A 142,443-nucleotide genomic window follows, 5' to 3' on the forward strand; every position below is an offset into this window, starting at 1 on the left:
AAAGATTAGCGATTGGCTGGCGACCAGTTCAGGGTGTACCCCGCGTCTCGCCCCGAAGATTGCTGGGCTCCAGTACGCCCGCGACCCTAGTGAGGAGAAGCGGAACGGAAGATGAACGAATGAAAGATTAGTCCGTTTGCATTAACGAAGAGAGAAAAAAAAAGGGACGATAAAGAGGTGCAATAAGGTTTGAAATCCTATTTTGGAGGAGAGCCTGTGAAAGGAGGTGGCCAGCACACTTGCCTCGAGGAGCAGCTCATTTTCAGGATCAGAGCCCGGTTGCTCATCATGTTTGGCCGCTAATGAGAAACAGCCACGTGCATGTGCGCGCGGCTTCTTTCGGGGCCTTTCAAGCCCGACGCTGGCGTATCAAAGCTGAGGAGCGCGGCAGCAGATCAAAGAGCCGGCATCGTGAACCGACGGCGGGTCGCCCCGGCCGGCGCGGGACACCCGTTGAAAGCGGCACCGTTCGCGTCTGCTTGTGGACGCTTCCCACGTAGCGCGGATGCGCTTGCGCTCAGCCTACCGTTGATTTTCACAGCGAATGGCGTCAACATATAACAGTCGCAGAACGGACACGAGTTCTGTTGAGCGCATCTTTAAATACGCCGGAGTGGAAAAGTAGAACAAAAGGTAAACACACTAATTCAATTGGACCCACGCAAGTTCCACTTTGGCGCACCCACTCTGTACATAAAGTGCCGTGAAAGGGTATTGGTATTCTAATTCGAATATTTGTAGGAGCTCAGGACAACTTGGAAAGAACTGCGGGCCTCCCTTGCCTCAGTTAAGGTCAGGGTTCAGGACACAACGTGAATTCACCGCATCGCGTTCATGCTGGTTCGGAGGAGGAAAGCCCAGCAAAGAAAAGGAGGCACAGTGGCCCAAAACGGGTCAACCGGTGCAGCAGGTTGGATAGGTGCATTTTTTGTTCTTTTCTTCAATTGATGGAATTCCTGCCACACAGAACCATCAGCGGCGCGGTGGAGATCTTTGCCTTGACTTCTACTCTACTTCTTAAAGCTCTTCTTGTAAGACCTTAATGCATTGCTGCGGTAGCCCTTATTTAGAAATAAAACATACACGCACTGGCCAAAGCATTAGGTACAATCCAATTTGACTGACACCTCGTAGTATGGGATTGTCATGCTTTGCAAAATGTATTGCTATGCTGGCATTTGCTTGAGACTGCATTCATATCGGGAAATGTTGATCTTCGTAGCTGGCGCAGCTGGTTGCGGGTTCAAATCCCGGACTCCCCCGTGCCTGCGTGGCTTTTCTCCGGGTACTCCGCTTTCCTCCCACATCCCCAAAACATGCACGGTAGGTTCACTGAAGACTCTAAATTGCCCGTAGGTGTGAATGTGTTGTTTCCATGTGCCCTGCGATTGGCCGGCGACCGGTTCGGGGTGGACCCCGCCTCTCGCCCAGAGGCTGCCGGGTTAGGCGCCAGCATGCCTGCGACCCGCGTGAGGAGAAGCGGTTCGGATTCAGTGCAGTTCTCTCTCCATCCTTATTACGGGGCCGATCTGAGCTGAGGCGTGAGAGACCCTGGACTGGTCGCCAGCCAATAGCAGGGCACATAATAGACAAACAACCATTCACATCAAAACCATTTGGGCCGGATGGATTTTTCCTTCCAGATATTTGTAATTGTCGATGGGTGGGCTGCTGCCCCCCCGTGGGCTGCTGCCCCCTCTCCCCCCCCCTTCAACGCCCCTGCCTTTGAAGGTTAGGCTGGACGAATCGAATCATATAATAGTTTATCACTTGTTTTCCTTGACAAGAGAGCAAGAAAGAATTTCAAAATGAACCAAATGTTTCGGGTCTTTCCTCGTCCTAAATTGTCGTCCAATTCAGGACGGAGCTGATTGCAAATGAGCCTGCACGTGTGCCGAGTCGAACCAAGCAGTCCATTTCGTCGTCGCGAGCCAAAGACAACGTTAGAAACTCACGATTGCCGGTTGTCGGAGTTGTGCTCGGTGTTGGTGTGCGCTTCGGGCGCTTCGGGCGCTTCGGGGGCTTCGGAGGGTCGCTGTCCGCGGTGCTGAAGGCCCCCGTCCTTCCCGGAGCCGCGTCCCGTCCAGGGGGGCGGCGGCGGCGGCGGCGGCGGCGGCGGCGGCTCGTCGCGGCGCTCGCACACCACGTCGAGGTGCGCGTAGCGGCGCCGAGAGTCCCCGCTGCGGTTGCGGAACTTTGGCGGCGTGAGCTGAGGGGAGTTCTGCGGGGACGAGCGAAGGCAGTCCGTCGAAGCCAGGTAAGGCGGCTCCGTGTGCTCCAGGAGCGGAGAGGCCGAGGAGAAGAGGTCCCGGGGGCGCCGCAAAGGTGCGGAGGGAGACGCGGAGCGACGCTCTTTCTCGCCGCCATCGCTTCCCTCCTCGTCGTCGGACATCGGCGCACTCGGAGACGCAGAAATACTTCAAGAAAACATCCGATCCAACAGCGCTAGTTTATGTGACGCACATTGCGCAACGCGTGGCAAACTTTCACGCCGACAAGTTTCATCGCAGCTGCGCGCGAGCGCGGAGTCCGGATCGTGCCAGCGCGCGCACGAGGAGCCAGCGCGCGCACGAGGAGCCAGCCCTTTCTAAAATGGAAGCCGCTAATCAAAAGTGACATCTGCGCTCACTCATCTCATGCATTATTGAGGACACACGCCGAGAGGAACCAATAGACGCCTCGCGATGAAATACAATTGCTTTGACTTTTCAGACTCATTTTCCTTTGCAGCAGCCGCAGCCGCCGTTGTCCAAAGTGCTGAATCGGTGCAGCTCCTGCTCAAATACGGGCGAGACGTCAAGTGCAGCACACTGAACAAAACCGCTCTGAAAGTATTCGTCCGTCCGTTGCACACGATGAGCGCAATGCGCTAAACGTTTAGCAATGTAACATGTTCAAGTTCAATACGTTCGAGTGACTTTTTCCTCTGTGCAGTGAGCAACCGAGCCTCGTTTGGGATTGTGCAATCCCCACTCGAGGTTGAAGTTTGGAATTTTGGCGTCTCTTCACATCTCCAATCTCATGTTTTCAGGCACTCTACTTTCCCATATGCAGGCTAATTTACGTACAATTTGGAAGAGCGCCAACGCAAAAGCAGACGTCTCTGTGATGTTCGCATCGTTAATTTCTGGTCTCCAGTTTAAAGCTAACGATTTGTATTCAACGAGGCTACGTTCAAATATTGTTTGAAAACTGCACATTGTCCCCGAAAGGGGGCGTGCGAGAGCGCACGGGATCGACACAAAAGTGTCGCTCGCTTCAGTCGAGTGTTCGTTCGTTCAAAGATGACAGCCGAGTGTGGAACGCGTTACATCTATCTTCAAACGTTGCTCAAAAGTGATTGCTCAATTGAATCAGGATCTTGGTAACGAAAGGAAGAGCGACGTCGGCCTCCTGGTGGGACCGGCCCACCGATTAGCGCAAACTAATCTAATTACAGTTTGCCCATCGAGCCTCCCTTTTTGTTCCCGATGGGCGCAATGAACTGTCAACAAGCGTATCTCGGTATCTGCTTGTCGGAACTCCCCGTCATGAAAATGGATTTGAAAATACTCAATTGGGCAATCGGATGTTGACGTGATTCTGATGCACGACTAAAAAAAAAAAAAAAGAACGACTTGAATATGAATGTGGCGAATGGAACGGAATCAAGGCCACACTGCCACAATAATGCACAGCGTTCATAAGTGTAAGCGTTGTAGTGGGGGGGGGGGGGGGGGGGGGGTCGGTGCTCGAAAACGTTAGGAGACCAAGGTTATAGCTGGCCGACATTTACAGCACTGGCAATTCCCAACAGCACTATGGAAAAGCTCTTTAACACAAACAACAGAACACAACTTTCACTGTCACGGGAACAATGAAAATCAGTTGGGCATCTCACAATTAAATGTAAAAAAACAAAGAAAATATAAAGACACAATTATCAAAAGACACTTCTCCGCAGAACATACCATTTGGGTTTTGTTCAGACAATATCGCACAGTCCGTGTTCATTATATTGCATTTATGTGTGAAGGTGGGGGCGGGGGGGGGGGGGGGGGCAGATGCCTTCCCCAGCTTGATACCTGGAATGTTACAACATCATTATTGTTATCCATTTTCCATTTCAACTTCAGTGTTTTATAAAAAAAAATAATAATAAATGGTTAAACACCGGGCTTTTTTTTTTGTTTGTTTTTAAACTCTTTCTATCGTATTTAGGATTTAAAAAAAAAAATGCTTTAGGAGGGAGCGCTCTGCCTCGACTGAGGCAATCCGGAAGACAGAAGAACAACGGTGAAAATGAAACAGCCGCAATGACTTCCGCGGCTTGATTCGGTTTTTCTCAGTCGAGGATCCTCGCCCTGTCTGGTCCACAAAAGGATTTTTCAAATCTCAAAAGATGCTTTTTTTTTCTTTCTTTCTTTCTTTTTACTGTCAAACTAAACATAACACAAATAGAATTACACGTCTATTGAAGGTAACCACAGCGCTTTGCCTCAATAAAGTCAGCTTAATACGAAGAAACAATTCCAAATGCCATAGATGGGCTAACAAACAGCAGTGGTATCCAGCAACAGACATTTGAACACAAACGGTGGAGCAAAACATTGAGCTGTACAATGTAACAAGCTCATGCATACTGTATATTCTTGATTCTCTGCAACAACAAAAAAACAACCTCCTGCAGCTTACCGAATTAGTTGTGAAACTCTTCTTTGTGTGACGTCTCTATGTCTGTATTATACTATACTGTATTATTATATGTTGCGAACGGCACACTTGCCGATGTCATCGCGCGTGATGTCAACATGTCCTCACTGGACCTCATTTCAAAGATTGGACATGGATATCGATTGAGCGGCTGTCAGATTCAAGGCCCGGGGGCCAGATGCGGCCCGCCACATCCTTTTATGTGGCCCGCGAAAGTCATTTTGATTCCTGCTAAAATCATAACAATCAATTCTAAAGTTGAGATCACGCTCCTTTGTTTCTGTTACCAAACCATTTTGTTACAGTAAGTCGAACAATAGTGGAAGCAAGTCTTTTCAAAAAAGCAGCTACCCCTCAATTCGTTGTGTCTATGTAACAATATGGGGAGGCGATTAAACATTTGGATTGTTTCGCGGTCATAACGGCCCTCTGAGAGAAAACCACAACGACAACCTGCCTTACAGCTTTAGTCAATTGAAGTATGGAACACTTTTATTTTACATGGCACCCGACTCCCAATAGTGTTGTGCTCACGCAACATTGAATTGGTCTGCATTGTGATCATAATACGACAAATCAAACTTGCTTCAACAGCGCATGTCTTTTTCTTTCGAACCGAAATCATGCAATGATTGCGTGTCACCTTTCTGCCTCGTTTAATGTTACGTTAACGATGTCTGATTAGATTTGACATCTGTTTAGGGAGTGGTTAGTACATCAAACACACAATGCATTTCCCTTCCATGATATTTGCAAAAGAAATAAGTCAATAAATACATTTGCTTTCTTCTATGAATGATGGGACCGCAAACAAAATAATACATTGTTGAGGCAATGGTATTGTAAAATCTAAAGGGAGTCCAAACATTTGCAGGCCTACACATCGTCGTTCGCACGGCCGCCTATCTCTTCGACACACATCGACTCGACCGCGGAGTCGGCGCGATTATGACTTGCGCGGTCATTTCGCGACAACATTTCACGTTTGCGGGAGCGGAAATGTCAAATAGCTCGCTTTAACGTCACGGTGTTAAATGCGGTTCGACGACTTTTTAGCTGTAGTCGTTGAATATTTGATAAGCGTCGGATAACTCCGAAGGTGATTGTTTTTTAAATCACCACAGACGATTTTGTTTTTTCCCCCGTTTCCGTCAGCGCCATAACATTCGTCTTCCTCCCCACCTACACACGCTTCTGTGTGTGCGCGCGCGGGCGCGCGCGCGCGCGTGCGTGTGTTTAAATCATCGCAGTCTCACCCAGTTACCGCCTCGGGAATCCATCGCACAAATTGAAAAGGGCCCAGAGAGAATGAAATGAAACGTGTAGATTTCCTGTTCTCTCGAGACTGAAGAAAGATGTGAAAATGAGTCCAGGCGGCAATGGCAGGGGTCAACTGCTCGCTCCCTTCGAGGTCGACATTCTCGTCCGTTTGTCAGCTTGAAAGCTTGCGTGTAAATGAAAAGGTAATATTGCGTGAAAACAACACTGCTGTACTGACAAACAAGGAACGCAAGCTTAACTGCATTGCAATGATGCTTGATTAAGGACAGTCGGGGAGTTTTGATGTGCTTGTTTTGTCCATTCCAACCAGAACCAGGTGGGTAGACGAGCCAAAAATTGGACTCAAGTAAGAATAAGCAGATGTGGAAGCAGATGGGTTTTTTTTTTCTGATCGGTGCATTCACGTCAAGTAGACAAAAATATAAAACCCAACAGTGTCACTTCGACTGAAACAATGATCATTTTGAAATGGTCTTAAATGATGACTTTGACAAGTGCACTTTATCCCAAAAGTGACTTAAATCAATGTAACGGAGTGAATGCAATGTCTTACTAGCCACCTCTGATAACCAACAGCAAAGTGACTGCGTGCAACTGAATTATTAATAATGTAAAACAGTCGTCTGGCCTTTGAACGACTGCATCGAATGTGCACTTACAGGCGCTTTACCAAAGCTCGTACATGCTGAGTTTGGGTGTACACTGTGTATTCAATGCCCAATGTTTATTCTCGCGGTCGTAGTGTTCAGTGGTGCACATTATTACGTCTGTCGAGACAGAATTGCAGATGCTGATCTTTTATTGGGTCGAACAAGCGGACTTAATGCCTTGGCGAGTTTCCAGTCGACCGAAGAGAACGTGGCGGCCGTTTGGCTCGATAATTTATCATCTCACGCCTAGTCCGCGCTGACTCGGAATTTGAATCCGTGAAATTAGCATATAAACCATGTGGCCTCCTAATACTCCGGCTCGCAGTCATGCGCTCGCGCGACGCATATACAAACATACCGACACAATGAGATCCAATTGAAATGATTCGACGCCCGATGACAAGTGATGCAGTTCTTGCTCGCAGCTTTAATATCAACTCCGCACATCTGCAGGGCCAATATTCAGAGACCTCCCTGCGCAGTTCTGCTAGTTTCCCTAAAGAGTTGCCAGACAAGCTGAGCAAATGGCTCGGCTCGATTTGCCATTGAGAAACTGCCCGAAATGAAGAAATGAAGAAACTGTGAATACATTCAAATACGGTCATGTCAAAAGGCTTCCTTTTGTTCAGTAGTTCAATTCAAAAACTGAAACTCATATCAAAGAGATGCACCGCACATGATGACTACGGAAATACATTTCCTACCATATTCGAATTGATTGAGTTGTACCTGCAGACAGATTGAGCAAAAACCGAATGAAAACCGCGTACATCGAGGCTTCAGAGGCTCCTGCGTTTCCACTTCGAGGCTCGGCTCGTCGATGTGAGGGCACAAGGGAGACGACGATACATCTTCATCTGGATGACGAAATACGATCCGCGCACACAACGTCGTGTGTCTTTCAAAAAGTCGGCATCTGTCCATGCTGTCGCGTGTTCCAGTGGAGCAAAAGACCGGTCGCTGCGAAATGATCCATCTTAGAAAAAAGGCCAAAATGCACTGAAGATTTTAGTTGGATGTTGTTCTTTTTTATCAGCTTTTAAATAGTTGTTGATCTTGGGGGGAAGAGTTTCAAAAAATAATCAGCTTCAATGTCCAGATTGCTCTACATTGTCGTGTTCTTCATCATCATCATCATCATCAACATGGTCACGTTGTTCACGTTTTTGGTGGACGGTGTGTGCGTTTGCTCGGACTGCCAAACAGGAAGTGGCGTTTGTGCAAGCAATTGGACTCAGGTGGTGTCAGCAGAGGCGAATGCAAACAAAGCCCCGACAAAATAATTCATTCCCTCTCCCCAGCCACTTCCTCCAGCTCTTCCGGGGGGGGATCCCGAGGCGTTCCCGTAGTCTCTCCGGCGCGTCCCGGCGGGACGTGCCCGGAACGCCTCACCGGGGAGGCCCCAGCCACCTCATCTGGCTCCTCTCGATGTGGAGGAGCAGCGGCTCTACTCTGACCGAGCTTCTCACCCTAGAAAACCCGACAAAAACGACACCGGCATAAGATGTGACTCCTCAGAGGTGCAGATTTTCTTTTTCCTCCTCAGGTCAGTGCAACAAGTGGGCCAAATCCCATTTCCAAGAAGGCCACGCCCATGAAAGCAGACTTCGCCTGCCGCCAAAACATCCCGCTTCATCTCCACGCATAGCAAAATCGAATGCTCGGGTGCGGTGTTGAACTCTTGATGGATTTGACGGATGTCCGCCAAATTCTCCGCCTCTCCAGCGCATACCTCAAGATTTCTACATTCTGTGCCACCTGCTCCCACCGCAAATAGCAATGTCACCTGCAAACATCATTGACCAGGCAGACCCCCGTCTGACCTCGTCTGCCAACGTGTCCGTCACCGTAGCAAACAAGAAGGGGCTAAGAGCCGATGAGCTGCAATTAGAAACATCTTATCTTCTCATCCCGGTCTGGCATTGTCACGTCACCAACTCCCATGAGTCCATCCATCCATCCATCCATCCATCCATCCATCCATCCATTTTCTGAGCCGCTTCTCCTCACTTGGGTCGCGGGCGTGCCGGAGCCTGTCCCAGCTGTCATCGGGCAGGAGGCGGGGTACACCCTGAAGCGGTCGCCAGCCAATCGCAGGGCACATACAAACAAACAACCATTCGCACTCACATTCACACCTACGGGCAATTTAGAGTTGTCAATGAATCTACCATGTGTGTCTTTGGCCACGCAGGCACGGGGAGAACATGCAAACTCCACACTGGCGGGGCCGGGATTTGAACCCCGGTCCTCAGAAGTGAGAAGCGGACGCTCTAACATGTCGGCCACCCTGCCGCCTCCCATGAGTCGTATCGAGTGATTAACATCTCGCACAATACAAATAAATCCATATACCTCCTCAGGGTACTGGAGGACCTGTTGTGCATCCATGCATCTTTGGCTTTTTGCTTACATATTAGCCATGCTAACACCCAACAAATAAATACATATTCTAATCAAACTCTTTTCAAGTTCAGTTTCACTGCCAAAGACGACTAAAATAGTCCAGCAAACCCGTAGATAAATACTAAAGAGCGAGCTCCTTTTGCTCAATATTGTCGGATGTTTTTTTTTTTTGGCTCCTCGAGAGATTTAACGTCCAAGGTAAACACGGCCTCTCACATCGAGGCAGCTCCAGCTTCCCCTTGAGCGTGAACACCCTACGTGCTCCAAAATGCACCACCGCCTGCTAATGAAATTACTCAAGCATGGGTCTCCGTGCCTGACAGATATCGCAATTCCTCATTTCGTGCTTGCCTCTACTTTGCACATTATCTTCTTATAGCCTTCAAAGCAAAAAAAAAAAAAAAAAGAATAATAATAATAAGAATAATAATGAAGAGTGAGTGAGGGTGACGAGGCGGTAATAACAATTCCTATGTGCATAAAACAGTCCCTTAAATTGTTTTTTGGCACATTTTCCAAGACAATTACATTTGTGTTTATCACGGATTCATGATTTACAGAAGGCCGACAACCTTTTTTTCTTCTTTGCAAATATTTATCTCATCATAACCCCAGTCTGTCTCCAAACGAGAAATTGACATCCATCAGTACGACGAGGCGCCGACGGAACAATCGATTTCAACTTGCGAGTATGAATGTAGAAGCAAGACGTGAACGACCGAGTGAGCTCTGAGACAAAGTTGGCGGCAGGCGCGCAAGGGCGACAAAACAGAAACGCGACAAATATTCCGACGAGAGAGCAAAAGACACAGAAACGCAAATGAAATGCACCCGAAAACGCCAACCACAAATAATTGAACAATAAGAACCAAGCTGTCGGAACATGGGTGGGATTTGTTGACATTCAAGAACATGGACATTTTAGAAGGATTTATCACCATTAAAAGAAAACCAAAAAAACAAATGCACTGTAAAGACTATTTTGTGTTATCAATGCAATTTGTGTTAACTAATATCTCCTAACCCCAAAAAGTAGCTGTAAGAAAAAATGAGTTGAACAAAAAAACAGCCAAATTGAGCATCGTATTGTAGTGGCACAAAACATGAAATCCTTCACTGTAATTACATTTGGAGCAAACGCTTTTCGAGAGGAAGGACTACAAAGGACGGTAAGATCGCGAGGGCAGCCTGGCACCTTCGCCGGCTGGTGCAGAAAGAGGGCGTCGGCGAGCCGTGATGGAGGCAACATGTCGTAGTCAATTCCATTCACAATAATTCACCTTTTGTTTCGGCTGCAGGGATGAACCACGACGACAACAGTGCCGATGGTGACGCCGAAGCTTACCGGCCACGCTATTCATTTCATAATTTAAGAGACTTATCAAATGCGAAGGGGAAATTGTGGCGGCGCTGAACACACAAAGCCATCGTCTGCTCATATTAAAAACGTGTTTGTGGACAATAAAGCGGTCTGCGGAGCGGAGGCTTAACAAGGAAAGAACAAAAGGGCGCGCGCCGTGCATTCAAAGTGTGTTGAGGGTTCTCTGCTGGCCTGCTCAATCCATCCCATTTGAAAATGGAATTCAATGAGTTGAACCAAACGCGGGAGCTGAGCGCTCATTTTGCCGAGACAGAACAACGTTGAAATTGCGCAGCCTGATGGGCTTTCTTTTTCCGAGTCCAAATTCACAAATAATCGAGCTCCAACACAAAAGTCTGTCGTCCGCCTGAATTGATATGGGAAGATTCCAATCCCTTTTGACCCCGTGGGTCCCAAAACGTAGAAAGGATTATTTAGGGATTGATTTGATTTTTGGGGATAAGTGGACGGCCATTTTGGCAGCCTTTCGCAGACGACAGCGAAGCGGTGTATCTCCTTCTTTGAAAAAGACGACTAACAACACCAGACAGCGGCACCGCTATTGCCAATAACATCCTCGGGCCTCATTTCCTAATCGGGGAGCCGTAATGAAGACGAATGCGTTGCCGGTATTCAGACGTGTGCGTGTATCAAGGCGCACGCTTTGCATTTCATGAGCCTCTGAATGCGAGCAAAATGAAGTATTGCTGAGCTATCGGCCCGATTGGACGAATGACTTGAGCTGGATTTCACAGTACTTCATTCTAATGTCTGAGTCTGTCGAATTGGACAGTGGCGCCTCAACAATTCATATTCATATCATTACAAATATTTGGTGAACAAATGCTTTGAAAATGTGATGAGAACAATTGAATGCAATTGAATACCCAAGGCGCGTATGGCGTACCGCTGCTACTGCTGCTGCTGATAAAAAAAAACAAAAGGATTTTTCAAAGAGGTCATTGCACTTTGGGGTTTACAATGCTCATTTCTGGCTATATTTCAACTTCTGGCTTGAAAGTATGACAGTAGATCGTTAGGAGCTTCTTGAGATGGGCCATCGGGACGAGGGCGAGAGACTCGGACGCCTTCTGAAAGCCACGGGACAACTATTTTAGCATCAAGCATTAGTTCCACGTGCACAGTGGCAGTTGGAGCTTAGAATATGCGCAACTACATTTCCCATCATTCCCCCAAGGCCCTCCACAAATCCACAAGGACATTTGCGAACATTCTTTGGCAACGGTCACGCACTTAACTTTCCTCCTGTGATCCAAGGACAACAGTCGCAGGCCCTTTGAAAACGTCAATAAAACTTCTCCCTTCCTTTCGTCCGCCGCGCCTCCCGACCTTCGCCAAACGCGAGCGAGCCCTCTTGTGGAGATGGCGGCCTTTTCAGAGGATGCGTGAGATTTGGCAAAAGGCCGCGTCCTTGTTTGTTCGCTTGGGATGGACGAGCGCCTCGTTGTCACAACGCCCTTCCCCGCAAATAGCATAGCAGTATAACTAAATCAAGGATTTGAAGGCATCGATTCAGGTCAGGGTCACCCGCAAAGGGTTACGGACCCCCGGGACCGGCCGTCGGCCGATTGCCGGGCGAGACGGATCCGGTCTGCGTTGTCTGGCGCAGGCGGCGGCAGGCGCTCGATCCTCTCCTTGAACGAGGCAAGGTGATATATTTTAGAGCGTTTAACCATCGATTCATGACTTTGTCGGTGAACGGACGAGCTCATCGTTTGCATTCATCAATCGCGGGAGATAACTTGATCGACATCCCACGTGAGCGTTTGCCTGCCAATGTGGATGCAGTCGGCACAAGCAATCTAAGTTCTTGTAGCAGATGCTCAATAGACTTTGGAAAGGCTCTTTAACAGGCTCCACACTTAAGTTGGCGAGCAACAAATGTGGGATTCGATTGGCCGGTGGCCATTTGGTGACCTAAGCAGCTGCATTTGATGCTTTCCCCTCGCGGCATGTTCAAGATGCTCAACAGATGATTTGCATCGAGGAGCGGGGGCATTTCCAACTCTAATTAGTTATTGATCTTATTAGGCTGATAGATTCAGCCACTTTTCAGGTATTGATTTTCTTTTCAAATATTTATACGCCCCAAAATGAACGAATGCCCGATTACCAATGAGACGCATTGACATCGCCGCATTTGGATGACGATGTTGACAATGGGCTGCAATTGAATATCAGAATTCCGATCCCCTCTTCCCGGGACGTTCTGGCGAGGGCCCACAAACCTAATCCAAGGATGATTGCTTTGAAAGTGGCTGGTGTCCTGTGTCACTTGTCCTCCTCGTCATCATAAATGAGACACGCACACACACACACACACACACACACACACACGCGCGCGCAGCTTGACCCATATGAGTCACTAGTGCCAGAGGACAAATAGTGTAGTTTGCTGCACTGCGTGGTTTCGGCTTTACTAAACGTCCTCATCTGAGGACGCGCGAGTGCCTGCGATGAAGGAAAGAATAAATAATGACTGTCAACCTTTCGTCAGTGTGGGATGGCCTTGTTTCTCAACAGGCGGCGTGGAGAGATCGTGCGCGGCACTCACAGCACCGATTGTAATAGCTACAAATATAAATATATATATATAAAGTCTAAAAATGGGATTTGAAGTTCAAGGTTTTTGACACTATTACAACGGGAGAGGGATCGGTGAACAGCGAGCGTCTGAGCGATTGATACAGCGCTTAAAATGGTTTAGAATTGCCTCTAGCTGCCACAAGATGGTGACAAAGGATCGCTATTGTTTCAATGGAGCTCCTCAACTCACTTGATGGCACCAGGATGTTTTTGAAGCAACAAACAGAGGACTGGGTCCAACTAAAATCTGCAGACGGGCGGATCTAGGAACGTGCTGGGGAAACACTGTATTGTTGTTCTTATCGAGCCAAAAAGTCTCTTTGCTTCACCGCGGTCGCCGAGTCACGTGACCAAAGAGTTCCTCCAATGTCATAGCATGCACATGCACTGATCTTTAGGTCAAAGTGTGTTTCGTGTACAACTAGATTTGTGTGGTTTAAGAAATGAAACGCGTGTCAGGTCCGGCGTACACATGTCACATGACGTTCAGAATATGTTTCATTGGAGAGCTAAACAAAAGTCATCAGATTCTAGAGCATTCTCTATCGGGGCTCCGAGACTCTGGAACGTCCTGCTCGCAGAAATGAAAGTAGCTTCATGTGGAGAAATGCTGAAATCTCTACTTAAGAATTGTTTTTCTTTAGTCTCTTGCCCCGCCTTGAATTTTGTCCTGTTTTACTGCTACTTCTCCTCTCCCCTTCAGCCCTCTTCCGTGACTCAAAATCTCCAGGAGACCTGCTGGTCCAACCCTTATTTCATCAACTGTGCATCAAATGGTGCAGCTTTTGCTCCAGAACCACCATTTGTAGGAAAGAGAGAAAGAAAGAAAAGAAAGAAAGAAAGAAAGAAAGAAAGAAAGAAGCCCTAACATCAACACTGGCTCAGGTAGCAACCCATAGATTCCACACATTGCTAGCAGCTTTGCCAACAGCCGCGGTTCCTGCTGGCTGGACTCAGCGCAGCTCGGATGACATTGAGACAGATCACAGATCTCGAAACTCGAGAGTAATTAATGAGCCCAGTGTGCGTCGAGGGGCGGAGCTGCCGAAGGAGGGATGAGAAGAAGAAGCGGGGCTGCAAATGAGGAAGCTGTGTTTAATTAGACCCATACGGAGTCCGGCCTGTCCCGTGGGAGCGGCCCGCCCTACGCGAACTCTTGCGCACACCAGGTACCGTTAAGGTCAACGTCGAGATAATGAAGAGAAAACAACGCATATTGTGACCGCGCACACAATCTGCCGTCGTCAAGAGCTTTGACCACTGAGTGCCTGGCGCCAATCCACATTTGACTATTTTGAACAAAACCAGGAAACTGAATTTTTAAGCTCCAATTTGACTGGGCTTCAAGTTGGAAACGTATCGAGCACGAAAATCTAACCGCGTTCAATCAATGGATGGAAAATCATTCGATTTTAGCATTGCAAATGTCAATTCCATAAACGAGCGACTACATACTGGTGTATGAACCATTGTTTTTGGTATTCCTCAATGTTATTGATTTTTTTTTTAGCATAAGCTTCACACGAGCCCAGTCTAATTCATTTGCTAAGCACGCAGTTGCATGTGGTGAACCCGCAGCAAAAGCCGGTAATATGTGTGAGCCACGGAGCTTAACTTCCATCTGGCAGACGGAGGGAGGTGCTTCCGAGGCTCGGGGACCATCATGGAGCCTTCCGTAAAGGTGTGACGCCGAACTCCAGCCGCAATACGGGCAGCGTCGGCCTCCGTCTCCAGCAGCGCGACTCGCGGTCATCCAAATCCATCCCGCTCCGCAGCGCTGCAGCCTGTTCCTCAAATGGACCCTGGATTTGCGGCCTTTCACCTGGAGAAATACACAATATACACTCTAGAAATATATATATAAATCATATATATATATATATATATATATGTATATATCATTTCATGAAGCACAATGCAAAATCTGATTTTTATATAGAGGCTGATTATGCATTTGGATTGTCACCTTTATGTAAAATAACGTTTAGAACGGTGTACAAATGTACTATAGTATACTGAGAGACATTTCTAATGTTTTGTCTCTTTGTGGCACTTAAATAAGGCGACCAAAACAACACAACACACATTTGGCACATTGTACAGACAAGCTAATAGGATAGAAACAGCCATCCATCCCTTTTCTGTAGCACTCATCCTCAGTAGGGTCGAGCGTATCGCGGCTGACGCCAGGTGAGAGGCGGCGTACAGGTGCGCCGCAGATTGAATTGCCAACCGGCCGAAAACCAGATGCGGTGGACACGGAAATCAATTCGTGGGATAAAAGCAAGGGAGCAGTCGCGAAAGGTGTGAAATCTGACTTGTTTCGAGCTGATGCAACGGACCGCCGCCGCATTCCATCCGCGGTCGCGGAGGGATGCCGCGACCGCCCTGCGTGACTGAGAACGCGCACGCGCAGCTTGCGAGCGCTTGCCCTTTGGATATGAAAGGAGACGGCAGCGGGACAATTGCACCGCAAGGACGCAAAGCAAATCCCCGTAGGAGAGGCGCGGGTCGGTTACCGTGGCAACGAGGCCTCCGGTGACAACCAACTAACAAGTGGGCGGACAGCTAAATATTCTGCTTGATTCCTCAAGGATGTCTCATCAATGGGCTGCAGGAAAGATTTGACTTGACCGCACAAATTGTGACTCGACAACCAACGTACGCAATTGCATTCTTTTGCTCGTCGACCAGTTGAGGTGCCCGCGACCTTAGTGAGGATAATAAGCGCTATGGAAAATGGATGGGTGAACCAGTTGACAATTGACAGCAACTCTCGAAACCATCAAGCTACGCAGTATATTTTAAGTCCCAAATGATTCATACAGGCACACGGGGGAAATTCATGTTTTCATTTGTCCATGAGTGAATTTCTGGTTGGCGACGAGACGAGGAAGTGACAAGAGACTCTCTAGAGTCAAGGGTCAAATCAGGAGATTCTTTTGTGGGCTTCTCCTGACCGATTCCGATGCCGCGGAAGCTCTCCGCGGACTCTGGCTCGTGCTACGAGATCTGTCCGAACAGCCGAACTTGATTTGGGGTCCGTCCACTTTAAATGGTGGCAGGTGTGCGTTGAGCCGCATTTGACATACAGTTTGACTGTGATCCATCCCCTGTTATAAGAGGGTGTGCACACTTGTGCAACTACATTATCTCAGTTGTTTACTCCAAAATATTGTTTTCCCAACTGAGAAGTCACGGGTCACATTCATGGTGGGAACAAGTGTGGAAGGTCTTTTTGCTACGTATATGTCAAAAAGCTGACATTTGGGCAGGGAAGTGGAGACTTGTGATATCCACGCTTGTTTGAGCTCTTCTGTTTGTTCTGCAAATGTAATCTGCGGTCTGCCCACACGGGAAAATCCTCACATTTCCCTTTCCTCTTCTTTGTGTCCGTCATGCGAGCGCGCGGCGACAGATGAAACTGATTGTAAATCGGCAGCAACACCTGAGCGACCTCCGGCCACTGATGACAGGAGAAACATTGCAACACTGCCCTCTGGAGGGCACAAAGGGAATCGTGAATTACGAGTCATTGACCGCCCTCTAGTGGACAATGTGAACAACTGCAAATCCGCTGAAAGGTCAACTTGAACTTTTTATTGACATGGCGCAGTCATGGCGAATACGCACTTATTAGTTTTCCATCACTTGCGCATAATTCAATTCATTGTGATCGTCGAGAGCAGTACGTAGCTCTTCTGTTTGTCCTAAGATGACAATTCATTGTGTGAATGCTGAAGAGGAACTTTTCCGGCACCAAAACATGCATAGGCAGGCTATTATTATTATGATTATGATTATTAACTACACCCACTTCTTGAGAATGTTCAAAAATCTATAAAAACATTTTGGGTGCAGAAAAACGTGTGAATGAAGGCTCTTTAGTATTCACCCCCCCCACACACACACACACACACACACACACGCGCACACGCACGCACGCACGCACAAAACCACATTCAGGTAAATGAGCTATAAAACAAGCTTCCCCTTTTCCTGCTATTCCAAATTCCTTTTGGAATTACGGCCCAAAAGTTCAAAATTTGGCAAAAACACAGGAAAATGTCCCAAACACATTTGGGAAAAGGTTTTGTTCGGTGTGCACTTTCGGCACAAACGTTCCAGTGCTGAGTGCGGCACCACATTGTTGCACTTGTCATAAAATAATCCAAAATATGTCATTTGAAGTTATCCCCTTGTTTTATAATCGAAATAGTCCCAAATTACGGTCGGACTAAAGGAGATATCGGTCGACGTTTGGAAATCATGAAAGCCATTTAAAAAAAAACAACAACAACAAACCTTTTTTTGTGCTTTTATTTGGAACAACTCCGCTACCGAGTAAATAGTTATGCGCTTTGGATAAAAAACAAACGAGCCGAAAAGATTTTGGGACTGAGACGAAACCACATAGTGAACTCATTGTGTATGATGTACTTCTTATCTCAGAGCCATAAATCAAAGTTCTAAAAAAGCAAACAAAAGACGTCTTTATCGAGCAACAAAATGGTCTTTTTCAAGCCCTTTGATAAAAATACCGAATGTTGATGTGTCTGCAGAATAACAAGGGGGGGCGCATTCAGCGGCGGCGTGAGCGAAAGCCCAACTCTCAGGTCGGAAATAACGAACAGGTGTCAGAAATGATTGCCGCCGTCTTTGCCCGCCGCATCGCTGGTCATCGCGTCGTCGGCCTTGGAGCTCTGGGAAAAGAAATGCATTGGCAGGAATCAGCATACATTTAGGGATTATGATGTCATCTGACACAATACAGTGCGGTGTTAAATACAACAAATATAACATATCAAATATATCGCGCTACCGTTTGTCTTAAACATGCTGTTCAGTGTAGTAAGTAAGCATTTACACAACATTATTATGATTATAATACTGTAGCACAGTCCTCTCAGAGGTTGTCTATTATTTCTATAAATCTATACAGTATGCAGGGCTTTTTTTTTTTTTTTTTTTGTACTAGGAGAGCAAGCGCTTTATTAATATCTGTGTTTTGGCCATATTTTCAAGAGCGTGATATGAGATTGAAAACATGACAGCGAGTCGCATTGCGAGCTCGGAGTTTGCGCGCCGATTTTTGATTTCCGACAAATAGTGGCTAATATCTTCACGAAATCTGACCTTTGATTAACAAATCTAATCTAACATGAGCAATGTTTCTATCGGTGACGTATATTTCTTGGACTTGATGATGCGGTGAAGACCGGCGTCATTCAAAAACACCGCCGATCTGTTATTGGGACTCTTGTGGACGCGGTGGACTCGGTCTACCTTGGACTTGAAGAAGAGGCCGATGACGCCTTTGGAGCGTCTGTCTGCCGTTCGGTCCGAGATGACGCAGAGGGACACGGACTTGCTGTCTCTCCTGGCTCGGGCGGTCTCGGCCTCGTCCGCCCCGCCCGCCGCCGCCGCCACAGACAAACCTGCGATGCGTGACGATACGATATGTCGCACGAATGCCGCTTTCCTCACCGAACTCGTTCCATACCTGTAATGGCGGGCAGAGACCTGGAGTTGGCGCCGCTCAGCCGTGCGTTTCCGTCGTTGGTCTCTGACAAGTTGGTGTCGCTGCGGAACTCCTGCTTCTTGGACAACTTGGCGACAAAGACGACAAAGACAAAGACATCGGCGGTGGTTTCGGAGCGCCGACGGCGACGCGCAACACTCACCCGTTTGCAGTCCAGAGTGTTGCTCTGCTCTCGCTCCTCCGTGATGAAGATCATGCTACTCCTCTTCCTCTTCTTCTTACTCTTCCTCAGTTTGACCTCGGAGTCGCCCACGGTCATAAGGTCGTCGTCCCGCGACTCGGAGGGGAAGTCCCTGCAAAGCGCAAAAGGAAGTGCTAAGATCCCCAAAAAGTCGGTTGGCGTGTTGGACGTCGGCTGCGGCAAAAAAAAAAAGTGTTGAGGATTTTGCGCTTTAGGTAGCGCTGAACGTTTTCGGGCAGGCGACACACACGCAAAAATGCACGTGCTCGACAAGCACTTCGACGGAAGCAAACGTGATGGGGAAGGTCAATAGTCCGCCTTGTGTCGATGATTTCTTTTCGCTACCTGTCAACGGAGAGTTTGGTCGGCGTCGCACATTCGGAGCCTTGCAGTGAGGAAATGGAGATGACGGAATGACGGACGGATCGCAGCACGGAGCAAGGTCGAGTCGACGTCCTGTCGTCCAAGTCCAACTGGAGAGACAAACAGCATCCCTGTTCTGCATCGCTCGCCGCCAGCCAATCGCACGCGCGCGACATTGCCGAGTTCTTTCTTACCAGCTCTCTGACGCCGTACTCCTTCTCCACTTTCTTTTTCAACTGCTTGAAGCATTCCTCCATGCGCTCGTGGAAGGGACGCAGGGCATCGGAGACTCTTTTCCCATGGAGTGAAATGCCTCCGCCCAGCAATGGGATCTATCAACACAACGATTCAAAAAGTGGCGCCCACGAAAGCGCTCGTGAATTTGAGCAAGCAGATTGAGCCTTTCGAAATCTAATTAGGGTAAGAAGGAGAACATTCAAAGAGGCAGCAATTGGAAAACGTTTGGCTCTTTTCCACATTTCGACGAGCGGAAATGTCATTTTGTTTGGTACCTGCCACGCGATGAGGTCTTGAAGACGCAGCAGTTTCTCTTGGTCGTCCGGGTGCTGCTGAGTGTACTCTTCTGTAAAGAAGGCCTGACAGCGAGACAACTCAAACACAGGATGGGATTCATACACGGTTACGTTCTAATAACAATGAATCGCGTTAGACTGTGGCTAGAAAAAGCCGACACGGCCCTGTTCCAATGCGAGATTTTGGCGACATGAACAAATGACATCATTTCAAAAGGTTTTTTTTCAAACGTCGTATATGGCGTTGACCCAAAAAAAAGTGAGCCTCATGAAAATCGGTTGCAGTTGAAGTTGAAGTTGGACAAAACCAAACCAATATGAAGCAACAATAGATAGTGGACAGAATGAAACTCGATATCGAAGTCGGGTCTCTTCACAAAAATACTGCGTTACTAATATTTGCCGATATGAAGTGTCTTCAAACTCTTAATCCTGGAAAGTGTTTGTGAAAATTCTTAATCGAAATGATGAAGAAGGAAAAAAAAAAAAAGCACAATATCATCTGCCTCGTAGCAACATTGCTTAAATGTCATCTTTAAGCGGCTCAATGAAAAATGCTAACGCGCTTGCTCAATGTTGTGTATTTTCCTCCGTGTCAGTCATCCAGGTCGCGGTCGCTCAGCTTGAATTGAGGCGACGGAGCGTTTTTTGTTTGTCAAATGGGCGAATGACAAAGGCGAATTTGCTCACCTTTTCATATTTGGCAAAGCCTCCCATGACCGCCGGGTCCACGATACCGTTGAGCAGCATGGAGAGGGGGTTGATGGGAAGGCTCCAGTCGGCCTGGTACTGGTTGATCATGGCCAGAATCTTCTCGTTGGTGAACTCCATGGTTTCGATGGCGTTCTCCAATGGGGACAAAGTTGTCTGAAGATGCGGCGGCCCAAGTGGAGAGGACGGAAGACGCAAAAAGACACATCGTGACAGGGAACGGAGCGGCGTGGGACAATGTCGGCTTTTGACCAATGAAAAAACAATGCGTCACATCTCGGAGGTCGGGGCAAGCGTGCAACTTACGTGTTTTACGTCGGTGGCTTCGAACCAGCGCAGGATTCCCGGCAACTTGTACACCGTGGTGAAGGTTGTACGCTCGATCCACATGGACTTTAGCGGAAGAGCGATTATGTGTGATGAGCGCGGAAGGTCAACGAATGCATGACGTACACACTCAACAGTTGCACTCGCGCCAAGCCAAGAGCTTTATCAAAACTTCTGCCGCTACGAGATAATACAGCTCAGTTTTGATCGACACCATGAGACGGATCTTCATTTCGCTATGTTTAGCATTGCGGATGGTGATCGGAGCGCAAAGTGGTGTGGAACTGCCCAATATTTAGCTCGATTAAAAAATGCAAACGACAAACACACAATGTCAATCAAAATGTGACATCTTCAGGGAATATTCGACATAGAGCAATCGCATCACATCTCATAACGTTGTGCAGTCAGTGTAATGATGATGGCGTGTTTCTATGATTGCATTGACTGGGAATGAATCATTCCAGATTCCCCCAAAAAATGTACTCACAGCGAACTCATTGCTTGGGTCCAGCGGTCCTTTCCTCACAGGTCTGGAATAATGAAAACGCTGCACGTAGTTGGACTTGTAGAAGCTAGACGCAGTCAAACAAAGGTCAGTGTCATTGAAATTCCAAACTCTTTTTCCAGTCTCGGCTCACTGCGCACGTTCCCCTCTTCCCCAAGCCGGCACTGACTTGATGATCTGGTCCGGGACCGGCTTATTCTTCAGGCGAGGAGGGATTTCCAGGACAGGCCGCACGGTGAAACACTGAATATCTGTTGCAAATCACTGAGAAGTTCTAAAGTAAAGAGCAAGATGGGCCGCAAAAAAGTCTGGAATTATTCAGCGCCCTTTTGTACGTCACATGAAACCGCTTGCATATCTTGGGTGGAAACCTTTTACGTCCAGATGTTTCTTTTGTGGTTTTTGGTTTTTAAGTAAATCGACACAATTGGTCTGTGCCCACACAGTCTATTATTTCTGACTAATACGTTGAAATCCATTAAGAATCTCGGACACGGGAAGTAAGTGTCGCAAAACTCTGCCTCTCCTCACTCTGCGGGAGCTGTGCGGCATTACGTCACCTCAAGAGTCCAAGTCTGGATGCTTTTAGTTTTTTTTTTTTTTTTTTTGAAACAATAATGAGCGAAAAGTATGTTAGACACAATGAAGTGTTTTTTTTGTGTGATCGGGAGTTAGGGTCGATGTTGTCGCGCAATACCGCATGAATGTAAGTTATAACACCAACTCGAGTCCGGTCGGTCGAGCAAGACGGCGTTGTTGTTGTTTTTTTCATTTCCCGAAAAGTCGGGATTTTTGGAGATGCGAGGATTCCGCCTGTAAGCGAGCAAGTAAGACGCGCGCCAAATCCGTCCATTGGCGTAATGTGCCGCAAGGATACACTGGAGGGAAGAGTTGCAGATGTCGTCCCCTGGCTCGGTGGTGGTGTTGAGGCGCACGGCGCTGGGGAACTGGCCCATCAGCTGGTTTTGGAAATCCTCTCTGCGCTCATATTCTTTCCCGCGGTGGATGAACACCTTGTTCTGTTGGATCATAAACCGCTGTAAGCGTCGCATTCGCTCTGTATTGTTGATTGTTTTTATTTTGACCATCTTGATTTGGCTCTTTAGCGGTGTTCAACCCTACTCCCTCCCGTAAAAGCTGTGATTGATTTTGTCCCATTCCTCGGCGCAGCACGAGATCAACCCATCTACTCAAAATTGGAATTGGAAAAAGTTCAATCCTATCAGGCGGCATTTTCTTCTTTCTGAAGCTCCTCTGTGCACGAATCGAGTTTTTTTTTTATAGTCTACAATATTGACCTGCTGCATGAAGTCCACAGCTGTTTTTACCGTCCCAATGAAGTGGGCCGGTGTTACTCCACAACACGAAGACCCACCCTGAGGAACGGCGGGTAGCCTTGCCCGTAATAGCCCACCGCAAAGTAATCCGGTTTGGGCCTCAGAATCTTCATAATGTTCTCGTAGAACTTTGCTTGTTTCTCCTGCACAAAGAGAAAGAGGAAGGCCTCTCCATTTGCGTGATGACTGGTTATTTATGAATATTTCTCAAAAATCTTTCGTTGACTCGACATTACCAGTCTCTTGCTGAGCAGCTCGTAGTCAAAGATCTCATTCTCATACTGATCGGCGAGTTCCTTGCACAAAGAGATGGCCTCTTCCCACATCTAAACACACACACACGAGATGAGAAATTAAAAAAAAGACAGCAGCGTCCTTTATTACACCATCTGGTGACAAACAGCCACCAGATGGCCTTCAGGTCATTCATTTTATGGAAATCTCTGAAGAGTGAAGGGACTCCATCATCGTTTGAGGGAACATAAAGGACTCGGTGGAAATTGAACATGAAAGTGTCACCGGCACATGGGAAATTGGTTAGAAAACTTTGCATTGTATTATCACAGCTAGTGTTGTGTATTAACTTTTAAAAAAAAAAAAAAAAAAATTACAATGTCAACTATTTCCCAAACTATTGATTTGGGACAATTTAAGATTATTGATTAGCAAAGCCTCTTGAAGTAAAGATAGAAGTTGCAAGACGTGCGACGAGACAACGCAGACCTTGCCCATGTCAAAGTGGTCGATGATGGTGTCAGAAAGCTTTTCTTTGAGCTGCCGCTGCGTTTGGGAGCCTGGGAATTCAAAGTGGCTGCACAAGTCATCTGACCACTGGCGGGGGAAAGACAGCGGAGAGACGAGACAAGATCACACGTCATGGACGGAGGAGAGGCTTGCAAATGTCACTTTTTTTTTCGGTTTTTAAGATTGATTTCATCCACTTCTTTTTAGATTTTCTCTTGAGTTTTAATCATACAAAAGGGAAATGGTATGTATATGTGTGTGTGTGTGTGTGTGTATACTGTATATGTGTATAGTTGAAAGTGTTTTTTAAGTCCGCTGGATTTGAATAAAAAAAAAAAGCCTCTTAAACCATGAAAATGAAGGCCCCGCCCTCGACTTGCAGGATTGTGCAGGGCGTGTCCGCTGAAGGCGCTGGAGACAGCCTTTCACCTGTCAATCAAATACTACTTCCACTACTGGCTGAAAAACGTGTGCCACGGACGTTATGCTTAATAAACAGTTAGCTTTCCTGCGTGTGTGAATTGCGGACTAACACACAACGTCTCGGCGCTGATGTTTTAAATGACAACTGTTTCGCTCGTTATCTCGCAGGCTAGCGAACGTAATAAACAGTTAACATTCTCTCTCAAGTGTCTTTGTTGCGCGGATGTACGCACGGCGCGTGAAGCTACCCAACGCCGGTGGGCCTAATATGTACTAGCCTAGCCGCTAGTAGCAGGCCCCCGTCCGAGTCGTCTTGGGCTCGCCGTGTGAGCGGTGCGTCGGTCACCGCACTCGGCCAAATAACACAAAACCAGTGTGGTGCAATAAACTAGCCACAGCGTTTCATCTTTCAGAGGCCAGGTGGACTATGTAACAAGCGTCATGTGCTCTTTTGTAACGCTCTCGCTCAAGGCAGGCTGCAGACGCGATTAGAGAGCAGGACGGGCTATAAATGTTACGGACTCAATTCCACTTTATGTGCCCGCGCTACCTTGAGCAGGCGCGAGTGCAGCAGCAGCGTGTACGCCGCCTCCGTGTAGTTTTCGCCCTCCAGGTGAAGGTCCCGCAACTTGTAAAGATACCTGAGCACACACAAACGCCAACACGTGCAGAGGTCAAGTCCAAACAACATGTGAGTCATGTATCGTTCCACCAGATGACACTGTTGGACAACCTGATGTTCGTCTGTCATTTGCGGCAATTTCTGCTTGGCAGCCAATTGCAATTAGCCACACATGGTGAAGGGCAACAAGCACTCCATTTCGAGTTTGCAGTAAACTTAACGTGCGTGCTTTCGGAAGGTGGGAGGAAGCCCGATTAAAACGCGAGCAAGTGCGCCGGAGAACATGGAAACGCACACAGTGCGGGTAGATTGAGCCCGAATCCGGTTTCACAGCAGATGTGCCCAATTTGAGCATAAACCATGAATGGAGCTCAATTCAGGTACTTGCTTTAGGAACTAAGGCTTAAATAGGTTAAACCTCGTATTGTGATTGATTCTGGTCTCGGATTGCAGAGTCGCCGAGCCATCTCCCGCTGCCCAGAGACCACACGTTGCCACGTGGCCCTCGGAGGCCAAAGAGAATACACAAACAAACTATGGCTTCAAGCTGCTTGGAAATCAAAAATCCCTCAGGAAATGATCCAATTTCACTTCATTTGTCCAAAATGATGACTTATCAATTGGAAAAAAAGACATCTTTGTTCACCTATGTCGGCCAGCGAAAATGCTTTTCCATTCGATGGCAGCAGGTACAACAAACCTGTGTATCCATCCATCATTCATAGAATGGCAACAGAATATAAATCACGGCTTCCCGCTAGTTAGTATGCAGTATCATCAGCTTTGTGTTCAATTGAACAGGACCAGATTGCACATTGAGAAGATCGTCACAATTTCAGTTTGGTGGTGTGCCGTGAGTGTTTGCGAATGTAAATGTTGGCAAAGACTAATGAGTGTGCGGTCCATTTGGAATGACAATCTAAACAGCAACCTTTCATTTACTAGAAAGCAGGCCAGGCAGATGGAGCCCAACGATGCAGATGATCCGCTTGGGAGCGGCGCTCACGTCCGCAAATGCAAAGCGATCGGATGTACGGTATAAAGCATCAGCCGGGCGGCCGTGATCATCGCCTGCCACCGTGGGGGACCCCAGGTTCAAGACCCCGACCGGACCGACCATCCGCCAAAACATCCCCCGGACTCCCGGTTGTGGTGTCCTTGAGCAAGACGCCGATACCCCGAAATGCTCCCCCGGGCGTTTGGGCCGCCAACACGTGTTTGTGTTCACTGTGATGGGTTCAATGCAGAGAGCAAATTTCGTGTGCATGAATGCATGCATGCATGTTCATGACAACAAAAGGGGGATTGTTCTTCTTCTTCTTCTTCTTCTTCTTCTTCTATCAAAGCGATCTAACAAAATGGATCATCTCCCCTTGTGCTATGATCCCGTCTTCCACTCCCCACCCACCGGGAGCTCGGTTCTCGTAGCCGCTCCCTCTCAGTCAGACCAAGTGCTGATCCAGTGGATTGTGACATTAATTCAGCGGGATGCGTATAATCCCTTGTGAGATTATGGAGCCTCACACTAACACACACACACACACACACAATGACACAAATGCACAATGTCAGACCCATCATGTAAATACCTGATATACATTCCTTCGCGATTGATGTCCTTGTAGAAATTCTGCAAAGGCAAAACAAGAATTGTCAGGGATGATGTTCATTGTAAACATGATTCGAATCAGTATTCGGTATTTGTTTGAGTACGTTGTCATGTTGCGTGACTATTTGGTGTCTTAGTCGCGGAAGCTCTCGGGTTAGCAATGCTTCATGACTTCAACAGGAAACAGGAAAAAGTGCGATGCAATATGAACCGTCAGACAAGCCGCAATGTGGAGTCAGCAGCCGCTCCATTAGGCACACCTGCACCATCTCATGCACGACCCCCTTTGAATTGACAAATATGTCACAAATGCACAGGTGGCCATGCAGAGGTGCTGGCTCACTCATGTTGCAAGATAACTTACCAAAATATAAGATCTACAACACTGCAAACTGCAAACACAATAATAAACATATTGCTGCCACACATGTGTGATAACAACCAACTGTACTCTCCATATATATATTGTATCTACTTTGTATGTAGCATTAAGCCCAAAATTATTTTTCCATTGGCCGCATTTGCCACTAATTTTTAATTTGTTGAATGTGGCTCTTTTGGGTGTTTAATAGGGTTGAGGTCAGGGCCTTGGGAAGGGCTATTCCAGAAGCCTAACATGAGTATGCTTTTCCATCAAATCTATCTCTATATTTGCCAAATACATGTAGCTTCAAGCTCTGTCTTGTCGGTTCATTCGCATTGTTGTCTTTTGTTTTGCCTGTCCGTGTGGGCGGCTGCAAATGACAGTCGAATCGAAGGTGACCATTTTGAAAGCCATCATGATCACTAACAAGTCCATCTGGCTTGGCCTTGTCGAGTTAATAATACATTATAGGATATAATACAATCTAATTATATATGCACATACCATCGTGTCTAAGCCTCTATGTGTAATTTTGAGCCCATTTCAATTGAGAACATTTTGACTTCTGCGCCCAATTCTAGTTTTCCCAAATCACTGAAAATGTATGAAAAACAACGGTTCCGACAAATCTGTATGCATTTTTACTCGGTTATGAATCATGTTGAGCTGTAAAAGTGAAATTTGAATGGCACCCACTAAATGTCACAACGCCTCATAAATACTCAAGAACTCGGTCGGTCGGAGAACATTTCCTTGAGATCCCAATAAAACAGAAAGCTGTGCTAAATGTCAGCAACGGCGGCAGCTATGAATCCGTTGTATCCTAACGTTTACATCTTTTTCAAAAAGAGAGACTTATTCATACACTTCTTGTTCGGGGATCTCATTAGATTCTGCAGGTGTAGCCTCCAACAAGTGAGTGTAAACACACACGCAACAAGCACTGAGGGGAAAAGCTACTCCACTGCGAGTTTTCCCACTATTTTCTCTTCCTCCGCAAAGGTCAACCGCACCGTCGCTGCAGAATAACATCCCGCCGGAGGACCCTCCATCCTCTATACGAAGGTCGCCGTGTGCTTCACGGTGCCTCGTAGCCGAGGGAGTCGAAACCTCTCACGACGCGGGAGCTGGTAACAAAACCTAACCAGCACCGCTATGAGAATACATTTTCGTTTTGTGTTTGCGCGGGCATGTTTGTTTTCAACGCCATCTGCATGCGGCAGGGGGATGCGATTGTGCGTGTACTTTGGAAATGATGTCAGCCCGAGGGTGGGCTGATAAGAATTCACTCAAAAAAGATGAGCAAATGAGCTAACAGGCTGCTATTTATCACTACCTTGTGAAAAAAACGCATCCATTTGACTTGGAGTATAGTGTACAGTCAAAAAGAAAAAAGGCATATAAAAGGCTTCAATTTATGAACACTGTGACTGCAATATTTATAGTATAGGTACGGCAGTTTCCAAACTTTTTCCAGCGAGGGCCACATACAGAAAAATGCAAAAGGAAGAGACCTTCCACCTTTTGCTTCAGACACATGCTAAAACCAATTTAAGAATCTGTATGTCAAAATTTCCCAAGCAGTTAAACATATCAATTTAGTCTTTCCAAAATAGTGATAGATTGTCAAAGACATTTTGAGCTCCAATTTGATATTATACAATGACAGTTTTTCTTTTTTTTAAATAAAAAAAAAAAAGCAAGGAATTTGAAAAAGTGATATCTCGTAACATGAACTTTCCTATTTTTAGAAAAGTGTGCTATCTGTCAACATGTTGTTGCACCAACCCGTTGTTGAGGACCTGAAGACGACACCCAACCCCAACTGGCAAGAAAGGGACTTACGAGGAGGTTGACAGTGCAGCTCATGCGGTTGTTGCGGCTCTCGTCCCTCATCACGGTGCGATAATCCAGGAGACGGATGAGGAGTCCCTTCACCAGGGCGACAAAGTGCTGCACCTGAGGTCTCAGCGTGGGCTTCTCTGCAGCACAGTCCAGCAGTCTGGCACAAAAGTTGCCAAGCGTTGAAAAGATTTAAACATCAGCAACAAGAACAAAAAAACATCAGTCTAACAGCAGAATTTGGGGTAATTCACTAAGTTGGGCTGCTCACGAGTCGGTGGAGACTCAAATTGGCAAATTGGCATTGGAGTCTGCTGGAAAAAAAACCAAAAACCAAAACCAAAACCCAGTTTTCGGATTCAAAATCATAACAAATCGAACAACAGCATAGACTGCTACTTACTTCATCCTGACAAGAGCTGCAATGTGCTTCCACGCCACATTTCTAAACTAAAAAAAACCAAAATGACTTCCGATTCCGAGCTTTAACAGTAAGGCAACGCAAAAATACGGGACGTGTTCATTACTGGACTTCAAGATAGCTGTTTGCAACTTTTCCTGGGCGAAAAGGTGTGGCTACAAGTCGGGACACCCAAAAGGTACAATGTTGGACTTTCTTCTTATCATCAAATGGACAAAAGTATTGGGACAGCATGGAATTCCACCAATAGGAAGTGAACATTGAAGAAAATGGGAGGAGTTGTTCCGGAAGAGCATTTGTGATGTCGAGGTGGCTGAGGCTGTTAATAATAAGTGTACATTATATTTAGAGGCACATTTCTGGGCATTCAAGGACAATGCATAAAGTGTACAGTAAAAAAAATAAATTAATTAAAAAAAAAGAAAAAACAGAAATAAATAAATCTAAAAACAAATCTCGTCAATGATGTCCAAATGTTGGACCTACGAGAGGACCTGGCTTTCAAATCTCTGATCTCGGTATTTGATGGGGTTCTTCCACACCAAACTCGATCTAGCTCCGTGCGCCGCGACACAGTCATGCTGAAACTGAACAAAGTCTTCTCTAAACTTTAGTCACGAATTCCTTGGAAGAAGTCAACCACTGACATATTTTAATGAGCTGCATCACAATATAGATAGAATTTTGTAATTTTATTTTATTTTCGATTGCTGCTGCAGTCAAGCCTACATGGATTCCAGCAGGTGCATGTATCGCTCGTCTCCGCCTCCACCCTCCACCTCGTGGTCCAACTTCAGAATGATCTCGTTCTCGAACTGCAGAAGACGAGAGTTGAATGAGCGAAGCAAAGAGCAAGACAAAAGGAAGATGAAAAAGGTGGATAGGGGAATCAATTATGCAAGTAGAACGAAGGTGTCTCTTTGACTTTTATAGGAGGCGTCAAAGGAAATCGATGGTACAGTGCCATGCACGTGTGTGACCGTGAACCCAAAAAGCATTTACACGCATGTCATTTTTATGTGCGCTTGATTAAAGACACATCGGTGTGCAACGTGCATGCACCTTGTTGAAATTCCCAAAGTGTCCGTGTTCACAAGTGATCATGTCAAAGAAAATGGGAATGGTGGCCCTCCTCAACTCCTCCTCTGGGATCAAGGTCATCTCCAGAATGGGACCCACCATGCCGGGTATGAAACAGATCTTGTGGCTGCCTGGAGGAAAGTGAAAGGGAGGCTGAGTCAAGTCAATTGATTGCCTATTCTACTGGCCACATTGCTCCTCTCGTCAACACTGTTGACAATTGCGCCAGTTAAGTCGCGTTTTTAGAGCAAATGACGCCATTAGAAACGTCACATGATATTGCGTTTTATTGCGTGACATAACATCGTGTTACGTTTATGCGCGACTTGTACGAGGTGTCGGACTCTCTTACCCAGTTTGAACCAAATGTCGCGGATTGCAAAGCCGATGAGCCGCCGCATATCTCCATATCTGAAATAAAGAGCCGGTCAACCGTTCCAATCCCAAAAAAACTCCTTTCCACCATGAAAAAGTGAACATCTCGCTGTGAAAAGTAACACCGCATTCATCTGCCTTAATTTGACCTGAATTGAATGTTCTATCGCCCGCGTAGTCCAAAGCGGCTGCGGGACTATAAAGAACGATGCAGCACCATAAACAGACGTGTTTTATGAGGTCGACGGGGAAAAAGGTGCGCGAGTGATGTGGCCTCTCTCTCACTTGGCGAGAATCTTGTTCCTCTTTGTTGGCGAGAAATGCTGCAGCTGCAGAGACTCCTGAGTAATGAATGCAACAGCCAGGTGGAAGTAGTTATTCCACAACTAGACGGGAAGGAAGAGGACATACGATGCCGTAATCAACATCGACATAGAGCGTATCGGGCGTTCAGCTGCGTCTGCACAGGTGTACTCACCTGCACTTCAAAGTCATCATTGTGGAGAAACTTTTGATTCATTGTGTCAGCGTAAATATTGATGGCTCTCAGGAACACCCTAAATCACAACAAATATCGCCAAGTATGCAGCGTCATGAATCCGCGCTGGCTTGTCGGTCGCTAGGATTGATCGCTCCGTAAAGAAGAAGCTTGAAGACCTGTTGTGGCTTTTCAGGAGAGAGCTAAGACAAACACTTACAGTATTAAGAATAAGCTAGATTTGTTTGAAACATGTTCATACGCCCGTGAGCAAACATTAAGGGGGGTGTGGGGATGAGACCAGGCCGAGTTTCGTTTTTTTCGGTTTTTTTTGTTTTTGTCAGTGGGGAAATAAATATGTTTGAATTCATGTTCATGCTCCAATGTGACATCATTTAGTGCCAGCGAGCCGGACTTCAGGATAGCTTTTTAACAAAGCTTCGCATAATATACGAGTCACAATAATCTTATAATGCATGTGAGCTGAAAAACAAAGCCTGGATGTAGCTCGTGTTTTCTGAGCAAACACAGAAGCCGGGAATTATTCTGAACTGCCGACAACTTGTTTTCACGTAAAGCCACGGGTGCCGATTGCTTGGCTTTGGGCGTCACCTCCGATGACACCGTCCTGCTCGCGTTCCTCTTTATCGACTCCGACGAATCCATCGAAAGGTTTTACGATAAAACCCCGCTCACAGTAGCGTACCTGTTCTGTACCATGATCATGGCCATCCAGTCGGAGGGGTACACATGCTTCCCGATCAGGTCTTTGAAAAGTAGGAAGGACTCCATGAGAAAGTCCTGAAGTGAAGAGAACAATCTTTGCTATTGAAGACGTACTCCGCTTTTGTAGGCGCCTGCGTGGAGACTCACCACAAGATCGGAGGTTTTCGCGAAGGTTTCGATGTATGTCGAGTAATGACGGTCATCCATTTGACTGAGGATGGCTGTCATGCAGGCCACCACGCGGGACTTCTCGCATCGTTTGATGTGGGGAGACAAATCCAGAGAGAGCTTGTGGTTACCTCTCAGTTGTGCTCAGCTGTTTCTCAATTGAGGGCTACGCGGCGAACAAAAAGGCTGATCCGCAAAAAAAAAAAAAAAAAAACGAGACAAATGGCTTTTTTTTTTTTTTGTTTTTTTTGCACAGTCATATATAAACGTCAGTGTCATGCGGTTCAGCTTGCGGGGAAGATTTTGAGGACTTGCCTCTGTCGGAAATCTGACACAATGACTAAGCGAGTACCGAGCAAATATTTTAGCCCACCGCTGACTTTGTCGTTATTTTGACATCATGAAAAAAATACAAGAAGCAAGAGCGATTTACACAAAACTTTGTCGAGAGGTGGCTCCCGTGCCAAAGAAGAAGACTTTCGTTTGGGGTGAGAATCTGGATTAAGGCGCGTACGCGTGTACAACTGGTGATGCAGCGCAATGAAAATTCTTGGCCAAAACCGAAGATGAGCAAATGACTTTGCCAATTATTCGTAAAATTGCATTTATGGCAGTGACCTATAGAAATTCACTTCCAGAACCATTTGTCAGAATTTCCAGATTTCGAAAATGATGTCACGATGGGAAAACGATGGCAGGATATTATGTCATCGAAATCGGTGTATTTGCGATCCATTGCTATTCCTAAAAGAGCCGGATTTCGGTCACACTTCATTTGAATCTAAATTTGTAGAACTGAATTTGAAAATATATACAGTTGAATTTTCAGTTAGGATTTAAATACAGTTTCAGAGAAACTGAAATAAGGTAGATTTTATAGTCTTACAATCAGTTCCAAGTTTAATGGACTTCGGTATTCAGATTCTTTTTTTTTTTTTTAATGCAATTGCTCAAGTTGAGCAATTCAAATCTAAACGATTCAAATACAGTTTCCGGGGCACACGAATGTGAACTTGCGAAGTGCAAACACGTGAGCGATTACGGCATACGACGCGCAACTGGGATCACATGGGTTTTGTGGATTGTTGGCAACATTGACGTTCCGGAACAAGCATACGCCGCATATTGAGGTACAAGCGCCTCCGATGAGAGCGCGCAACAGAAAATGGATCTCAACAAAACTCCCACAATGCCACACAAAGGCGTTCGAGCTCAAGTTGACTGATTGAAAAACGTTTTCACGATGGCAAAAGGACGGAATACGAGAACGAGGCAAAAAAAAAACCAAATCAAACGGCCAACTGCGAGAAGGCACACAAATGAGCATATGAATGTCCAAACTGATTTGTATGAAAACGCGTCGATGCTGTGACTTCTGTTTTCCCGGATGGTATTGACAGCGCACTTTCGTTCACGTTTCAGCGCCGACGGCGGAAAAACACGGACAAGGTTACGAGTGACCTTGCTACTTGCCTGCTCAGTTTGTATTCGGAAAACCTTTGGCCAGAAGAAGCAAGCTAGATGGGTCAGAAAGACTTTGAGATGCTCTCGTACCGCTAAATAAGATTTCCACCAATCAATCGTATTCGACCAGGGCTATCAAACATGCAGCCGGCGGGCCAAAACTGGACCGCAAAAGGGTGCTAATTGGCCGGATGGATGAATGGGAAAGTGAACAAAATACACAAGACATAAATGATTATGCTCATGTAGAAAATGGAATGGTAATAATTCCTGGCCCTTCTCAAGTTGAGTTCATTTCAAAGTGCAATACTATATGTTTCACCTGTGACTTCAAATACAATCGCTGTGATCAGTTTTTACACACGCAAATTGAAGCAAACCTTTTTCAAGTGGTTGTTTTGTAAGTCTTTCAATCCAAAGCTTGGCCGAATGTACTTGTTTTGCTTTGCATTACAACAAAGGGGAACACATATTGTAACGTATTATGATCTTAAGTATGGCATGATTTTATTTATTTTTGGACATCAAATTAGGCTACATGTGGCCCCTGAACTACAACGCCTTTGACGCCGTATATGCTCATGAATTCATCCAAGATAAAAAGGTTGCGTTTCGAAGTAAACGTGAAACAGTGCGGACACGTCGAAACATGCGCAGAAGCCCGCAAAGCAGTCAGCTGGAGTGCAGCTGTCGTTTGCTCCATTATAAGGACCCGCGCGATGTAACGTCGAGCCTCAATTTTCTTTCGCTCCGAACACACGTGCACCAATGTGCGGAGAATGTTTACGTTGCCGCGTTCCATCCGCACCGCGTATATTATGCGGCATTTTTTGCGTGCGGTCTTATGCAACAGCGAGGAGATTAGCGACAAAACAGGACACAGCTGCTGGGGAGCTGGCGAGTCCTGGGATTTGCCCCCCTCTTCACCTCTTCCACTCCTCCTCCTCCTCGCTCCCTTCATTCCCCTCACTTTTCATCCTCATTTATCACTCAAGTACATCATGCATCAAAATCTATTATCGCCCACCTGTATGCAAACAGCACCGGAGAATTCACCTGCCAAATGATGCCATCCAATGTTTAGGATGTTGCCAAAGCCGCAAAACCAAACGCTGATGTAATCACCTATCATGTTTGATCTCTTTTTCTCGTAAAAACGGACTCAATTTATGTCAACAGCTCTGAAGCCTTTCATTACAGATTACCGCCACCCACGAGATGCTCGGCTGGGGGGGGAAAGGTGATCTAAGACTGATGCAATTAAATGTGATTAATTAGCATCATGACGTTGTCATCGAGAACGAGCAGCGACAATGGATGTGTATCAGCTCGTATATGAAAGGTTAAAAGATGGAAGGCAATTATTGACGAGACTCAACAGACGGATTCAGATCCCCCTTGGAAAAAAAAAATCTAATCAAATCAAATCAAAAAATATGCTTCAAAAGTATAAAAAAATTAAATAAAAAACAAGATTCAGTAGAAGTCTGCAGCATTTCTTGGTAATACGTCTGATACAGGAGCGGACACAAGCGCGAGCCGCAGCTTTAACGCGCGCATACTGTACACATACTGTACCGTATTTCACGCGAAAGCTAAGCTAACAAGCGCAGGCCTCGGACGTCGAGAAGGATTGTCCAAGGTGGAATTACGCGCCATCTGTTCACCACACAATCCCGATGTCCTCAAGCTGTCGTTTGTCACTCCTCTTAAAGCGCACGAGCGCAGAAGAGATGACAGAAAAGCCACCTTCTCAATGCAACTTATACACGGAGTCGTGCCATGTCATGCGGCGCACACGCAAACAAAGGCGCCTTTGCGTTGCGGTTGCTGATTATTGAGCACAGAACAAGAACAAAGAATAAGATTGAAGTCAGTGTTTATGAGGGAATAGTCATAATCAAACAAAAATGTCCAAAAATCCCACTTTAAGAGGAATAGTCACAACACTACAATGTAGAATAAATGTGGACTATTGCATAAATGAATGGATACCTCAGTTAAGAGGAGGATTCCTTATGATCTCCGTGTTAACTTATTGGAATACAACTATTATTGGGGGGTAAAATAAGTAGTAACTTCCCAAGATGATCATTTCCAAAAAAAACATTCTAAAAATCGCAATATTACAACAGGAAAAAGTCAAGTCGTCATATGGAATCTAATAAAGCTGTATTTTTCTAAAAGGTTTTTGGAGAAGCAAGTCGGAGTAAAGTTTTAGGGGAAAAGGTTTAATAGTAGTATTTTTTTTTAAGTTGTAAGAATACAGTCTTATTTTTCATGAGAAAAACATCATTATAATACTTCCAGTTACTTTTGACATTTTTGCTTTGTGGCCGTAATACTGCTTTGCACCAAATAAAATAACCTACATAAATGGAAGAAAAAGTAAGAATTGCCGAAAATGAACACCCAAAAAAAAGAGCCACGCAGACACAAGCTCGAGGCTGCAAGAAAAGCGGCCGCGCACGCTTGTCTGTTTGCGGTGCTTAACCGTGCAGGGACCTTTCTCCGCAAACAACAAAGTCCAAAATATATTGAGGCAAATCTGTTTTGAAAATGGAAACAAGGCCTGGAGCGGAACAACAACAACAACAAGCGACATTCCCAGAATTTATGCAGGGAGGGAAAAAAAAAAGAATACAAAAAATTGCTACATTTTGTACATTCGGGCCCGCCTCGTTTTTAATCTGCACTATCATGGATGATCCGCCAACAGCTTTATTGTGTATAATCTTGACGTGCAGGATTTTGGATGTGCTGAAAACATTGGTCCAGATGGCGTCCCCGGGCCAGGTCAAAAGCAAACGCTTGAACGTTGCGATTCCAGCATGTGTTTGCTGCATTGAGGAGACCCTGCACGGGCGCAGGCAGCTGTTTCGCAACTCCTCGTTACAACGCAAACAAACAACGCCTCCATGCAGTCAAGTTCTCCAGTCGACGAGAAGCCGTCCTGGTGGACAATCGACGCGGTACACGTCAAACAACAAGGCGAGTCCAAAAGGTAGAATTCAGTTGAACTTTCACATTTTCTTTGCAATCCAACATGCTTTGCCTTCGCTGATTTGAGAACACGTCGCCACCGAGGTTACATGAAAAAGATCTTTCTTGTCAAAAGCGTCAAAGTGGGTAAAGTGGGGCAGGGGGGCACCATGGACGGAGAAGAGACCCGGATAAAAAGAAAGTGACTCAAGCCAGAGTGTGTGTTATTCACGCGTGTGTTTGTTGCAAGCGCTGGCATTCGTCTGTGCTGCCCAAGTTTGCCAAGGGTCAATATTTTACAAAACCAGGGGACATGTCGTGGAATTAGAAAAGAAAAAAAAGGAAAAGAAACTGGAAAAGAAGATGAGAGGGGAATGCTCCATCAAACAAAGGTGAGAGACAAACGCGCAGCGAGACGGCGATGATGCGTTTGTAGCACAGAGATGAAGATGACGGGAGAGAGCGAGCGAGAGAGAGAGAGAGAGAGAGAGAGAGAGAGAGAGGGAGACAGGGGGGGGGGGAGCATCACTGCGCGAGCATGTGACGATCAAGAGCAACGCAACGCGGAGGAGAGAGAGCGAAAGAGAGCGGCCGCCGAGACGCGCGGACGACTCGAGGATTATTCGAGATGGGAGCAAAAAGACCAGGACGCAATCATAAGGACGAGAAAAGACGAGGAAAACATCAAGTAAGTCTGTGTGCGGTTTTGTGTACGTGAGCGCAAATAGAAGGAGATCCAATCTGCGGAGCCCCTCGCGGTCCACGCTTGCCGTTCAGCTCGGTGCGGAAATATTTCATGGACCACTCAAAGCGGCGTCAAACTCCGCTGAGAGTGCATTTTGCTTTGTGACAGCTTTGTGCATTTCTGTATTCATAACAATGAAGACTTGTGCGCCCTCAAAAAGTTCCAGATGTTTTTTGCGATGAAAGAGGCGGAGCACTTCAGCTGATTGCTATTAAAAGGTCTAACATGGGATTACAGCAAGCTCCTGTCGTGGTGCAGTCAGAAAGATGAGCGTCCCAAAGTCGGCTCGCGCCCATCGGCAGCAAGGAGAGTTCACTTCTGTCCCTCGAGTCCCGCTCTGGGCCGATGGACTCCTATGGGGCGAATTATCGGAAGCCGCGTGGAGCCGCAGGTCCCGAAAGGTGTCACGGGGGTGCAAACGTGCCGTTGAGGGGACCGACCCATCTCGTGTATCCCGAAAGGCGAACCTCTGAAGTCGAACGTAATCCGTTGGCGCTGTCGCTTGACGCGGACGTCATGCCGAGATTGACCTGTGAGAGGCGGCACGGCGCCGCGAGGCATCGCGGGCCGACGGAAAATACGAAGAAGAAGAAAGAGTAGAAGAAACTCCGCTAACTCTTTTCTTATTGGGGAATTGGTTGCTGTAAATGATACAACGAGTTGCTTCTCGATCGCAATCGCAAAGTCCGTGGCGAGGCCAAACTCGGCGCGGAGTGGACCACGCACCGGGATTTGCGATCGTGAATGTTGAATCAGTTGAACGTTTACGATTGTCACCCCCTGAGCCTTTCCTGAGATTGATCGATCGCAATTTGTGTTTTCGTGTCAAAGTCACTCAACGCGGCATAAATGGTCGGGACGATCTTTCGGAAACGTGCCGATTGAACAACTTAGATTGAATGTTATTATTTTAGGATTAGAATTCTCAACATAGGGTTTACAGCTAAGACGATAACGTCGAATGTATCATCTTCTCACATTCTTGTTCTCTCAACACTTCTGGTTGAGGACGGTCCTTTTGGAATAAATGTGGCAAAATAGCCAAAGAAAAGGCAGCACACACGCGGCGGGTCAAAGGGGAATTGAACTTGTGACTTAGCGGGTCCACTGTACTCCCCCCCACTCAACGGGACGAAGCCGCATGACGCAAGACACTCGGGGTCACGACGGGGAGGTTGGAGGCAACACGCGGACAGGATGAGTGACAAGTCGGAGAGACGATAAGATGACAAAAGCGCAGAGTAATGGAAGCACGTAGACAGCCGTGAGAAAAAAAAAAAGAGGAGTTGAAATACGGGGAAGCAAAATTGCTGCAACGAGAGTGCCGATGTGATCAAGTGAGCACACTCAACCGGCAACGGCAAATCAAATCAATTCCATCGGCAAATGGATTTGTCAATAACTTCAATAACTAGGTCGCTAATGACTCCGAAAACGTCCATCCATCCATTTTCTGAGCCGCTTCTCCTCACTAGGGTCGCGGGGGTGCTGGAGCCTATCCCAGCTGTCATCGGGCAGGAGGCGGGGTACACCCTGAACTGGTTGCCAACCAATCGCAGGGCACATAGGAACAAACAACCATTCGCACTCACAGTCATGCCTACGGGCAATTTAGAGTCTCCAATTCATGCATGTTTTTGGGATGTGGGAGGAAACCGGAGTGCCCGGAGAAAACCCACGCAGGCACGGGGAGAACATGCAAACTCCACACAGGCGGGGACGGGGATTGAACCCCGCACCTCAGAACTGTGAGGCTGACGCTCTAACCAGTCAGCCACCGTGCCGCCACTCCGAAAACGTGTCCCTCACAAATCAAAGGAAGACACACTTCTTCTTCTTCTTCTTCTTCTTCTTCTTCTTCCTGTGTGGCCCTCGACTGGAACGGCATGTCGCCATCAATTACATCCTGTTCAGCACAAGGAAAAGAGCTGCGAAAAGGCGCACTGAAATCCTGAATGAAAATGGAATTCGGGATAATGTCCGTCCGTGACCTCTTGTCTTCATCGGGGTCACGGGTGAGCCGGAGCCCGGAGGCGGGGCGCGGCCCGGACTGCTCGCCAGTCCATCGCGGGGCACATATCGACTGGCGCGCACTCCCACTCACGCTAACGACACAGGACGCTACTCGCGATAAGCCCAGTCGAACTCAAATTGAAATGCTAAATGGCGAAGCGCTTTTCTACTTTCAAGGTACTCAAAAGCGCGGAGCAACTGGGGGTTCGGTATCTTGCTCGGGGACACCAGGACGCGGTCACAGGGTCGAAGCCACAACCTTTGCCCCAACACTGAACCTTGAAAGAGAAGTGCCGCTCCACTCCTGGAGGTGGCAGTAATGTGTACTACACACAGTTACATCAAAATAAATGTTCTTTAAAACCAGTCCTAGTTCCGCCGCCGTGTTTGTCTCATTGCCTGATTCGGAGATGAGCTTTGCTGACATCCGGCTCTTCGGCCGAGCGGCTGATTAAAGCGCGTCGTCCCTTCAAATCGCCGAAGCGCCCAATTCAAGTTAACGGCGAAAAAGGAAACGGCGGGCTTGCCTTTCTGCTGCTTTTATTGTGAATGTGAAAAGAATTGCGGGCAGACAAGGATGTGCGCGGGCATCACGTCGCAGCTTTGTACTTGTTGCCTTTCATAAATATGCAAAGAAATCTCTGGTGAAACGCTCGCAGGCATATTCGGAATCACTTGAGGAGGACCCTCAAGGTTATTGCCAATGGCGGCGGTGTCTTCAGTTTCTCTTTCGACACTTCGTGGGGTTTATTTTTTCAATGAAGTGGCAGCTTTGAAGATAATAATACTATATATGACACTCAAATAGGAATACGGTTCAGGTGTTTTCTCACTTTAGTTTCATTCTTATGGTGGCGAACTTAACCGAAATGTTTATATAAACGGGAAACAAGTATGCATCAACACCATCAATGTGAAACAAGCCATGACATAACATTTTGGGCGGAAAGATTACTGTGACTCCAGTACCCAGAATGCAATGCGCTTCACTGGACTCCAAGTATTTACTGGCTTTTGGAGGTGAGGGTTTTGAGGACGAAGGACCGAAAGGTGGAATTACAGGCCGCTAATGTGAGTCTCCAGCAAACATGCACACGCGGACGCACACGCACACACACACGCACACGCACACACACAAATGTTGCCTGGCGAATGATGGGCCTCACCTTGAAACGACATAAGGCATGATTCGTTGGCACAGTTCGTGCTTCGTTACCAGCCTAGAGGAGCGTGTGGACATGCACTTAAAAACATTTACACACACACACACACACACACACACAGTCTACAAAGCCAGCCACACACGAAGCAACTCAGGACTAATACTCACATCAGGATTTTTCAAATTGAAAAATATTTTTTATCCGTGACGTGCAGTATATAAAGATTCAAATAAAATACCCCAAAAATCCGGCACTTAGCAGTTTCGATCACATTGTGTGCGGCGTGCTCTGATAATCTTAACACAGAACAACACTCCCATAAAGTTTCTGCTCTCAAAGTCTCACGGGATCTCAATCAATTGGATTTGGATTTTCTGATTGCCAATTGAAAATCAAAAGAACAAATGATGCACAGATTCCGAACTGCGCACAGTGCGAAATGTTCGGCGGGTCGGTAGCGTCGCTCGGTGTGCGGCGGGCTTACTGGGTTGAAAGACGCTCATCCTAGCATGCTTCCTGTCTGCCAAAATCCAAAATGTCTACAAATGTCTAGAAAGAGCACAAACACGCACGAGCATATGCGGACACCGACCTCGGGCCTGCCCTCGCTGTGGACAATTGGCGAGAAGCGCAAACATGCCAACTGGCAAATTTCATTCGCGGCATGTAGAAACAACTTTCAGTAAATCAAAATAGACTCAGTGTCGTGTTTAAAGCTTGTGTGTGTGTGTGTAAGCGTACTTGCAGTGTGTATTGATTATGTGCAGCTTGTGCGGCTTTAAACATTTCATTTTTATTTGCGCGCGTTTACTTCTAGAAGCACGTCTCTTCCACGCTTCTGCCCCTTTTGGAGCTTTGAACGTGGGAAAATTGGCATTTCTCTCTCTTGCCCTGACGTGCGTACATGACGCTCCTCTCTTTCTTCATCCGTTCTGTCGCGTTTGACGCTGCTCACCGCTTCTTTTGCGCCTCCCTGTTAGCCTCGCTCTGCTCGTTTGTCGCTTCCTCATCATCGGCCCCGGGCCAACCGCGTTACCTCCCCTTCTCCTCCCCGCTCGTTTTTCACTGTCAAGGGTGCGATGTTGGGTGAAATACAAAGAGTGGCGACATCGGCAAAAGCCAGGATCCGACCATATGAACAGCAATTGAAAGACGGCGCAACAAAGATGTGGAAAATTTGATGGTGAGCCGTCAAAGTGGCTCAAATCATTCATTTGCTTTAAGTGAGGCACAATGATGGTCGCACGCACAGAGAAAGCGATCCGTGCATCACTGGAGCGTGACGTAGCTTGGCCGGCGTGGCCAAAGTCAACATGGCGATTCAACACAGGATGTGCTGGTGATAACTGCGGGCGACTTAAATATGTCCGCGGAGCTCACGAATCGGTCCCCACCCATGCACGATCGTTCGTTCCTGAGAGGGTTCGATGGCCGCCGCTTACACATTTACGTCTGACTCTGATCCCATTCACACGTCCGCGCGTCTGTTTATCTGCCAGGAGGCGGGCTAGACCCGGTTCCGGTACTTTCGTGCGCCGGCGTACCCACCAGCGCATCTAAAATGCGACGACTGCGCCGGTGTGGGCGTCACCGCGGCCGGCTTCAATCCTGTCCAATCGAAGCAGGTCATCTCGTACCCTTTAAAAGCGCCGCAAATAGTCTGGCGCGGTGACGTCATAAATGCAGAAAACGCGAACCGTGCGTGACCGGAGAAATGAACGTTTGTGGTATTCTCGTATTAAAGACAATGAGCTGCTGACGGAAATCTGTCTGGGCACCTCATTGATTGACATTCCTTTCGACGGTCCTTTGTTTCCACCCCAAAATGGCGGTCTACATTCATGACTCAAAGTATGACAACACTGCTCAAAGTTTGTCGAAACTGAAAAAAGGGGATATAAAGGACTGTTGTGGTTGGTCTGAAATGTAGTCCAAGTCCATTTTTATTTTATTTGTTATTTTTTTTTTTATAAACAGGCAATGGAGAAGTCCCGTAGCCAAACATACTTATGTCAAGATATTCGGAAAAATATCATCAATGTGACTTAAAGTTGGAGCCTTCAGTGTGATGCGGACTCACAGAAGAGGCGAAGAGCCAAAGAGGCGCCTTTGAGTTTTCTTTTTTGACATCAGCAACAAGTGCACAACGGTTGCCACAGCTGATTCCGAAAGTCTGAACGAGGCGGATACGATCACTTTGGCCATTGAACAAATAAAAAGGCCAACAAACTCATGAATGTGAAAGAAACAAATTGTTATTTCTTCGTAGGCCCCAAAATGACAACATCAACAACTTTCTTTTTAGTGTATGAACTGCTTTTTTAGAGATTTTCTTTTGTTGGTTTTTCTGTTTAATAGGACAGCTAGGAAGTAATTGTATTCAACACAATAAGTAATGCGTATACTTGATTTGCTGAGGTGTCATGTTCTGTAGCAGCACCACCGGTGGCCTTGTCGTTCCCAAGTCCACAGGTTCTGGCTTCAAGTCACAGCTTGAGCCTTCCTGTGCCAAGTTTGCAACGCAAGCCACGCGTTGCCTCCCACTTTACAGAATCATGCATGCTAGTTAAAATGATACGTTTAATGCAACTCCCGTTGGAAGTGGAGCTCATGAATTGGTCAATCAGGAATTGAACAATTGAAAGCTACTCAATATATTTCATGTAACGCGTGGCTGTCGCATCCAAATAAGCGGGGTACTTTAAAATTCGAGACCTGTTGAACATTTGAAATGTGCCTGGTGCTAAATCTATCACTTTGATCAATACGCTGGAGCGTGCGTTGAACATGTGGTTTACTCTACTCTATTAGTCTTAAAATACCTCAATCAAAAGTCTCTCTTAGGTCCTGCAAGGGATAAAGATCTGTTCCCAGCACGCGCCTGCTGATCTAATAAGAGCTTGATAGAGTTGTATTGATCCGGCAGCGAGGCGGCACTCGAGGCTTCCAGATGGCGCGAATGTCTGCATTTCCGTGCCAGTCTGGACATTCGTTCTCTCACCCCCTCTCTCAGACATTGTCTCTCGCTCTCTTTCCACAGATGCAAAGTCTTTGCCAACTCATCATCTGCAGGCCATTGGTCAGAAACTGGGACAAGCCTCGATAATGGCGAGTTGCTAAACTACTGAGGGAACGGACATCGAAGCGTTTGTTGAGTGCCGAGCTGTCGCATTCCGGCACCCTACCGCTGCCCTGACTCGCTTCCGATCGGACGGAATCGGGCTGACTTCGACCCATGCCCCCGCCCGCCCCGTCTCCCTTCAGCTCCTCGGGGGGCTGAGGCGACCCGCCGAAGAGCATGGGCAGGAGGGTGGCCGACCCCACCAATCCCGTGCCCGCGCTTGGGGTCCCTCTGACGTTGGGACGATGGGGCCCGCCGTGCAGCGTCGCCGTGCAGACGTCTCCCGGACCGCGGACTCTCCCTTCCGTCGAACGACACGTCGGCCGAGCGGCCGACCCGCGGCGAGCCCTCGCCGTGGCGACAAGCGCAGCAGACACAGCGGAAGTCACCAGGAGTGACGGCGACGGTCTGCCGCTGTCCAAGGAGACGTCGCAGAACGAAATCAACAACCTGACGCAGGACGACATCGGGTCACAAGGGTCGGGCAGCGATCTGGTTTACTGCCAGATAAAAATGATACGGACGAATCCGACAGACTCTAAAGGGAAAAGGATATCGAAGTACGCCAATGGCAGCGTGGTGGGGTCTGATATGTTGGGAGGCGTCTGCACTGAGGCCCCAGAAGTCGAGGAAGAGAGCCAAGACAAAAGAAGGCTGCAATCTCTTCGTGAGGAGCGACAACGTTCTTTGTTCAAGACGGGGGGCGTTCGCACAACCGTTCACGCCGCTCCGCCTCGGCCCTGTCGGACGGCGACCGCCTCCTCGCCGCAGCTGTGCGGAACGTGTGGGAGAAAGCGGTCGCCGCTCACCCAGTGCACAGGCGCTTGTCGCAGAAGGGCCGCACCTCAAATATCGTCCAACCCTGCACGGAAGCAGAGCGCGCTCCAGAACCACGCGAGAAAGGAGTCGGCTTTGGACGCCAGGAACCGAGACGCGTCGGTGAAAAGCAGTCAAATCCCGCAGTTGTCACACACGATACCGAAAGCGCACAGTTCACACTCCAGCCGCGCGGCACCCGCTCAGAATCAAACAAAGAATCAGCAGGCGAGGCCGCATTCTGCAGAGTTTACACACTGCAAGGACACGGCCACACAGACAGCTGACACACACACTCGCAGGACGGCAGCGCTAACGGACTCACCCACGACGACAGAACCATCGTTAGCAGACAAACACAGGCGGTGTAAAAGCCAGCGTCCAAGTTTAAACTCCACAGCTCCAGAACCTTCTCCTCGTGCAGATATCAAATGTAGCAGCCCTCCAGCTCTCCCTGCAAAAAACTCCCCCAAATCTGCCGTCCCCAAACCATCCGGTCTCGTAGACCCCGACAAAAACACACAGCCCGAACCAAACTCCTCCAAAGAGACAAAAGTGAAGAACTCTACCAAACAGAAGAGCAAATCTTTCGATGACCACACTCAGTCTTGTAAGACTCATAAAGCGGCGCAATGTAACGGCGCTCCAGCGGGACTCCCGGCTGGGAGCGCACCTCGCGGCCTGGAAAGCAAATTGCAGTGTGTGGAGGACAGCCTCGTGTCCAATCAGGAGAAGATCAAGGTGCTCCTCAACGTCATCCTCGACCTGGAGAAGAGCAAGGCCTTCAGCGAAGGGTGAGGCAATGTGATGCTCATTACTTTGACGTTTTTGGGGAGACTCAAATCAAGTTGAAGGGAACACTGTGATTAGCGGCCTCCACTCGGACCGCTGGGAGTGTTGCCCGCTTCAATCGAATATGTCTTACCTCCTAGCAAACACGTGGTACTCTGCAGTTGAGTAAATCGATATTCTCGGGCACTTGTCGAGGAAAATATGGTCCAATCACTGGCCACTGGACATACTGTGGTGAATTGTATGTACCATGCGTGTGGAGATTTGATGTCGAGTGTGGACATTTGTGTCACCCTTTCTCAATTCCTGAGGGCATTGATTCAATTCCTCGCGAATAGTGCGCTCTTACATCTCGTCCCCTTATGAGGGGAGTCGTCACCACGGCAACGCCATCCCTTCCAGATGAAAAGGTATTGACCCGAAGAGAATAAAATCCCGTTCTCCAATCCCTCTGGAGTTAATTATTTCATTCCTGAATCTCCCATAGATCCAAATTGGCCTCTGCCCTCACTTAATTGACCAAACGCTGTCAATTTGTCCTCTCCTCGAAGGTGCTCCGAGCCACGTGCGGTTACGCTTACGGCCTACCTGCAGCCGAAGTACAGCACTGAACGCCTTCCCCGCTCTATTCTTTTTCTTTCGTTCACGTCTCTGCCATCTGCTTCCACCCCGCTCCATTGTTACGTGCTCCGACGGCTTCCCGCCGTTTGCCTCTTCACCTTCTACCTTTCACCGTCACTCGCTCATTTCTCTCCTGAAGCCTCCACATTTTTCCTTCCATTTAACTTCCTTCCGAGCATTCCTTCTGAATGGATGCTGATCTCACAGAACATTAGACAAAGCGTGCTCTTGCCATTACTTTCCCTCTCCGTAAAATCGTCGTCAAATCATCGCATCTTGAAGATGATTCATTAGGTCTCGACGAGGCTGCAGCCAGCAGAGTTTCTGCTGAAGCGCTCTTTACGAGTTACTACTCGTAGCAACCTGACATTTTGGCTACTTCCTACTGCAACCGTTGCTACGTCATACTAAAAGGGAGTTCCTTACACTGCATATCGCCTCTCTCATAAACAAGCAACATATTACTGGCGACGAGAATGAGCATTTTGGGAAATGTAGTCCTCGCTGACAGTGTCAATCGAAAATGTCATTTTTCGACAGGCATAATATTTGAATATTTGACGATGGCGGCTGTAAGTGTATTTTCTAAACCGCATCGAGCAGCTACGTAATCTCCCCCCGACCAAAAAAAAAAGGGATGTAATGGTTTCGTTGGCACGTCATTTTAACACAGCGGCAGGTTTCCCCGTGTCGCGCGTCCACCTAAATTCTTTTTCAACACGGGAGCGCCCTCGTCCCCTCTCAGGGTAGACAGATGTCCCGTGCGGCAGGCTAATCCCTATCAGATTACATTTGTGAAATGCAATTAAATGTTTACGGCTCCTAAACCGAGTGCACAGGCACTCCCGCACCGCGTGTGAGTAGCTGAGTGTCGTGGACGTCGGCTCGTCTTTTAAGCAGTTGAAAAATGAAGGACGGACAAGACGAGATGAATGGCGGAATGAGCATAAAAGAAGTGCAAGTAAGGGCAAACGTGATTTTAGCCCACAGAAGGAACCTGCGATCATGTAAAGAGGCTTCTGCTGCTGTGCTCAGCTAAAAGAAGCCATCGAGTTTTGCAATTTGAAATGGTAAATACAGTAGGAGTCTCGCGGTCACTTTTCATGAAGTTAAACGGCTGTTTTATTGACGGCGGACGACCGATTAGCACATCTGCCTCGCAGTTCTGGGGACCGGGGTTCAAATCCCGGCCTCGCCTGCGTGGAGTTTGCATGTTCTCCCCCCCGTGCCTGCGTGGCTTTTCCGCGGGCACTCCGGTTTCCTCCCCAAATCCCAAAAACATGCGTGCGAGGTTGATTGAGGACTCTAAATTGCCCGTAGGTGTGAACGTGAGCGCCGATGGTTGTTTGTTCGCATGTGCGCTGCGATCGGCAGGAGTAGTAGTTCTATTGTGACTAAAATGGTGAGCAAAAAAACAACAAGGACTTTTGTTTGCATGTCTGTCCATTTTCTTTTAGCTTGAAAGATACAGTAGTTCCTGGTTGATGCTGAATGACTGAAGCTTTTCCGTCCTAACCGACAAACCAAATTGTTTCAAGTACAGTAATTCTTGTGTCACATTTGCACCTCCTGGCTGCATCCTGCCATGCACATCGCGTCTTGAAAATTGAAGCTGACATCTTTTGCTCTTCTACGGCTCTTGGAAAACATTGGAGACAAAGCTCTCCTTCTCCACCAACGTCCGTTCCGTCGAGAAACGCGGCCTGCTATTTTGGTCCCGACAACACGGAGACGCGGCTGTGTGTGTGTGTGTGCGGGACGAGCGCGTGGCGACGGCAAGCGAGGTTGTGACGCGAAGAAAGAAAAGAGTCTTCCAATCACACACGCGATTGTCGTATTGTGTGTCTTTTGTAAATAAATACATCGATGAATAAATACCGGCAATAAAAGTGAGTTCAGTTGATAATATTCTCCTCAAATGAAAGGGAATCATTGGCTTATGTGCACAGGAAAAGCTAGCAGTAATCCAGAAGAAATGAATTGACAGAGATCATTATTTGACATTCTGTATCCTATCAAATGTTTGATTTACACCCTATTGGGTATTTATTTCTATCGATCATGTTTATTATATTTTTATAGGGCTACTCGGTTTGCAATAATATTGGTATATTCCATACGCATCGTCTTCTTTCTTCCGAGGTAACGCGCTCTTTGCAGATAGAAATATGCAATAAGGGAGTTGAGCAGAAAAGCCTCAATCCCGCGTGCCGCGCTAAGCTAAGCACTGGTTTGTTGTTGTTGTTTGTGCAGCCGCAGCTCCTACAGGACGGGTCAGGACATCAACAACTGTCCCACCTGCCAGAAGACAGCTTGCATCATCTACAGGTAACTTTTGCAGCTCATCGGCGAGCTGCGGAATACAGGTACATCTCCATAAAGGACAATACAAATAAACAAATTCTCACGGAGTGAGATGTACCTGTACAACATTTGTTTTGATGTTCACGGTCATTATTTTTCTCCTCTTGGCTTTCCCTGCTTCCAAAACTATTCATCATACAATTCGCTCTGTTGTATTTTCCATTTCCTTTTCGGTCTGCTTTCCTGCTGAGTTTGCCCCTTCTGCTCTCTTTTGATACTGTACATCTATCATGCTTTTGAGAAGCACACGAAGTACATGAAGTCATCCGTCATTTTTGATCAAATCCAAATTTGCGAGAAGCGACGCGCTGCCTCGGAAAGTTAGTCCCACAAAGGAAAGTACTTTGCGACATCGCGTCACTCGTCTTGGTAGACACGTCGAAGCGCGTGCGTGTTCTCGCGGCCTGATACGACGGCGTACCTGTTTCATCCTCCCGTTGTTATGCAAATCAGCAGCTTCTCATGCCGTGATTCGCGTCCCTCATTTGCATTTCATGTAACGCGCTGTAGCCTGGATCCAAAGGCCTTCGTCATTTCTTCCACACCGACCGCACACACTCTTTCTTAGCGGCGATGCAACACAATCCAATTTTCAGCAGCGCTTATCCCGGTTAGGCCCCGAACCGGTCGCCAGTCCGTTAGCGGCGCACATATAGACACTGACACTGAGCGGGAACTGAACTGGAACACGGTCCTCCAAACGCAGCAGCCGCAGTTCGACAGGTGCTAATTAACCAAACAAAACTGAGGGACTTAGCTTTGTTGGTCGCAGATGTCCCGTTTGCTCATTTCGTTTGTGCGAGCAGTCCGAGATGACCCGACAAGGGATGCGGAATCGTTGACCACCTCAGCATGCGCTTTTTGCATTCTGCATGGCAAACATGCACAGCTCATGTTTTTCTCATGTATTTATCCCTCCCTGGAAGGAAATTCCTGCCAGCAGAGACCAGGGAGGTGCCTGGGATTGAAACATCAACTCTAATCATTGATGATGAAAAAGGGAAAAAAATGGTTTTGATGTGGGCTGGCCGCCTGAGGATATTTTGCGTTTGCTGTTCTTAATTAAAGTCAACGATTGGAGACACACAAAAAAAAAATGAACTTTCGACAGCCCCTCCGTTTTCCTCAGTCAGCTTGAACAGGAAAAATGGACAGCGAGGAACACTCACTCCCCCAAAAAAGACTTCACGATACACTACAAGGGATCTGATCAGAACACAACAACTCTAAATCTTGAAAGAAGCAGAGAAGAAATGGTCGAGTTGATTTTCAACCATGAGCATCTTGGCTCAAAATCAATCACGTATGTGGCGAAGAAGCCACCAAAAGAGGAGAGAAAAGATTTGGTTTAGATTAGATTGAGTTTTGTTTGGCGTTGTCCTGTGTCCCGTGTTGTTCATGTCTCGTGTGCCCGTTTGGTTCTCGTGTCAACCAATCACCTCGTCCAGGTGTTGTCTCGCCAGTTTGCTTGCATTTCGTTTTCTTCTTTCCTTCCGTCCTGCTTGGTTCAATGTCGATGTCGTCCGTCGTCTTATTTCTTTGTTCTTGTGGTGTTTCTTCGTGAGTTATTCCCAGTGTTTGTTTGTCAGTTTGAATCGTAGGTTTTTTTTTCAATTTGTTTATTCCATGCATCTGCCCCCATTATCCTTGCCCACCTAAATTCGATTCTTGCCTCTCTGCACTTGGGTCCTCCACCTTTCCGCCTCCAACACCACGTCAAACCCAAAACTCTGACAATTATGATTTTCTAGAAATGGGATCGTTTGAAAAATGGTTTGAAAACACTGGCAGAGATTTATAAAGGTGTGGCAGATTGATTTGTATGTCTTATCATCGTGACAAATGATTAACATCCACCAAAAGGAATATCATGAATGATTAATGATAAGAAAAGAAAAGATTCAAGGTAACTTGAGCAAATGTGTTATTTTGCAAAATGTGTATCAAAAAGTGGTAGCCCTGCGCATTAGTCAGTACCCAAGAAGTAGCGCTCACTTTCAAAAAGGTTCAAGTAATCGCAACCTTCAAGCCAACATTTCCAGCTGCATCATAATTATTTGATTGACTGATTCTCAACTACAATTGACACTCTCCTGGAGACTTTTTGCACAGGCCGGCAGCGGAGAGATGGAAAAAAGAAAAAAGGCAGGCGGGGGGGCTCGGGGTGAGGTGGGCAGAAGGAAAAGAAAGCCGAGAGGGTTTAACGTTCCTTCCCGCATCTTTCGCTTGTCTGCTCGTCCACTCCGATCGCTTTCCTTGCGGTGTTCCGATTCTCGACAGCATACGATCAATAATGCTAAAAGATACGCTTGCGTTAAGAACAAAGTCAACATCTTGATCCGGATGCTTTTTCGTCACCGTTCTTTCAGGTGTCCGTTTTGAACGGGATTTTCTCTCCAAATCGACATTTCCTCCGTGCCTTCTCTCGTCTGCGTTAAGTTGTTTAATGGTCCTCGCGACTGTGTGAAAAATGAGCCGCGTCGTCAAATAAGCGCTGCGACGTTAGCCCTGTGTCTCAATGGCTGTCATTGTGGCGTGTCCACTTGCGCCACACGTCCCTCCCTCTCTGCAGTGTGGAGCATGACTTCCGCCAGCAGGAGGGCCGCTTCCGGGGGGTGATGGAGTCCCTGGAGGGAGAGTACGACGTGCCCGCGCCGCCGCTCGCCAAAGCCGCGCTGGCCGCTTCCCAGGCCGACCGGCCCGGCGCCAAGGCCCGCGTCAAGAAGCTCCGCAAAAAGTGTTTCTGGTGGCTCTGATATCGAGGGACGCTCGGCCCGCTTGAGTCCGGAGAGTTCCGCCGCACGGGAATTTTACGCTGGCGTTTTGGCTTTGGAAAAGAAGTGGCAATGGATTCATGCACGTGGATGGGAATGAATCACAAAGCGACCGTTTCGGCTTCATCCACCACCGATATAACATCGAAAATCCCAGCAATTGAACAGCTTAATGTTGGGACATGTTTCTGAATAACGCAACAAGAGAGAGCAAACAATATGGCTGACAGGCTGCCTCGCACGATTAACATTTGTGTCACCGCTGACTGATTGATTCCCACCTCAGGCTCAAGCTCTCTACAGTCCATTCATTCGGGACTCATACACGTGCGGACCGTCAAAGTACAGGATCCGCACTGTTAAGTGTCCATTGCTTGTATTCTTGGTTGCTTGAGACCATTCTGAGCCCAAAGTAGCAAAATAAGGAGAGAGAAAAAAAAAACAGTTTGTTACAAACTAATGCACACTAAATGGGGCCAGCTTTTGTGAAACTTTCAAACAATAATAATGCCCATTTACGACATGCTTGAAGATCATTGTTGAGAGTTCTCAAATGTGGATGAACTGTATTTTCCCATTACAGTTTTTATGTTTGCGTTTGAGATCGTCGGATGTCTCACAATTCTGAAGCCTCATTTGTTGTCTTTTAACCATGAAAATTTGGCAGGGTTGTTAACACGCAAACATTGATCTTCATTTTACTTTTACAGAACAGTATTTTTCTTTTCATATACTTCCCCACCACTGCATCAGACTGCGAGCTGCGTCGAATTGACTTTTCACGTAGCTAAATAACGTTACCCCGACAGCACTTCTTTCTATACCTCTGAAAAGTAAGCGGACTTGATTTTGAGTTTTGTATTGTTTTGCCAATGGTTTTTTTTCTTTTTTCTTCTTTTTTCGGGGATGGGGGGGGGGGGGAACAACTGCCAAAAATGCTTCGTGGTGATTTAGCCCCGCCTATTCAAAATTTGCGGGGTTTCAAGTCAAATTTCAATGCAATTATAATGGGTGTCAATTGAGCGCAGATTGGCAGGGGGATAGCCAAAGTCCACTCTATTGCTAAATGAACTATTAATTATCCTGAGTCAATTGTCCTCCACGACTAATTATTTACCTGGCGACCTCAATCAAAACAAACATTTTCTTTATGACTGCACAAATGATGTTTGGCTCTCTCTCTCTCTCTCTCTCTCTCTTTCTCTCTCTCTCATCTTATTAAACACATGCTAATCACTTTTGTTGCCAGTCAGCATACGACCCTATCAAGACAAACACGTATTTACATTTATATCCCGAGTATAAATCCGACATATAGCCTTAAAGCTGCTGCTTGGGTATTTACGCTACAGTAAAGACGCTCCTGCAACGGACAAATTCTCATCGAGTCTGTTTGTCAGGTTGACGTAGCGGATTCCATTCAGGCGAGCTGACAGTTAGACAATTGATACAGATGCCGACTCTTTAGTTATTCGAAGTGAACCAGTTGAGTCGTGGCTGTCTTTGTAACACTCTCTCTCTCTCTCTCTCACTAAGACAGTTTGGTTCCAAGCAATTCAAACCTCTCGCATCGTAAACACACACCTCATTCAGCTAACAGCTGAAAAGTAGCCAGCAATTACAATTTTCTTTTTGTAAAACTTTCCCACTTCTCCTGATATTCCTCCCACACAAATGTGTATTTTCCACAAGGCGCGCTATTGCTGACTCAATGTGAAGTCGACTGTAGAAATTGCAAATATGGCGTTGTTTCCAAACAGCACACCAAGAGACAATGATATGATATCATATGGTACGGGCAGAAACATTTAGGAACAGTAACAACAGCTAAACCATTGACTCGCCAGCCGCAAAATTCGGTCGAGTCATGGCTAAAAACATGGGCACACGCATCTTCGGTTCCTATATTGTTTCAAAACATTGATTTACGACGCTACACATTCTTGAGTCATAAGAGCGGTGTAACAGTTTGTCATGTTCAAGCTACTGCTGCACTTCAATGTCTGCAATAATCTCGGGCGATGTGGTCAACGAGCTTCTACCATTGGTAAGTGACAAACATCACGGTTTAAAAAGGTGTTCATTTAAGAAAGAGTCAAAAATAAACACTGTTTAAGCTCCCTTGTGTAGTGGTCCAGTTAATACCCCTATGACAGTGTCAAACAAAAGTGAGCATGATTATCTTTGTCAAATGTATATTCATTTCGATACAAGGTTACCTCATCAAATAGCATTGTAATTGTTATTGTGCATTGCTATAGTTGCGCATTGTAGCCTTTGCAAGGAACGACTTACAATTAGAGCATGCTCTCGGCCCATTGTGATGACCGTCTGGTTGATGATCCTCAGCAAGGAGGCCACAATGTCTTGAATGTGCTCAAACGTTTCCCCCTAGGAACACAGCCACACAGGAAAAAAAACACCAGACAAAAATAAATGAGGATGAAGAAAAACAAGGAGCTCAGGTGCATGTAAAAACGTGCGCAGCTGTGGAAGAGCCGCTGCAAAAAAAAACAAAAATCAAAACAGGACACAGTCTTCACTATGCAGGAAATGAGTCTCAGTAAAATCTTTTGACTTGCAAGAGATTCTGACGTGTGTGTGTGCGTGTGCGCGCTTCCATTTCCATTCCTTTGAGGACACTTTTCCCATTTGCAAAGAGGATGAGGACTATCCGAAGCTCTCAGTTTCACATTCTACATTCCTGATGTAAAATTCCAAAAGCCTGACACTGAAATGTTTTTTTTTTAAGGAATTGGAAGTATGAAATTGAAAGATCTGGTTCAAAGTTTGCGTTTCCTTCTGGTCCTGCTTCATGCATTGCTAAAGACACAAGTCGCTTTGAGGGGGGGGGGAGCAATACGATTTAGAGAAATGATTTATCTTTTGAAACAAAAACTTGAAAATTGCTATTAGTCCACATTTATGATGACATGTATGCCAGGTTGGACACTAAAGAAGGAGAAAAGGATCTATATAGGTCGGCAACTATAGAGGAATAAAGTTGATGAGCCGCACAATGAAGTTATGGGAAAGAGTAGTGGAGGCTAGACTCAGGACAGACGTGAGTATTTGCGAGCAACAGTATGCTTTCATGCCTAGAAAGAGTAGCACAGATGCATTATTTGCCTCGAGGATGTTGATGGAAAAGTACAGAGAAGGTCAGAAGGAGCTACATTGGGTCTTTGTGGATCGAGAGAAAGCCTATGACAGAGTACCCAGAGAGGAACTGTGGTACTGCATGCGCAAGTCTGAAGTGGCAGAGAAGTATGTCAGAAGAGTACAGGACATGTACGAGGGCAGCAGAACAGCGGTGAGGTGTGACAGAAGAATTTAAGGTGGAGGTGGGACTGCATCAGGGATCAGCCCTGGTTCGATGTTTTGGAGACGAAAGTTCGAGAGAGCAGACTTGGATGGTTTGGACACGTCCAGAGGAGAGAGAGTGAGTATATTGGTAGAAGGATGATGAGGATGGAGAGGAAGACCAAAGAGAAGGTTGATGGATGTCGTGAGGGCACTTGGTGTTGGAGAGGAGGATGCAGGAGATATGTTTCGATAAAAGCTTGTTATCGCAATCTGTGCCTTTGCTGATCAGCCAATCAGAAAACCACGTGCCAAGTGCCAAGTCCAAAAATAACAATGCTATATTGCAGAGTTGAGACCAACACATTAGAAAAGAATCATGGAAATCTGTTCGAGTTATCTTCAAAGGTTGCTCAGGAATTCAACCTCCTCACAGACATCGGCCTGCCAATTTCACTTCTATCGATGCATCGCTCGCTCCGTGCTTTGGCAGAGCATCTTAGTCGCACAGCACCCAGAAAGGCGGAGAGCAGAGCGGCCAAAACAAGAGGCAAGAGTGCAACATAAGGGCTTCGGCACCGACATCGTTCCAGTCACCTCTCTGCCTTTTCCCGCTGGTTGCCATGGTTATTATGCTAATAAACCAAAACTGAGGAAAAGCGGTAAAGAAAAAGGGATGGATGGAAACAAACAGCAATTTGGTGTTTCAAAAGCGAGCGTGCAAGAAAATCAGCAATCAATCGCAACGTAGAGATGTGTTGCTACGCTTATATTTCATTGGACCAGACTGCGTCTCCGCTCCCTCGAAAGCTGGTTGAACCAACCAATTATGGCCGTGATTGACTGCGTCGAACAAGACAGACAACTCGTGCTCATTATGTCATCTCGTCCTTGTCTCACAGTCCAGAACTAATCAACGGCTAAAGACAAATGCTTGATTAATTCCAACAAGGAACACCAACATTCCGTGAGCAGCAAACAGTTATTTGCCTGGCTATTTAGTCCTGGGGTAGCAGTTTGGAGAAGATGCAAAATACGTCGTGCTCTTTCTCTAGATTCTGTCAGCATCTGTCAAGACAGACTTTTTTGTCAAATGTCTGACTGAGGAAGTGTTCCTAATCAAGTGGCTAGTAAGCGTATGCTGCACAGCAATATTTGTGCAAAACCATCGAAAAAAGAACAATCTGAACGATGTTTATTTGAATTTGGGGGCGGATATACTGTAAAATCATAACAGATACTGTTCCACTACATCCCTCTAGGTGGCGCTATTGTGTATTACAAGCTGCCAAACACAGCAATGATTTTTACCACCGCGCCATCTGTGGCCATCTGGTGGCTCACCAATTTCTAGTCCGACACAGATTAAGTTGACGATTGATGAAGTTGAAGATCATCGTGCATTTGCACTTCATATTAACATTTCACTCGAAAGCAGAATATGGCTGACTTTTTTTGCGGTGAGTATAGACAATGGCAAATCCGTGTCTGTGGTGAACACCGAGTCCGGCCGAGTCACTGATTGTGGATGATCACTGGGGATACCGTTATGTGTGTCGTGTGCTGTGTTGGTCATCTCAAGTCATCGGAGCAGTCAGCACACACTTTTTTCTCGTCAGGTCTCTCACATTATTAGGATGTTACAAATCGTGATGTGTCTTTATATATTGCTTAATGATTATCTTTGCAAAGGCATAACGTTGACACCACTGTATGATTTGATCGTATCGAGCGTTGATTTGCGTGAGTGTCTCACCACATTGTCTTTGCTTAGGACCTCCAGAATGTCGTTGAGTAACTCCAAACTTTTCCTCCTCTCATCGTGAGGTCCGTCCGCCATGGTGGCCAAAGCGCTGCTCAGCTCTCGCAGCATCATTGGCAACAACACGTCTCGACACTCTGGGAGACAACACACCCAAACGACACGTTGAATCACTACAATTACTGAAATTGTTCATTTGCTGTGATTGGGCAAGTGTATCAAAATCTCAATTTTTTTTAAAACGACCTAATACTGCCAACACTGGCACTTTGTCCTTAGTTCTGGATTTGAAAACAATGTCTGCGGAACAAATTCCCCCCAAAATAGGCTCAGCAGTAATTTGAGGCTTGTTTCCCAAAGACAAAATGGAATTTCAGCCAGATTTTGGCCCGCCCACTTTTGGGTCGAAACCTGCGTGAGCATGCTGACGTCAGCGTGCACATTTCCTTGTAGATGTACTCGTATGTGTTCTTGCTTGCGCCACAAATCGATACCCACTTCGTCTGATATTTCTACGCAATAATAGTAAGCAATTTAAAGTGGTAGGAACAAATATAAATGCTCTTGAACATTCAAAATGTCTGAGAATCCTTTCCAGTAAAATAAAACTATTTCCCCGTTCAAGCCGTGCATTGCATTGCTCATGGCTCTGAGACCTTTGAAAAAGAGTTTGGAAAGATGACGCAACACAGGCGCTTACTTTTGGGTTAAAGGCTTTTTGTGCGGTCGCGCGGCTGACTGATGGGCATGGCTGGCGCCGGGTGCCGTATTCTACCATTTTAATCAATGACAGCGTAATAAATTAGCATTTTCTTTTTAGCATATTAAATAAGCAATTGAACATCATTTCGAGGTGCTGTTGTTGATGTGAGTGTGCAACAGTATATGATAGCAATGTAAGGTATAATAGCAACTCGAACAAAGCAGTGTTTGGAAACTTGTTTTATTCCTGAGAAGTTGTTATTTTGCAGGTGAGAAGATTACGCCCGACAGCAACGATATACAGTATAAAATATGAGTCAATACTGCTACTTTCTATTAGAGTACGTTCCTTTGTCCACACCGGTTCTGCGGCGAGTTTTGTTGCTGGCGTCACACCGAGACATGGCGGCGTATCGCAGTGATCCTTTTGCGTGATCCCGCGTACCACACTCGGAGAATCACTGGGCTAGATCAGCAAGACTTCTTTTTGGCGTTTTTTTTTAAGGTACAATAATGCTTCAAAATGCAAAAACCGATGTCTGTGCGCCACCTGAGGGCACGGAGAGAGGACAAATGGAAAATGATGCCACCGCCTCGAAGTTGAGCTCATTTTTCTCGTGACAGTTTGCGCCGGCTGCCGAGCCACTCAACTCTCTGCGTATGTAAATGAACACGGTGCAGGTCTGGTTTGGGCACGGTCCAAACAAATGCTGCCAAATCACTAAGAAACAACATTGGAAGCTTCATGGCAGTACAATTAGAAAGCAGCTGGAAGCAAATCAGGCCAGTTAAAGGATGAACTTGAACATTGAAGACCATTGTTCCTTGAATCCATTTTGGAAGGTCTTATAAATGATCCCTTTGATAGAAAATATCTCCCGATACTGCTTCTCGCCTGAGGCAGATCCCACCGGACAAAGCAAAGCAATATCGTCCTGCCTTGGAGTTTGATTCAAACAATAACAGACAAACGCCACAACATTATCAGAGGATAAAACCTTTCATGACATGATGAAAAGAAAGGCCACCTTATAAGTAGACCATTGTTGTTTGTCCAATAAGAGAGCGAAGTCAAGTGCAACGGTGGCCGTACACAATGAACACGTTACAGAAACACGTTCAACTTTAATCGTAGCCGATAAATAGTTGGGAATAAGCGTGACAGTGTCCCTGTGGCGGCGGCAGTTCAGTCTGCCAGGACTTGCGATGGACAATAACTTCAAAATGGGCAATTAGTTGTTGGAGAGGTGCAGGTGCCCTTGAGCAAGGCTTTTCGCCACAAGCGCGTCTCAAGTGCTGCAGCACTCTTTCACTCCGAATCACTGCTTGCGTGTGCGTGCGCCTATGCGAGCTGCAACACAAACTACGCCGGAGTTGAATTGACCCTTCAGGGACACGAATAATACGTAACAAAATTGAGAAATACAAAATAAAGGCAAAATGGTGTTTGTATAATTGACCCCCAAAGTTGATTCCAACTAAATGGAGTGTTATTAATCAACGTGCAGTATCTGTAGGATCCGCACAAAATGCAACATTTTGCAACGTATAATGTTACTGTACGCTTTTTTAAATGCCGCCTTTATGAAAGCAATATCTGGTTTCATTCGTTGGTTTAAAAAAAATCTTCTGTAATGTCCCAAAAACAACAATCTGCCAATTCAACTGAGATAAGAATAAAAAGAAGAATGTGAACAAAGTACTCAGCCGCAGACAACGTAATGAATGTTAAATTGGGAGGCCCATTTTTTTTTCATCCAAATCTTTGCACTCTCCAAAATGGAGCCGCCCACGCAGACCCTTTCTTCCCCTCCTTGTGGAATCAGCTACAGTAAGTAGCATACACGCATTAAAAGCTGATCTGGGCCGATGCTCGTTCGATCCATGATTGGCCTTGCCGAGCCTACTCGCTTTCCCGCCCCTCGCAAGACTTCCTCCGAGCCTCCGGGCAACAATGCGATCCAACATTAAGCGCAAGGAGAAGAAATGAAGAACACTTGTCTTGAAAATCCTACTTGAAAACTGGTTAGTATCGACAGGTACATCTCAAGCAATGAGAATAGGGTAGGAAAGTCCATTGATTTCAGTACTCAGATATGACACAGGTTCATTAAATACTTGTCAGAAGGCAAATAAACATCTTGAAGCCTCTTTTTGGGAAGAATTGTTCACTATTTGCCGAAGTGCTGAGTTGACTTTCTTTTTCTTTTCTACAGCGCTTGTCCTCGTTAAAGCAAAGGGTCACGAGTGAGCTGCGGCCAATCACAGCTGACTTTGGGCGAGAGGAGGGGTACGCCTTGAACCCGTCGCCGGCCAATCACAGAGCACAAAAAGACAAATAACCATTCACGCTCACATTCGCGCCTATGGGCAATTTGGAGCAGGGGTGCCAAACTCAAGGCCTGGGGGCCAGATGCGGCCCGCCACATCATTTTATGTGGCCCGCGAGAGCAAATCATGTGCATCTACTTCAGGTTTCTTGCTAAAATCCGTTCCAAAATTGCAAATTGTCTTCACTTTTAAGCATTTTTTTTGCTGTCAAAACGCTTTTGAAAATAAATTGAACAATAGTTGAACATTGTTTCCTTGATTTTGTATTTCAAAACTAGTTATCCATCTTTCTGTGTGTGTGTGTGTATACGCTATATGATGAGGCAATTATACATTTAAATGGTTTCCCAGTCATAACGGGAAACCATAACTACAGTGTTGCCCAAACAAAAATGAGCTTGATGTTCCTGATTTTGAGTCTTCAACTGAGCTACCATGCCTGTTTTTGGCACAGGGAGAACATGCAAAGTCCACTCAAGACCTTCAAACCCGGTTTCTCGTCTTTTCATCACGTACCTGGCGTTTCAGCTGCGTAGTAATGCGCTACACCTTGGAATGGGCGCTAGCCAATGGCAGTAATGCATTACACCGTGTATCTAAAAGAATTGAATCTGATCTGATGCCACACCGTACGGCCAATTAGAAGTGTACAACACATGACTGCGCTATAAATCGTGCAAAAAAATGAACGTAGTGATGCCGAAAAAGAGGCTGACTTTCACTCCGTTCTCTCTAATCAATAAAATTAGAGGGCAGAGGTTTTTTATGATTTTTGTTATTGACTCATCCATGGAAAGAGAAACGAATCCTCTTTTTCCACTTGTGATGAGATAACAATGGCTCGTGTGCCACTGCAGCATTGTTTGCGGGCGTGGGACAATTAACCCAATCAAGAGTAAAAGCATGAATAAAATCTACTCCCAAGCGTTAAAGTGCAGGTGGATCGGAGAGTACATTTTCAGAAGTGCGATGCACTACAAATATTCATGCACATCGGAAGCGTGTGAGGAATATCGTTTTTGGAAAGGCTTTGACGCTGCTGGTTTTGTAGCTACAGTACATCGTAAGTTGTACGGTACGTGCGATCTGACTCAAACTAATGACTCTGTCAGTCAGCATAGAAAAACTGCTTCCGATGGGGAAAAGAAGAAAGCAAAGCCCGAGCGAAAGAGCGGGAATTGCCAAGGAGTGTCGCGGTTCATCCAATCCCAAGTTGACAGGAATTGTTCCGCATACCTTATAACACTCAGCTTACATTTAGTGAGCAGCTGAAACAAGAGAAAATAAAAATAAAACAAATGTTCTCAGCAATTGTTACTGATGCACAGCGGCGAGCATCTCCATCGCAGTTTGGTACGGGAACTGCAGCAAACAGGGCCGGAACGCTCTCCAGCCTGTCATCAAAAGCGCACGGCACATCTGCGCAGTGGCATCATCAACTACATTTATGACAGCCGTGCCACAAAGAGGCCACGGATCGTTATCGCGGGCGCTACACGTCCAAAACACAGTTCTTCCATCTGGCAGATGCTAACAGCAGGCAGAAGAACAAGACTCAAAAACAGCTTCTACCCACAGGCAACAAAAGACATGGAGCCGTCCGGAGCTGTGGACCACACTGCGCCATGTTCCTGTAATCCTTTATGATCCTTTCCGAGATTAGAGCTGAAGTTGCAGTCACTCATTCGTTCGTTCTCATTCCCCATTAATGCTAATCTGCCTGTTGTTACTCTTTTGACTCTTACATTTCTCTCCACACCTGCTGTCTTGTTCCACCATAAACGTTTATGACCTTACATAAAAAAAAAAAACATAATAATAAATAAATAAAGTCACATACAAAACTCCCCTGCTGTCGCGGACATCCTGCCGACATCATTTGTCAGGATTAAGAGACCTAAACCAGAGGCTAGAGGCTGAATGCAAACTGTTAAAGTAGTGCGATGAATTCCCACACATGATGATGCACTCCGAGGCCGACGGGAGCTTCTGCCATCTCGACGCCTTCGGTGCACCAAAGCGTTAAGACGTGGACTCATGGTGCAGAAGATGGATTGTCGTATCACAACACAAAATGGTTTGCTGGTATTGTCGCAGGATAAGTACCAAACTGGTTTGCAATGTGTGAATCAAGAGATCTGGACATTTGTGGGTTGGGGACTTACTATATATGACTTGTTTTCATTAGAATTCTGACACTGATATCTTACAGAGAGCAAATGCCAGACAGACAAAATATTTTGAAACATGATTGGGGAATTACATAAATCGAATCCATCAGACTGTGTCTGAAAGTAACTTGTGTATATAAGCAAGTTTTTGCCCCGAGTGGCAGATTGCTGCCTTTACGGCAGCAGTGCACTGCAACAAGGATTGCCGGCATTAGTCTCACGTCATCTGCCAGCAGAATGCCGTCTGGCAGAATGAGCAGCATTTACAGTGGCATTTATTTTAGCTGGGGGCAGCTAGTACGTGCTTCTCAACCATGTCACCGCCTAATCCTCTCAGCCGTTAACATCCGTATTTGAGTACATACGCAGAGCGAGTACCCTTGCCAGCCACAACATTGGGTGCAGCTGCACAACACCCCCCCCCCCCCCCCCCCCCGCCCCTCTAAAAAAAAAAAAAAATGAAATAAAATTTGAAAAAAACTCTGCTTTTAATTCAATAATAATGATTAAATTGGACCAAGACTGTAAATAGCTCCGCACTAAATGTGGCCACTTCGAAAGGGACAAAACCAAACCTCCATCATTGGCTTTGTGGAAGATATTTTCTCACAGGAATGTATCAAATATTTGCTTGGGTTTTCTTTGAGTAATTTGGCAAAACATAACGGTTAGCCTGCTAACGTCAGCGCTACAGTGAGCTATTCGGGTGCAGCATCAACAGAGCACATTGCTGCCATTAATCTGAGCAACAGAAAAGTTGAACAGCTTAAACCGTCACAGCCTTCTTAGTGAGGTCACAGCAAAATAGACAAACAGCATCAGTCAGCAAAACAACCACTCAATGGTATGCTAGGCACACTTACAAATGATGGTAGTATGCTAGTATTTAGGCCGCCGTTGGTTCTCCTTTCCTCACTTAACATCAATTCGACTAAAACGTCACACATTCAAACTACAGCGCTAGAGAAGAAGGCTAAAAACATCATTCAAGCCATTTGCACTGTTTTCCCAATTGATCAGCCTTGGTCAAAATGACAACTTAAGTGTCAAGTGAGTCGTGGTGCACAAGGAGTTTTTGCCGGCTCGGTGAAATAAATGTCCAATTTTGGGTTTTTTTTATCACAACGAGAAAATCATTTTGCAGAAAATCAGGACAAAAAGGTGGCTAGAGAGTCCTTTCTGACTATTACATCATTCTTCTTGATCCAGAAGGAAGCATGCTAACTAAGAATAGCATAGTAGTCAAACACAGCGCTACAAGTTGCTTTGGTTTTTTGTTAGAAAAGAAGACGCATAATGGTGGCGTCCCATCCACCAAAGCCTTGCGTCACTCTTTAGGAACCAGAAAATCGTCTACTAGCCTACAAAGGGACGAAAGTAGTCCACGTGTGATAGATCTGTTCTTTTTTTTTCTTTTGTACTCTTCTCCCCTGAATCAAAATGGGTTCATCTTGTGTCATTCTCCATTCATCACAAATTACGTAGGCACAGCTAGCTAACAAAGAGATGGACAAAAACTTTGTTGTTGTTGTTTTTTTTTACTTCTATTTGGAACTTTATTTTCTTTTTTGCCTATTATGGCTTCTCTCAGGGCAATTGAAAAAGGTGAGGTCTTGTAATATATATTGTCAATGTCCGAGCTAATTTAGGTGGCCTGCTAGCTAACACAAGGGAACGATACCTTTTGTGTGTGTGTGTGTGTGTGTGTGTGTTTGAAGACTTTTGCGTCTTTTTATTGTAAGACACAATGGAATCGCTCTTCCCCAAACACATCGTTGCCAACTGTTCTTGTATTTTTCTACACAATTGCATCGGTGTACCTAATGTTGTGGCCGGTGAGCGTCCTTGCAGTACTCGATTTGATGAGCCTATTCAAAATAAATAAGAGTGTTTCCACAAGCCGCATGCATCTTATTATTGAGTTTATGTTGTGCGCATAGTACCAATTAGAAAAGGTGCTGCTCAGGTGAAGCCTCATTATTTCCCGCTATCTATTTGCTTGGAATTAACGACACCGCTGACAAATATGTATTCAGTTATTCATGAAAATGTCTCCAAGTTCCTCCCAAGACAAAATCTTTCGCCGTACTAAACCATTTACGCGGCTGATGTATAAATGCCATTCTGCCTTGAACAGTCCCAGAAATGTTGATAATTTAGCTGAAAATGTGTCCAGCGGAAAGCAAGATATTATCTTGTATATTAACATGGCAACCAAATACACATGAATTCGTATTTAAAATTGCGTTTATTTGCCAAAACATTGCATTCTTACAGTATATTGACTTATTTGCGTTGACCCCACAGACACAATTGTAAAAATAAGATTAGTAGAGTGTAAGAGTGTATATATATATATATATATATATATATATATATATATATATATATATATATATATATATATATATATATATATATATATATATATATACTTTTTTTTTTTTTTTTTAAATCAACTTGAGATATTCTTTTTTACTTGAGAACCAAATTGCGAACAAGACCGACAACTTTATGGAGCTTGGATCCATCAAGCTGGTAACCAGTAAAACCATCAACTCAAATCAAAAGTCTCAAATACTGCATGGCCAATAACTCATCTGCAGGCAAACACACTTTATGGACACAATTGATATTCATAATTCGACATCAGTACTATACGTCATGAAATGAGGGAAAGCAACCACGAAACTCCAAAGAGTTTTGTTGCTTTTCACGGCTGAGATTGCGATGGTCGTAGCGTTGCATCCTTGAGCTGCACAAAAGCTGACGGCTTTAAAATAAGCAATTTGAGCATGAAATAAATCGAGCTGTATCAAAAGCTTACACATACGAATCTGATTTCATGACGTCGTGGGCTTGATTGTAAACCACATACAATACATTTTGCTTGCTTATTTGGTGATTTGCTTTGACAAGCAAAGTTCTCTGATGTGGAAAAGCACACAGAGCGCCATCAAAAGCGGGAGCTTAATGTCACTCATGAGGATTGGTGGGGGACACGAGAGGCCTCACTCCGCGCTGATTAAATCCAGACGGTAATGAGCTAACGGCACATCGCACATCAATATTCATCAGGCCCTCACGACGACAAATATGGAGACGAGGGTGTGAACAATGTCAACAAGTGATGCGGTCAATGGCAGCAATTTGGATTATGAGATCGCTTCTGCTGTGAAGAAGGGATTTCTGCTTTCTGTAGAAGACCAATGCATGAGTTCTCGTTCTAAAAGTTATTTTTCTCGCAATGTAGTGAGACCAATAGCAGCAGATTACAATGCATAGTGATCAACTGCATGCAAGCAAGCTTGGTTTGCTGTAGCAAACCTGGATGAGACGCTCAGAATTGGTCCCGTGAGCCCCCCCCCCCCACCGATTCTCATCTGTTTCTCCCCGTTTTTAAGCCCCAGCGCTCAAATAACAAAATGATCCAAAATGAAAAACGTCTGCAAATATGCATCTTGCAGATGTATTTACAAAGCGGACATAATGTCTGTGCCTGTGCACCTGTTTGTGCGAGTTGTCGAGTGCATGACGCTGAGTCAGAGCGATACAATTGTACAGCCCGCAGGCGAACGTGTATGGAAAACATTTTGTGTTTACGTTAAACACACCAGTGACACATCCACGTCTAGTTTTCTGCAAACCTGAGGGAACGTATTTTGAATGAAGCGCCAAATATTACATTTCTGCATACTCACAAGGCACAGCTCTGTCAATGACAATGACTGTACATTTCTGTTTCTGTCGAACCCCGTTTGAGCCTCACGGTTGCCACACGCACACCCAATAACTCTCAAGACCAAACACGATGCTTCGTAAATTCCGAATTTCTGATCTCGGGCCGTGCGAGTGCTCATCGTGCCGTGACTGTTCAGTGTACACGCAGCAAAGGTGAAAGAAAACATCTCTATAAAGGCAGCGTTCATATCGTGGTTATCCTTTGATTGTGCAGGTGAACTCAATGTTGTTGCTGACGAGTTTTATTTGTCATACAATAATTGAACTGCGATAGAGTGTCATACCAAAGACACTCCATCATGGCGCCTGTCAGCGGGTTTGACACTTTTCCCTGGCGAGGCAGCTTGGCGGGCAGGTGGGGCTATGAAATATGTACCTGCAGTCCAGTAATAGGACACCGGGGGCCATTAATGACTAGGAATATATAATTGAGCTCTGCTGCATATTTCAGCCTCCTGGGTGATTGCGATCCTCTGCACACAAGCCGTCTGATGAGCATCCGAATGCTAAAATCCATCTCAATTACACCGAGTCGGGCCTTACGTGGCAATGCTTGAACGGATTCATGAACAAATAAATAAAAGACGTCGCCACGGAAGCACAGGATGGGAAGAAGACAGCAGATGAGCGTTGCTGACCGACCGCATACAAATTTGGGTAGCCACTAAATTCTTTTCATAAATTGGTTAGTAATTTGTTGGGTTAGTAAACTCCAAATGTAACTCGGGCCAAAACATTGCGGATAGACTAAAGCCGCGATAAAGTAGCGGCCGTAGTGTACTTTTATTTCATTATTGATTTACATTTTAAAGTTGAATAGCTACGTAATACCAATACAAAATACGCATATGAGGTGAAGGTATTATTTCTGTCCACTTGAGGTCGCCATCCTTGTGTGTAAGCGCTAAGCCGGAGGTTCTCAACGGTTGTCACCCGCATTTGCAATTGTTGCCAAGTCACGGCCCACCTTCACAGAAGTCAAAAAAGAAGAAGAAAGAATCGTTTTGTTTCAAAATGGCCACGAGGCACACATGTGGAGTGCGTTATATTTTCAAATGTCATTTCAAATGAGTTGCTGTACCACCAAATGTGTAGCGCTTGACATGACGTCCGCCAACCGAAGGCCGAGCTAAACTCTATTTGTTAACGTATTGACATTTTTGTTTGTAAACTAGTTGCGAGAGAGCGAGGAAGTAACATTTCTTGTCGCTTTCCATGTGGGAACTTGGTACGGTTCTGTAAAAAAAAAAAAATTGGGATACGTGCAATTCTTTTTTGCTAGCTGTCCGTCCGCAACCCACTTTTGGGTCCCGACCCACCAGTTGAGAATCGCTCCATTCAGCTAGCGGACTTCCGTAAGTTACGTGCTTCGGTTAAATACATGACTTTTTGTTTTATGCTTAAACTTCAACTGGGTGAGGCAATAAACATCTTGAAGGACGCAAATTGGACCGAATTGTTTTGCTGCTTGTTGTAACGTTAGCTGCGACCAATTAGCACGCGTAACTTGAATTTTTGCTTGCAACGCAACGACAACAAAAATAAGTGGCAGAGCGACAGCTCGTATCTTGAAAAACTGCCGTCGTTCGCAGCACTATGCTATTTATAAAATAAAAAACGTATGAAAAGGTGGTACACCCACATTTGCTAAATAAATACCGTGGCAACGTTTTTGTTATGTCCGAGCATATCTTTGGTTGTGGCCGCCATTTATCAGCGTGAAATGGCCTCTCCTGTCGCTCGCCTAGCATCCGGCTTTGTCATCGCCTCACTTATCCCTGCGCCTTCCGCCGTGTTTGCCAACCATCACGTCAGCGCTGCTTTTGCCGCTCAAATTCTTTGGACAAAGGTTCTAGCTTTCCTATTTTGAAACCGCTTGCATCAGCTCTCCTCGGTCACCCCGGACTCACTCCGTCTCCAGCCAACATCTGAGGGGTTTATCTTCAACGAGGCTCGAGGAGCGGATTTGAAATCTTTTTTTTCCAAGTTCATTTCTATTCCCGTATTGCACCAAGCCCAGTGTGGCGAAATAGACGGATGCGGGATGAGGCCACGTCCTCCTCCCCTCACGCGCTTTCATTATCCTGCTCTTTACCTTTCATCCGCAACTGTCGGCGCCCTCGCGCTCTCCTCTGCAGGCGGCAGAGCGCGAGGGAGCAGACAGCCGGCCCGAGAGGACGGCCCGTCGTCTCGACCCGGGGGAATCCATCAACCGAGTGGGGATCGATACAAAGGGGCCGAGCGGCGGGGTGAACCGCACGCCTTTGTCACGCGTCACTCGGAAGTACGTCAACGCCAGGATCAGTGCTACTAGCATGAGCGGACTGACTCTTTCGTTTGAACCCAATTTAGCCTTGCGCAATCTACTCGAAATTCTTACCGTCCTCTTCCTCACTATGCGCACATCACATCATCGCGTGGGTATGTATGAAAGCAGCGCATTAGCGCTCACAAGGCAGACAAACCGACACTTATCAGCCCGCTGGGTCCAAATTAGGCGGCTGAACTCTGCTTTGGCACTTTTTAAAAGGGCCTCGTGCCGTCATGTCAGCTCCGCTGAATTATTGGAATGCGGTCTCACGTAAATATGTCAAAGTGCTCTTGTTTACCTCCGACGTTAATACCTTCTCTCCTTTATTAATATGCGGCGCAGCGCAACTACTGACACATGAACGATGTCCTCGTCTTTCCGACGTTCTCCGTCTGCGTGTGGGACGTGTCAAATCTACGGACAAAGTCAAACTCTAACGCCAATGACTATCAGCATTTCACGTAGCTACGCACTTGACTTCTTTTACCAAGCATTAACAACATTGCCTCTGCCAAGTGCGCTCATTAGTTAACGCCGATGAATGTATGTTGACACGGCTTAATGATGGCACGTGAAACTGTCGCACGGATTTATTTTTTACAAAACTATGTCAAATCACCTGCCATAACCTAAGAAGTAGCCTGCTAACTAATACAGGGAAGAACAAGCGAACATAAAGATTAGGCCCTAATATTTTTGGTAATTATTTGTATTTGTACAGTTAACAGTTGGGCGTTAACACAAACAGCCCCCCCCCCCAAAAAAAAAAAAATCTTGAGTCTTTCTCTTCAAATTCATTTTGCTGTTGTCACTCAAAAAACAAGCACACCTCATGAACAATAAATACTTTGTTTTCTTTTTCATAGAACTCATTGCGGTATATTATATATTCAATATTGGAGGACCTTGACGGTACCGAATGTTTCAAAGAAAGACCATAGTCTGGCTTTATTGTTCCTGAACTACTTACGTGGGGCTACTTGCGTGGTTTCAACTCTGGACGGCGAGGTCAACAGGGGTGTATATAAAAAAACAAAAACAATGAATAATGCAATACGGTGCTTGTGCTAACCTGCCCCAAAAACAAGAGGAGACCATACAGTATTGTTGCGGTTTATTAATTGACGGTAACTTCCTTACTTTTTGATTCAGGGACCGACCACTTGCAAGGGACTGAAGATGGAAATTGGCCATCGTCTTAAATCTTGTGTATTTACATTTGTACAATGTTTTGTCAATATACCCTGTCTTAATATTCAACCAATAAAAGGTACCGGTCTTTGTTTTTCCCGTAAGTAATTCTCATTTACATTTACATCTTAATCAAGAAATCACGTGATTTACTTGTTTCCAGTTTTCATGACAAACATTTCCATTTTTGTCGCGAATAATAACAACGATTAGATTTTAGCATGAAAAATGGCTTCCGCACACATCGGTGCAGCAACCATGAGAGACGTTTAAACGTGATTGGGGTATTTAGCGAGGCTGTGGTTTTCCAATGGCGAAACCTTTACATTGGGTGGTGGTCTACTAAATGTGTTCAAGCGCTGTACATCCTGTTTCGCCTTTTGGCAACACCTTCATCCGGAACGCTTTCCTGGATGGTGGTGGAAGAAGTGGAACGTGGCCTAACAGTAACACTATGAGCATTAAGCACTGAGCTGTATAAAGACGAATCCTTTAGTGCAAAGAGCTCCCTGACTGGTCATAAAGAGCAGCATGAAAAGCTGTCTGCTGGCTCCTGTTGCTGGGCAAAAATGATTCAGCGCACATATAATGACGACCTGTTCAGTTGGGTACACGCATTAAGTGAGACTCAACTGATGCTCAGGAGGATTTGCCAATGGTGTGCTGGTGTGCTTTGGTACGTCTTCTTCTTCTTCTTACAGAACCGAGCAGTGTGCCGTCTTAAAAAAAGAAAAAGAAAAAGAAAAACAACACACAAACCTGGCCGCTGGAAAAGTTGACTGCCGACAATTTCAGTCATAGAGGCCACTTTCTGTTTCTGGAGTTTCTCCGGTGGGATGCAGGAATAGAAGTCATGCAGCAACTGACTGGAGGGAGAAAGCCAGAAAAAAGAGAGAGAAAAGTGTGGTCGTTGTTTGGCCCTGTGACCACAGCATCGATATATCTTTATCATCGCATTTGAAATCATACGGAAATGCTAAAGGTTCCTTTCTACGTAGAAATTGAATTGCTGAAATTTGAAGATGTTTCTCACCGTGACATGCGCACACTCACAACAGACAACGAGGCGCTCTAAAGTGGCCACGCCAATGGAAGGGACGCTACATTTTCGGGGGGTGTAGGCATGGCAAACTAGCTAAGTGCACGTTGCAATTGTGCCGTGGCTCAAGTTCTTATTTTGCGAGGGAGGGCTGACTCGGGCCCGAGCCGAAGTGCGTTGATCGGCACCGTTTTTAGCCACGCCCCCGCCCTGATTAACGTTATTTATTTGTTCGCAATGGAGTACGGCGCAGTCAAGCGTGCATGTTTTCAGCAATTATCTTCAAACATGTAAGAATTCACTTGGCGCGGTCTTTAATGGATTCCCATGTACGTCTGCCAAATATCCATAAATAGTCTTTTTCTTTCTGAATAATCATTCAAAATGATACTGATTTGCAACAGTAATGTTACACATAAAAATAATGGACCACACGAGATGTATGGAACTTTTGATATGCATATCAATTTGATTTGAATTCACGCGGCTCGGTTCGGAAAGCGCCCGAGGCAACACCGACGCGGCCTACGGCATACCGGGGGGCCTCCGTTGTGCGCACGGCGTGCCACACTCGCTTTGGAGAAATAAGGACGAAATAAGACAAAGGGTGGAAAAAGGTGACAATACGACGTGACTTGCATTTGAACTGGCTGTGTGTGTGTGAGTGTGTGTGTGTGTGTGTGCGTGCGTGCGTGCGTGCGGGTGTGTGGCAACAATCAGAAGTGGCGGCTTTGTGACGGCGCGTTGACACGGAACACACTCAAGGGCGCCGCGCTGGCAGATATTTGCACAAAGCCTCACAAACAGATGAGGTGAGTGATGGCGGTGATGAGGGTGCTGGAAAATGCAAGGGCACTCGCCGGCCACGTTCACAATATATTTATGTGAAATCAGAAGGTCAAGCCGGGGCAACGGCTTCTCGGGAAGCCAGCAACGCTTACTGCTATGACGAATGTCAACACATTTAATATTTGAGCTTTTTCTTGTGTGTCCTGAACGTTTTGATTCCATATAAACCATGTTTGCAGGTTGGAACAAACATTTCCAGCGGGAGCCAAAACGTTGCGCAAAGCACATTCAATGCAAGAAAATCCTTTGCTCCAAACGAAAGGTTTCCGTTCGCTCGATGATCGGAGACGCCAACCCTCCAATTTGCAGCCCGTCATTGGTGTCACTGCTCCTCACGTTAAGATGTGCCTTCAAAGCTTTCCTTAAGAGGCGAGTGGAATTGCGGGCGATGCGAGGCGGGGTTAAGAGCTCGTACGCTTTCGCCGGAATTGTCAATTTGGTGGTAAAATCGAGGAGCTGTGGAGCGTCGACGCGCATTTCCTTGTGTACGCGTCGTCTCAATGAGATTTTTATCGCCTGATGAAAGAGCAGAAGCTCCCTCGGGCGGAGGGATGAGCTGTATCGGACAGAAGATTAGCATCGGTGGGGCCGGGGGGCGACAAAAGCCCCCACGCGGAAGGTAAGACGTGAAGCCAGCGTGCACGCGTGCGCGCGGGAGTTTACCTCAGCAATTTGGCATCGAAAACTTTCTCAACATCATGTAGGACTGTCGGCAGGTACTTCAGGGCTGCAACCTGAGCACACACAAAATACTTCAATTATTCAGGTGATATTTTTGAGATACTTTTTTTTTTTGACTCTTCGCATATGTGTGGTGAGATCTGAAGGGCATTTCGAATAAGAAAAGGAAAATCACCATAGAAGGGCAACGGCCGGGAAAAGCGCGACGGAAAACGGATGCGCGGATAGACTGAATTGGAGAGTTTATCTACGGACAATAGTTTTGATTTACATTTTGTGCAATGCACTTGTTATTTATATTATATATTTACAGTTCCTATATCCACAATTGCTGCTGAAATGGTGCAAATATCCCCATTGTGGGACTAATAAAGGTTATATTACAAATATTTAATAATAATAATAATAATAATAATAATGTACTTTTAACCCGCCCACGGTTCACATGCGAATGTGTATTATTTATTTTGTTGATCAAAGTTGGTTACATCCAGCAGACCTGCAGTATGTGACAAGCGTACATGATAGCTTAGCAATTAGCATGGCTTTGACATGGTCTTGGCCTCGCCACTCCCGCTCCTCCCTTCCTGACACTTTTGTAGGACGCACGCTGAGAAGTGGAGCTTATTCGCGAGCATGGAGGCGATGATCGGTGACCTACAACGCGTTGACACCGGACGCAAAGAGAACCTTCGCCTCCGTGGCTTGGCGGCAGGGGGCGTCATCAAATTGCGCGCACCAAGCAGCTGTTCAGTCACGTCAAATGCTGGATTTTTGGTTTCTTCCGATATCCGGAACAATCGGCGTTACGGCCGTAACGAGTCAACGTGCAGTGATTTCCGTAACAAAATAGGGACGTTCCGTAACATTTGGCCGCTTTGCCAATAGTATCGATCTATGAATAAATGTGGACGCAGGAGGTTTTGGCCTGATGCTAGCGAGATGATGATTTCAAATGATGGTTCAAATTTGTGGAAGTTGCCGCACGTGATTTGCTTTTACGGGCCACATAAAGTCATGTGGCTGGCCGCATCTGGCCCCCGGGCCTCGAATTTGACCCCTGCGGTGTCGCGACTCAATGGCCCGACTTTCGCGCAAGCAGCGTGGATTCTGTCGTTTTAGGGATATGCGAGAACGGATCTCAATATGTGGATACTGTAGAGTTAAGGCTCCTTTCTACTCGCGCTGTGCCGCACGCGGTTTGCCTTTCTACTCGAGCGCCGCGCTCCTACCTCGCTATATGTCCTCCGCAAGAAGTCAAAAAGGTGACTGAAGCTGATTATATTTGCCGTCAGTGTAACCAGTAGCTTGAGTAGATCCGCTATATTGTGACTGGCAATAAAGTCGAACAGCTAGATTTGGCAAGTGTAGAAACGGACTTTTAAACTTACACAAAGTTTGTAGAAATCGATGAAAGTAGTAACAAACAAACAGCACGGAAGCGGCAAGAAGCGGGGAGAGATGATGACGACGAAGGTGTGTGGCGAAAGGCACAGGCATTTACCCGCAGCAGCAGAGTGGTGGTGTAGTCCGTCCTCATCAGGTTGTTGATGGACTCGAAAAGCTTCCGCAGCGACTCTTCGAACTGGGCCTGCTCGTCGCCCACGTAGAGCCTGAGGAGGCCACGCAGTCACGCGCTCAACGCTTGACGTCATGCACCCAAAAGATATCGCGCTAACGGTCTTTAACTTGCACGGAAATGATCACTTGAAAACGGACTCTTTACATATGAGAATTTTCTAAACTGCTTGTCCACACCCTACCATGTCGACACCAAAGGCAACAGACTCAAACTCTCCTGTTGCACGGCAACCGCTCTTGCAGGATGAGGAATACAGATCCGCCAAACTGCACAACTGAGCTGCCGAACGGGACAGGATGAAATAAGTGATCAACCTTCACAGAATAAACGCAGGTGGGGTTTTGTTGACTTGCCAGAGGGCATCTCGGCAGTGCTCGGGAAGAAGTTGCAAGTTCCTTACAGTCAACCCACACTTTTGCCTATACTGCGAATTGCAAAACCCCAAAACCCCAAAACCGGTTTTTACTTGCTTAGAAAGGCCACAAGATGGCAGCAAACCACTTTTTGTTCATTAGATATATTTTCATTGGATATATTTTTAAGCTTCATACAGAACTCCAATCCAAAATATGCACGTGAGGTGCAGTTGGTATGTTTACGCACTTGGGGTCGCCATCCTTACGTTCTACACTTTAGCCCGCGTAAGGCTGTATGCGTGTTGCCTGAAAAGGCGGGGCCCGGACTGTTGAGTGACGTCGGAGTCAGCGAACGAGAGTGCAGGCTTTGCCGTGTTGGCTCGTTAAGACTGTTAACTGGCCGAACCGTTAGCCAGTCCGCATGCCGAGTTACTCGGCTTTAACTGCGACGATTCGTGTATGAATGTGCTTGTTCTCTCACCGTTTGTTCAATGAAGCAATTAAAAGTGCGCCGGTGGCCTTGTCTTGTCTTTGTGGAAGGATTACAATTCGTTCTAACTGGCGGTGGCAGGCAATATTAAATTAGCGAATTGTGAATTAGCTAGACGTTTAGATTAGGGTAGACAGCCCTATTTGCCAAAAGAGTGCACATGTAGGCAAGGAAAGAGCAACTCGCAGGGCACCTAAGACGACTAGGTCTCAGTGGCATCTCGAGATTTGATGCTTCCTATGTTTCCATACTTATTGATTTCATGAGGCCGAGTTATCGGCGAGTTATCCCGGTGCATCGCGGCAATGCTCGCTAATTGTGAGCCCCGTCATTGCCCTCAATGCGTATTAGCGCCACTGACACTGGAAGCAACACCCCTTGGCTAACTTGCCGCAGTTGATTAGCGTGATCGATGCAGGCTCGCTGGCATCGCTCAAATCATTCACAACTCGTTATGCTAACGAGGGCATCCAAAAGTACACACGCAGTCACACTCACTGGGAGTAGAGCATGCGCGAGCGGACGATGAACTTGAAGATGTACTCCAGAGCTTTGAGAGTTCGCAGAATGGCCTCGCAGTGCTCCCCTCGACTGGAGACGTCCAGGTACCTCTTCAGCACCGACATCAACTTCCTGTGAGAGCGACGGCAGACAGAAAAGCACAAACGTTGTCCCACAAAGTTGTGCTGTTCTTCAACAAGTCCATTTGAACTTTTATAGAGCGGGAAAAGAAGTGAGGAAGCGGAGGACTTTTTCACACCTGGCTTGGCTCCCTTTCACATCGTTCACAGCGTTTCCGACGGGCGGTTCAAAAATACACACTCCATAACAACTACAGTACGTGGGAGCAATGTGGAATTCGAGATCCTTCACCACGGTGACCCACTAATTACAATAACGATAAGAAACAAATTGTCAACGTATGATCTCTGTAGGTAAAGGCTTCTTCGAGTCTTGAAAGCGCAAGGGGTACCTGATGAGGCGGCCATCTGTGTCACAGCAAACACGGACGGTCAATGAAAACATGGCAATGAAGAGAGCCACTAACCGCTTTAAGAAGTATGTATCTTCAATCCTCTTAAATAATAAAAGCGTCCCGAAAACGACTCTAATCTTGACTAACGGCTGGCGGGCCCGCCTCAAAAATATGACCAATTACGTCTCTGGTGCACGGCTGACAGGATTTAATGCCGCCCCCGTGAAACCAAGATGGCGAGTTCGGAATGCAGCGGCAGGCAGTTTGACATCACATCCTGCAAGCTCGCGGGCGCCGAGCTGCAAACTGGCAAACCGGATGGACGAGACGGGGAGGATTCATGATTGAATTGAGCCGCTGATATCCAAAGCGGCTCCGAGTCGACATTTAATTGCACAGAAGCCACGCAAAAGTAAGACGACTGACTGCAAACCTCCAAAAGTTGCACAGTTCAAATTACAAGCCGTGCATCCGTTTCCGGCATTGTTTGTCTTCGCCATTGATGAAAATAACGTACGACCGTTATCGGTGTCGCCTCCAAGCCTATCGAGGCTCTCTCAAGTTCTTGTACAAACGTGCCGCTTTGTCATTCAGCCAATGAACAAAGCGAAGCAAAGGATCCTGATTTGGAGGCACGACATACTTGTAGGCTAACGTGGCGCTGAAATGCTGCTTGATGTACGCCTCCAACACCGTGTTGAAATGTTGAAATTTCCTGTCTGCGATGAGACTTATTATGTAGATCTTGCGGGAGACAAAACAACAACAACAACAACGGCATGAGAATCCATGTGAAATAATCCGACAAATGAAAGTTTGGACTCACCAAGGCATCGAACACGAGAATGTCGTAATCGTCGGTCCGAGAGTGTTCCATCATGATGTTGAACAAAGCGTCCAAAGTGTCCTGCAGGAACTTCAAACAAGCAGCGAAAGCTGGTGAGGGGGCTCGCACACGCAAGGGGGGGTTAAGTCGCCCCACCGACCTTGACCACCTCCTCCCCGTCGATGAGTTTCAGCTTCTCCAGGTTTTCCCGCAGCAGTTCAGGTCGAGTTCTCCATTTCAGAAGCCCCAGCAGGCCCACTGCAGAACAACAGCATTTCATCTGCCGACTGGAAGCTTCGTCCTTCTCACAATGAATATCGATTCGAGCTTTTGAAATGTTAATGACGTCCGAGAACTTCGGATGTTGGGGATTATTTTGTTGGCAACTTTTGGAAGATTTGGGAAAGTGTGTGGAATTTTGTGCCGCTTGAAAGGCCTCACGGGTGACTTGGCAGTTTGTAGTATGACGACCGAGTCCTGGCACACACGAGGATTTTTCAAATCAGGTTTTTTGTGACAGACCCTACACACAAAGATTTGTTTTTTGGATTTTGGTCGTATTGTGTAAGGTGTGTTAGACTTAATTGGGTCAATTTCAATAAAGACATTGCGATTCTGATGTTACATATTCACACATTTTGAAAAGTCTGTATGTAGTTCCCGATTATGAGGATATTGTTCTCCCGGGTCAAAATGGACCCGGAACATTCTTCGTGCGCATGCAAAATGAACAGTCCGTAAGCTTTTATTCCGAATCCTCTTTCAGACGACAGCATCTCCGTGGCGTCGTCGGTGCGGCAAAGCAAACTTCTGTGCGACGGGAGGACGGCCCGGTGGCCTCCCGGTGCCCGGGAAATACGTGACGTATCTGGCAGGCCGCCTGAAACGACCCCGGCGGCGTGCCGAGGGAGTGCGAGTGTGCGCGTGTGTGCCCGACTGAAACAAAGGTCAACGTTCATTACGGTGACGGACGCGCTTCCCCGGTAACGGCCGGCTGTCGCTCGGCACCTGCGCCGGATCGCCTTTCCCGCGCGGTGACGTTCGAGGCGGTGTGCTGACCTCTACGTGGTCGCCCGCCCGCCCCCGCGTGACAAAGTCACAACACCGGACGCTAATCGTTCTTTATGACTTTGCCACGAGTCAAGTGCACGCTCATACGATGGGATAAAAAATAATGAATCACGAATTGGGCCGGTTGAGTCATTGTACTACGTGAAGAGGCCAAGAAAATGGCCCCCGCAGAGGCGGGCCTTCCCCACCGCTCATCTCGTCATCACGGAACTTCTAGATGGTTGCGCGTGACAGACAATGGGCCAAATGAAGAGCTTGACGCCCTTTTTCAAGGGCCGCGTGAGTCACAAATCTTTTTCTTTCCTCCGATTTATGTTGTACGATAATATCTCGCGCACGCGCACTCTTACCATTCTGGGTGAGCTTGGTGGAGCAGACCAAAGTGGAAATGGTGAATCCGTCTCTGGAGCTGACCGAGAGCCCACCGCCGCCCCCGCTCACGTTGCTGGTGCTCCGGCTCAGTAGCGCCCCCTTGTGGAGGTCGCCGTAGTGGTTGCGGGTGGAGGGCAAGGACAAGTAGCAGTTGACGTCCTCCATGCGCTTGCTGTCGCCCTGTGACAACAATGATCGTGAGTCCTCTTTTCATACGATAGTTGCGAGTTTCCAAATGATTCTCGTCTTGTTTGTGTTTCCCATTTTCAACTTCAGGCAGCGTTGGTGAACTCGCGACGACCGGCGCGTCCGCCTCACAGTTCTGAGGTTCCGCGGGGTTCGATTCCCGGCTGCGTGTGGAGTTGGTGTGTCCTCTCCGCGTTTGCAAAGTTTCTCCCACCGGCCTCTTCTTCAATGTTACGTTATAAATCCACCACGGGTGTTAATGTGACCAGGAAATGTCTACACACCCCTGTTCAACTGTCAAGTTTTGGTGATATATATATATATATATATATATATATATCGATATATATATAATTTTTTTAATTTTTTTTAAAAGAACAAAGATAAATCATTTTAAAACTTTTCCCACCTTTGTTGTGATTTATAAACTGTGCAACTCAAAATTCTGTTTTAAATTGACAATGGATGTAAAAATACACAGAGAAAATGCAGTGGCACAAGTGTGCACACCCACTTCTAACTGGGGTGTGTCTGTGTTCAGAATCAACCAATCACGTTCTGATGTTCTAGTAGTCTTTTCCTGACGTTTTGGGTTAGTATTTTCTCTGTGTGTGCTGGAGCTCGAATGTGACGGGTGACTTCTGAACGCAGCCGCATCCTCGTTTAGAAGAGCACTTTATCGCACTTGATCAATTTGACGTGGATCCGAGATTGAGAGGAGCGCTTGGGTAACGGGAGACCATCGAGCAACGGGGGCGCCGTCCATTTGGTCTCCGACTACATCGCCAGTAATTCATCTGCACTGGAGTTGACATTTAATCAGTAAGTGGATTCAGTCTTACCTGCGCTCATTAAGCAGGAAATCTATTTAGCTTCTCTCAGCCTGTTCGGGCGAGCCAAATGTCGCCTGCAGACGTACTGTACAGCCACAACTTTTAAAGGTGGTTGCCAGCTTACAAATCAGTGTAAAATGCAAACTTTTTCGAGCAGGACACTCTAAAACGGCCACGCCAGCAGACTATCTGATGGAAAGATCATTTATTCTCATGAAAGTACTTGTGGCGTGAAGGCGTAGCCAGCTAGCTAACTGCGAGTTGCAATTGCAGCTGATAAGCGACGATGCGAACGAAGGCACTCGACTTCTTATACCGTGCGGGGGAAAGCCGACTCGGCCAAGTGCGACACTTGCGCGTCTGATCTGCGACTTTGGAAAAGGGAGGCACGAGCGACGGCTACATTTGAGCGGCTCGTTTTTCATGAAATTCTCGAATGCCAACCTTGAAGACCACGAGGTCGTGAAATCCATCCTGTAGAACCGTCCCGTCGTCCTTCATCAGACGCACAAAGGCCATGGCAAACTTTTTCTCACTCTTGTCTCTGGCTGCAGCGCCACGAGAGAGAGAAGATCGGGGAAAGCGAGAGAGAAAAGTGTGACATGACGGCTTCCTGCGCGGTCGAGCGTGTGTGACGACGCCTCGGCTCAGTTCGCAAAATTGCTTCCGAGCCTTTGGTCCTTTTTCCCGTCGAGAAATGCCGACGACTGTCACACTCACACTCTTGAGACGAGCGATGTCTGAACATGAAGCGAAGATGGATTCTGTGCATTTCCTCCAGAGGCACGGCCACCTGGAGGACAAGGAAACACACGCGTCGTCTTTCCAGAAGTTGCCGTTGCGCTTCTACTTTTGACGACGCAATATATGGTCACAATATAGCTGCCGATAATTGCAACACACCTTAAAGGTCTCCATCCAGCGGGGCTGTTTGACTTGGTAGTAGATGACCGATCTGTATTCGCTCGTCGCTTTGTCGCCCGCGCCGAGGCAGATGGAGTTCTACAAAAGGACAGTCGGCGTCACGCTCAGACGATCGAGACCGGAAGCGGACCGTGGTGCCTTGACGGATTAGCGTTAGCGTTAGCCAAAAGTAATCTCGCCGCAAGTGTGGCACTTCTTCTTCGTCGAGAAAAAAAAAATGGGAAGACACATTTTCGAGCGGCGTTTCGGCACACACTTGTCCTTCGTTGGTTTCCGGCGCGCTCTTCTTCAGGTCGCCATCGAAACTACAAACCCAAATTTGAAACTTGGAATGATTCCGGGAGAACTGGAACGTTTCAAGACTCGATGCCCAACCCTAGCTCCAGTCCCCCCAGAACAGGAAAAATGAACCTTCTGTTCGCTCATGATTTCATGCTTGAATTCAATGGACAATGTGTTGTTCCTTCTGCTGAGTGCGCCTCGTCCACTAGGGGGCTGTATAATCGCACAAAGATCCATAATGCACGAAGAAGACTGTCTCAACCAAGCTGGAGTAATACGAGTCGGTTTTCGCAGGGCATAAATAATATACAAACGCTTTTGATTGTTGTTATACACAGTCTGCATGTGTTGCTGCACCATTCGTGTTCTTTAACGGTTTATTACTACTACCGCTGTTAGTTTCATTAGCCCGTCTAAGGCGTTTCCCCTTCGAAGCTAGCGGACTTCCGTGCTAAATGCACAACATTAATTGACATTGTTATGCTTCCTTTTACCCCCCAAAACCCGAACAACATTTACATAAACGTTCATACTTTGATTGAACAAAATTGCGCATTATTATTTGGTAAGCTCGTTCCTTTTGCTGAATCTTGTCATAATATAGCGCGCAGGCGCAGAGGCCGCCTCGCTTTCCCGTCGGGCTTCCCGCCGCCCACCTGTACGACCTTGCCCATCTGGTCGCACACGCACACGATGACCTCCACGTTTTTCTGCGTGGTCTTGTTGTACTTGTCGAAGTCGCCGCCCTGCAGCGTGAGGTAGATGTCGTTGCGCACGTCTCCCGGCATGATGATCTCGGGGAAGCCCAGCTTGCGCGCCACCGCCGTGCTGCGGTCCACCAGGTGGGGGTATTCTTTGCGGATCTGGACCGTGTCGCCGACCAGAGCCTTCATGGTCACCCACAGTCCTGCAAACAGCACATTTGGACACCAACTCCGAAATTCCTCACTTTAACCTTCACTGTCGAACAAAAGAACAATTTGTGCACTTTGTAATGTTTATAGATGCCGTGGGACCAAATATAAAACTTGTTGGGTTTTTTTCCGTCTGCAACGACTAAGAAACCATCTTGTGTTTTTTTTGTTTTGTTTTTTGAGAAGCCGAATCCGAGTTGAAAATGTTCCAGTCTTACGATTTCGAAGGAGCGCCTCCACGCACGCACGCACGCACGCACGCACAGCAAATATTGCCGGTGCATTGCAAAATAACATTTTCAAGGGCATGATACGGACATATCATTTCACGAACCCCGACTTCAAAATAGGAAACAATATTATTCTGATGATGGATTTTGGCGGCTGAGTTGCGCGTCGCCCAGCCGACCTTGGGCAACCCTTCACACCTCCGTGGGCAATTTCAAGTCTTGAATTAACCTCACATGTTTTTCCTGGGCAATGAGGGCAGGCTCATTGCCCACAATTTGTGCCCCTTTATCCATGCTGACTTATTGTCACTTGAGCAATATTTTTCTGTGGTGAAGTTGGGTGAAAACAAATGGTTGCTGCTACGCGCTCAAGAAGACGGCTAAAAACATCAGTGTATGCTTTGTGATGTCTTTCTGCAAAGTGAAAAACAAATCCTTTCTCTGGATTTCACATGGATTGCATAAGTGCTCAAAGCAAGACAGGAAGTGCCGGCGGCGGGCGGACCAGCGTACCTTGGCCGCCGCTGTCTCCTCGGGAGGTGGTCACTTTGTTCAGAAAGTTGTGGAGGAAGTCGTTCTCGGCCACGACCCTGCGCACGCACGCACGCACCGACACCGACGCGACACATCAGCACACAAGAGGACGTCTGAAGATTGGCGAGGCGGGAGAACCGGCACATACGGGAAGAAAGGGATGAAAAACTGCTTCTCCTCATCGCACTCAACCTTCCCTTTGATGATGTCGCTGATGTCCATCACTGGGAAACACGAAGAAGAAAAACAGCTCAGCTGACCGTAAAACAATAAATTCATGCCCATCAACGATCTTCGTGTCTTGTCTTGCTCGTTGGGTTTTGGTTTCCACCTGTTGCGCTGGACACTCGCGGCTTGTCCAGGTGTGCCTCGTTGTCTCATCGGTTTGCTTGTAGTTAAGCTATTTTTATTGATTTTTCATTCCCAAACTGGTTATCCATCAATTTATAGATGGATATGTAATAGGATGAGGCCATTACGCGTTTATTTATTACGTGCCTTGAGATACAAGTTGAATTTGCTCTGTGATCACCTCTAAAAATCAGAACGCGCACGTTTTCTCATTGAATGAATGCAAATGTCAATCATCTTTTCCAGCCTCTCAAAAAGGCGCGTCTGTATTTTATTTTTAAAGAGAGAGAAGGGGAACTTCGGTCATGTACCTGCCACTCCAAAAGGACGTCTGAGACCCTGAGTGCACTTCTTGTTGCTCTCTTTCAGGTCCATCCTGCCCACTCGGACTATCTGACAGATGAGGAAAATCTTCTCCCTGCTCAGGTCCTTATTGCCAAAATCCTGCCATAAAAAAAATAAAATAATAATAATCTATTTAAAAACCACGCAATTGGAAGAATCAACAAAGAGAAAAGCGAGATGAAAAGTCTCCGCTGGAAACAGTGCACCATTGCCCTCTTGTGGTGACTCACCGTAAAGACAACCTTCAGGTTGTTGAGCATGTCGATTTCTTTGGGGAAACCTTTGCTGCCCCAACGAATGAGGTAGTTCTCACTGCACAGCAGACACACACGACGGCGGTTCCGAGAAGCACAGACAACATTCACCTTCCGAAAACTATTTCATCAATCTGAATGACTTTCATATTCGCATTTTTAGCAATGCACCAGTGCACATTACTTTCCAGTACAACATATAGTACAGTATCAAAAGTATGTCCAAACCTGCTGTAGCTACTCTATACATGAAAGGAAACAACAATAAATTACTTTTGATGTTTGCAATTTGTGTGCTTTTCAAATCTCCGCCAGCCCAAAGCAGTACCTGCATGCTTCTTTTTATTTTATTTCACAGAATCTATGAGCTCATTTGTCTAAAGATTGATGAAATTGTCGTTCAGCGACCTTCCCACTAGGTTGCGCCACTGTACAATTGTGAAATGCGGCAGTTTGCTGCCGGCTGAGGCGCAAGGCGTGCGGGCGGCACACTGAGATTCAGCGCATCTTTGCTGCGTCCCACAGCTTTGAATGCAACACGAATGGAGCGCCCTCTCACAGGTGTTCCCGTGTTCACTGTCGGGTTCACCGTGCTCTTCGCGTCTTGTCCTGTTCTGTCCTGTCCCTCGCTCGCCGGGTGGAGCGCTACTGTCCCATATGAAAGCTGACTCGAATGTTACCTTGTAGTAGTCATATAATGTTGTTTTTGTTTTTTTTTTGTAGGATTTTCTTCAAGCTTGTGTCCTGCCTTTACTTGTGCCTTTTTTTTTTCTTTGTGTCCTGTCCTTTTGTCTAGCCAGATCCTCCATTCTGCATGGACAAGCGTACAAGCAGGATCGCTTTGCGGGCATATTCCCGGCGCTGGGCGCGCTCTCCCGTCGATTCAAATCTGCCACGTCCGCACCCCCCCGCGCACGCCGGGCACGCGCTCTGGGTGGAGCAACCCAAAGTGTGGGCGTTTCAAAAACCACGTAATAATAACAATCAAAATCAATTGTTTTGCCAATATCTGATATGACCTTAACGTTGACCTTCAGCCTCATTAAAAATCCTCCCGAGACACGCGTGAATGCGACAAGTAATGCCCGCCAATATGCTCGTGCATCCAGGTCATTTCATTCTCAGAGCACCGAATCGCTCGCAACAACTGGACTGTTCTGTTTTTCTAAGAGGGCGTGACTGCAAATACGCAAAAGACAACAACAAAAACGTCAAAGCGATACCTGATGATGGTTTGCTGGTTGGGGTCGTAGAGGGACATGAAGAGTTCTGAATCCTCTCCCACGCGACACACAAAGTTCCTGACAAAGACGTAGAGGCTGTGCGTGGGCGACGACTGGATACGTGCCGAGAAGCCGCTCTTTTCCGTCTGAACATCGGACTGCGAAGGAAGACGTGTCGAGCTTAACTACTGACACAGGCGGGCGAGGCCCGAACAAGTCATTCCAATTGCAGCGCTCGCTAGCCCACAAGGACCTTCGTTTAACCTCGTTCCATTTCCAACGACGAGCGCCAATAATTAGCGCTCCACGCGTGATTAGCAAGTGAAATGTGCGTCGAGTATCGACATTTCCGTGCATTGAAATTCCAAAAAGGGTTGGCAACGGAGAGTGTCCCCTCTGAACTTTCTCTGACCTGCTCTTCTTTTATGCGTTCACGGATCTTAGCGGAGGCCTCCTCGTGGGCCCGGAAGAGGCTGACGACGCCGGCCCGCTCCGGCTCCAAAATATTGCCGTCGTCGTCTCGGACCACCTGATCCAGCTCCAGAATCCTGCGGGGGGCCGAAGCGGCAAAGATCGTCGACGTATTCTCGCCGATTCGCGACATATGCAACTAACTTCGTGCGTTTCAAAGATACAACGTGTACGCTCGCACGTCTCAGCAATGTCACGGCAATCGCAATTCAAATTGTGTCTTTGAAATACATTCAATTGTCAAAGTATGAACACAAAAAGACAATTGCTAACATCGCATATATATATATATATATATATATATATATATATATATATATATATATATATAATCTTGGATTCCGTCCGAACGATCACGTCAACTGTTGTAGGAAAAATCGGAATTAAAATGAGCTCCTGGAAGGATGTTTGCTAATTGGCTGGACATCTCATCCACCTAACGTGATGAATATTGATCACCTTCTATTAGCTTCACAAGAGGAGCAAAAGTACAGCGGAGCCTGGAGTGAATCTGTTCCAGCCCCAAAAAAAAACAAATTGTTTTGTTGTTGTTGTTGTTGTTTTACATGATAATTGAGAACGATTGGATATCGCTGTCGGACTGTAATCGACTCAAGAGTAGCATTTTGAAATGAGGCTTGATTACTTTGAAAGGCTGTCATACACAGCCTGCCAATAATAGGACTTAAGCCGTCATCAAGTGAAGCTTTGTTTGATGTTTACTTTGACAGCAAACCTAAAGCGGGAGCGGCCTTCAAGAGTTCGGAAGAACCGTTCGCTATCTGCCAAACCGCCGCCGCTTGTTGCGGAGGGAGTCGAGTTGCGTTCACGCAGCGTAAATCAAGGCGGTGTCACTCAAGCGCGGAAAGGTTTTCCGGGCGGCTCTCGTTTTCACCGTTTTCAAAGCGCACTTCTCCCGGGCGACAGGAAGACATTTGGTTTTGCGTGTGTGGCATACTTGTTCCCGTAATCGATCTTGGAGATGACCTTCTGCTTGACTTCCTTGAATTCATCGGTGGGCAGCGTTCCAGAAAGGAGCTGCGAACGCCACTCCATCAGCTCCCGCATCAGCGTCTGCACCTGCCTCACGCGCGCCTCCTTGTCGGCCTGCACCGGTCAACGCAACCTTTTGTACTCGCCTCCGTGCGTGCGTGCGTGCGTGCGCGCGCGTTTCCGTTTACCACAAAGAGTTGCTTCCATATGCCGCCCCATTCTCTCAGCGTCATGGTCACCTCCTTCACTAACGGCATCTCCGCCCAAAGCAGCGCCTCCTCATCTCTGCGTGGGAGCACATGCAAGCGTGACCACCAGTGTTCAGGAATGACATTTGCTAACCTAAAGGACAATTTGGAATCCCCCCCCCAAAAAAATCAAAAAAATAAATAAATAAAAAAGTGAATCATTTGCTTTGTCGGGAATCAAAGAAAAACAATTCATCACAAATATTTGAAGACCATCTATAGCAAAAAGAATAACGCTCCATGAATTGAAGTCAAAGCTGTATTAGGAAAACAACACACACAGCTTTTCCCAACTTTGAATATAGTGCGCGTGTACATATTCAGTCCACAATGTGTATGTACGAATTTGCGAAATCTGCACAGTCGGTCAAAGTGTTGGCCAACGTTCCCGTTCTACTTTTAGCAATTCCAATAACACCGTACAGGAGCACATATAGTAGGACAGTCATCCCTCGTTTATCGCGGGGGTTCGGTTCCGGACCCCATTTTTTTGACCACCTCCACTTGCCTGCGATGCGCAACAATAACCTCCTTCAGGTGCACAAAACTGGCAGGAAACACGCCCTGGAGTGCGAAACGGGAAGGAAGTCGTTACTTTCGAAATGATTTTCGAGAGCAGACCATCGATCCATCGTGTCCTTCCGCTTTTTGGAATGCAAGATTCCAAGGATCGGTCGGTACCTGATGGGCTTTGTTCCTGGCTAAGTAGCCTCTGTACCACCCTGGAAAAAAAAAACACCAACACCATTGATATTTGGAAGTTTCATCTGAACGCGGATGTTTTCTTTCACTGCCAGACAAGTTGACACAATCGTTCCTCTGTCGCAATATATTGATATGATTCACGCCCAAGAAATTATTTGCACACTTGTGACCCCACAATCTAACAACGTCATTCGTGCCACAGCAAAGGTCGTGCACTCACCACTGCGCCGCCCACAATTTCCGCACAAACTTCCTCACTTTCAGTTTGTCAGAGTAAGAGTGCGACTATTTGTTTTATTTTTGGGAGTTCGAATGAATCTAAATTGGGGAAATTCTTTACGGTAAAAAAAATACAGCTTTTAATCGTATCTGGTTGATTTTATTATTTCATCGTGCCATACCCCAAATAAATACACGTTTAATAGAGATGTGACAATATGTTGGGATTAAAAGTGACGATATCACAGTCTCGCTATAAAATAATGATCCGTTGTGCTTGAAACGAAGTTCGGGGTATACGTCAGCCGTCGAGATGTCGCGGCGGCCATGTTGGCCAGGTGGACTTTCCCGCCACAGGCAACGCACGGACATTGAAATTGAATGAAAAGCAGCCTTTAACCCAGTCAACATTGCCACTTACTCCATAGTTGCAAACTTCAAAAACATTTGAAAAAGGGCTCAGTATTTATTTTCTGATGGTTTTGAACCGATGTTGCCCCGCCCACATTTTGCTGGAAAACCTGCCGCTGCTGCGACGTAAGCGGCAGAAGCGGGTCCGATTTCCCGATACGCGTCAACGAACTCGCTTGGCTCACAAGCAATTGTCGCCTATTTTCAAGCGCGAATGGTAACTCAATCGTAAACACACCAGCTCGTTATTTTACGCTTTCGGGAATATTGTGACGGCTCTCGGATGTTTTATAATTGAGGAACTCTCCAGTACAAATGGGATCAGAAGATGAGCAAAAGAAACAATGTCTCCAACATGTTGGGACCAAAAACCAAGTAGGCGCTGTTCAATAGAGCAGCTAGCGTGCGATACCATCGCAGATCTCCTGGATGTAGACCGCATCTCCGACCTCCAGAGAAAGCTGATTCTCTCCGCTGCCAGCAAAGTTCCACTTGGCTAAAAAAAACAAAACCAAAAAAACAAAACACCCATTTGTTAAAGAGCCACGGGGTGACGCCAGCACAGCATTTTGCAGAAGGTGCACATGGGCCAACATCAAGCTCTTGCACAAGTTGTGAACGAGATCCTGGAGCTAAAAGGTCAACAGATTATATGCGCCTTCTAACTTCAGTTGATGGTTTTGGACCAAATGAGATGCATGAAGCCAACTGCTGGAAAGGTGGCGCTGACCTTTGCGCAAAGACTATGACAATTGGAAGATCTTATTGAATGGCCCGACACACTTCTTGATGATCTCTTCCCATATCAAACAGCACCGGTTGCAGCACGCAGCAGTGAAACTCACTTGCTTCTTCCACTTCCTGACTGACACGTTTACGACACATTATGGCAGTCAGACAACCTGCCAGTAAAGCGGCTCGAAAACCGAATCGGCGCCCAACGGCAACACGTGCTCGGGCGCAATCAATAACTTTTTCATTCCTCCTAATCTTGTAAATTCAGGCCTTTTTTTTGTTTGTTTGTTTTTGTTTTTTGTTTTTTTGGCATTGCTGTTACATTGACTCTTTTGGCTCTTTTTGCACCCGCTCACATCGTGTTAAGCAGTAACACCATTTTCCCTTTTTCTTCTTGTCAGCCGTTTGATTTCAAGTACGTCGCCGCACCGAGGCCGATTGAATCCTATCTGCAAGCACACATATATTCATATTGCTATCAAGGACTCACCGACACCATATCGCTCCGCGGTCGTGGTCCAAGGAGTCATGATCTCTCGTGACACTCTCCTTGTTTGCTGAGGTTGTTTTTAAGTCGCCTGTTTAAATTGTCACTTCTTTTTTCTTTTTTTTTTCACCTAAACTGAAAGCGGCCGCCCTCTACTTTGTCTCTTCCTCTTTTCTCTTCTCTTCCTGCCAACGGGCCCTGAAGAGGAAGTGCGTGGGCACAACAAAGCGGAGTCCCGCCGAGTAACACAATTTTCTGATATTTCCGACGTGCTCGTTTTTTTCCTCCGAATGATGCAAAGTGCATTCGTGTCGATGGCATTTGTCGTGTGTGCCTCTCTCTAAAGATGTCGACGTGTTTATACGGACAAAAATAGGAATACGAGTGGGTCAAAGGCGCGTCAGGTCCGTCGAAGACTCCGAATTGCCCGTCGGTGTGAATGTGAGCGCGACTGGTTGTTTGTTTCTATGTGCCCCGCGATTGGCCGGCGACCGGTTCGGAGTGTACCCCGCCTCCTGCCCGAAGATAGCTGGCATAGGCTCCAGCGCGCCCGCGACCCGCCTGAGGAGAAGCGGAACAGAAGATGGATGCATGAATGAATGAATGAAATTGAGTTGTTAGTTGCGGTGTGACAACACCGCTTCCTTTATGTACTCCATATTTTCTGTAGATGTGGCTTCATCACCGAGTTTGGTCAGTTGTCATCTCCATTTCACTAAACCGTCTTACTGATCCCTGTTATAATCATCTCATGCAAAAAGAAGCGTTGACCCGCGCGGTGATTCAGAGGTTTGTTGCCGCAGAGTGCAAAAACAAACGTGCCGATTCCATCGTCGGTCCGGCCACCAAATGAACTCCCGCGTGTCGCTCCAATCTGTGAGCTACAGCTGAGATATCGTTTCAGTCGGAACAACAAGAAAAAGCTCCAGGTGCGTCTTGCATTCGATTCAGCGGCATTTAAGAATTTAGGCGACTTGATTAATCGAGTAGTCGCATCTTCGAGTGCCTCTTTTGTGCGGATATGTTAAGCGGTGCGCGCTGAATTCGAAAAAATGGAAGAAGAAGAAGAAGAAACAAGAAAAATAATATATAATAAGTATGGAGGATGGTTATATGGGCTGTTTGCAGCAGGCCATCATAACACAAACTAAAACCACATGACTATACAACAATTTTAACTGCAAATCGAAACAATATTGTTGCAAAGGCAAACTTGATACGGCTTTTGTATTGCATCAGACTGGATTGAACAATGTGGAGCTCATGGGCAGCGCGTGCGAGTTTCGAGCAAAAGGGAAGTGACCCACGTTAGCCTCCTAAGTGCTCAGAAGGGGAAAGGGAACAAAAGTGTGTCTGGGATGGCCGCCGCTTGACGCGGCACAGTAGATGAGAAGGGCTTTAACAGGAAAAGGCAGCCGCGCTGTCTCAGTACTTTTGATCCCGGATTTTCAGAGCCCGAGCGCAGAGACGTGAAGGATGAAATCACCGACTGAATTCGCCCTCAAGCTTTGGCAAATCTGTTCATTTGCCTTTTCAAATTCAGACGAGAGTCGGCAACAATCCGCAGCCGTTCCGGGATTTACTCTTTTCGTCCGTGCTCAGTTTGAGCGATTCGATGCGCGACATCAGTTCTTGTCGGTGGAACGAAGGCCTCGCGTGAGCCTTTTGCCTCTTTGCGCCCACCAGATGGCAGTGCCGTCAAAGAAGATGGCGTTTCTTTCACTCGCTTCTTCTCGGAGCCAGCCGGCATCAACAGCTGCTCGCTCGCGCCACAGCGACTCGCATCGCCGCTTTACACTCAGACACTCGTTGAGATTAGGCTGCGAGAGGCCTGATGAATGGAAGCAACGAGCAACAAGACCTTCACCTCACGGGTTAAGTGTCGAAGGGCTGGGAAAGTCACGATGTCGCAAGGTGAATGCCGAGCATTAATGGGGTCAAAGATCGGCGGCGGCGGCGACCTGCGCCCGGCGTGAGGTCGAGCAGAATGGAAAATCTTTGCGGGCCCGAGGAGCGGCAGTGGGGCCCCGCGGAATATGGGCGAGTCACCATTGCTCCCCAGGAGGTCGCCCCCAGTGGTCCCCCTCCCCCGCCCCCGAGATCAGGAAGGAGTGGGAAAAAATCCGGCCCCCGCAGACTCCGGAACAGCAAACACAGGGACAAGAGGAGAAGATCCCCGCAAACCCATCTAAAATGTGCGAAAATAAAATGAATAATAATAAAACAACAACAACAACGCCGACAGCAAAGAATATAGAATTCCATTGTTTACTTTCACACAAATGTCAGATGGCGCCCTACTCCGGCAAAGGAATCAAGCGTCTCGATTTAGCATGTTGAGGAAAGGTGACCAGCGCTCTCCGTATATGTGTCATTGATTTTTTTTTTTTTTTCCGAAAGCAATATATTCTACGATGAGATTTAGCCACTGATTGATGTTAACAGTTTGTTTGTTTTTACAGTTGAATAGAATTGTTTTCTTAGCGGTAGCTAACGCGACAAGTAATGATTGTGAATATTTATTAGGGAGGTGGATTATGCTTAAATCGGCAAGTATGCACAATCTTGGGCAAAGTTTAAAATATACGAGAGTTTTTGTACAAGCGAATTGCTGTGCGTTCCCATAAAGCATGAAAAAAGGCGTCTGGGGTATCTTTGGTGCATTGCGCGCATATATTAGCTGGAGAGAACGGCCCATTTTATGCATAGTGTACTGACTAAAGTGTGTTCTATGGAGCACTTTATATTGTATAAACTGTACATTTGTGTTTTTTGTCCTTCTAAACGTATTGCTACAAATCTGCACCCAGCAGCTACGGTCGGCGGACACGGAGAGGTCTTCTTCCCATTTGGTGATTGGTAAGCGCATTGATTTAGTACATGAAATGAATTGATCCATTTTGAGAGATGTCTTTTACTTAGCGGGAGAAGCTTCATTATTTGCTCGACAAACTCCGGCAGTTGGAGGGTGCGCTGGAGTGTTGGTATTCTTTTTGTTATTGCTGCTGCTTTGAATTTATTGTATTGAAGAAAGTTTCCGGCTGTTATTGGGGAATTCTTGGAGCAATGTCCTAAAAACATTATTGTTAAATAGTTGTTGTGGGTGGTTCATTCCATGTTGTTGCCGTGTACTCAAATGAAGGGCTATATTATTAATTTCACAATCTGGATTATGCCAGATTGGGGAGAATGACATACTGGGAGCTAATTTATTTGAGGGAAGGTTTTCATTTTTATTGTAGCTATTCTTCCCAGTAATGACATAGGCAAGTTATTCCAGCGTCTTAAATCAGCTGAGTTTTTTTCCAGAAGGGGTGTGTAATTGAAATTGGTTGGCTCGGTGAGTACTTAACGCTTCCTATAGGAAGAGGGTCTTCTGGGATTTGATCTGCAGGAGTCCATGAGTTGATTTGTTGATTTTGTCCAGCTCATCGAGTAGTCTGATATTTGTGAAAATGTTTTAATGAGATTGAAGATTGCCAGAAGAGCATGCTTGGGTTCCTGGAAGTAAAGAAGAATATCATCAGCATATAGATTGATTTTGTCTTCTGTCACTAGTGAGCAGATACCTTTAATATTAGCGTTCTGACGTATAGCGGCAGCAAGAGGTTTGCTAAATATTGCAAATAGCATTGATGAGAGTGGACGTCCTTGTCTGGTTCCTCTTTGTAATGTCAAACTTTGTGAAGTGATCCTATTTGTGGTGACTGTCGCTTTCGGTGAATTGCTCTCCAACGTCTAAATGAGTCTCCAAAGCCGACTTTGCGAAGCACTGCAAACATGAAAGCCCAGTTAACTTTATCGAAAGCGTTCTCTGCGTCAAGTGACATGATGATTGCGTTTACATTTTTACGCTGTGACATGCTTATTAAATTCAACAGACGTCTGACATTATTTGTGGAACTTCTGCCTTTAATGAAGCCTATGTGGTCATAGTGGATTATCAACGGAAGTACCTTTAGAGGTCTCGCTGCGAGGGCTTTCGAGATAATCTTGATATCTACATTAATCGGTGACAAGGGCCGATACCTGGCTTTAGTCATAACTTAATCGAAGCTGCGTTAATATGACTACTAATTCTACCTTTATCCTTTATCTCATCGACTGTTCTGAAAAATAGAGGCGCTAGTATTGGCCAAAAATGTTGAATGAATTCAACAGGGGTTCCGTCCGGACCAGGCGCCCGTCTCGGTTGCATATTTTTGATTGCGTTTTGTAATTCCGTGATGGTTAAAGGAGCATCAAGGCTGCCTTTAATTTGTATATATTGAATTGAGGGATGTTTCGACCCTTAATAAAAGTTTCCATTTCTTTTTGATCTGGGTTCTTTGAAAATGTCATTTATTTCGAGCGGTGACTCTGTGGAGTTGCCGTTTGAATCTTGAATGGCTGTAATGAATGATTTTTCTTTATTGGAATTTTCCCGATTTATTATTGTACTCAAAGTTAGTGTATGTTATCTGTTATTGTAGAAAATCTGTTCTTTTTGATAAGATAACGTCGAACTATTGTTTTGCCTTTTGAAGTTGGTTTCTATCTATCGGATTAATTGCGTATTCTTCTCTGAGGTGTTGAATTTTTTCCTCAATTCCATTTTCCAATTTTTGTTCTCGTTTTTTCTCATCCGAACCCTGAATGTACATTTTTCAAGGTAACTGGAGCAACGCTGGTTACAATCACACGTTAGCCTGTTGCAAATATCACTGCAGTGACTATCTCAGTGACTTTCGGAAAATAATACAGATAATTACATTCGATGGCATTTTGATGACTTTTCTTAATTTCAAATAAATCCACCAACTCTTGGATGTTTCCTCTAAAAAATAAAAATTAAAAAGTGCGGACAAACAATACTGTAGATCATTATTTTGGAATTAACCACATTTGTTCTTTACACAAACAAACAATCAAATATGAATACATAATAAAATGTGGAAAACATGATAACATGTTGACCTAATGACAAATGTGCACAATTTAGCACTCCATATGACAAACCAGATAAGTGAATGTTCCATTAAAGAGGAAACGGTTCAAAAATGTAAGTTCTTCAGTGTGTTCGAAAGGAAAACGATGAGTCGAACCTTTTCAAAATAATAGATTGCACCACAAGGTGGCGTTTCGAGGTCATATTTGGAAAAATAGGTCATGTCCGAGACTATGCCAGAACGGCACGTGACCAGAGAGAGCCGACCCGAGCCCAAGCCGAGCCTCTTGAACGTCGATACCGGGACATTTACGATCGAGCGGCGTGAATCTTCATGAAAGAAATGTATGACTCGGCGCAGGTGCTCAGTTGGCGGGTGAGCGCTCGACGACACTATTGATGGATTGCCTCGTCAAATGCAAGTTGTCGTTCGCTTGTCACAAAATAATTCGCACTCGGTGGACTTTTATTCAGGGGGAAGTTATTCAAATGCGTCGCATTTGCTAACCTGTCGCACTTCGAACTCAAAACGTTTCCACATCTCGCTCGGTGCCCCTTTTCCCATAACAAGCCGCAGACGAACACGAAGCACCAAGCACAAAGCTCGTGGCCCTTTTCCAACGCAAGCTTTTGCGGACAAAGGCGCTGGCCGTTACGGCAGACGCGTAGACTGCTGCTGGATCCACTTCTGTACTTCTGCGTGTCAAATATACGAGTTGCCCATTTCTTCAGCCTTGCTCGATGTTCCTCCATCTTAGGCAGAGAAGAGCTAACGGAGGTGACGCTGCAGCCCGCGAGCTGCGGGGCGGGTCAAACGGGTCAGAACCGCTTCACGCTACGAGAGACGACTAGCAGAACAAACGCAGCCGTGACCCAATTTGCGGACGGGACGACTGAGCGAGACGGCAATTAAAAGGTCAAGTGATACACGCTCGAAAATGCCGCAGATACTTCCAGATGTGCACAACTGTACGTCACTGTATATTACAAGCGCTTATTGCCATTCCAAATATGCGGTATTGCATCATTATTGTTAATGAACTCGTGAGATGATTAATGAGTCTCAGCTGCTGAGGAGGTTTCGAGAGGAATCTGCCTTTGAAGAAGAAGAAGAAGAAGAAGAGGAATCACCCTTTAATGTCATGAACATGCACACAAAATTTGTTCTCTGCATTTTACCCAACACAGTGAACACATACACATGCTAGTAGAACACACTGGAGCAGGGGGCAGCTGAAGCTGCCCGGGGAGCATTTCGGGGTATCAGTGTCTCGCTCAAGGACACCGCAACCGTGAGTCCGGGGGATGTCGGCAGATGGTCCAGTCGGGGTCTCGAACCTAGGTCCGCCACGGTGGCAGGCGATGATCTTAACCATTGGGCCAGGGTTGCCCACTTGCAGAAAGACTGAGTGCTTGTCGGCTTTTTGCCGTCCTGTAGACAGACCGCCCAACGCAAGCAAAGATTTGAACAAGTGCGTGAGAAAATAGTTCAACAGTTTAAGGACAATGTTCCTCAACGTACAATTGCAAGAAGTTTAGGGATTTCGTCATCTCCGGTCCATAATATCGTCAAAAGGTTCAGAGAATCTGGAGAAATCACCGCATGTAAGCGGCAAGGCCCAAAACCAACATTGAATGCCCGTGACCTTCGATCCCTCAGGCGGCACTCCATCAAAAACCGACATCGATGTGTAAAGGATATCACCGCATGGGCTCAGGGACACTTCAGAAAACCAATGTCAGCCAAACCAATACAGTTCGGCGCTACATCTGTAAGTGCAACTTGAAACTCTACTATGCAACACAAAAGCCATTTATCAACAATACCCAGAAACGCCGCAGGCTTCTCTGGGCCCGAGCTCATCTAAGATGGACTGATGCAAAGTGGGAAAGTGTTCTGTGGTCCAACAAGTCCACATTTCAAATTATTTTTGGAAATTGTGGACGTCGTGTCCTCCGGGCCAAAGTGGAAAAGAACCATCCGGACTGTTATGGACGTGAAGTTCAAAAGCCAGCATCTGTGATGGTATGGGGCTGTGTTAGTGCAAATGGCATGGGTAACTTACACATCTGTGAACCATTAATGCTGAAAAGTACATACAGGTTTTGGAGAAACATACGCTGCCATCCAAGCGACGGCTTTTTCATGGACGCCCCTGCTTATTCCAGCAAGACAATGCCAAACCACATTCTGCACGTGTTACAACAGCGGGGCTTCGTAGTAAAAGAGTGCGGGCACTAGACTGGCCTGCCTGCAGTCCAGACCCGTCTCCCATTGAAAATGTGTGGCGCATTATAAAGCGTCAAATACCACAACGGAGACCCCGGACTGTTGAACAGCTAAAGCGAGAATGGGAAAGAATTCCACCTGCAAAGCTTCAACGATTAGTGTCGTCAGTTCCCAAACGTTTATTGAATGTAGTTCTAAGAAAAGGTGATGTAACCCAGTGGTAAACATGACCCTGTCCCACCTTTTTTGGAATGAGTTGCAGCCATAAAGTTCTAAGCTAACGATTATTTCCTAAAAACAATCAAGTTGATCAGTTTGAACATGAAATATCTTGTCTTTGTCGTGTATTCAATTAAATATAGGTTGAACATGATTTGCAAATCATTGTATTCTGTTTTTATTTATGTTTAAGACAACGTCCCAGCTTCACTGGAATTGGGGTTGTAAGATCCAATATAAAATCTTGCTGATAATTGTGCAGTTTTGCTTGGCACAATCAAAAAGGTATCAACTTAACAATACAGTCAGGCTCAAAAATCGTTTTAGTCATGACTGAATTGTTTATATATGCAGTCTGTATACGTCTAAAAAAATTAAAAAAATCCTCTCATTATTCTGGCCTTTAGCCAATCGAGATCATTTCAGTGGACCTAATTGACCTCAAACAGGAAAAGGTTTATTTGATTTCATGTCATGTGAAGAGAAAAGCAAAAAAAAAAAAAAAAAGAGTTATGTACAGTAACGTATCTTTATTAATGCTAGCAAATAGCTGGGTCATGTGTATCAGACCAGTAAAAAAGTAAAATCATATTTATGGACCATTTTGTATCTTTGATCTGAGCAAGAAATGGAAATACGAACATTCAAATTGTTGTGTTAGCTCAGAAACAAACAAGAAAATAATTCGCGACGTTCTCATGTTTGGATTTTGGTTTCGGGAGGAACGAATGGCGCACGTCTTGTGAAGCACGATACCGAACTGACAGATGCTCGATTTCCCGAGAGGGCGAGAGTGAAACACTCCATCTCGGGACGATACCTTGCGGGAACGCCAACCGAGCTCTATCGTGTACGAAGTTATTCACGAAGGCGCATTTTTATCATACATATCTGTAAGATGGCAGCCAGTGCGTGGAAGCGTGTTGGCAGCAGAAAGACAAATACGATACAGTTTGGAGCAATTTAGCATCCGCTATTACTACACCAACAATTCGAAATTAGTGAACGGCAATAACAATGACAGTAAATGAACACTTGTGTGTTTTCTTCACCATGACAACGACCATGACGTGTTAGCATACACGCTGGTCTTCATCTCAGAATGAAGCCATGATAACGTACTGGCTAGCGCTTTATGGCCCACTTCAAATGTTTCCTCATACGCACGTATGTTAAGTTGCCAAACTTGAACGTACTTTTAAATATGAGTGCGAAATATGTTGATCATAACCATAAGTGTGACACTTCCAAAGTAGCAGAGCTCTGTGTTCAACTGAATTTGAACAAAAGTCCCATCGTGTGCGGAAACGGGGGGGGGGGGGGGGCCGACAAGCGTGGACTTGCGGGCGGGCGACCGCCAATGATTGTTTTGCGAACAAGCGATGGCCACGTGTGGAATTTTGGTTGGAGCGGGATCTCTGCTTCTCACTCAGGATCTTCTCCCCTGATTGCGCTATATGAAGAATCGCGATTTCACAGCTACCGAGACGGAAAATATTTGCGCAGCCTTACCGAGTGCTTGTCTTACTGTGGTTTTTGTTGCCGTTTGTGTTGTTGTGACGGCTGCAAAACAAATTCAAAGTGCAGTAGTTTCTCTTGTTCTACGTTTCAAACGTTTGCACAAAAGCACCCCCTCCTCCTCCAGGCTGATTCATGCCTTTGAAATTACAACTTGCTTTATGACGCAGATTGGAAAAAGACTTTCTCGTGTCCGTCGGTTTTTTTATGCTCAACCGCTTCAAGACCAGGTTCGGTTCGCCGCCGAAAGAAATCAGCAACCTGCAAGGTTTACTCGTTAAACTGGTACAAATTCAAACTTATTTACCATTGACACTTGAGACTTTAGATCACATTTGCCAGGGAAGCCAAAAGCCTGTTTTTACAGGAGAAAGTCTCACTTGCAGCGATAACTGCAACATATAAAATGCACATCCACACTTTTGAGTTTTTACACAATAGACTTTTTGGCTTGTTTGTGTTTACAATAGTCGCAGAAAAACACAAGTTTTCCTGGACTACGAATGAGTCGTAGGGAGCCAACAAGAAAAACAAGAAGAAAAATGTATTTCTGCAGTTGCATTTGATCGCAATGGTGTACCTAATCAAGTGGCGAGCCAAAAAGGCGGATATTTTACGAGCACAATAAAAAGTAAGCAGTACAAATGGACACCGTGAGTGCCTTGAAAAAGGTTTATGTGGGAGAAAGAAAAAGGCCAACGCTTGCAGAAATGGCTTCATCCGCTGTTTTGGTGTCTTGACATGTTCAGAAAGTCTCGCAGATTTTTACAAGGGACGCCAACGATCTCTAAATTGATGACGCTTTCATCTTTAAGAGCGCCTCGACGTACATCGCGCCGACTTCCGTCGGTCACTCGGCCCTCCGTCGCGTTCGGAGCCACGACTGCTCGCGCGACATGAAAACCATTCATCATTGCTTCTTAAACCCCCCCCCCCCCCCCAAAAAAACAAAAACACACAAAAAAAGCCTCGCAGTCACAAACACAAGCATCTCCACAGAAGCTATCAATCATAAATATTGTCATTATTCAACTGTGTCATTGACAAGCCGTCCTGCTTTTCTCTTTTTCTCTCTTTTCTCGTTTTGCTCACGCACGCACACACGCACACAGACACGCAGATGCACACACACACACACACACACACACACGGGAAGAGCACCATGAATCATAAATCATATGAATGCCATCTAAACACTTCTCAGAGCTATGAGGAACGGAGATGATTGATCGATGCGGTCGAGGGGGGCGGAAGCGGAGAAGACGGACAGAAGGTCGGAGCGAGCGACGCGGGGGTCACGAGCTGCAGTTCAGGGGTCAAACGGATTTGGCCGTCGAGGAAGGAGAGATGAGCGGGGGGGCTGAGGAGAGGAGTAAATGGACGGACGGAGGAGGAGGAGGGGGGAGGAGGAGGAGGTTTGCCTCAGTGAGGCTGAAGCCATAACTCATCTTTTATTAAAAATAATGAAAAAAACTTAATGAGTTCATATCTGCAGAAGCAGACAGTGAGGCGGAGACTGAGGAAGGGACAGCGAGCGGAAGGAAGGGAGGAAGGAAGGAAGGAAGGAAGGAAGGAGACGTGATCATCCGGAGAAGCGCAGCGGGTCAGTGTTTCGTCATTTCTCCCCACTTTTTGCAAAGTTGATGTAAAAGCCATTAAGGCGGGCGGGCGGACGAGCGAGCGGGCGGGCGGGCAGTCCCGGCGGTGGCGTCTCCTTGTGACGACCTAAATCCACGTGCCTGCTGGATAATTAAAGGCACTTAACAAGCAATTAACAGTGATGAGCTAAATTAGCGGCGTGCATTCCCCATCGGTGAGCGCGCACCGGAAGCTCAGCGGCCCGCGTTCGCGCGCGGACAAATGACAGATTAATTACTACTCGAGCATCGGCACGCTAATGAGCCGAGAACCAATTAGAGGGGCCGAGAGCGGGCGTGAAAGCGAAAGGGAGAAATCTTCATTGGGAAGCAATTGGGATTAAAAGGATGGAGAGAAGTACTCTTCAGCCAATATCCATGAACTTATTAAATACATGACATCACAATTTGTCTTTGCGAGCCGCCGAGTCCGCCATCATCCGTTCTTTGTCGTGCGTGGAAAACTCTCTTTTCTCTCTTTCTTTCCAGCTCCTCTCCGACTCTTGCCTCCTTCCTGCTTGGGGGACACAGCAGTCCTGCGAAGGAATTTAATATGCAACTTTGATATGAGAAACCAATCGCATACGTCCGCGTCTATCGGGCTGGCAATCTATCGGCGCGGACGGCTAATGTAATAGAGGGAGCCGGGGCTATTTATCACACGGGGAGCTACGGTTCCCCCACTCTCTCTCTCTCTCTCTCGCTCTGTCGTTATTCAAGCCCGGATTCCTCGGCTGCCGCTAAATCAGGCCAACTATGAGCTATGACTGCCCAGGGGGCATCTCCTCTTTTATAGAGGGATTCGGATGGCGCATCTTCTGCTTGGAAAACGCTCGGACAAAAGCCCGGCGTGGACACGGGACGGACGGCCGAGTAACGGAGCTGACGACGAACTGACGAATCGCCGCAGAGATCGCCTCGCTCGCACGGGTCGAACTCACGCGTCTCAACGTTGACGTGCTTCACATTGGCACCGCTTGTTACCACTTGGATTTCAAATGGGGCCTAATTGACTCGTCTACCTTGTAGGATATATATCTTTTGAAAAGCCCCCTGCGGACAAGCGTTGACAATTAGCACTGGTGCTGAAACACTTGACGCAGCGCATCTGGTTCGTCCAATATTCTCGTGACGTCCGTGTCGAATAAACGAAGCGAAAAAACAGAGGCTTTGATTTCCGGGTCAAACTAGCGCACGTGACTGCACGGGAACGCGCCCAAAGGCGTACAGATCCGCCATTCCGCCAGGCCGTGCAGCTGAACAGGACGGCTTTCCAAACAAAACAAAAATCATTGCGCGTCGTCGGCCTCGTCGTTGCGTCGTTGCCATGGTGGTTTCTGAACGTGCGCCTTTGCAAAACACGACAAACAGTCGCTCGCCGCCTCGACTGATTCGAACAGTTCGGGGCGGCCCGCACAGGTCACACAATTAGAACAGGTTTAGGATCATTTGGGCTCGGCAAATGTCTGAGCATTTCAGGACATTTTTTGGATCGGTATGGGTAAAAATTGATCTATACATTTGTTTTAAAAATATTTTTCATGGAGGCTGCCTCTGGATGTTCTGCACTCCTGTTTTGACGGCAGGTTTGGAGATCGGTGTGGATATAAAAAGTCTACACACCCCTGCTCAAACGCCAGGTTTTTGTGATATTAAAAAAATTTGAAAAGGTTTTCCACCGTTAATTTGATTTCATATCTGTACAACTCAATTGATTATTATTATTATTATTATTATTATTATTTATCTTTTTGCAACAATAACAAAAAATCGTGTGGAAAAATGTGTTATGATCCGATGCAAGCAAAGCTGAACTTTTTGGCCATGATTCCCACTTGTCATCCCTGCGGTCAAGCATGGCGGCGGCAGCATCGTGCTTTTTGGCTGTTTTTCCGTCAGCTGGAACTGGGGCCTCAGACAAGGTGGAGGGAGTTATCGGCAGTTCCAAATAGCAACCAGCGCGAGCACAAACGCTTCAGGGCTCTTGCTCCAAAGCAACAACAAAATGTCAGGCAAAGCCTACGAGAACACCTCGACTTCATCAGAATCAGAATCGGAATCGGAATCGGAATCATCTTTGTTTGCCAAGTACGTCCAAAAAACACACAAGGAATTTGTCTCCGGTAGTTGGAGCCGCTCGAGTACAACGACAACAGACGGTCAATTGACGGAGAACACTTTGGAGACAGAAAGACATTGACAAAAAAAATAAATAGTCACTGAGCAGTAAAGGGTTGCTAGGACGCCGAGGTTTTTAGCCATGACTGAATAAAAATACACATGCATGAAATCAGACTTTTCCTGTTTTAGGTCAATTAGGATGACCAAAACGATTTCTGTTGGCTAAATGCCATAATAATTCGAGAAGGATTTTTTTAGACAAAGGCTATATATTATATATACAGTATATACTGTCTAACAGACAATATAGTAATGGCTAAAAACATTGGCACCCCTGTGCATATCCAAATATGCCTTGATTCGCTTCATTTTTTGGTCAAATGTCTGGCCGCACACAAAGTGTGCGTGTGCGTGTGCGACGGGGGTATAATGCTGCCCACCTGCAGCAATGAACATGCCGCAGATCACCAAACTCATTGAAACAAATTAGCCACATTACCGGCCACCGTGTACTCGCTGATGGCAATTAATAAGAAATTAGCCACAATCAGCCCTATATTAACATCTCACTGAGGGGCCGCGGCTGGAAATTAATAAGTGGAGATTCATCCCTCTTACTGTCTTCCTGGCTCCTCCTCCTCCTCACACGCGTACACAAACACACACACACACACCTACACACACCTTGATTGTTCGTCACACACCTCAAACAGACACTTTTTTCATCCTATGAAGCGTCTCCTGATCTGCAATCTGCTCATGTCAGCTCGCCAGCTTCCTCTTTACCAGGGTGTGAAATCCCCCTGATAGACATATGTGCGTGCGTGCGTGCGTGCGTGCGTGCGTGCGTGTCTGGTGTATGAACACTCACGGACCGATAGAGATATACCGTAGCGTGTATATTTAAACAAGTGTGCGGCCTGACCACTGCGTGCGTGCGTGTGTGTGCCGCACAAATGAGGAGTGGGGGGCACGGGCCAGCCTCTGGGGGTCCTCACACCAATCAGCGAAGTTCACCGAGAATCAATTAACACCAGTGGGAGGGGGCAGAGGGTACGGCAGCGCACACACTCCAGACTTGCACACACGCTCGTCGCCCACACTCATGGCACTGTCTGAGGAGATATCCGTCACATCGCACGTTCAACTCTGTGCCAACCAGTGTGTGTGTGTCCATCCCGGAGTGCCCCGGACTCTGGGTTGGGGAACAGATTGGAGGTCGGCGGGGGGTCAGAGCAGGGTCACCCCCCCCCCCCCCCCCCGTCTGAGTCATGTGTGTGCGCGCGTTGTCCGTGTACGTGCGTCTGACCGCTACGTCCCGACGTGAATAAGACGGACGGACGGAGCTCATTGATCGAGAGTAAAAGCGTCCAAGAAACGATGATCACATTTCATATTCCACTTCATCATCGCGTCGTCCTCCTCAAAACAAAAACAAGCGCTTGGCTCTTTCCAAGCGGATGCAGAAGTGATTGCGCGGGACACAAAGCCAGTCGAATCAAGCGATCACGGAACATCTTCCGTTGCCACATTCCACGGCGAACGCACGCCTCCTCCCTCTTCCTCGCTGCCATCCCCATCTGTGCGCCCGCCGCCATCCTCTCCTCCCCTCGCTTCCTCGGCTCCTCTCAGGCCTTCCTGCCCCCGGGAGGTAAGCCGATCTCCCGGCGCTGGTGTAAGTGACCGGTATTAGTCTCCTCCTCGCTCTGTCTGTTTGATCCCGCCACTAATGACTCCACGGGGAGGGAGCGCCGATAATGGCAAATCAATATGGAGTGGCCTCACTTAGCTGGCTCTGGCTCTTTCACGCCTCACAGCAAAGTGCCTGCGTGTGTTTGCAGCTATATCTTTTGAAAGGGCTCGATGGGAAAAAAATCTGCTTTGAATTCATCTTCTTTGGACAGTACAACTAAAATCGGATCACAAATATTGTGATCGTCCCAGGACGGAATGCTACGTGATCGGCGAGTTGCCATGCACACTTTGCACATGCCAATTTCCGCCACTGCTTGTTACGGTAAATAGGAATCAAAATATATGCGTTTATATCCTTTGACAACATTTCTTTTCATTGAGATTGAATTTAACTACGCCGGAATAAAATGTCATTCGTGCAATTTCCGGCACGCGTCACCAAGATTCTACGGATGGACATTTCAGTGGCGTATGTGTGTGCGTACATGCGCACTAACGCGCGTGTCCTCAATCAGTCCCACGATTACGCCTGCAGCAAGACAGGTGGGGCTGGTGGCGTGGGGCCGCCCCCCCCAACACAAGCCTGAGGGTCCAGAAGGCCCGGCCGAGCAGTGCAGCCCCCTCTGCCAGGCACCAGCGCACTATGGCTAGTGGCAGCTGGTCCTCTGCCCCCCCCCCCACCCGCACTACTCCCCTGCATGAGCGCCCCGCGGGCAGGCAACAGGAGGGGTGAGGAGGTCAAGAGGCAGCGGCGAATTGGTGGAACGGCGGCGACGCGCAGGATAATGGGCTTTCATGAAGCGGAGAGAAGGGGAGAAGGGGAGCTGGGCTCTGACACGAGGCGACTGGACGACGAGCGCTAATGAATTAGCGCATTAGCGCATTAGCGCATTAGCCCGGAGCGGGAGGGGCGTTCAAGGCCACTCGGCCGCTCTCGACAACACACCGGCGCGCGTATTGATCACTGAATTCACTCATGACGTCAGTCATAGTATCCCATTTAATCCCGCCACTGGAAATATACTCACTTACCAAAAAGATTCAAAAGTCAAATGGAAAAAAAAAAAAGAGAAAAGGAAATGAGAAGCCTCTTGTCCAAACATGTGTTCAATTATCATCAGGCCTTTAATGCTTTGACTCTTTCTCTCACGTGACCTTCCGTCCCGGCGCATCCCTTGAATTGTGACCATGCGGTTACATCCTTCCCTCCCTCCCTCGCTCCCTCGCTCCCTCGCTCGCTCCCTTCCCCTTAACGAGCGTGAAGAGGCAGCCGTGCGTTCAACCATCAGACAGGCCGAACGCGGAGTTCCTTCACGCGACATATCAGCGCTTCAATAAAAACGCCTCCTCGTGTCCTTTATGCTGATTTGTGCGCATCGTGCACGCTCAAACTCGATCTTGTTGTTGTTGTTTTGCTGCTGCGGGAGGGGGGGACGGGACGGGGGGCGGGCTCTTGCAAGGTCTGCCTCACCGTGTACGAAATCAGGGATGCGCCGACACCACGTTTTGCAAGCACAGAATTTCAAACAACAACTTTGCAACAAGTCCGCTAGCTTCATGTTAACACATAATGGGAAACGCCATAGAAGGGCTAACGAGTATCATCACAAATGCTTCAAGCAATGGCTATTTGAACACAAACGGTGCAACAGCACATGAAGACAGTCAGTATAATTCTTTATCCTCTGCAAAAAAAAAAAAAAAAACACACACAGTTGCTGAGTCACTTACAATATGCAAGGTAAATTTATTCGTACTGCACTGCAAAAAAACGTGGCTTGGGATTTTGGGGAGGCTGGACCGGGTTAACGACATTTTCTTTCAATTCAAAGGGGAGACGCGATTTAAGATACGAATGTTTCGGGTGACGAGCATGCGGTCGCGGAGCAAATGAAACTCGTATCTCCCCGCTGCGCTTACTCACATTCCAGTAATCTACTCACCAATAACAACGACAACGGCAATACTTGGCAACGCCCGCAAAATGCTTAGCCCCGCCCCCAAAAAATCCGGCCTACTGAGATGGTAAAAAAGAGTTTTGACGCTGAATGTCAACAATTCGGTACTCAGCCTTTGCGCACATTGTCATCAATTACCTTCGAACGTGACGTCTGAGGATGACGTCACGCGGAAGGCGTTTCGTCCACATCGTGCGCAAAGATCATTCGATTGCTGCGGTGCAGTTGTACGCCACTGCGAGCAACCGCAACAACATAAAATCCCTCAATTCGTTATCAATATCGCAACTCGACCGCTTTCATTTCACCGAGCAGGCGCGCCTAATGAAGTGTCCTGCTGTCCACGTGACCGCGCCGAGTTCAAAGGGCACAAGGAGGATGCTGACGACGAGCATCCCAGTGAGCGTTGTCAATATGAAAGCCGAAGCCCACCGCCGCCCCCCCTGCCCGCAAAACGCTGTAAATTCCACGAAATCAAGTCCCTGCAACATCGCGGCTTTATTGCGCTCAATGTGATGTGCTTTGTTTACCCCCCCCCCCCCCCCCCCTCCCCCCCTAAAAAAAAAAACATTGAAAAAGGAATCATCAGCCTTGTAAATGCTGTCAGACGGCCGACGCGATGCCACGCGCAAAGTCTTTGGGCTTAATACTACCTATATTAAAGAGTTTAAATATTTCATAAGGGCGGTTTTAAGAGCGAGGGAGGGGAAATCGTTAGCTGCGGTAAAGTTTCATTAAGCGCTCCCCCGTTTGGCTGCGAGGCAAACTCATCTCGTCTCATTGTAATAAAACAATCTCTCGCTTTCCCATCTCGCTCGGCGCTTCTCCTTTACATCATAATAACGCACTACATCCCCTTTAAATGCACTATTACTTACCGCTGCCTTTTCATATTGCAACATCACGGGCACTTTAGCGACAATATAAAAGCGTGTCATTCATTATTCACAAGCAGCCGGCCTGCCCCCCACCCCTCGAAAGGGATAAAAAAAAAAGAAAAAAAAGAAAAGAAAAACTCCCCCCAAAAAAAAAAAAGAAAAGAGAGAGTGAGTGAGGCGCGCCGGTGAAATTGATAACGTCGAGGAGACAAGCAATAAAAACGCCGCCCCGGGTGCCGAGCTGCAGCCCGCCCGTGCACGCCCCGATTATGCAGATCAACTTGGTCATTTCTCAAACAAATCGCACTCTTTTGTTGTCGGCCTCGTTTCTTTTTGGGGAGGTTTGGGGCCTCCATTGCTGCATGTCCGAAGCGCGCCTCGGACTCGGTCTGAGGAGCTGCGCGCGTGACGTGTTTTGTCCAGGAACGTGCGACATCTCCTCATCCCAGATGACATGCGAAATGTGCTACATTTCTCCGTTTTCGCACACTTTCCATCGCCGTTAAATACATCCAAACAAATCAACGCATCTGCGCAAACGCTTGGAATGACATTCTTCTCATTTGCGGATTATTTGCGCAAATGAGAAGCCTCCGAACAAAGTGATGACATCTTTTAATTCTCTGGCGTGGAAAGCCGCCGGTGAGCTGACATATGGCGGCGAGAGGCGGCCAATCCAATCGGTCTGCGGTCCAGATTGCCGAGCGAGCACCGCGGGCCTCGTCCCGGCTCCGATTGCTGCTTCACCGACTGTCGGGAGGCCGCTCGCTTTTTCTTTTTCCAAACGTGCAATTCGGCTTCCTTTTGGAAAATGGAAAGATTGCACATCATCGTGCTTTAAAAAAAAAAAAAACACACACACACACACACACACACCCAAAAAAAAAATCATCATCATTTTAAATAAATCATAATGGGTCAAAACGAATTTGGACCAAATCGGCCTATTCATTTGGGTTAAATGAATAACCCGAGTGACTTGGTCAAAAGCATCCAATAAATGGTTAACTTGCCCCAACAATTTGGTTCCAACACAAAGAACCGATAAAGCAGTTGGGTTAATGAAATAACCCAACTGCTTTGAGAGAGCACGAAGACGATCCAGAGTACGACCGTGCAAGGGTCGCATCAGCCGAAGCACCAAATTGCCACTTCGTCAGGTGCGCCTGCGCAACCTCATCGAGTTCAACAAATGCAAAGTCCTTTTCTGAAGATGACGATGACGCTCGCTCGGGTTTGTACTTCGCCGCCTGCGTGCGTCTTGAGAAGATTTTTCCGTCGGTGACCCAAACGGAACCTCGAATGCAAGACAGCGCCACACCGGCGCAAACTCCAACCGCGACCGTCGGCGTGCTGTTGAAGCCAAACCAGACGCGACCTTCGCAAAGTTTGTTCCGGGGCAAGCGCGATATTACAGCATCAATGTGCATGCAAAACAAAGCAACAATCATTCTCCGATCGATCGATCATTGTCAGTCGCGCTCTTAAGAATAACGCGGGCACACTGGCAACTTATTTCTCTTTCTGGTTATCTCCATGTAGTGGCCAGCGAGTGAGAAATAAAAGTGCTCCGAATCAAAAGGCATCAGTGGACAACTGCGCCAAATAGAGCCACCTTGGTGGCGTCAAGTCACGTGATCTCCGGAAAGGCCGCGCAAACGGGATTTGGGCGCAACGGCCCCTCATCCGCGCGAGCCCAAATGGCAACATGGCAACATGGCGACGGCTTGCGCGTTGGCCTGTCATTTTCCAACAAACGCCATCATCGTGACGCAAACGGAAACGGAAACGGACAAAATGAACCGTTGCCTCTATGAGGCCAAAGCAACAATAAGACGTTTTTTTGCCACCTCCAAATTCAATTCTGTGCCCGGCAATCGCTGCACTTCATGAGGTGAACCCGATGAAAGGGCAGCAAATGGGCAAACTGATCTTTGATTCGTTTAGCAATGAGCTTTTTTTTTTTTTTAGAGATGAAATCGCACGAGAAAATATTCGAAGGACTTCTCAATGTCAATGCAGTTGACACGGAATGACAGCTGATATTTGTGTCAGGCTCCACTTCATTGTCATTTGACTCGATCACCTCGTCGGCGTGTTTTGCTGTGTGAAAAGGAGGACATTTTGGAAAAAGCGGCGCGCTGCCACGTGCACGTTTCGCGTCGTCAATAAGCTCCATCGCGCGAAGCCTCAAACTGACGCGGCGGGTTTGCGCTGTCGTCGTTTGGACGGGATCTATTTCGCTCATCGTGCCGACGACCCGCATTAACGTTCAATCGGTCACGGCGGCGCCAGCCAATGAAAGGTGAGCACGAGGAGAGGAGGAGAACGCAGCTGCCAGACGCGGAGGACGAAGATGACGAGGAGGAGGAGGATGGAGCGCCGTCAAAGTTGAGCAAACGCTGAACGCCGCGAGACGGACATGGAGACTTCTCCCACTTCGACCCACTTTTGAGATCCGCGCAAAACAAGAACGAAAGGAAGGAAGGAAGGAAGGAAGAGGAAGGAAAGAAAGAAAGAAAAAAAGAAAGAAAGAAAGCAAGCAAGCAAGCTCCACTTTCAAGCGGAACCCGCCGCGATGGACCGAGCGCCGAGTCCTCCTCCGAAAGCGAGCCAGCACGAGCCCATCAGCTTCGGCATCGACCAGATCCTGGGAGCCGGCACCGAGTCCGACGGCGGGCCCGCCAGGCGACGCCACGTGAGCGGCGGGGACGCTCGCTACGGCTCGGCGAGCCCGCCCGGTTGCGGCGCGCCCTCCTACGCGGAGGCGCCGGGCCCGTACGGCGAGAGAGGGAGCGCGGGGGCCCGGGGCGTGATTCGCGTGCCCGCCCACAGACCGCCGCCGGCGCCGGGCCCGCAATCGCCGCTTCAGAGCGCCGTGCCCGGCTTCGGAGGCCTGTGCTTCCCCTGGATAGGGAACCGCTTCGCCAAGGACAGAATATCCGGTAGGCGCGATTTCGCAACATGCCGAAAGAGATGCGCGCCCGCGCGCGCGCGCGCGCTGCGATACGTGCATTATTTCAAAGAAGAAGAAACAAAAACAACAACAAAACACAACAACAACATAGTATATATATATATCTTATTTTTGGTTGGTGTTGTTCCAGCTCCTGCATTGATAGAACGCCGACGTCTGCAATTAGGGCCTCCTCCACTTCATTGTTCCAAATAAAAGGAGCAAATAGCGCGCCGCTCATGCTGGGCTATAAAACCAAAAGCAAAAATACACATTTTATATGACACAAAACGCAAATTCTGACAGCCTCGTAAGAAGATGGTGTTGTTGTTATTAATAGTTGGGCTTGTTTTTAGGCGCGGAGGAGCAATATTTGACCTGGTTAAAGCACTTCAGATCCACTATCCTTCATTTTCAAGATCCGACAAATATTATAGTATATTTATATTTTCTCGTGCACCGGAAAAAAAAACAAAAAAAAAAACGGTAAGACTTTGTCGTCAAAGTCTTGCTCTTGATTTAAGCGAAGAAAATAAAGTCGAAATGTCAGAAAAGAAAATGGGGCCTCATGAGAACAATTTAATATATATATATATATATATATATATATATATATAATTTTTGTTTTGTTTTTGTTTTGCATGTAGCTAATTTGCACCAATGATTTTGGCGTGCTCGCGCTCACCCGTGTTGGTCTCGTCCTCATCCAGCGGCTCTGGTTCCGTTCTCGGTGACGCGGCGGATAGGCCACCCGTACCAGAACCGGACGCCCCCCAAAAGGAAAAAGCCCCGCACGTCCTTCTCCAGGGTGCAGATCTGCGAGCTGGAGAAGCGCTTCCATCGCCAGAAGTACCTGGCCAGCGCCGAGAGGGCCGCCCTGGCCAAGAGCCTCAAAATGACCGACGCGCAGGTCAAGACCTGGTTCCAGAACCGCAGAACCAAGTGGAGGTCAGCTTTCTTTTGCCTTCGTTCCAAACGAACACGCGTTTCACGTGCCGACCATTTCCGGTTCGTCGACAAAAACAACATTGAACCTTGGCCTCTCGACAGACTTACTTACACGTTTCACGTCAACCTTACACACCCGAGCCATTTTCCAAAAATATATACTCTCCAAAAAAAAAAAAAATCCAAAACTCATTTCCCAATTCCCACAGTGCGTAAATGACCATATATGGTCATATCGCGCCGCAACTTGACCTGTGTTACGTCGACGCACATTTGTAAGACTCCATTTTGAAAATAAATCCTCGAACGTATATCGGAAAATATTTGCCTTGTCGAAAATAAAGATTTCCTTTTCTTGACAAATTTACAAAAAAACTAAAGTGTGAATGCGGATGACGTATGTGATTTATTTATTTCAATGTATCATTCCAAAATTTGCCAAGACAGATAGACAGACAGACAGATAGAAAGATAGATCATGAAATTGTATTTCAAAACAACAACAACGTTAACACTCATATACTCTTAACGCCAGGCACGTGCGCAGACATTTTGGGGCGGAGGTGCTCAAGCCAAATAGAAGGCGCCAACTGCCAAAATAGTTCACGCTCTTGAGAAAAAAACAGTTGTGCGGTATATTTATGCACTTAATTCTCTCATCAACGCAGTCAATAAAACAACTATTAACAAAGGAGCTGAAGGGAAGCTATACTGCCTGCAAAAAGTCTACACACCCCTGTTCAAATGGCAATAATAATAATAATAATAATAATAATAATAATAATTCATTTCAAATGTTTTTTTCCCACTTTTAGTTCATCTACAACCTGTACAAATTCATTGGAAACAAATTAAGAGGGGAAGTGAAAAATAAACAAATAGATAACATGGTTGCACAAGTGCACACACCCGCTTATAAATGTGTTCGGAATGAAGCGATCGCATTCAATCTCGTGTAAATGCGAGTCAGCGCACAGCTGCCACCATTTCAAGTGCCTCTGGTTAACCCCCAAATAAATTCAGGTGGGAGCATATGTACAATTCTTCCAGGGACTCCAATAGTTGCCCCTCAAATATCAGAACACTCTGGGTGGAATTGCTGGCAGAGAGGACAATTTGAATTCGTTTTGAAATCTATGAATGGAGGAATAAAAAGGGGGCTGCAGAAACAAGGGACCTTTTTTTTATTCGTGCAGGGCAAAAGGGGCGCGCGCGTGCTCGAGCACCACTCGGGCTCGATGTGTGCACGTGGCTGCTTAACTGTGTTGGGAAGATGACTGGAAGTGTATTTGTTTACAATTGCGAGTTAGCCTTCAAAGTAGTAGAACTAATTACATTTGATGTCATTTTGATGACTTGCAGCAACGGGACCCTTGGATGGTTCCTCGAAAAAAAAAAAAAAGTGGATTCAAACCATACAGCATTATTTTGGAATTAAACACATATTTGTTTTTTTTTACACAAATAATCAACTGAACACAAAACATGATGAATTGTAAATACAAAAGAACAAATGCAATTGTTGCATTATATCATGTTGACCTAATGACAAGTGTGCACAATTTGGACAATGAATGTCGCTTCATATGTGACAACAAGAATTAGTCCATGTTCCATGAAAAAAAATCCCAAAAGTTCTAAATGAATAGCTTGCACCACAAGGTGGCGCTTCAAGGTTTCGATTTGGGGGGGGGGGGGGGAAAGCGAGAGCCAATCACAAGCGTCGGCTTTACAAGGAGGAATTGAGACGGAAAAAGAAATGTGAGCTTTTTCAAATGTAACTCAAATTTCCAAAAGTCATCGCATGGCACATTTTGTCATGGATAAACGATGACATCCCTTTTGTGATGACGTAGCACAATCTCGTGTCATTGCGACATAGTCCTAATCCCGCATCCCGTCGCTTGTGGGTTTTTTGTCGGGTTTGCCGACGTCACGCAGGAGGCAGACCGCCGAGGAGCGGGAGGCGGAGCGCCAGCAGGCCAACCGGCTGATCCTGCAGCTGCAGCAGTCCGCCCTGCACAAGTCGCTGCAGGGCGACTCGGGCGCGTCCGACCCGCTGTGCGCGCACAACTCCTCGCTCTACGCCCTGCAGAACCTGCAGCCCTGGGCCGACGACGGCAGGGAATAGACGCCCGACGCCCGAATCGATGAGGCCTCGTCTGCTCTTCCCAATCGGATGACGTCGTGGCGATATCACAATAAATGTGCCATTGAACTTTGCTGTGTGGGAAATTGCAAGAAAAAGCGGCGAGCGGACGACATTTGAGTGGTGAAATTGGATCTTGGCACACTTTTGGGGTGAGTGACGTCAAGCACGGAGCAAAGTTGGGACGACATTTTGCACCCTGAGACGTTTTCCCATCCCGCCCGAAAATAAAAGAGCCCCTCAAAGAGTCATTCCATCACATAGTTATTGTTTTTCTATCTGCTCGTATTATCGTGTTTATTACAATTAACGGGAAATCGAGTGTCAATCGAAGCCTTTGACTGTAGGCTCATTTATGAAAAGGTTAACAGCAAGCAAGGTGGACGCGCGCTCCAAAATGGCGTGCGCCCTTGCTGAAGCAAACAAAACTTTCATTGATATATATATATTTTTATGGTGATGCGGCGCTTCAAGCCCATTTGGTTACAGCCCACCAACACAATCGCGTGCACATGTGACATTTGCTGCACACAAAATGTCGCACAACAAATTCAATGGAAGAAAATGAGCAGAGACGAGACTTGATGCTAATGAAGGTGATGCATGGTCAATGTTTATTTGTCCTCGTAAGGACGTGAATATGTTTGGTGTGTGGGCCACAAAAGGATGTACAGTGTTCTTTCTTTTTTTGGGGGGGGGGTACTTTTATTGTGTGAATAAGAATAATTATACAATGTTTTTGTGACCATATTCTTCATAAAAAGGTTTGAAGACGTGACAAAAAGAAGCAGTACTGTCGCAATTGTTTCTTAAGAGGGTTACTGACGAATATTTCCATTTTTATAGACGAATTCAATGCACACAAGTTGATTGCGACAGTTTTTGTTTGCGACGTGATGATTCCGTTTCTCGGGAGAGCACAAAAATCCTGTTGGGGTGTCAGGGCAGGTGGTTGTGACAATAGGCCTCCGTCGGGCACATATCTTGACATTGAAGGTTCAGGCCGGAGTCTGACGCCTCCATCGGACGACAGGATTTTGGCCCGATTAGCTATCGCGTCCGATTCCCCAGATCGGGAACGACAAAACTTCTCCAAGTGTGACATAGTCCGCCACCAACGATTTGGCAAAAAGAAAAGTCGAGCGTGTTTGATTTTTTTGGGGGGGATATCTTCCGTGTCGTGTGACAGATCAACGCACCTCGACATTGACCAATAGGATTGCGTATTGTGACCGGCGCTCCGCCTCCCGTGCTTGCCGTTATCAACATACTTGCACGCCGTTGTCAACATTTATTCGCGCACACAATGTTTACCGAAGCTTTCCAGCATGATTGGACAGAACGCCGCCTTGTTGACATACAACCGTTAGTGCTATCGCTAGCTTGCGAGGCTACATAACGTTTTGTTGCCTGCTTGCGAGCCGTACGCTGTTAAAAGTACGTGAACAGACCTCAAGAAAATCCTCGAATGAACGTCCAGTGACGAACACCACACGTTTTTCCCCTTTTTGTTCTTTTCCCCCCGCCCCCACGCAATATATTAGCGCGGCACGCCGTTGTTGTTGTTGTCGCCGTGACAACGAGTGTATCCGGTCGCGTAGACGGGCGACACGTTTTCTGGTTCCGCCTCTCCGACAGTGTTTGATTTGACAAGCTAAAGCCCAGTGATCGTAAAAAACGGGATGGGGTGCTATGGCGATACACGTCGTGTCGTGTCGCCAGCGTCTGCCCGAGATACGGCGCGATTCGATGCCGGTCGTCTGGCGTGGTGCAATCGGGAAAGACCTCATTTCTGATCCAGGCGTTACTTGTTCACTGCTCTAAGCGGCCTTGAACTCCTCGACCGATTGCGCCCGACGCTCGCTCATATTAGATCAAACCGGTTAAGATCATTGAGTCGCACATCGGCAAAGTACCGAGGCATCGTTAAACTGCGAGGGAGAAGACCGAGATGGGGGGGGGGAAAAGGAGGGAATCATTTAGGGGCCGCCAGACACTCTCCAGCTGCCGTAGCAACTCTTCTGGCGTTAAACATCCTTAACTGGGAAAATGGAGTCATCTGGGAGTTCAGAACAATGATCGTATAGCAGACACTTTCAAAAACAAAACAAAAAGACAATCCAAGAGAAGTTTGGACGGAACTGCACATGGTCAAAGCTTGCTTTTCCCAACGATACCAAAATAATCATACTTAAGCCCTTACCATCATTCTGTGTTTTGATTATGATGCCGTGAAAAGCGTGTAAGCGTCGTATTGTTGCTGGGAAACCCATCACGAAAAGTCCAGTTCCCGATTTTGGTGGGATATCCGATTCAATTCCAGTGTGAATACAGCGAACTGTGAGAAAACATCCAGCGGGCGTTCAAATGAAGTCCTTCAACAAAATGGCTTCTGAAATAACTAAGCAGTCGGATCTTTTTGCTCCAAAAGTCACCTTTTTTTTTAACGCCCTCACAGTGAAAGTTTTGGTCAACGATGTCGCAAAGTCCAATGGAAAAAGGTTCTTCCTTGTCACACGCTACGCACATAATATGAACATACATACATGCGCCAACAAATGTGCTTTTAATATTCAGGCAAAGCAAAAGTTCACATCAGGACACACATGCACGTTCCCGGGTTTTGCGTGCGCCGGTAAAAGCCCCAAAGTTCACGCCCTCCCCACGACAGGCCGCGCAAGCGGAAACGCACGGATTACAATTCCAACTCGGAGACGGAAAGACACAAAGCGGCAGCGAGGACGCTTTACGCACGCAGAAACAACAAATAGAACACCGAATTCAATATTGTCACAACGTTGAGACTCTAACAGACGCCAGCGGGACACAAACTTGCTCACGAGATGCCGTCTCCTGAAATCGGGTGAACCTTGACCCCTCAGAGTGCGACAATGGATCCGCCTCCTTGCATGCATTCCAATATTGCTCTTGTTTTTGGTTTTTGTAGGACCGACATTTTCCGCCGCTTGTGCGCGCAAGCAAAAGTCAGAGACACGATTATTTTACACAAAACGCACACGCTTAACGACAAAGAAACGGGAACACGCAACGTCGGCCAAAGTCTGCAGGACGTTTTCCAGGACCGGCGACGGCGCTTGGACAAAACTCCGTCCGAACAGTTTGGAGACAGTGTCTTGAAAGTCTGCTTTTTCTTTTTCTTCTCCAGGGCCCTCACTCGCACGATGACGTCTAGATGACGTTTTCAAACAGTTGAAGAGACCTCATGATGTTTTCATCCTGTGTGAGGGAGGGAAGAGCACACTTGACGAGTCGTTTAGTTTACTGGCCACTAGAGGGCAGTGTGTCCAATGGGAAATTCCATGCAGTCAAATCAACTGGCAACGCAAAGGAAATCTCTAGCAAGATACAATCATAGCAACTGCAAAGGATTGGATGGTTATTCTACAGGACACTTCATTAGGTACACCGGTAGAATGAGACCCAATACAAGAACGAACTGCCTTTGCAAATATGAGAACTAAATGACAGTTTAGTAAATGTTCATTTAGCAGACGAAGAAATAATGATTAAAAAAAATAACAAAATCCAATAAAAGTATGCCTCCTGAACGTTTGTGCCTGCCCCCTCGAGTATGCGTTCCCCTGACGGGAATGTGCGTTATCCGAAGGCAAGGCCCAGGTGTTCTGATGACGTGCAAGATGGCCGCCCGGTGACAGTGAGCGAGCGCGCGTGAAAGGCGCACGCTGACAATGAAGCAGCCAAATACAATTCTGCCATGTGAACGTATTACTCGCACCTGCGCTCGAGTGCAGCCGACGACAACAACAACAACTTTTAGCGCGTGAGCGAGATTGTCCGAGACGAGACGTCGATTGTACGGTACCTCTTGACAAGAATAGATGAATTCGTCAATGGTCACCACACCGTCTCTGTTTTTGTCCATTTTCTGCGGAGAAGAGCACAAACTTGGCTTTGTAGCATGATTACTAGCGCCACTAGGTGGCACCGTGTGAACGTCAATCCACCTTTTACACTGTGCTCAGCGCATTTGTGTCATTCTGTGCATTGAGCTCAGAAGGGGGAGGGTCACTCTGCGGCCGTCAATCATTGAATGGACATGGGGGGCGTTCTGCAGCGTTACTGCTTTGACCTGGGTTTCCATGAGTACATTTTGAAGAGGCCCAATTTTGACAGCATTCGAAACCTTTTCTCGCTCACTCACAGCGAGAACCAAAAACCTGAGCGATCCTGTATAATAGTCCGTCGTCATCGGTGGTTCTCTCCCAGCGCCTTCCTCCTTCCTCCTTCCTCCTTCCTCCTCCCTCTGCCGTTGTTGCTCACATTTAGAGAAAAGTTTTTTTGTGTCCGGAGCAGTTTTCTCGTTACCTGAAAGAAGGCATCCACGTGCTGCTTGTGTGCGTCGGTTTTCAAGGCGGGGTAAGTGTACTTGCCCATCATGTCATAAATGGCTCTGACGATGTCCGTCATCTCCTGTTAAAAGCCACGCAAAGAAAGACAAACGCAGCAAATACGATATCAAGTCCGTGTTGAACCGGACACTCGACGAGGCGCACATCCGCAATCTCTTGAGCTCCGATTCAAGAGCTGCACCAGAATGTTAGCTTTTTTGTTGAAGAGGAAATCATGCTCAGCGTAGATGGATGGGTACGAATTCAACAATTAAAAAGTATATTGTCCTTGTTCCACACGTTGCTTTGTTCCTCCCGTTTTAAACTTGTAAACCTCGGGCGCCCATCTCATTAGTTTGGCTGAATTGGACTTTAAGGGGGAGGCCCGAGTTGACTTGCGACAAGATCGAAAATCGGAACATTTGCAACAAAGCACATTGAATCGCACGCACGTGATGAGATGTGCAATCACGATGAAGCAAAACGTGTTGCGTTCGCTGCTTTGGGTTGTCGTCGGTGGCGGCGCGGCGGCGGACTGGCCTGACTTGTGCGCAGGGTTCAGTTCCCACTCAGCGACGGTGCAAATGTGAGCGCGGACGCTCATCTGACGCTACACCGAGCGTGTCCAAACCACGGCCCTGGGGCCATTTGCGGCCCGCGGTCCACTTTTGTATGCAAGTACTAAAAATAACATTTGACACGGCCCGCAATGCTCGTGTTCAAAAAAAAAAGAAGGGCTGACGTGGGCGGCGTGAGAAGTGCGGGTGTCGAGAAAAGCACATCCCGATGTGCTACGACTAATAAATTGGCAATACAAACAAACAAAAATAAAACAACAGGTAGGCTTAAAGTTATACACAGCACAACAAAAATCTAAAGAAAAACAAATTAATTGGGGGGCTGACTGAAACTAGTTGAAAATAAGCAAATTATGGCTATTTGCAGTTTGGGGTTTTGGGCAGTTTCGTTTCGGCAGTGGGTAAATAAATGTGTGGAAAATATTATATGTTAACGCTGAAAAATGACAATTTACTGCCAGTGAGACAGACTTCAAAAAAAAAACAACAACAAAAAAACTAACGTGGTTTAGTCACTGCAGGCAATTTTGAAAAAAAAAGAGCCCAAAAATATTCTTACCTATTCAAGGTTACTCCCAGTTTGGAGTTCTGTTGCTGTGATTGTTCGCCATGTGTGCAACTGTACGCTGCACATTGTGCAGCCGTTCTCGTTATTTTGGTTTCCGACCGTGCCGTCCACAACCGCGTAACGTGCCGACACTTTGCCCCCACTAGCTTAGCGACATGGAATGCGCTGACACTTTGCCCCCCGCTAGCTCAGCGACATGGAATGCGCTGACACTTTGCCCCCGCTAGCTCAGCGCCGCCGTCGGCGCTCGACTCGCTTACTTACGATTTCCGTTTTTTCGGCGTTCTGCTTTTCACGTGGCGTCGTCGCTAACTTGAGAAGGTTTTAAAAGTAACCAGCCCATTTTTAAAATGTAGAGAGTAAAATGCACAGATATTTGTGTTTAAAAAGTAAGGAGTAAAAGTTAAAAGTCGCCAGAAAAATAAATACTCAAGTAAAGTACAGATACCTGAAAAAATGTACCTAAGGACATTAACGAAGTACTTTGTTACTTCGCCAACTCTGGCTTTTCTGTACGTGGCCCTCAGAGGAAGCAGTTTGAAAGCACCCACCTCTTTGTTGATGTATCCGTCTCGGTTGATGTCGTAGAGGTTGAAGGTCCACCGGAGCTTCTCTGTGATGGAGCCCCTCAGCAGGATGGACAGAGCTGTTACGAAGTCCTGATGGAGGACAAAGCAGCTTCTTCACACACGCCGAAAATCACACCAAGCAAACGCTTCGCATTCACCTCAAACTTGATGGTGCCCGATTGTGCCGTGTCAAAGGCGTTAAACAGGTAGTGCGCGTAGGTGCTGGCGTCTGCAGGGGGCGACACGAGAACACAACAACGCGCTCGTTGTCATTGCGCCGATATACCGCACGCTGACCAAACGACGATAGCGGCGGACGACGGAGAACATCGACCTCCGTGCGGGAAAAACTGGGAGTAAATTTGCTTGAACGTTTCCTCATTGACAATTCCACTTGGGCACTCCTGTGAAAAAACAAACAGAAGCAAAACACAGCAAATGATGCCACCTTACCCAAATATGGCAAATGGAAATAAATGGCTGCCGTTTGTAGTTACAATCAGATTGTTTACCGAAACGATATCGTGCTTTTCATAACCGTTTTGCAAAGAGACGATTGCTTACTGCAATACAACCGATTGTGCGGAAATGCGTCACGCAGGGAGAGAAATACACAAGTAGCCTCCGGCTACGAAGATGATGCGACTTGCATTTCTGAGGAATCGTTCACAATTCGAGGGTTTTGGATCCCGTGCGATATGCTCTCATCGTGTCCGTCAGGGAACTGTCGCCGGTCGCAGCACGAGGTACACCCTTACAATCCGATCCGAGCGAACGATCGGGCTCGTCGGACACCATCGCACGGGGTTCATTTGACAATCTTTATGATTGGAGTCGACCGCATCATACTGACAGGTGTTCCTAATATTTTGCCCCTGACGCCCCCCCCCCCCCAAAAAAAAATGACCCGGTGTACCTAACGAATGGTACAAGTCAACAACGTACGTTCTTGAAGCCCCTGTACAGCACTTGGAGTTCTCGTTTGGTGAAGTTGGTCTGCGCCTGCAGCTGATCGAGGCCCTCGGGTCGGTGGCACACCAGGGTCATCTCCAGGTCGTCGTCGGCATTGTCTGGCGACGCACAAACAACGGGAAGGAGATGACGCAGCCTCATGTACAGCCTATTCCGGCTGACCCTTTCCGGGCGAGAGGTCATGAATGATATAATACCATTAATCAAAAAATGCAATGTGTTTGTTTTAATCAAGAAAATAGCATGCTATATACTTTAGAACACATTTCCTGATAACGTATTAAAATAGAATGGAACAAATGAAACAGTTTGCACATCATGATGAATTCATTGTGGCTTTTTTGGTGTGCCCGACTTGGCCACCGGGGGCAGTATATTACAGTCTCACAACGACTGTCGGTGACTCCGTAAACTGCAGTAGTATTCGATAAAGGACAAATAGGAGAGTATCGTTGTACTGTCGGTCTACATGTGTTGATGGACCATGTATGTTCACCGCTGAAAGCATTGAATCGCTCGAAGGTCCCAAGAGGTCAAAGTTCATCGTAGACTTTTTTTAGACAATTTCATTGGCTGACAAACGAGCTTGATTGCGGGTCACCGCAGCATGCTGATTTGAGCGTTTCAAATGCGGCTCCGAAAGGTCACCGGAGAGAGTTTTTAATCACGTCGCTGAAATCGATGGCGCCGCATCGTCTTGGAATATAATACGCGATCAAATCGAGTCAGGGAAAAGACGCAATCCGAGGGGACGTGTCCGAAAGCCAAGCGTGCCAGTGTGTGTGCGCGCGCGCGCGCGTGTGTGTGACTCCATGCGTCCTCGATCATCATTCGTGACTTTTTTTCTCGTTCGTGATACACATAACAGATTTGAAATAAAAACATTCAATGAAATGAAGAAAACTCTGATTTCATTTAAAGGATGGTATGATTGGTCTATCCAGAACAATGGACAACTGATCTTTACAGTATCCGAAATACAGTCGATGTGTCGGTATATTACAAGATTTTGTTATTTTTGAATATTGAGATCGGAGAAAGAAAAAGAAACGGAAACACACATTGAATTTGGTTTTGGTTTTTTTTCAACCTGCCTCATTTCAACGCACTCGCCAAACACGCCATGAAAAAAACCCTTGCAGCAAAAGTGTCTTTGCGTATCCGAAAAAAAGTCCATATTTGGACTTTTGCGGTTGTTAGTTGACATTGGCGTGAAAAGAGCTGCTAAATAATGAACACATTTTTAGATGCAGTGTATATATTTATGATCTGATCCTCAGCGGACATGACGTTACGTAAAGGAGGTCAAGCAAGAAAAGTGGCAAGATTGCAATGATTCTTCACCGCCGTCGTATCAGGAAAGAACGCGCAAACTGCGTCGTGAGAAAGTTTCAAGAGGGAACTTTGTCCAGGCTCGATCAGAGACTCACCGTCCGCAGAGATGAGGCCCAAGAGGTGCAACATCTTGACCAGGGCACAGCACAGCACAATGGCGGCGGCGACGGCTCGCAAACTCTTCTCAGCCTGCTCCTCGCTCTCCGCCATCTTCAGTCACCGTCTGTCGAGCTCTCGACTTCCCGCTGGCTGCACCCAACGTCTTTCGGACTCTGACTGGCCGGGGCATCTCGCGCGCTCTTATGCCGACCTTGTTTCTACCCTGGCGAATGGCCCCCCTCCTCCCCTCTCTGCGTTTCAGTCCGCGTGTCCTTCGCGCTTTGGGACAAACTGTAACAATAACAAAGTCACCTCGCGCTGGCCAGCGCTTGTTGATAACTCGTCCCCATTAGGATTTAGGATTCCATAAGGATTTATCCGGCCTGACCCGAACAACGGGAGGCTGAATTTGCTGCGCCCTAACCAGGAAGCACAATGACAACATCGGGGCCACTGATGGCGTGGTGGTGCCCTGCGACTGACCGGCGACCAGTTCAGGGCGTAGTCCCCCTTTCGCCCGAGGTCACCTGGGACAGGCTCCAGCGCCTTGAAATTGGATAGACAACATCGCCCCCTGCTGAGTGGGCTGCGGTGTAAGTAAAGTCGACTTCGTTCCATTGTGCGCTGTACAACGACACAACCTGCTATGACCACTACGTTCCGGTAGAGGGCGCCAGCAACCAACAAAAGCGTACAAACTTGTACATTCAGCCTGAACGTCTTCTGCAAAACAATCAATGCTTCAATGAAATGAAATAATGCACTTGATTTTTGGTTGTGGTAAACGGATGCCATTTTCTGCTCTTTTTCTTGGAAATAATCAATGAATATGTGTTATTTGAACCCATTTTCGAATGAATTCAATTCAAAGGATTTTCTTTTGTTTCTTTGCATCACAGTTTTTCCAGGACATCAAACTCAGTCAACTTGTTGAGTTAGCTGAGCGACTGAAACCCCCAACAACTCTTACTGCTTTTGAAATATTTTCTCGGAAAAAAAATAAAATCACACGAGCAATGAGTCTGCCTTCGCCGCACAAACATCAAAGTGCCACCCCCACAGAATGGCGCCCATATCGCCCATATCACAAAGCGCCCCTGCGGGCACTGGTCGGGAATCTGCGTGGAAGGCCGCTACAGCGCCGGTGCAGAAAAGATTTATTTTGTATTTGTATTTGTATTTTTAAGATTTTGTATTTTTGTTTTCTGTTGCCTCAATAAAGGTTGAGAAACACCACCAGCAGATGGACCCACTTGAGCGAGTTGATGTGCAGTCGACAGGGGGCGCTGTGGCGGGCGTGCGGCACTTGACTTCATTTCAAGCGGCTGCGCCGTCGACGGTTTAATGTCGCATCATTGAATTTGATAAGCATTCAAAGCATGCTCGTAGCTTTTTAATAAGGACGTTAAATGAATTCAGCGTTTGGGGGATCCAATCGTCTTCTGTCTCTTGTTGTGTCCAATCTGCAGCATCTCTCTTTCTGAGCCGAAGGAAACAGTGGCATTGCTCGGCTGCCAACGGGGCAAAAGAATACACCAGTGTGTGAATCAAATTTCAGCAAACCTTTTCCACAGGCCTCTTCCCTTCCTTTCTAGATCCCACTTCCAGAAGGGACTTGAAAACAAACAAAACCCAAAGCTGCTCCACCGTTTGCCGCGAAAGAAACGAGCGAGCAGCTGTTGAGTTGACACTGTGACTGCAATTCTTTTGGTGTGGCACAGGAAAGCGCGCCCGTCACTTCCTCCGCACACATCTCCTTCTTTTCCCCATCGTCGTTCCATTCGGCCGACCAAACTTTCCGCTTGCGTCTGATGCCGTCCGCGTCGTGCGCGGCACGAAGTTTGGTCGACGCTCGCGCGGCTTTCGAAACAACGACGGCCCGCAAAAGCTGCAAACGCAATAACGATTTGAGGATCTCGTCCCCAGTTTGGCAAATTGAACCGAAGGCGATTTGCAAGGGAGCCGCTGAAATGGCACACGCTGTACTTTCGGGTGTAATTCAAGGCCGAAAAAGAAATCACGTGCATCGCGACTCGATGATCTTTGCGATCCGCCCTTGCGAGCGGAACGGCGAATGCTGACTCCGCACACCTTCAAACCCCGTTAACAGAGAGCGTATCGTGCCTCCAAGCAGATAATTAGCACCGATTCCCCAGCGACTCGGAATTTTCCATTTCTGAAGGCCCGGGGCGCTCAGCAATTTTCCATAATGCATGTAGGCTTGTACTTTTGATATTATTTGATATTATCACAGCAAGCACTTGCATATCTAGTTTTGTTTTGCAAAATCCCTTTCGATTGTGAACAATAAATACGATCGCTACAGCTTTGCGATCTGGTCATTGCGTTTTCGTTTGTCGATGTGGTCTGAGACCGTTCGGCGGCCTCGGTAGACGTTTTGAGGCAATAATTGGGCTTTTGCGGACGGAGTTCGCGGAACGGAAGCCGAACGACGGCCTGGCGCTGGCGTTGTCGAGCGAGAGGAAAGGCGGAAAGGGTTGCGAAGGGATGGAAAGGGCGCGGTGAAGTGGGAGCGAGCGCGGCCCGTGAAGAGAGAGTTGAAAGGTCAAGCAGGAAAACGCGAAGATGCAGGAAAGTGTGACAGAAGAAGAACAACACGACAAAATGACAGAGGAGACGAGACGTGTCGCAACGCAGATGGCGGACGAGAAGCAGGTGGAGGAAAACGCTTTGGTCAGAGACGGGCGGGAACGACGAGACGCAGCTCGGCGATCGCCGACGCGGAGGATCCGTCACGGAGGAATCTAATCTGGCGATATCACAGCTGTGTCGCGTTTGTCGGAAAAGCCGGATAACAAGTCGGCGTCTCCGGACACAAACAACCTTGATGTAAACAGCCAGCAGCTTCTCGATGCATTTCAGACTCACGGACAAGCTAACGAGCTAGTTGGTTAGCATCGTGGGACTTTCTGCCGTTAGCTGAGGGCCGCGGCTAACCAATTGTTAGCACCGGCACGGATGAAGACTTACTTTCCTGAAAGACGTTTCGATGCCCGCGATCCGGCACCTTCTTTCCCCGGTGTCGCTTCGCTTTGAGTTTGCGCCACGTGTCACGCAGGCACGCTAATGGCGGCAGCGACCGGCGCAAGCAAGGTCGCGCAGAAAATAGCAAGCGGCACTTCAGTAAGACGGACAATCGCTATATGACCAAAGTGGAACGGATCGGGTAGCGAGCCACAACGGGCAAATTTTTGATTGTATTTAAGTGAAGAATGATAGTTTAGGTGGTTATTTATTTTCACTTATTTTCTGGCCGTTTTATATTGAATTCAACGCCGATACGATTTCCCAATGCACCTCGGATGCGCCATACGCGCCGCCATCTTCCATCCCTAACATATATATATATATATATATATATATATATATTATGTGTGTGTGGATTTGACAAGGCGCAACAGATTCTGTGCAGACAACAGGTCTTCTTCCCTTTCCAGCATGACGTCATCGGCACACAGACAGGAACAGCCCACCCATCTCATCTCGTCGAGCAGCCCCGAACCGAGCGCTCCGGAACTGACATTTTTTGTTGCCATGGCGACGGTGCTTCCAAGGTAACCGCAAGACGGAAAAGTGGCGCGTGTGAGCAGAGTGACAAATACCTTCGACGCGCGCGCGTTTACCGTCTGGCCGTCACGTGACACGATCAACACATGCACGGGCGCGCGCGCACAATGCACAATGCACAATGCGCACTCTCTAGTTATCAAACTTTACGGCATGATAGAAGAGACAGTTTCTCATTTGTTGGTCTATTCTGGATGAGCACGCACGCGTTCACATTCCGGCAGCAGCAAACCAATCGAAGCATCTGTTGTTATTCATCCGAACAATTGCGCACTCGCGCACGCGCACGCGCACGTGTCTAAACTTGCACGTCTGCAATTCAACGACGCTCGAGTGTCCATTTGTCAAATTTGCACTGACGAAGCACGGAAAATCCTCCAAGTGCACGTGGACTTTTTTCAAAGGTGCGCGCGCGAGGCCCCTCACCCCTGGACGGCCTCCTCGTCCTGGTCTGCATGGTCAGCGTGCCCACCACGGCCCCCATGTTTGCAACGTCGTCGTGGAAACCGGCGCGTCTGTCCGTGCGCTGACGTGTGGAAGTGTTTCGTCACGTGTTCGCGCGACTAAAGTGCGCGCGAGGACGCGCGCGCATCCAAAAGGCTCGTACTCCCTCGCCCTCTCATCCTCTCGCCCCTTTTTTCTGTCTCCTCTTCCGCTTGTTGGCTGCACTCGGCACAAACCCTCTTCGGAACAGCCCTCCTCCCCGCGCTCCTCCTCTTTTTGCTCTCTCCCCACTTTTCTCGCTCTCCCGCATCCTATTGGGGGTCTCTCTCCCCCTCTCAACCCTAGCCTCCCCAATGACGAAATCATCGGCGAATCGTATCATTGCAACATTCCACGAATCAGCGGTTGCAGATGACTTGATGATCGTAACTCCTGGTGTATAATACGCTCTCGAGTATAATATGCAGCGCCAAAATCGGGAATTCCCTTCTACAAATGCATCTGGATCACATATGTAAGACTTGAGAGTGCGAATGCTACTTGAACATTTCCCTAGTCCTAGCCCCCCCTCGGTCTGCTGTCGTCAGCGGGGGGCGGGGGGCGCTGACTGAATATTTTCCCAAACAAGAACAGTCCCAAAACAATTTGGACGGAACACTTTTCACTTTTGGGCCTGGCTTGATCAAAAGTCAAGGCCCCCCCAGAAAAAGCCACATCCATCCGTCAAGGTGCCCGTTCACGCCGTCCATCATGCAGCCACAGTGGGAAAAAGATTAGCGCTCAAGGTAGCAAGAAAGCAAGGAAGGATGGAAGAAAGGAAGATCGTCAGGCAGCCAGACAGCAAAAGACAGGAGGAGCTTAGAGGCCAAGAAAGGCAGGCGAGGGATTGGGAAGGAGGGAAATAGAGGCACGAAGACGAGTGTCAGATTCGAGCGGAAAGTGTTTGGAGCGGGCGAGGGGCGCTCCTGAGAAACGTGAGCGTCGTTTACAAGCAAATCGATGGAAACGAGGTCTGGCGGCCAAGAAGATCGATCGGGCGCCGGGCCGCTCAATCGATGATGCGGAACCGCTCCGGTGCGACAGCCGCCGCGTGACCGAAAATGCTTTTGCAATCATGGCGAGGCTCAATTTGGCACGAAAACGCTAACGTCCGGCCCGACGCCGAAGCGCAAGCAAAAACAAATACCAAATACATCAAATAATATACTGTCGTGCGAAATGCACTCTAAATCCATCCGTCCGTTTCCCGCCTGGCTTCCGGAGCCCGTCCCAGCTATCGTCGGGCGAGGGGCGGGTACACCCTCAACTGGTCGCCGGCCGATCGCGTGGGCGCTGCGCTAGGAATCATAATCACTGAATGATTGAGCAAAACGGAAACATTACTTACTGAAAATCTTCCCCATCACACCAAATGTCATTTTGAAACGTATGTATAATTATGTTCTTCTCACTCCTTTTCAAATGTGTCGATCACCGTCTTTGTTCTCCTTCGCTAAGGTGACAACGCCAATGTCAGCGCGTGCACACGGAGCGGAACCTTTCTTTGAAAAACCTCCAAAATACAAATCATACTTTTTGAGCATGGATACCAGCAAATCGATGGTGCGTATGATGAATTCCTGATTTTGGCGGTGCGTATTATATTCAAGAGCGTATTATACACGAGGAATTACAGATGTGGACATTTTTACTTTTTATGAAAGTATTCAAAGCAGCGATGTGCAACGGAAAAGGCCAAAACACGTGCCCAGGGAATGCTTTGATTCTCTGTGAAGCGAGGGCTCTCAAGTTATGCTGAATCGGCCAATGAAAAAGCCCGCAGCCCGCAGACATGACCCAGTTTACAACAGGTAGCGAATAGGAATCGTCCGCTGCAAGTCAACCGCAGCACGTAAACACTTTGACGCCTGCCTCGACACCCTGCAACAAAATGGACGACTTCATAGACTTTCAAGAGCTTCGGTAAGCAAAACGTCAGCTTTGAGGGTTTTTAATTTTGGGTAAAAGAGTTTGTTTTTATTGTCGACCAACTGTCCTTAACAATAAAAAAGGATGATAGCCCTCAGACTTGGAATCTGGCTTCTTTTCTCTTTTTTTTTGTCCGTTGCTATGAATAATACATCAAGCATGAGGGTTTGGAGGAGTTAGCCGGAACTTTTTACGCTTGATGAGGAGAGCAAGTCCCACTCACCAGCCACAATATTAGGTACAGTTGCACAGTCCAAGCCAAGGCGCTAACTGTATTTTACACCGAAAAAGGGTTAGCCACACCATGTCACACCAGCAAACAAAAACGTCAAAACATATGTACATACCCTACAGTGCCAGGAGAAAGTATTTGGCCCTTTCTCAAATCCAGGTTGTTGTTTTTTTGATATATAGTTTCCCCACTTTAATGTTTCAGATCATCAAACAAATGCAAAAGTAATTTCTCCCCTTGTTAAAGCATGAATTAACTGTGGCTAACCACATGACTTCGCTTTCACTGAGCACACCCAAGCCTGACAACTCCAGACCTGTTCGATCAACAAATCACTTCCAGAGAAAAATGAAGTCGACCAAAATGTCTCCAAAAGCTGCAACAAAATGCAACTAGCCAAAGAAATTCAAGAACAGATGAGAAAGAAATGAATTGACGTCAATGATTTTACATTTCAAAAATGTTTGGATTTCAGCAAAATTTCCGTGGTGAGAGCCGTTATCCTCAGATGGAGAAAACATGGAACAGTGGCGAACCTTCCCAGGAGTGATTAGCCCAAGAGCACAGTGACGACTCATCCAGGAGGTCGCAACTTCGGAAGAACTTCGGGCCTCCGTCGCCTCGGTTAAGGTCAGTGTTCATGACACAACGATAAGGAAGAGACTGCGCAAAAATAGCATCCACGGCAGAGTTCCAAGGCCGAAACCACTGTTGACCAAAAAGAACAAAGGTTACTCTTTACTTTTGCAGACTTTTGGGGAAATATCCTATGGACTGACGAGGCAAAAGGAAGGTGTCTCGATACATAACTGTAGCACAGCATTTCTGAAAAAGAACATCATAACACCAGTCAAACATGGTGATGGTCCTGGACCGCTTTGCTCCTTCAGGACCTGGACGACTTGCTGTGACTGATTGTTCAATAAATTGCAGACGTTATCATTTATTTGCTTAGCTTGCATTAGTATTACGGACGATTTTGATGGTGGCTTGCCGACCGTGAGCGAAAGGAAGATGCCTCGCCTTCAAGAAGATGACTCAGCAGGACTCATCAGAGAGGAGGGCGCCTTGACCGAGGACGTGGCCGGGTGTCGGTCACGTGTCTTCACCTTGAAACCCTCCCCTTAGTGTGTTGTGTCTTGTAACTTAGAGACCTCCCTATTTCAAATAAATGCAGGAGCGACGGGAGAGATTGTTTCGAGCGTGATGGGAGGCCGGATCTGAGCAATCTCCCGTACGTCCTCCTCATGAGCAAAAAAAGAAACCAGCGTCTTCATTCCTGTGTGTCTATTTTTTTATCGGTGTTGGCTGAGATAGATCCAACATAAAATTGGCAACACACCTGAGGATTCCAGTTGTGGAGCCCACTTCCAGTTAAGAGACCTCCTCCGGTGTGGCTTTGTATGATATTTACATTTGTTTGCTCATTTGAAATCAAGTTTTGGCTGATGTTAGCCTTTAATGGGCCCACGGCGGCCCGTCACTTAGCAACATGCTTCATGTCAAACATATTTTGAATTTCTGAAAGGTTTTTGCAGGTATATCAATTGTCCTTTCGCGAGGACAAAGCGGACTTGCGAAGTAAGAGGAGAGCGGCTGAGAAAAGGCAGCGAGCGATCGTACCTCCGGGAATTTACAGGCCGTCAAAGTGATTTGTAAGCCGTGGTCCACATTCCCGACTTCGTCCTGAGCTTCCATCCATCTCTCTCCTCACTCCCGTATCTGGGATTTGTCTGCAGGCGTCCCGCCTCTGCCGCTAACCTTTATTTTCGCCGTCGCCGCCTTGTAAATCTCCGCTCGCGGTGTCGCTGGCCTTCGAAATCTTACGTCATCGTCCATTTCTGCCTCCGTCTAGTCAGTCAGGGACAGGATTAAAAGGGTATCCCCCTTTTAATAATCCGTTGGTGGAGAGAGCTGTTGGTGTGTAAGTGTGAGGGACAGATTTAAGGAGAGAGGGGAGAAATGGGACAAAGACGAGAGTGGGAAGACACGCGGAATATATGCAGGAGGAGGAAAGTGGCAAACTTTTTTTTCTTTCTTTTTTTTGGGGGGCATAAGAAGAAGCGCAAGAAGAAAGGAGGAGGAAGGAGGCCAGGAACGCTTCCGGGGGGGGAGATGAAAGTGTGACGCTGGCGGCGAGGGAAAAAAAACGTGAAAAGAGCCAGAATGAAGTCGCGTGGGACATGACGATAACATGAAACTATCGTGCAGTATCCGGGGTGAAAGGAATGTCAGGAAAGAGGGCACGTGGGAAAGCGAAAGCTTTCGAAGCTAAAAACGTGAGCTAACACGCCGCTCTTTCGCAGCGCACATAGCGTCACTCATCCGTCTGCGTCAGGAATATCAGCTTCCAATGACTTCCTCGCACACGTCTCCGCATCTTCATCAGGACGCGCCTCTCGCGCACATCCCATTCGTCGAAAAAGGGAACCATTCGCGGCAGCTCCGCTATCGAGCCCCTCGTCACACGGGAAATGTTCGCGAGGATGGCGAGGAGACGGGGATGAAGGACGAGCCTGGCGAGCCTGCTCCCTTTTAGTAGGATTTCACACCACAACGGGATATCACGCTTGTTGTTTTTTAGCCGACATGGAGTTATGCCCAACGAGCGCGATGATGCAAATACTGTCGCAAAAAGAGGAAGAAATGGAATTTGCCCAGCTCGCTTCTGTCGCTCCGTCCGTCCCAACACATTTTTTTTCTCAAGGACAGATGTTTTCTTTTCAGCCAGAATTTTCCCAATTTTCTCCCAAGCAAATTTGCATTCGGGCTTGGTTGCTGATACACGAAGCCCAATTCCAAAGAAGTTGGGACCTTGTGTAAAATGTAACGAAAAAGAGAATACGATGGTTTGCAAATCCTTTTCAACCAATATTCAATTCAACACAGTGCAAAGACAAGATATGTGAGATATGTGCGCTCCATAATGTCAAAAGGTCATCAAAAGATGCATGAAAGCGGCAAGGGCGAAAGCCAGCATGGAGTGCCCGTGACCTTTGACCCCTCAGGCGGCACTGCATTCCAACCGGCATCGCCGTGTAAAAGAAACTTCCGAAAATCCTCTTCAGTTCCGCAAATGCAAGTTGAAACTCTAGCATGCAAAGCCAAAGCCATACCGTATCTCGGCAACAGCCGGAACGCTTCTCTGGTGGGCGGAGCCTCTGAGCTGCACCTGTTGGCAATCGGCCTTGGTCGGTATTTAGCTGCAGGCTCCAGCGGAAAGAAGGTTCCGGACTTTTGTTTTGCTTGTTCCCTTGCTTCCTTTTTTTTTTTTTTTTTTATGTTTTTTTTGCGAAGTGCTTCTTCGGCTTTTATTTAGCCGTTTGTCTAACTTGCACGTTCCGCATCACCCGTTCCTCCCTTCCAGGCTCGCCCAGCACTTTTTTTCTTTCGATTGCTCTCCGCACGTCGGAGCGTTGGCGATGACCTTTTGTCTCTGTTGTTTTTCGTTTTCATTTCCTCGCATTTGTTTGCTGGCGCTCGCGCGCTCCTTAACATTTGAATAAAGTCCGAGTTATTGCTCCAACCTTTTCGGGTCTGCCCGTCGTCCGCCCTCCGGCTGCTAGCCGATCATTACGACACGCGCGTTTTGGCATTCGGGAGGACGTTGCGATCGCTGCAGAAAACCTTCAAGGGAGGAAAAGTCCAAATTCGTCTGCTTTTCCGTCGAATAAAAACGGCTGAGCTGTTTGCAGCAATAAATCGCGTAGAAAAGGTTGATATGAAAAACCCAAAAGAATTTGTCTGAATATATTATGCAAATGTTTCATCGGTAATGGCAAAAGATGAAATACTGATGTTTTATCTTGAATAATTAAATCAATTCCTAAAGCACTGCACACACTCATATTCCGTGTGCGTGGGATTAGCACACACACACACACACACACACAGGCTTTGAATGTTGTCGTGGCTCTACTAAAACGTCTTTGCTGCCCTAGTTAGTCCACTTCTTCTGATGTTCAGGGATGAGCAGGAAGTTTGGAGGCTATAAAGCTCCATTAACACGAGATCATTTCAACTCTCGAAGCCCCTCGCAGCAGTCCAGCGCACTCCAACACTCACGCAGGCCTCCGACTGAACCAGATTACGCGCAGACTGAAGCTTCAAACGGAAAGACGGATACGAACGATTAGATCCCCTGCGCTCGGGTCGGAGAGGCTCGGAGAGAACAAAGAGACGTGAGATAAACGGAGAGAGGCCAGAAGAAAACGGAATCGTCAAAGATCAAGCCAAGCACGGCTCGGGGGGGGATGCATGCGAAATCTTGACGCGAGCGAGAAAGTCGCAAATCCACTTGGCAGAGAGAGGTGAGCATGAAAAGAAAGAGAGGAGTTCGAAAAACAAAGGGACAGGGAGCGAAGGTGTCGACGAGAGGCAGCTTCTGTTGTTGGCGACACGATTGCATGTGAGAAATGAGATCTAAACAGGCAGCGCCGTAAATATCGGGACGCGGACGCAACCCTCGCCTTTTTGGCTCTCGACGCCACGCCAGCCGATTTTTTTTTTCCCTCCAACTTGCGCTTTATCTGCAGACTTTCATCTTCCATTCGAGAGTATTTACATCATCATCTCGATTTCCCTTGTTGAGGCAGGTCAGGCGATTGAGAGCAGTTCCTCGTTTGCGCAATTTAGGGTTCCGTGTCTTGCTCAAGGGCACTTTGACAGCGGACAGTCAGAGCCAGATGCAAATAACGGTTTAGGATTCCAATAAACGTGCAGAAATTGCTTGCATCATACATTAGGATTAAAGTATCAAACTTGGACGTATTGTGTGAAGACTCGAACACGTCAAATCATTCAAAAAGACTCCCAAGGAATGCTCAACGTGGACGGACGAGGATTGTCCCAAAACAAATGTCAGCCATTCGTACGGCGCTCAACATGCGCTCGCGCTCGTACCGATCTGCAGCTTCAACGCTCCAACATTGGACTTCATGTAAAAACAGCGACACCGCGTGGCCTGGAAGCGTAACGGCAGGCGCGCTCCCCCCCGCCTGACGACACGACTGTGTCACATCGACAAACAACTCCAACTATGGAAGATGACTCGTCCTCTCAAACTCAATCGTTCTCGTACGTGTCACCGACGAAGTTACTGTAGTTCAGATGCCGGACCGGCCCACCAATCGAAAGGAATCTTCGAAGTGCGCAAAAGAAGCTCGATTCTATCAACTGGAAGCGGACAGCTCCGACATCTGAACATTCGCGCCCGTCGCTCACCGCTGGCCCATCCTCAACGTGTTCGACAAGCTGAGATTCGAGTCGCAATCCTCGGAAGTGGTTGGCCGCGCTACTATAGAATAGGTTTTTCAAAATCAGGAGCTTTTTTACAGTATCATAAACGTGAGTCCACATCTGCTTTTCAAACATTCAAACGCATTTTGAAATCAGATCAGAGGTTTCAAAATGACTTTGAACCCTTTTCCAAGCAACTGTGGGGGAGGGGCTGTGTTTTTGTTGTCAAAACCAAGTCCTGTGGTTTTGATCCTTTTCTCTACTGTTTGAAAATGACAAAGTTGGAAAAAAAATGTCTGTCTCAGACTTTCGTGGGGCTGGGATTCGTTTTTTTTCGGGGTGCTTGGAAGTGGTCCGGAAAAGGCCCCAGCATGCTTCAAGCGCCCAACGAGATATTTGTCACGTCCTCCTCGTGGGTTTGGGGCTGGCGATATGAATGATTGATACAAGTTGGCTTTTGGGCGCATCCCAGCTGGTCGCGATCAAGATCGGGTCCGTGCGAGCACGCGCGTGAGCGTCGCCCTGCTTTCCCTCGCCAGCGCAGCAGATGGTCACGCGCACGCACACGGTGAGCGTGAGCGTGAGCGGGCCCCCCGAGGAGCGACCTCGCCTCCTCTCGCAACTTTTCTCCCTTTTCATGCGCCGCCTCGCGCGGCTGTCCGGAGGTTGACGAGACTCCCCGCAAACGCAAATGCATCTTTGTTTTGCCGGGTAAGCACAACAACGTGGCCCGCTTTCCCTTCAGCGCCGCGTGGCTCCCGCTTTGTTCGGCTTCTGTGTTTTTCTCCAGGAGAAAGCATCCGCCTCGCCAACGAGCCTCGAGTGGCTCGTTGGCCACCTCGAGCGTCTGCTGAGAGCCGTTGCCATGCGATGAAAGGCGGCGCGGGGATGGAAATTAAAATAAACAACCCACGCAGGAAGCTACATTTGCCTGTATTTCACTCGAGCGTTCATAAGGTCTCTAAAAGTAAACAACCCCCCCCCCAACTCTGTCTCATATGTTTGACAGGAACAGTAAATACGGAGAGGTGGGAGCAAATCTCCCGAGGGAGTCCACAACGTGCTGCGCCGCATTTGAGGAGGAGGTTGGAGGTCAAACGGCCGCGGGTCACGTGCGCCACGTGAAATATTTTCCCATTTTGTCCGCGCGCGTCGCTTGTCGAGCAGACGGAGATGAACGCGAGCTCGCGCCTTTTCTCCACGTGGCCGATGGCGCCGGAGAACAGAGGACCCCCCCCCCCCCCCCCCGGGGCTCTTTTATGCCAACTTGACCAAGTCGTTCCCCACGATTGCCATCATCTTACCTCTGTGGTAGCTGAGCTGCTTGGACTGCATGGAGAAGGTCCCCATCACGAGACCCATGGCGGCGGTTGCTGCGCGTGCGCGTGCGCGTGCGGCCGCCCGGGATCGTGGTGCGTGCGGGTCTACGCCGGACGTGAAGCGAGTCCGTCGGCCGGGAGCACGTGCTCGCTCCTGGTGCCGCCTCCTCGCGCGCGCGATCGCTTCGGTTCGTCTCGCTGGACTGACGCTCTTTCTGCTGCATCCCCCCTCCGCCCCCCTCCCCCCCTCCCCCTCCTCCTCCCATGTCTCTCTCTCTCTCTCTCTGTCACTCATCCTCAGTTCCTCTCTGCCTCCTTATTGACGTTTCTTCCTCTCCTCGTTCTCGTTTCACCCTCCAATTCCTCGTAGTCGCTCCATCTGGTAAAGAATAGAGCATGGAACCCTGTTGCACAGAGTGGGGGGGCGGGGGGGGGTGTTCACTTTCAACTGGAAGAGTGAGCAACACTTGAAACAAAAATGGGAGAAACAAGGCAGCTTGATATTTGGCTTGCTATATTTCGCGATCGCAGGCGCTGAAGGCGTCGATGGGTCTCGCTGCGCGTTTCCCGACCTCGAGTGAGGAGACAAGGCAGGAGAAACATCTCACGGCGCACCGCTGAACAAGAATTTCCCCCACAAAATATACAGCAGTGTGTCAAAAGCTAAAAAACAAAAAAAAACACGTGTTGAGGTCAGATGGAAACAAGGTTGAACTTTTTTGGCTCACGAAAAGAACACGGCGCTCCTGCTGGAAAGCCCATAAAAATGCCAGGAAAAGCCTACTAGAACAGCTAAACCTTTGAAAAAGTAACGCAGAGTCACCACTGATTTGGTCCTCCGCAATCCATCGGCTACGTATCATCGATCGTGTGGCTTTCGTGGCCAAAACAATGCGGGTGGGCCAGTCATAGAGCCCTGATGCGCTCGCGAGACGCTGTTGTGGCCGCAGCCGCTGCTGAGCATCCATCCAAAGAAGAAAGCGCCGTGCGGGGAGGAGGCAAAGAGGAAAACGAGATGAAAGTCGCTCATCCCAACACACACTCGCTTCTTTTTGGTTTTCTCCGCTGCGCAAATCCAATCTGGCACGCACACAAACACACAGATTCGATTCCAAATATAAGCTGAAGAGGCCAGATAAGGACGCTTCCTCAGCCGTTGCGGGCCGATCCCTTTAACCCAAACTGAAGAAATCCCTGACTCCTCGGTGTTCCACTTTGTCGAATGGATTTGAAACTTCACTGGGGGGGGGGGGGGGGGGGGGGGATGTCCTCAGTGAAGATTGCTCACACATCAAACAAGCTTTTTATGTCTCGTACGAATTCCCCATACGGTTACCGTATTCATGCGATAAACAACGGGAAACCGTTTCCGGTAGCAGCAGGGCAGACGCTAAGTACAGCCTTCGTTACCATGACGAGCGGAAAAAGAGCTCCGGGCAACTAAGCCAGACTTCTTCACGACTTCTTCAGCCCGGGTCCGAAAAGAAACGGGAGCGCCCGCAGAGACAGTCAGCTCACTAATTGTCCTTGGGCTCCTTGAAGCACGACTGTGGCCATTTGTGCGGCCACGCAAACCGAGCCAATACATTTGCCTTTCAATTCAGAAGGAAGCCTCTCAATTGAAGTGCGAATCTGAGGAAAATGTTGGCTCGGGTGTCAAATAGCATTTGAAGCGCTCATATAGTGTTATATTGCACATGTTCAAGATGTTCCAAACATCTTTTGCTTTTTTTCCCAGACATGCCTGCCAGGTAGGTTTCTGAAGTGCAGCCCTTTATTTCTTTTGTTTATTTCTGGAGCGCGATGGTGAAGCCGATCCGATGAACATTTTCTTCCAAATTCTCACGAGACGATGTCACACTAATCCAGCTTCTATTACAAGGAATGGAGGTCAAAGGCCAACTGCTGTCTGTCACACTCAAACGGTCACAATGCCGCCCTCTGCTGGTTGTGGTCCTTTCGTTGCTGTTTGCTTGGCGTTTATTGGTGGGCGGAGTCTCCTGTTTCCCACCGATTGGCAAGCTTGATCAGCAGGGGGCAAATGGGAGGCAGATGCCGAGTAATTCTCCTGTTTCTCCCAGTTGTTACTCTTTGACTGCCGTTGTACCACAGTTCTTTGACAAAATGCTCATTTTCTCCACTTTGTGGTCAGAAATGGGTGTTTTTGGTGCAACCGACCCTTCTGTTGTCCAGCTGATTACAAACGCCCGAAACAAACATTTTCGTGTGAAAGAAGAGAGTGTCGCGTTTTGTTGTTTCTGCTGTGACAATATTGTGAGGCTCTGGAAAGATCCGTCAAAATGCTTTGAAAACTGAATGAGTTCAGGAGATTTACGGAGTACAAATACTTTGATACTGGACTTAAGTCAACTGTTCAGGTATTTATTTGGAAGTCTACGATTGTTTTCTGTGTTGTTTGCGATGATGGACCTCAAATGGTGATCAAAGTTCTAGCGTGCTGGACTTCATCTGCTCAAGAGGTTTTTATCCTCTGCTGCGCCCAAGACGGAGAAGCTCGAGAGATGGCGTCTGAGTCATCGGAACCGACGGATGGGGCCGAGCGCGCCGATCCCGACAAGACTCACGGGATGGAGGCGACTCGGACACCTGCCAACTCTCCATCTCGTGTCACGAGCTCCGAGCAGAGCGACGACGGCCGATGTGGAGAAGGAAACGCCGGCACCAAGTTGGCCAAAACCAAAGCGCTGTCGGTGGACTTTTTGTCGGCGCCCTCACCGGTGCCCCCGTGGAGATGGTGAGTCAGTTCAGGTTCTTGGGACCTGAAATGGGACACTCGTGCCGATCAGGTGCTGAAGAAGGCCCAATGACACAACCAGGCTGAAGAGGTTCGCTATGGGGACCGTTCTTTGCATGCTTTGTACACGGCCAAAGCATGCAAAGAGCCTATATTCATTTTTGTCAGCTGGCATAAAGCTCCGGCTCACCCGAAATGAAACGTCAGTCATTGTAATTTACTGTTAGGAATTATTCGGTGTGGAAAAAAGATCATCCATCTATCCTACAGCGCTTCTCCTCACGTGGGTCGCGGGCGCGCTGCCACCGATCTCAGCTGACTGCGGCGTACACCCTGGACCGGTCGCCAGACAATCGCAATTTAACCCGCAACCTCAGAACTGTGCCAGGAAAAAAGATCATTTGGGGGGGGGGGAATGACGGCCATCACCTAAAATGTTGTCATAAAAGCAGCGGCCTTGCAGCTCGTTCCAACCTTATGCAAGCGACCGAGGCCTCCGTTTGTCTCATCAAGGCTGCAGCTGTTGTCTCTCTGTCCCGGAATGAACCTTCTGTTCACTTTACATCGCCTGTCGCGGAAATGGAAAGAAGAAAAGCAAACTCCACTTTATGAGCACCATCAAGCACCTCCGTAAAAGATTGTCGTTAGAAGCCGATTGAAGGTCGTCTTGCTGAATGCTGAGTTTTGCGTCGCTTTGAGCGCAACAAAAGAGGAAGACAGGAACGACCGCACGCCACGCTTTCCCACTTGCAAAATTGACGCCCCGCGTTCCCTCTCTTGCTCGAAACGATCCACGCACAGCCTCGCCTGTGTTGTTCCTGCGCTCCCACCGTTTGTCTCTACAAATGCACAATTTAGTGAAGGTGGCACAAAGTCATTATCCGCCCAGTTGAAGAATTGCGTTGTGTTGCGTGCGTCGCGTACAAACGCCGAGTGACGGAGGAGGCGATAACGGGAAGCCGTTTAAGCATTTATTCGATATCCAACTGAAGCTCTTTGGCATCACTAGTACGGCAATTCGGTAGACTAGTACAACAGCTAGGGTGAACTAGTAGAATGAATCGTCGTATTTATTTCCACTACTAGTGCCACTTTGGATAGGCTCCGGCACGCCCGCCACCCACGTCAGGAGAAGCCATCGGGAAAATGGATGGATGGATATATTTTCCCAAAAACTCCCACAGCAAACGATAGTATCGTTGATGTTTTTTATGCCACTGATCTAGTCATATCAGAAAGACTTCAGAAACACAAAGTTAAAACTCTACAATGCAAAGCGAAAGCCATACAGTATATCAACAACAACCAGACTCGCCACCGGCCGGTTTCTTAGTGCCCGTGGCATGGGTAACGTGCGCCTATGTGAAGGCACCATGCATGCTTTTTTTTTTGGGGGGGGGGCATCTGAGATAATGTGGTTGCACAAGCGCACCCACCCTTTTATAACTGGAATTTGGCTTTGTTCAGAATTAACCCATCACATCTGACACACCCCTGCCGCCATTTCAAGTTCCAATGTTCCAGTAGGCTTTCCCTGCCATTTTTTCTGCTTCCTAGCAGAAATGTTTGTGCGAACACTGACTCCTAATTGTTCATATTTCCCTCGACCTTGACGAAGGCCCAAATTCCATCTGAAAAGTTGTGAAATGCTTTATCTTGGTCTCATTTTTGTATACCACCCAAAAAAAATAACAAATAAAAATAAACTGCCATTTGAAGACGGGTGTGTAGACTTTCTATATACACTGTGTGTATGTGCATGAAAGCGATTGAGAGAGAACTTGATTGCACTTCTCCGACATGTGTGTGTGCTGTTTGATGGAATCCTCCTATGTGTGTGTGTGCGTCACCGCTGACGTTCCGCATGGCCGCCGCCAAAGTGTGCAGTGGCGCAATACTGTAAGTCTGTTTGTGTGCGTGCGTGTGCCTCCAAGGCAGTTCATTTTGTGTGTGCAATTTCCTGCATTGCTTCCACAGCGAAAGCGCCACAATGTGATGAAAGAAAGACCCCTGTGAACTCCACACACACACAACACAATTGCGCAAGACACAAACAACGACCCCGCTGCTTCCTCAGTATCCAGTGTGTGTGTGTGTGTGTGTGTCTCCTTTTTTTTTTTTTTTTTTTTATTACACACATTCAGCACAAGTGTGCGCCTCATCAACTTTATCTCTGCCCGTCTATTGGTTGGCGGCTTTTTTCATGGCTGAACGTAGCGAGGAGAAAAGAAGGAGGTCAGCCGCACGCAAGATGCACAATGAAGGCCAGTGCAATCGCATGTGCGAGATGATAAAAGGATTTGCACCGCAGCTTTTAAGGAGGGCGGGGAGATTTTGTAACAGTAACGTCACGCAACAGGAGCCAAGTTTTCATTAGGCCAGCAAAACCTCGTTGAGATTCAAAATCTCTTTTTACAGTCCAAGCGAAACACATTCAGACAAACAATCTCATGACAATTTGCCTAATGCTTTCAAACCAGATGAAATTCAAATTGGTCAAATCCAGAAAATGGGATCCTTGACTTTCAGCTGTTGCCGAAGATCGTTCCATCAGGAATGAAAAGAATGTTCGTTTAACATCTTTCCCAGTTTGAAACGATTGTAAACTGCTTTGCTCAAGTCAGCATTTTATGATCCATGCATCCGTTTTCTAGCGCTTATCCGAGGTCGGGTCGCGGGGGCAGTAGCTTTAGCAGCTTTAGCAGCTTTAGCAGGGACGCCCGGACTTTCCTCTCCCCAGCCACTTCCTCCAACTCTTCCAGGGGGATCCCGAGGCGTTCCCGGGCCAGCCGAAGGACGTAGTCTCTCTCCGGCGTGTCCCGGGTCGTCCCCGGGGTCTCCTCCCGGCGGGACGTGCCCGGAACACCTCACCGGGGTGGCGTCCGAATCAGATGCCCCGGCCACCTCATCTTGCTCCTCTCGATGCGGAGGAGCAGCGGCTCTACTCTGAGATCCTCCCGGATGACCGAGCTTCTCATCCGTTCTCTAAGGGAGAGCTCGGACACCCTGCGAAGGAAACTCATTTGTATCCAGGACCCACAGCTCGTGACCATAGGTGAGGGTAGGAACGTCGATCGACCGGTAAATCGAGAGCTTCGACTTTCAACTGTGATGCAATGTCCGCATCACTGCGGACGCCGCACCCAACCGCCTGTCGATCTCCCGTTCCATTCTTCCCTCACTGGAGAACAAGACCCCAAGTGATATTTGAACTCCTCCCCTTGTGGAAGGACCTCACCCCCGACCCGGAGAGGGCACTCCGCCCTTTTCCGACTGAGGACCGCGGTCTCAGATTCGGAGGTGCCGATTCTCAGCCCGGCCGCTTCACACTCGGCTGCGAACCGCTCCGGTGAGAGTCGGAGGTCACGGCTTGCTGAAGCCAACAGAACCGCATCATCTGCAAAAAGCAGAGATGCAATTCTGAGGCCACCAAAGCGTTCATTTTAGGATGATTTTGAAAAACATCGGAAGCGATTTGAAGCTGCACTTACCTTTCGCGAGGGTTCCCACGAGCAATTTGTGGAGCGACAAAACAAAGTTGACAACGGCCCGTTTGCAGCGCTTGGCACGCGTGGACATGCTGAGCCAGCAACAAAAAACAAACAAAAAAACAAAAAAACGAAGAGTCGTCGCGGCAAACGCAAAACCGGAATGGAGAGACGAGGGTGCGCGTCACTTCTCTGCTCTTCCCTTCTCTCCTCTCCTCTTTCCTTCTCTTGTGCGTGTGACTCCTTCTGCATGGAAGAAAAAAAGAAGAGTGCGATCTTCATCGGCTTGCCTCCTCCTCTTCCTCCTCTTGAACGCGATGTCAGCACGGAGAAAGAACGAGACCAAAGAAAGAGCAGTTGATCGAATTCCGCACTTCCACGAGTACAATTCGACAAGTTACAGTCTGCTTGGGGGTGAAATCTTAAAATGCTTTTCTTACATTTTCCGACTTTACCGTTTTATACGAGGAGAAGGCGATGATCTGCGTTCAGCCCCGGCGGCGACGGGCGGCAACCTTTTCAAAACCTTGACATCGAGTGCAAGCTATAGCTCCATGTACTCGGATGCTCTTTGGCCTCATTCGTAAAACAATTCAGTGCACACGAGTAGAACGACAGTTTGTAACCTCCTTCAGAAGACATCGTCTGCACAAAATGTAATCCACCTGCGTGCTTCTACCTCCGCTCTTGTAGGTCACCCTATGCTCCTGCCTCTTCTGGAAAAAAGTGTTCACTACAGCCATTTGCATCCTTTTAGCAAAGTCTACCACCATCTGTCCTTTCCTGGATGCCGTACTTACCCATCACTTCTTCATCACCCCCGTTTCCTTCACCAACATGTCCATTACAATCTGCACCAATTTCAAGTTTCAGCCTCATCTCTCGATCTGATCCTCTTTTCACCTCCAAGACATTCTTAGCTAATTCTTCTTTTAAAATAACCCCCACTCCATTTCTCTTCCCGTCTACACCATGGTCAAATCATTTCAACCCTGCCCCTAAACTTCTAGCCTTACTTGCCTTGCCACCTGGTCTCATGGAAACACAATATATCAACCGTTCTCCTAATCATCATGTCAACCAACTCCCGAGATTTTCCTGTCATAGTACCCACATTCAGTTGTAGGCTCTGTGCTTTCCCCTTCTCTTTCTGCCGAAGAACCCGCTTTCCACCTCTTCCTCCTCCTCTTCGTCTTCGACCCACAGTAGCTGAATTTCCACCGGCGCCCTGCAGGTTTGACAGCGCCGGTGGCGGACGTCTTTAACCCGGTCCACGACCGATCCGGTATGGAATTCTTTAGCTGAACGCTGGTATTTGTTTGGCAAAGTTTGAAGCCGGATGCCCTTCCTCACGCAACCCTCTGCATTTATCCGGGTGCAGCGACACATTATAAACCTCAAGGTCGTCTGCCGTTTGATGCGCTTGGTCGGGGAGGTGCGGAATCGGCACAAAAACAGGCCGATTGTCTTTAGGTGTGTATCGGAGTAATATGATCCAACTTTCTGGTCCTCGTCCAAAGTCTTGCTGCGGCGTTTTGTACTAACTTTTAATACGAGACGTGAAGATCAGACAGCTGCACGTTACAAGAGGGGAGGCGAGACGTAACAAATGCGTGGACTGTGACCTCCGCGTCACTGGCGGATAGATTGGGCCGTATTTTAGCGGTATTGCCGAGATTTAAAAAAAAAAACGCAGTTTTGGGAATATTCTTGATGTGCTTTTGAAAGAGGAGAGTTGCGCAAGCACTGAACCTGCGCAGAGAAAGAGAAGAAGAGCTTTGGTTTTCTTTCCAAATCAGCATGACTCCACCATTCTCAGGTTCGTTAATGTAACATGACGAGTGCTCTTGTAAGTCTTTAGCGTCAAGCTAAATATTTCGACATTTATTCTGCTTCATAACATCCATTTTCATTTTGGGATGAAAATATTGATTGAAATCATTACATTCTTTTTAATTGTGGTTTTGAAATAAACTAACACCAAACATATATTTTGATTGCTCTCCTTTTTTTTGTTGTTTAAATACAGAAAAATCTTGTGAAATGGAGATATAAATAACATTTTTTAAATGTTAAAAGAAATGTTATGAAATATTTAATTTCGTTAAAAATATCAAATAGTGAACAAAAATAATTGTATTCGATATTATAATAGTATAATTATGCTATTTTACAAAAATAAAATGGATGGAATGAGTAGTAAACAATTGTTTAAAAAATACAAATGATGAACAATAACAATTATTTTGAAATATGAATATACTTTTTACACATAAATATTATTTCACGATTTAAATCAAACTTATTGTAGTAAATGTATACAAATTGTGTTTAAAATAGAAAAATACATTTTCAAGCAGGCGTACGAACCCAGCCAGTGATTGTCAGTGTTGCATTGTTGAAGTCCGCACAGGGCGCAATATCAAATGTGTCCACAAGATGGAGCCGTGCGCGCTTGAACCCAATTTGAAGGGTAACATGAAGCAATTTGGAGGAATCAAACCTGGTTCCTTCCGCTCACAGGCCGCATTTTTAGCCGCTAGCACAACGCCGAACAAGCAAGAGGAAGTGATGGAAGATATATATGTCAGAGAAAGGGATTTATTTATGGATCATGTCCACAAAACTACATGTATTTATGTTAAAACGAGTATTTTTGCAAGGCGTTTGGTGTACTAGCCTTAGAAGCACTGTTAAACATTCTGCGTTTCGTTAGAATGGCTTGTGTTCTTTCACTTAAATGACACTTATTATGCGTGGACATTTGTTTCTTCTTGTTTTTTTTGCCCAGAGTGGTATTTACTTATTGTTTTCTTTTTTGTGTGGTTTTGTTAATAACCAATTTTATTTCCTGAAGATGAATTACAAGCAGACACAAAAACCCCGCAACCTCACAATCGTGAGGCAAATGTGCTAACCGGCCGCCTCATTGTTAACTCCTCGAAGGGAAATTATTCTCTGTCATTTTTTTCTTGATTGAAATTGATGAACTTGGCTGACTTTGTTACAACGCAGTGACCATTTTTTATTTGCACACACTGTAACAATGATTTCATATTTTGTTCTTTTTTGTGGTTAATGCTGTAAACATACTTCCTGTGTTTGTGCACTGTATTACAAAACAGACTGAACTAACGCTGCAAATCTAACGGTGACTTTGAACTTTTACCCGGTATTGTGTTGTCTGAAAATCCGACTTCGTTAGCTGTTTGTGAAATGTTGTGCTCACGCGCGACATTCGCTCACACCCTGTCAGCCAGCTGGGGGCTCGGCCCCCCCCCATCCATCAAACCTAGTGACGCCCCAGTTGCCAAATATCGGAATCCGTATCAGTCGGCTACGATGGTATTAAGTCGCAAGTGTTTCCACAACCTGACGCAATTGTCGTCGATCTTTTGCCGTTATTGTGTGTTTGCGTTTGGACGAAATAATCTCGACTCGACGATCACGAACGCGTCTCGTTGATTTTGTGCTTTTGGGGAGCGCCGACGAGCTGCAAAAGGCACAAATGAAAGGGAACATCCGCTCGCTCTCTTTGCACACGTTGTTGTTTGTTCAGCTGACGTCTCGGAATGGACACACAAGGAGCCAGCTGCCTTGTGTGCGTATCGACAGCAAGCAGCTGAAACCGCCCCGACGCTGTGATGAACCACGACGCCTGAACGCAACCTTCATTTCCGTCACTTCACTACTTTTTGTACTTGAGTACTTGTGAGTCATTACTGTGTATGATACTAAATTACTTGAGAGCCACGACTACTTTTTATACTTAATGTACTCTAATCAGTACAAAGTGGACCCCCGCATTCTCACAGTTTGGCACCGACGGCTGTTCTTGCAATTTGTTTTCCATTTGTGTCTTTGTTTTCCTTTTTTGTTTTTCTTTTTTGGGAAGGAACTAACGCACAAACCTGAGTCCACGGTCATGTTGTGTCTGTGTTATTTTGTTTCCCCGTTGTCAGCCGGCCCACGCTTGTTTTTCCTGTTTCCTTTAGGGGGCGCTGTGAGCTGGGAGCGATCGGCGCTGCAGGCGCACCGGGAAGGTGCCGGATCGTATTTTGGTTGTTCGGTTTGTAAGCTGTCTTGCTCCAGAAATACTTTGTAGGATTTGGTCTTTGGTTTTGGGTCCATGTTCCTCTGGGTTTTGCCGACCTCCTGGTTGACCCTCCTCAATGAACCGTAAGCCAAGTTTTATAGTCTTGCCCTTTGCTGCGCTTTTGTTTGTTGGTCCGTTACGTTTTCTACCCGTTTGGTCATGGCTTTTGTTCACCAGTTTTTGCTCTTTGTATTGAGAAATTGTATTGTTTTGTAACTTTTAGTTTTTTGAAATAAAGGCGATTGAATTTCTCTGGCCGCTCTGTTGCTGCTTTGTGGTCCAACCAGTCACAAACCGCAAGACCCGCTGTACAATTTTCTATTTCTTCATGTTTAGTTTTCTCGTTTGTGTGCCCAACTGCTGCTTGTTGTGACGTCCGCTGCCGCCATCTCCTGCTCGTCTCAAATTTTTGCTCTCAGTGCTGACCGACTGGCCAATATCAACCCTTTCCAAATTGGCAGAAAATCAGCTGACGATTTTTCTACTGTGTTTTGCAAAATCAAACAAATACGAACTCAAAGTTTGCGCGGACCAGCTCGCTCCAGTCTTCACACGGATCTTCAATAGATCTCTGGAACTGTGCCAAGTACCACCCACCGTCATCCCAGTCCCAAGAAGAAACCTGCAATCTCGGGTCTGAATGACTACAGGCCTGTCGCCTTGACATCTGTGGTCAGGAAGTCCTTTGAACGCCTCGTGCCGGACCACCTCGAGAGCGTCACGGGTCCCCTGCTGGAGCGCCTGCAGTTTGCCTACCGAGCAAACACGTCTGCGGATGATGCAGTCAAAATGGGACTGCACTTCATCCTAGAACATCTCAACGCCCTACACCAGGATCCTGTTTGTGGACTTCAGCTCATCCCCAAACTCCTCTCCTCCAAGCTCCTCAAGCTCAGCGTGGATTTACAGCTTTCTGACGGGCAGGACACAGCAGGTGAGGCTGGGGGAAGCCACCTCATCGACACGCACCACCAGCACCGGGGCGCCCCAAGGATGCGTCCTCTCTCCGCTGCTCTTCTCTCTCTACACTAACTAAAATGGTAATCTATTGTCGTAGCAGAGCGGCTGAACATCATGAGGTTCTCTCCGGTGGCGTCAACGCTCAAGACGGCTTGAGTGGCATTTGTAAAAGAAGCAAAAAACAAAAAAAAACAAAAGAAGGTCTTTGGACACTAACATGCATTTTGTGTTAGTGTTCACGGGAAATGCAGATTAACTCATCGAAGAAATATCCCATATATCCAAAAATGTCATGAGCATCTTCGCAAAACATGAAAGTTTGGA

The 142,443-nt window shown here is 47.1% G+C and overlaps 5 protein-coding genes across 16 annotated transcripts in view; 2 read left to right on the plus strand and 3 right to left on the minus strand.

The window, feature by feature from the left end:
* LOC133484983 (short transient receptor potential channel 7-like) overlaps positions 1-2,644 on the minus strand; it is a 33,723-nt gene extending 31,079 nt beyond the window's left edge. For 2 of the 4 annotated variants that reach the window (XR_009790564.1, XM_061788250.1), the window contains exon 1: positions 1,956-2,643. Coding sequence is in view for 2 of the 4 variants with exons in the window: in XM_061788250.1 (XP_061644234.1) it covers positions 1,956-2,392 (437 nt within the window). In the remaining 2 variants the exon portion in view is untranslated. Of the gene's footprint in view, positions 1,685-1,955 lie in introns of those variants that run through there. The other 2 variants (XM_061788251.1, XM_061788252.1) reach the window with 2 other exon arrangements.
* Positions 2,645-17,298: 14,654 nt separating this feature from the next.
* LOC133484570 (dedicator of cytokinesis protein 2-like) lies at positions 17,299-86,476 on the minus strand. Of its 5 annotated transcripts, XM_061787366.1 has the most exons (51): positions 86,308-86,476; positions 85,495-85,578; positions 84,429-84,469; positions 84,256-84,311; positions 83,688-83,784; positions 83,465-83,613; positions 82,448-82,583; positions 82,036-82,193; positions 80,789-80,870; positions 80,525-80,657; positions 80,011-80,086; positions 79,842-79,918; positions 78,841-79,091; positions 77,882-77,980; positions 77,699-77,771; positions 77,423-77,526; positions 75,938-76,139; positions 74,677-74,774; positions 74,517-74,606; positions 74,334-74,434; positions 73,213-73,347; positions 71,791-71,899; positions 70,269-70,339; positions 68,477-68,583; positions 55,265-55,407; positions 52,501-52,596; positions 31,330-31,428; positions 31,163-31,257; positions 30,457-30,535; positions 30,264-30,364; positions 29,956-30,014; positions 29,586-29,734; positions 29,253-29,338; positions 28,106-28,262; positions 25,877-25,917; positions 24,216-24,306; positions 23,222-23,329; positions 22,735-22,824; positions 22,537-22,641; positions 22,039-22,180; positions 21,331-21,412; positions 21,144-21,228; positions 20,633-20,719; positions 20,306-20,482; positions 19,595-19,678; positions 19,277-19,414; positions 19,065-19,192; positions 18,681-18,831; positions 18,500-18,605; positions 18,283-18,434; positions 17,299-17,699 (listed from the first exon to the last, which is right to left on the minus strand). In XM_061787366.1, the coding sequence occupies exons 1-51, from the start codon at positions 86,345-86,347 to the stop codon at positions 17,634-17,636; spliced, it is 5,466 nt and encodes a 1,821-aa protein (XP_061643350.1). In that variant the 5' UTR covers positions 86,348-86,476; the 3' UTR covers positions 17,299-17,633. The 5 variants fall into 5 exon arrangements, with proteins under 5 accessions (XP_061643350.1, XP_061643351.1, XP_061643352.1 ...); XM_061787367.1 differs by lacking the exon at positions 23,222-23,329; XM_061787368.1 differs by lacking the exons at positions 30,264-30,364; positions 30,457-30,535.
* LOC133484571 (protein INSYN2B) lies at positions 35,561-58,479 on the plus strand. Of its 3 annotated transcripts, none has more exons than XM_061787373.1 (4): positions 35,561-35,818; positions 42,758-44,448; positions 47,321-47,395; positions 50,004-51,111. In XM_061787373.1, the coding sequence occupies exons 2-4, from the start codon at positions 43,016-43,018 to the stop codon at positions 50,185-50,187; spliced, it is 1,692 nt and encodes a 563-aa protein (XP_061643357.1). In that variant the 5' UTR covers positions 35,561-35,818; positions 42,758-43,015; the 3' UTR covers positions 50,188-51,111. The 3 variants fall into 3 exon arrangements, with proteins under 3 accessions (XP_061643357.1, XP_061643358.1, XP_061643356.1); XM_061787374.1 differs by lacking the exons at positions 35,561-35,818; positions 50,004-51,111 and adding exons at positions 35,833-36,484; positions 58,189-58,479; XM_061787372.1 differs by lacking the exon at positions 35,561-35,818 and adding an exon at positions 35,833-36,484.
* Positions 86,477-105,649: 19,173 nt separating the features above from the next.
* On the plus strand, positions 105,650-110,336 carry LOC133484803 (T-cell leukemia homeobox protein 3-like). Its single transcript, XM_061787889.1, has 3 exons — positions 105,650-106,432; positions 107,154-107,391; positions 109,333-110,336. The coding sequence occupies exons 1-3, from the start codon at positions 106,066-106,068 to the stop codon at positions 109,520-109,522; spliced, it is 795 nt and encodes a 264-aa protein (XP_061643873.1). The 5' UTR covers positions 105,650-106,065; the 3' UTR covers positions 109,523-110,336.
* A 1,753-nt stretch (positions 110,337-112,089) lies between these two features.
* On the minus strand, positions 112,090-122,318 carry kcnip1a (Kv channel interacting protein 1 a). Of its 3 annotated transcripts, none has more exons than XM_061787891.1 (8): positions 122,046-122,318; positions 116,571-116,695; positions 115,960-116,029; positions 115,784-115,854; positions 115,608-115,715; positions 113,888-113,992; positions 113,385-113,447; positions 112,090-112,777 (listed from the first exon to the last, which is right to left on the minus strand). In XM_061787891.1, exons 1-8 carry the CDS (start codon positions 122,101-122,103, stop codon positions 112,730-112,732), a joined length of 648 nt encoding a protein of 215 aa, XP_061643875.1. In that variant the 5' UTR covers positions 122,104-122,318; the 3' UTR covers positions 112,090-112,729. The 3 variants fall into 3 exon arrangements, with proteins under 3 accessions (XP_061643875.1, XP_061643874.1, XP_061643876.1); XM_061787890.1 differs by lacking the exon at positions 122,046-122,318 and adding an exon at positions 118,028-121,289; XM_061787892.1 differs by lacking the exons at positions 113,385-113,447; positions 122,046-122,318 and adding an exon at positions 118,028-121,296.
* Between the last annotated feature and the right edge of the window lie 20,125 nt (positions 122,319-142,443).

Source organism: Phyllopteryx taeniolatus, chromosome 10 (genome assembly GCF_024500385.1).
Source record: "Phyllopteryx taeniolatus isolate TA_2022b chromosome 10, UOR_Ptae_1.2, whole genome shotgun sequence".
Taxonomy (NCBI): Eukaryota; Metazoa; Chordata; class Actinopteri; order Syngnathiformes; family Syngnathidae; genus Phyllopteryx; species Phyllopteryx taeniolatus.

Excerpts from the sequence above, each read along its gene's own strand:
- kcnip1a (XM_061787890.1), bottom strand. The coding sequence starts at position 118,142 with ATGGCGGAGAGCGAGGAGCAGGCTGAGAAGAGTTTGCGAGCCGTCGCC. Across the intron at positions 116,696-118,027 it reads GGGCCTCATCTCTGCGGACG|ACAATGCCGACGACGACCTG; the intron begins GTGAGTCTCTGA and ends GTGCGTCGCCAG. Across the intron at positions 113,993-115,607 it reads ACGGATACATCAACAAAGAG|GAGATGACGGACATCGTCAG; the intron begins GTGGGTGCTTTC and ends GGCTTTTAACAG.
- LOC133484803 (XM_061787889.1), top strand. The coding sequence starts at position 106,066 with ATGGACCGAGCGCCGAGTCCTCCTCCGAAAGCGAGCCAGCACGAGCCC. Across the intron at positions 106,433-107,153 it reads CGCCAAGGACAGAATATCCG|CGGCTCTGGTTCCGTTCTCG; the intron begins GTAGGCGCGATT and ends GTCCTCATCCAG. Across the intron at positions 107,392-109,332 it reads AACCGCAGAACCAAGTGGAG|GAGGCAGACCGCCGAGGAGC; the intron begins GTCAGCTTTCTT and ends GACGTCACGCAG.
- LOC133484571 (XM_061787373.1), top strand. The coding sequence starts at position 43,016 with ATGGGCAGGAGGGTGGCCGACCCCACCAATCCCGTGCCCGCGCTTGGG. Across the intron at positions 44,449-47,320 it reads AGCAAGGCCTTCAGCGAAGG|CCGCAGCTCCTACAGGACGG; the intron begins GTGAGGCAATGT and ends TTGTTTGTGCAG. Across the intron at positions 47,396-50,003 it reads ACAGCTTGCATCATCTACAG|TGTGGAGCATGACTTCCGCC; the intron begins GTAACTTTTGCA and ends CCCTCTCTGCAG.
- LOC133484570 (XM_061787366.1), bottom strand. The coding sequence starts at position 86,347 with ATGACTCCTTGGACCACGACCGCGGAGCGATATGGTGTCG. Across the intron at positions 74,435-74,516 it reads TTCTCGTGTTCGATGCCTTG|ATCTACATAATAAGTCTCAT; the intron begins GTGAGTCCAAAC and ends GTCTCCCGCAAG. Across the intron at positions 19,193-19,276 it reads AGTACGGCGTCAGAGAGCTG|TTGGACTTGGACGACAGGAC; the intron begins GTAAGAAAGAAC and ends TTGTCTCTCCAG.